The 144179-nt window shown below is 41.4% G+C and overlaps 4 protein-coding genes across 10 annotated transcripts; 3 read left to right on the forward strand and 1 right to left on the reverse strand.

Moving 5' to 3' along the window:
• The first annotated feature begins 48680 nt into the window (after window positions 1–48680).
• On the forward strand, window positions 48681–95106 carry dmxl2 (Dmx-like 2). Of its 7 annotated transcripts, none has more exons than XM_080302401.1 (56): window positions 48681–49090; window positions 57531–57656; window positions 57921–57992; window positions 58114–58192; window positions 58369–58513; window positions 65094–65160; window positions 65261–65433; window positions 65805–65985; window positions 66108–66288; window positions 66406–66624; window positions 66725–66996; window positions 67743–68006; window positions 68209–68438; window positions 68536–68738; window positions 69252–69373; window positions 71145–71234; window positions 71368–71476; window positions 71575–71694; window positions 71813–72040; window positions 72505–72791; window positions 73256–73428; window positions 73515–74166; window positions 74304–74633; window positions 74723–74842; window positions 74955–75090; window positions 75672–75782; window positions 75920–76089; window positions 76445–76542; window positions 76670–76835; window positions 77235–77499; window positions 77619–77821; window positions 78805–79197; window positions 79744–79926; window positions 80063–80359; window positions 80463–80654; window positions 80766–80842; window positions 81114–81244; window positions 81730–81975; window positions 82696–82773; window positions 84649–84675; window positions 85017–85207; window positions 85330–85463; window positions 85554–85639; window positions 85828–86029; window positions 86524–86641; window positions 87648–87713; window positions 88404–88490; window positions 88728–88849; window positions 88969–89107; window positions 90544–90604; window positions 90756–90883; window positions 90959–91036; window positions 91146–91237; window positions 91326–91378; window positions 91478–91695; window positions 93137–95106. In XM_080302401.1, exons 1-56 carry the CDS (start codon window positions 49004–49006, stop codon window positions 93344–93346), a joined length of 9288 nt encoding a protein of 3095 aa, XP_080158527.1. In that variant the 5' UTR covers window positions 48681–49003; the 3' UTR covers window positions 93347–95106. The 7 variants fall into 7 exon arrangements, with proteins under 7 accessions (XP_080158527.1, XP_080158530.1, XP_080158540.1 ...); XM_080302404.1 differs by having other exon boundaries at window positions 58117–58192; XM_080302414.1 differs by lacking the exon at window positions 87648–87713.
• An 11-nt stretch (window positions 95107–95117) lies between these two features.
• gldn (gliomedin) lies at window positions 95118–100835 on the reverse strand. The gene is made up of 10 exons (XM_026163667.2): window positions 100044–100835; window positions 98441–98492; window positions 98336–98353; window positions 98086–98184; window positions 97468–97569; window positions 97253–97369; window positions 96939–97019; window positions 96729–96854; window positions 96482–96632; window positions 95118–96390 (listed from the first exon to the last, which is right to left on the reverse strand). Exons 1-10 carry the CDS (start codon window positions 100584–100586, stop codon window positions 95925–95927), a joined length of 1755 nt encoding a protein of 584 aa, XP_026019452.2. The 5' UTR covers window positions 100587–100835; the 3' UTR covers window positions 95118–95924.
• A 3333-nt stretch (window positions 100836–104168) lies between these two features.
• On the forward strand, window positions 104169–107317 carry cyp19a1a (cytochrome P450, family 19, subfamily A, polypeptide 1a). The gene is made up of 9 exons (XM_026163688.2): window positions 104169–104529; window positions 104624–104774; window positions 104887–105041; window positions 105154–105318; window positions 105456–105570; window positions 105647–105758; window positions 105948–106110; window positions 106381–106622; window positions 106885–107317. The coding sequence occupies exons 1-9, from the start codon at window positions 104373–104375 to the stop codon at window positions 107143–107145; spliced, it is 1521 nt and encodes a 506-aa protein (XP_026019473.1). The 5' UTR covers window positions 104169–104372; the 3' UTR covers window positions 107146–107317.
• Window positions 107318–119588: 12271 nt separating this feature from the next.
• Window positions 119589–139899, forward strand: tnfaip8l3 (tumor necrosis factor, alpha-induced protein 8-like 3). Its single transcript, XM_026163696.2, has 2 exons — window positions 119589–120087; window positions 138795–139899. The coding sequence occupies exons 1-2, from the start codon at window positions 120042–120044 to the stop codon at window positions 139355–139357; spliced, it is 609 nt and encodes a 202-aa protein (XP_026019481.1). The 5' UTR covers window positions 119589–120041; the 3' UTR covers window positions 139358–139899.
• The last annotated feature ends 4280 nt before the right edge of the window (window positions 139900–144179 follow it).

Raw genomic sequence — 144179 nt, forward strand, 5'->3', positions numbered from 1 at the left:
AAAGTTGATACAACTGACAAGATGGCCGACTTCTAAATGGCCACCATAAATAATAATAATGATAATATAAAATGCACATTATTTTATCAGTGAGGGTAGATGAGGTGCTTTCTGTAATCAGACTCACATATATATAAAGTAACGTAACTAACTACCTTGTGACCCTCAAGAATTTTTAGAACTGGGATTTGTTTCTACTTTGATTTGAAAATATTCAATAACTTATTGCTGAGTTAAAACTGATCTTTAAAAGAATCTGCAAAATCTAATGAACCCACAGTTAAAACCTTTCTTAGATTCTTAGAGATCACTCTCTGCACTAAACGGTTGTTAGCTTGATTCCTAAAACTGCATCACAACATTTGTATCAATGCTTCTGCGTTTCTAAGATGCGGTTCAGAAGTGAAGGCAGATCTTAATTTCCATCAAAGTGTAATACTCCAGCTCTCATGGGCATATTGTTATGGACGGTTCTTTAAATAAAAGAAGCCTGAAAAAATACGACTAAAAGTTTCTTTGCAGCAGACGCAGTAACGGCAGCCAAATCATAGGATACCACCATCTTTATCTGCCTTTCGCTTTCTTTTTCCACAGTGAGTCATGATGGTGTTTCCTAATGAGGTTTGGCTGTTTAGAAACATCCCATTTACAGTGCAAATTATAGGGAGCTAAAATTAAACCTCTGCATCATCAGCCCCATTTTCAAGACACTCAGCCTGGTAAATAATTGAGTTTGATGCTTATGCCATCACATGTCTTATTTATGATGCAGCCTATTGTAAAATGAAGGCCTTATTAGTGTTTTACTGACAACGCAAGCCTTTTTACCTGTGCTTTCTTTCCATCACTATGTAAACACACATGCATGTGTTTCATTTGGAAAGGCAGAGTAGAAAACTTTCATATGTCTTTACTAGGGGTGCAACGATACACAAAATTCACGGTTCGGTTCGGTTCGATACTTTGGTGTCACGGTTCGATATTTTTTCGATACAAAAAAATGTTCATGCCTTTTTAATTTGTCATTTATTAAAATTATAAATATATATTTTAACTCAAAAGTACAGTTTTTAAATTTAACCCTAACCCTTGTGCGCGTTTTTTATTTTGACAGCGAATGCGCACCTGCGGACCACTTATGTGCAGCCCTGGTTATTTAGCTCGTCATATTGCAGCCACAGAAATTCTTTTGTCCATGAAACCATAAAGCTGCACTTTCTTTTTGCCTTATAGTCTCATTTGTCATAACTTCTCCGTTTTGTGGTAAGCTTTTCTTTGGCTGTCACTTCTTCACCCCGACCTGTCTTATTTGGCTCAGCAGAACTAAAATATATATACTGCTACTTTTACACACGGACTCACATAAGCTCAGCGATTCTCTGCGCGATCAACCTCTCACATGTTTAAGCTTGCTGCGGGAGATTTCACTTGTCATGTTTGCATAGTAAGCTAACGATTAATAAGACGATGTCAGAGGAATTGGTGCACAAATTATCATCACTCACAGATCAGTGCTGTCGCTCTCTATACACAGTTCGCACGATTGCAAAGTGAAAGCAAAAAAACAAGCGCAAATTCAAACGCGATTTCAATATGTCACATATTGACAGTGGCTCACCGATGCCAATGACATAATTACCCAGCTACATTTCTGAAAGAATGCAAAAGCATTGACATATATTTTTCCTACAATAGCCCGACGGGCAGGGCAGAGAGATTTTTGTAGCCCGACTGGAAAGATCGCTAGCTCCGGGACGTCGGGCTAGCGATATTGCAAGCCCTGTATCTGATTGAGGAATCACTCATCTTTGGAAAAGAGAGTTTATTACAGAGAAATGTCTCTTTCCAAAATAAAAGCTATACTATCCGCTTCTTCTGGGCTATATTCTCAGCAGCATAAGGAGAATCACGTGCTAACAGCTGTCTAAATGACTCGGCTAAAGTTAGTAGCATGCTTGCTTGTTTTTGTCTTTGCACTAGGATGATGTCGGCGTAAATGTGCAGTCATATTCGTTGTGTTCCCACTAGTGCTTTCAGGTTAATCTCGTTGAAATGACCTTAACGCCACAACACGGCAAATCTCCGTTAACGAGCTACTGCCGATCGCCCCGTGCATGGGGCTAGACGGCCAACACGTTAACGAGCTAACTGCGCTAACACACTAGTTCCCACCCATGTAATTGAGCATTGCGTGGCACATCCAACATACTGTTTTACTTTAGTCCATGACTCGCTTACCTTCAGGGTCATACGTCACATGAAAACCAAAATAATTCCAAACGCCAGATCTGAATGAGGGTGGGGGAGGTCCATCTTGCAAGGAGAGCTTAACTTCTGTCTTGCTAGCTTGCCCTGCGCTCTTCCTCCTGACTATGCTGTCTGTGTTGAGCACTCAGTGGATCTGCGCTCGACAGTGCAGCCTAGGCGGAGTAGTCGAACGCAGATTCACTGAGCGCTCGACACAGACAGCATCGTCAGAAGGAAAGTTGATAAAATAAATTACAAATGTTGTATTGTTCGATACATATGCGTACCGAACCGAAAGCACTGTATCGAACGGTTCAATATCGATACGAATATCGTTGCACCCCTAGTCTTTACCATACTTTGTAAGCTTAAAAGGGGTTGAGTCCAGTTTTTATAAAGATAGTACAGTTTTAGAAAGCAGACTTCTGTTTTCCACAGAGACAGAGTGAAATTTGTGCCATTCGTCCTCACGTAGTGCATCTGGAGGGAAAAGACCTTTAAGATATATGACTCTGCATTTAGCCTGTCAGCACACAGCTGGGAGCACATCTCAGCAGGACAAAAAATGCTCTCGGCACATGGCAGAAGAACCAGGTAACTATTAGAATCCAAGATAATAAAGAAATAAGCCAAAAGGCTTATATGCAGCTGTAAGTCTCTCCCCCTTTACATGTACAAGACACGTTAAGGATTTCTCCAAAACAGTTGAAACTCTTATGAGGAGGGCGAAAAAGAAACAGTTCCTTACATTGCAAATGCTACAACTTTTATCAGCACAAGCTGTGATGAAACAAGTGATTTTCCTTGAATGTGGGAAAAAAGTGCAAACGCAGTGTGATATTTCACATTTAAATATTTTGAAATAAGTCTGCTAAGTGTGAGTACAAGATAAAATATCTTCTAAAGCTTATCTCTCTTTAGATGTGTCCACGACGTCGGGGGAAATAAAACAAGGTTGTGTAGATATTTTATCCTGTATTCTCGCGGCTTAATTTTGGCTGATTAAACAGTTCTCGACTCTCTCTGTGAAACTACTTGCAATATTTTGCTCTGAGTTCTGATTGCATCAAAATTTATGTTAAGGCCGGGTCGACTCGTTTTTATTAGCGAAGAGGGAAGAAGGGTTAAGGGGCAATAGATAATGTGTTGAGGAAAATAATTGGAATGTGTGTGTGTGTGTGTGTGTGTGTGTGTGTGTGTGTGTGTGTGTGTGTGTGTGTGTGTGTGTACCTGTACAGTGAACACAGAGCACATGAGCTACTGCATTAACATGTTCACACTCATGGCAAAGACTAATTGAGACAAATACACCAACTAAATGCTGATCTTCATAACCATCTCCCCCAGATATCATCTGCTCCACAGAAACTTCAAAGTATTTGGGAAAAATTGAAGATGCAGAGATACTGACCGAAGGCAAAGACAGTATTTATTTATTTTTTTACTCTTTCATAAATTTAAAATCCCCCCTGGGGATTTTATAATGTAATATCCAGAGTGACTGTGATAAACAGGCAGAAGGTAAGTTAGTAAACATCTAAAAATACTCTTAATACATCCATGGATTAGGGGTGTAAAGGAAAAGCCAAAGGAGCCCCTTAGAAATTAACTCGGAGTTCTCCTAAATTGGTGGTTTTATGGTTTCCTATTTGTAGCCAGGGAGGTTATGCTCCCTGCTCTGTTTCTTTTCTCTCGCTCCTCCTCTGTCTTGTTGTTGTGCAGAGTGGAAGCACACCTGCAATTTAATTGCGGGGTTGTGTCTCCGTCAGCATAAATTCACCCGGGCTTCACGTCTCGCTCAAAACTCCTTCGCCTTCTCCACGCCATGATTTTGGCTCTCCGCAATTTGTGAGGTTAATCCAGATAGTTCGGTCGTGTTGTACAACAGCTAAAGTGTGGCCGCCCATTTATTTCCAGCCATCGTGGACGGAACAGCAATAACTGCCACTAGTTGCTGGGATCTGCTGCTCTCTGGAATCTGTCTCCAGCCGCAGCCTTTGTTGATGCCTTCTGCCATTCTGGTCACACTTAAAATTATGACAACTTAATCTTCCGCCACCACTGTCATGGCAGCCTATTCTGAGAACGGCTGCCTTGCCTGTGTTTCGCCTGCGTCTTACCTGCCGTGCCAATAAAATAACTCAAAGAGTGTTGTTTGTGGGGTTTCTCTGGATTATCTTACAATGTTTTCTTCACACTGGTTGCCAGCAGTGGTGTGGAAGCTGGTAAACTGTTGCCCAAATCAGGAGTCACTGATTTGGGTCACTGTATTAGAGCACAGTGTTGTTTTGTTTTTTGTTGTTGTTTTATTTATTTTCTGTATCAGTAACTGGATTATAAGATATAAGATTATAAGATTTCAGCTGGCACTGAAAAATAACAAAACCAAAACAGTGCTATTGTATACTAAAATTTTGCAGTTTCCATAGTTTACAGTGCAATTAAACAAATCTATACAGATGTTCAAAGGTACGCTCTCTGGTTGCCTCCTGTGAGTCTTTAAAGCTGCATTTTGCTTCTGTTCTGTTGTGTCATACTGTGTTCCAGACTCGTTTGCTTGCAGTGTGTTTCCGTGCAGTGTTCTCTTGTTGTTTTGGACTTGCCTTTTGTTCGTTTCAAGTCTGTCTCGGCAGGCTGCATTTGGTTCTTCTTCTATTGCATTTCAAGACAGTGTTGTTAAAATAATGGAAAATGAACTTGGACAGGATTCTGGATCCAGAAGTCAGTAAATTCATGGTCACACAATCAGACAAAGTTGGTCTCTGAACCTGAGCACATATATACAGGGTGGGCCATTTATATGGATACACCATAATAACATGGGAATGGTTGGTGATATTAAAGTCCTGTTTGTGGCACATTAGTATATGTGAGGGGGCAAACTCCTCAAGATGGGTGGTGACCATGGTGGCTGCACATCTCGTATCTTCACACCATAGACAATTGCCTTCAGATGATCCCAAAGATAAAAGTCTAAGGGGGTCAGATCGGGAGACCTTGGGGGCCATTCAATTGGCCCACGATGACCAATCCACTTTCCAGGAAACTCTTCATCTAGGAATGCTCGGACCTGGCACCCATAATGTGGTGTTGCACCATCTTGCTGGAAAAACTCAGGGAACGTGCAGCTTCAGTGCACAAAGAGGGAAACACATCATCATGTAGCAATTTCAAATATCCAGTGGCTTTGAGCTTTCCATTGATGAAGAATGGACCCTCTATCGTTGTACCCCATATACCACACCAAACCATCACTTTTGTTGTTCCAACAGTCTTGGAGGGATCCATCCAATGTGGGTTAGTGTCAGACCAATAGCGCTGGTTTTGTTTGTTAACTTCATCATTCACATAAAAGTTTGCCTCATCACTGAACAAAATCTTCTGGGTGAACTGAGGATCCTGTTCCAATTTTTGTTTTGCCTACTCTGCAAATTCTGTGCACCGATCTGGGTCATCCTCGCTGAGATGCTGCAGTAGCTGGAGTTTGTAAGGGTGCCATTTGTTAGTAGCTAATATCCGCCGAAGGGATGTTCGACTAATGCCACTCTCCAGTGACATGCGGCGAGTGCTACGCTGTGGGCTCTTGCTGAATGAAGCCAGGACAGCCACTGATTTTTCTTCATCAGTGACAGTTTTCTTGCGTCCACATTTTGGCAAATCCAACACTGAACCAGTTTCACGAAACTTAGCAAGCACTTTGCTGACTGTAGCATGGGAGATGGGTCTCATAGGGTGTCTTGCATTGAAATCTGCTGCAATGACTGTGGACTGCGTTCACCAGAAATCAACACAATTTCGATCCGCTCCTCACATGTTAACCTCTTCGACATGTCAATTGCTGTGAACATAGAGAAACTTGTAAATAACTCATGAAAGAATAAAGTTACGTTGAAACCAAGCACACCATTGTTTTTCTTGTGACATTACCAATAAGTTTGATGTGTCACATGGCCCTCTTCTGATTGAAAAAACAAACGTTGTATCCAAGATGGCCGACTTCTAAATGGCCACCATGGTCACCACCTATCTTGAGGAGTTTGCTCCCTCACATATACTAATGTGCCACAAACAGGACTTTAATATCACCAACCATTCCCATGTTATTATGATGTATCCATATAAATGGCCCACCCTGTAGAATGCTCTGGGGATTATTATATCTCCACCCTCTCAACTACAATTAACATCAAAGTGTCTAGACTAACACCAAACAGGATTCCTTCTTATGGTCTGGGGGCTGTTTTGTTATTGGAGGAAATTGTACAGTGGGTTGATATCCCCCCTGTCAGGTCTGAGGCTGACTCAGAGCATGATAATACCAGTCCAACTTGGACAGCAGCCATGTTGAATAAGAAAACAGGCCTCTCCTTGCACCAGCTGAAGGCACACTATGTTAACTAGGGGTAGACACATAGATATCTTGGTAGTGCCCTTCTAATATCTTTACTGTTGCTGCTATTTATATTACTGTCAGTATTTCCTTGATATGGGGGTTTGTGTATGTACTGTAATGGTTTTTCCTTTTTTCTAAACCACTCTTCCAACATGTTCCTTGTTCTTCACAAATCCATCACTCCTGCACAAACATATTATGCACAAGAAGAAATGTACACTTAATTTAATATTTAAGAGTTGCTCTTGTAGTTCAAAACTAAGTTTCAAACCTGCTTTTTCATTTAATATATTTATGATTAGCATATGAAATAGAAGCCACTTGTTTTTGATCTAGGATTCCTAAATTAAGGCACAGTGGTTAGCACTGTTGCCAGGGTTGGACTCAGCCCCTGCATTTTTGGTCCAGGCATCCCACTATGATCGCTCAAAAAAATAAAATAAAATAAAATAAATGGTTTCTTTTCATTGTTTTCTATCAGCTTTTCAGCTCCACCTTTTTCACCACTTTTTCTATGCTAAACTTTTTCTACAAGCTGCGTGTTTTGCAGAGCAAAGGTAGGGGAGGGGCCAGTCGTATTAAGACATTTGATTGGGCAATCTAGTGTCTGTAATGAAAATGAACCAATCGATTGCCGTCAGTGCTTGTACGCCTGGTGTGCAGCAGGCTTCAAGCCGGTCCATCAGCCCAACAGGAAAATGCCCAGTATGCCATATTACCAGTCCACTCGTGACTGTTGCCTCACAGGAAGAATGTACTGGGCTTACATACACCATCTGGCTGTATGGAGTTTTCATGTTATCACCATGTCTGTGTTTGTTCTTTCTGGGTACTCCGACTTCTTCTCACAGCTAGTGGGGTTACATTAATTGGTGATTTTAAATTGTACATGTAAATGTGAATGGTTGTCTATCTTTCTGTGTTAGCCCTGCGACAGAGTGGTGACCTGTCCAGGACTTATCCAGGCCCCATGCAACCCTGAACAGAATAAGAGATTATTAATTTATTTTTTTATTTATTTTTTTTTTTGCTTTTAGTACCTGTTTTTTTTTTTCAGTAGAAGATATCTGATCTTGTTATGTCAATTTTTTTTAGATTGATCTAATATTTATTAAGTACACATTTTAATGCAGTCCAAAAAAGCTGAACTTTAAACACACTTGCTAATGAAGTCTAAGCATTTGCTATAATATTATTACCTCTTTCAATTACTGTATTCTCCATACTGTATATTCAAATGCTATCTCCAACTGCGAGTTCATTTTCCAGTCTATTAAAGCTGCTATAATATGAGGAACAAAATGTAATAGCAAACTCTTTGGTAAGGGTAAGGCATACACAAGCAAATAACAATGGAAAACGGATGTCTGATCTTTAATGTGTGGACTACACTGATGTCCATTCTCCCTTTGACAGGGGTCACTCCTTCCCCATTTCCATTGTGCCCATTTCCCAGTAGTATCAGTGTAGTGTTTCATTATTGATTACATGACTTTCTGTTTAATTTAGTTGCTGACTTGGTCAGTTCAATTTCAGTGTTTTGCAATCCAGTTGTTCAGGGATGACACGACGAATCCTACTTCCGGGTCTAAAGTAGTCTGCGTTTAATATGGCTTTTGTGTTGTTAGCATGTTTAATGTTATGTATTTTCTTCTATTTGATCTCAAAAAGCTCCTAAAACAGTCAGTGATCACTGTTGACCTCCCCCGGCTTTTATTACCACTAATCATTTATTTAAGGTCAGTTTTTAAAACCTTAGGATGTAACTACAGCCCAGCCCATGCAGCAGTATATGAATGACTAACCTCGTATTGTGGATGGATTATCTCAGTTGTTCTCCTGGCTGAAGTTTGGTCCTTTTACAGCATCCTGCCATACGATTACATTTGTTCCTGACCACCGAGAACACTCACGTTAACGTTTATCGAGTGGAAAAAAAGTTAGCTTGTGAAGAAAATATAATCTGATCAAACATTATTCAGCTTTAAATATTGTTCAGCTTTAAAGTTACTGTGCAACTGTGTAATAAAAATGTGCTCACGACTTTGGCCTTGAGAGCGATAAGAAGCGATCGCCTCATCCTGCAGGTGCAAGATATCTGCAAGCGAAGAGACTAGAACACCCAAGGCCGATTTCCTTTTATGGAGTTGTTTTTCTGCTAATGCAGCACTTTCCTCACAACCCCCTCCTGTAAGTTTTAGAGAATATATACCCATCCTCACAGCAAATATGAGGAATCTCCTGATGTGAGCTGTGTTGAGAGGTTGTCTCTGTCTCAATAAAAGTTCACTGATTCCCCATCTGCCGCAGGTGTCCGGTTGTCTTCATTCTCCGCCAGCCTGGTTAAGTCAATTCCTCCTTAACATCTAAAAGAACCTATTTAATGAAGGAAGACGGGTTCACTTTGTGTTTAATATTATTCTATTGCTGTTGTTGTTTTTTTTATATCCTTCAATTGGCGTCACGGAACAGGATCCGCTCCAGGGCAACTGGAACGGATGGGAGGACTTCGGCCGTGGTCTGAGTGAACGGAGTTTGGACAAAAGCTGTGTGCACACAAAAAACAAGGTAAGCAGACCTTTTATTTCTGCTATATTGAACATTATAAAAATACTTAGTGTCCAAACTCCTAGTAATTCATAACCAAAATTGTCTGGCTTACTTAAGGCTTGTTGAGAATCAGACAAGTGAATAAGAAATAAGTGAATAAGAGATAAGTGAATAAGAAATAAGTGAATAAGTGAATAAAGATAAGAATGAACTGAGGTCTGACCACGGTTGCAGCCGACGGGTTGCTCTCCGGTGTCGGATACATACCTCAGTGCAGGTCTGGGACCTTGAAAGGGTTTATTAGTAACGCCTTTCTAAACAAATTAAAAGGTTAAAGGCCTTGAGAATATTTTTTAGTAATATTCTCTAAACTACAGAAGGGTTAGGAAGGCCCAGAGGACTTTATTAGAAAAGATCCTCTAAAACTTAAAAAGGAGAAGTACTGGTTGGAGTCCAAAGGAGGGGTCCCTTTGATCAATAGGAGAAAACGGATCTCTTCTTAAAACCCCGATGATTTTAGTGTTTTAAATGTTTTGATGTTCTGTTTGATATTGGACACACATAAATACACGCTGAATGCTTGCTGTGGAACACTGGGCAGGACAGTTTGGTTCTCCGTTGTTCACAGATTACACAATTAAAGGAACTAGGTTCCTCTTTTGGTTAAAATAATACACCACACATAGAATTTTTTTACACATTTATTACATACATAAGGAGGGTAATGAGTGACTGCAGGTAATGTATGAAGTGTGAATGAGACGTGTGAACAAGGTGACAACCAACTAGCACCCCTATCAGGAAGCTCTAGGCAAGGTTACCCGCCAGACTCCGGTTTGGTAGAAGCTTGGTAACACCTGAAGGGATATTTCAGTGCTGACTCACCTTTAAAGCAGCGCCCCAGCTGTTAGTGCCTAACAGAGGCAGAAACCCAGCTGGCCCAAATTCTCCTTTAAAATCAATAAAAGAACACTCCTCCATTGACAGTAAAATGGATGGAGAATTAGATCGACAAACTAATGATGATGGTTGGGGTCCCGGTGTTATTCTTAGCACATTGGGAGAACAATTAACATGTGTTGAGACAGTCATCAACTCCACACACCAGCCTAAAGAAGCAAAAAAGCAGAAAGAGTCATTGAGGAAAACAGCTGAAAGGTTAATGAAAGAAAAGGGAAAGGACGAGGGGAGTAGTGGTAACTGGGGAATAATTTGGCAGAATAAGGCTATGCAGGCAAAAGAGAAAGAGGAAGAAGCCAACTCAGCAGCAGCAGGTGCAGGTGTGATGAGCGGGGTGAGACACAGAAAGGAAGCAGATAAGCACGCAGGCCGCAAAGCTAAATTTAATCACTGGGTGTGTTTATGGGAAACTGCAAAACCACACATGAAGAAAAATAGGTCTCAGCCACCTCCCTATTCTGCCTCAACTCCTCCCTCAGCAGGCATATATCCGGTACTTAATATCTCTGGTGGAATAATGACTATTGGAGAAGAACCGCCCGTAGCTCCAACTCCCATAGATACCAAGCATTTTTGCCCAGGAAGCTCCTCTCTGTCGGCGACATCCTCAGCTAGTAGTAGAGCCCCCTCCTCTATGTCCCATTGTTTTGGAACCGGATCTGAGGGCCTAACTGACCCATTTGCGAGCGCACCATTTGCGGTTCGAATGAACAGACAGGAACCCACTGAACAACAATTAACTGATCAAGAAGCAGCATTACGCAGCTGCTTAAATGAACATAGGTCAGTGGTCCAGGTGAAAAATCGTGTTGCGTCAGCCCCTCTTTCCCGGTCCAACCCCTTTGCCAGCACTCCTGTCGCTGTTAAGGGAGATCTGACCGCTACTGCAAAAACTGAGCCTGGCACTTCACCAAATGTCACAGTTACCATGTCTTTGGTGGGCCGTCAGGATCCGGAAACACAGATGAGTTTAGCCCACGTTTTTGCTGACACTGATACCCCACCAGGCGGGGAAGAAACTGAGGATACTGATGATGAACTCAGTGACCTTAACCATACACCCCCCTCTACCCCTCCCAGTTTAGGATATCAGACTAGATCTAAGGGCCCTGTGCCTCAGCCTCCAGGCATGTTTCCCCTGGTCCAGACTAAAGCGCAACGTAGACCAGTGTATCAACCTTATTCATTCGGAGATGTCCAGGCCCTAGTGGACAAACTCCCTGACATAATGGAGGGAGGGAATGCCTGGTTGGCTGGTTTGGATAAATACACAGCTGGACAGGACCTCGCACTGGGAGATTTTAGAGCTATTATAACTAGGTGCACATCCCGATCTCAGGCAGCGGACCTGGAACAAAATGCGGGTACTACCATGCATGAGAACGAGGTGCCACTAATGCAGGCCTTGAGGTTTATTGGACCGGCCCTGCGCAAACAATTCCCACCCAAAAATCAAGGCACCTTACAGAAATTTAAATGGGAGGGAAAGCAAAATCCCACCCATTATCTAAATCAGGCTGTTGAAGACTGGGTGAACCATACAGGTCATCACCCCAGTAGGACTTGTTCACAGAGCATGTGGTTTAGAAGGGCGGTGCTGAGGGGCATTCCGGAGTCAGTAAGCCAGAAAATGGAGGATAATCCTGATTTGCAGGACTGTGACTTTGCAATCTGGAAGAAACATTTGATTTTTAATCTTAACAAAGTGCAGATTAAGTCTGATGATAAAGCGGAGAGCGTCGAAGATTTACAGTTGCAACTGTTGAAGGTTCAGCTGCAGAAAGCTAAAAACGACCTGGGTGGAAAAGGTGACAAGCCTAAAAAGCAGCTTGTGGCCGCTGCAGCTCCCCCTCCTGGTCCAGTTGCCCCTGATTTGTATCCGAACCCATGGCCAACTGATCCACAGCCCCCCCAGTATGGTGCTTATCACTCCCCGGCCCCTTATGGGCAGAGAGGTTCCCCATTTGGAGGAAACAGAGGTGGTTTCAGGGGAAGGGGTCAGATGGGAGGTGGTAGGGGAGGCCAGATGTATGTTTGTTTCCGGTGTGGACAACCTGGACACTGGGCTAAAGCGTGCCCTTTGAACCCGGCTGCTGGAAGAGGCAGGGGAGCCCGTGGTGGGCCCTATCAGCATCCTGGCCACAGAGGTGGACCTCGTGGTGCTTTAGTTGAAGTGCCCCCGGCCCCACAGATGCCTGTGATGGGGTGGGAGTACTACGAGGGTGGTCCCCAGCTATAGGACACCCCACAGACTGCCCAGGACGGTGAAGGGACAACGGCGGACCCTATGCTGTCCATAACTGTAGATAGAAGAAGAAGCAGCTTTTTAGTGGACACTGGAGCTACGTACTCCACCATTAAGGATGTTGCTCGTGAAAGACTTACTGACAGAGTGATTACAGTGGTGGGCATATCTGGGGAACCTAAAACTCTGCCTTACACCGTGCCCCTCCCCACAACGGTTGGAGATCAGACCTTGTTACACAGCTATGTTTGTTCAAAACAGGCGCCTGTGAATTTACTGGGAAGAGACTTGTTGATTAAATTAGGAGCCACAATACTCTGCTCTTCACAAGGCCTAACGGTGACTCTCCCTACTGGGGTTGTACTTCCCTGCTCTGATGGGCCAGAGGGAGGTGGTCAGTTTCTGCTGCAACCCTCCTCCTGTTTGGCGGACTCTGCTGACATCTACTGGGCATTATTGGAAGTTGAAACACCTGCTGAACCAGGAGTTTGGACTGCTTTTCAGCAATGGCGGCCGTGGCTCTCACTCCTACATCCTTATGTCCCTCCCCCTGACCCACCTCATGTTACACTGTTTTATGACAGGCATGACACCACCTGGTACCAGCACATGTTCCAAGAGCAGTGTGAGGGGCGGGCTTGGTCTCTGAACATGTCGTGCATTTTTGCGGCACCGGAGGGAGTGGCAGCAGCGGTTACTTTTACAACAGATCAATTACAGTGGTACATGATGTCTGATGAGGCAGCTCCCCATGTGTCACTGGCCTTACATCCTGGACACCAGGCTAAGGAGCTGGGTGGAATGGTTAAACGTTCCCTTGCGGCCACTGACTGGACACCTACAAAACTCCCACAGGTTTTGTTTTCTCCATCTACCAAGACATACCAAATTTTAAATGATTGCTTTAATTCCTCAACACTGCAACATGGAGTGGTCAGCGGGTCACATGGAAGAGAACACACAGACCACTGTGATGCTGCGCCTTTACTCGACTCTCTTCCTGATTGTTTGTGGTCCCTTGGACCCACAGATGTAGGTTTAGTTGATGTGGAGCCAGTCTCTTTTCAACTGTCATCTGCTACCCCTTTGTGGCAGCCTCAGTACCCACACAGACCGGAGGCTGAGGCTGGGATTGCAGAAACAATTTCTGGTTTGGTCACTGCCGGTGTCTTGGAGCCCTCCTGCTCTAAGTGGAACACGCCCATCCTACCCGTTGAGAAAAAAGGCACGGGGAAGTTCAGAATGGCACATGATTTGAGAAGGATTAATGCCTTACTTGGCACTCCTACTTTGCCTGTGCCTAATCCTTATGTTGCCTTGACCAACCTCCCACCATCTCATGCCTGGTTCACCTGCATTGACTTGGCTAATGCCTTTTTCTGCCTCCCACTTCGTGAGTCACTGCGTGACATTTTCTCATTTACATTTAGAGGCCGACAATGGCGTTACACTCGCTTACCACAGGGATTTGCCCTCTCCCCAGGACTGTTTAATCAGTGTTTGAAAGAACTTTTACAAACCAGCCCACTACCATCTGACTGTATGTTAATACAATATGTGGATGACCTTTTGCTGTCTGCCCCCACGGCTGACATCTGTTTGGAGGCCACCAGAGTGGTGCTTCAACACCTGGCCAACACAGGTTTTAAAGTGAGCAAAAACAAACTACAGATTGCAAGAAAACAGGTTTCTTTTCTAGGCCGCATGGTCTCACAGTCCGGTATTTCCTTGTCCCCAGAACACAGGAACTCAATTTTGCACCATCCAAAACCTCTAACTGTAAAAGACATGTTGTCATTTTTGGGCCTGACTGGTTACAGCAGGACCTATGTCCCAGACTATGTTGGCCTTACTTCCCCTTTGCGCGCTTTGGTAAATGAACAAGGCATGAGAAACCTCTCTGCTCCCCTCTCATGGACTACAGAAACAGAACAGGCGTTTATAAAGTTAAAACAACAGCTTTCTGTCGCCTCTGACCTTGCTGTGCCAGATTATGCTTTGCCTTTTCATCTTGATGTTTCTGGAACTGGAACCCATATCAATGGTATCCTGTTCCAGAAAAAAGGGGGAGAGAGAAAAGTGTTGACATATGTAAGCGTAATGCTTGACAACACTGAAAAACGCCACCCACCGTGCACACAACACGTTTCTGGACTTGCAAAAATCATTCAGAAAACAGCACACATAGTGATGAACCACCCACTAAAAATTTTGACATCACACAGTGTGGTGGCCTACGTCTCCTCACAGGCCTTCACACTCACTTCACTCAGGCAGAGACGCCTCAGTACCATTTTGGAAGCACCACACATCACCTACTCACATGAAGGCATAAACATGGCTGATCACATGGGATCAGGGGAACCACATATGTGTGAAGAGGTTGTGCAGGTACAGGAGAAAATCAGGCCAGATTTGCAGGCAGAACCTCTAATGGATGCAGAAAAAGATTGGTTCACAGATGGATGTTGTTTCAGAACTGAAAGTGGAATGTTGAAGGCTGCATGGGCAATAGTGGAACAGACAGACATGAGATGGAAAACAGTGAAGGCAGAGCAGTTGACAGGACAACAGTCTGCACAGAGAGCTGAACTGAGAGCGGTGATTGAAGCCTTAAGGATGGGAAAGGGACAGAAAGTGAATATATACAGTGATTCAGCTTATGCTGTGGGAGCAGTGCATGTGGAGCTCAAGCAGTGGCTAAGAGCTGGTTTTTTGACAGCCAGCGGAAAGCCTATTAAACATGAGATGGAAATGAGGGAATTAGCGGAAGCACTGTTGTTACCTGTTAAGGTGGCAGTGGTAAAATGCAAAGGACACAGTGCCGGATTGGATTTAGTGGCATTAGGTAACAAACAGGCCGACTTAGTAGCAAAGCAGACAGCTGGTTACTTACCCTCCCTGATTATGGTAATGGACCCAGAAGCCACACCCCCTCCAGAAAGACCACCCATACAACTAGGCCTAGCCACAATCAGAGAGTTACAGGACAAAGCCAGCCCCCAGGAAAAATCATTGTGGGTAACAAGAGGGGCCACAAACACAGATGTTTGGCGTGGCCCAGATGGAAGGCCCATTCTACCGCCAGGGGTCAGACAGACAGCAATGGAAGAGGCACATGGAGTGGGGCATGTGGGACCTGCACAAATGATGAGGAACTTAGCCGCCTGGTGGCACCCTTATCTAAAAGACATGACAAAATACATGGTTAAAACCTGTAAGGAGTGCAACCAATTTGGAATCAAGCCCGCCTTCAAGCCAATAGCAGGGTACTTCCCCATCCCACTTTGCCCAGGGAAAGAAATAATCATTGATTACACAGACATGGTGGACAGGGTGGGTGGTTACAGGTACCTGCTGGTGGCTGTGGATGCATTTTCAGGTTGGCCAGAAGCCTGGCCGACAGCAAGTGAAAACAGTGGAACTGTGGTGAAGTGTCTGATTAATCATTATATACCACAGCATGGGTTTCCCGAGGTCATAAGGTCGGACAATGGTTCACATTTCAGGAACCACGATCTGCAGAGGGTTGAAGCCGCATTAGGTTTGAAACATAAGTTTGGCTCAGTTTACCACCCCCAATCCCAGGGGAAAGTGGAAAGGATGAATCAAACTCTAAAAACTAAATTGGCTAAAATCTGTGCACAGACCAAATTAGATTGGGTTAAGGCATTGCCTCTTGCATTAATGTCCATAAGATGCTCAGTAAATCAAACCTCTGGTTACACTCCATTTGAGTTGGAGCATGGCAGGCCTTTTCCTGGCCCCTCCTCTCGCCTGTTAATGTCGGATGAAGCTGATTCAGACCTCGATCCGAGGACATATTATAACATGCTCCGCAGTTTTGTTGCCCAGTATTCCTCACAGGTCGCTGAAAGAAACCAGCAAGAGCTGAAAGAGGCGGCTACACCTGGAATGGACTACGTCCTCCTGAAAGTCACAAAGAGAAAGTGGGCTGAGCCTCGCTGGACAGGCCCTTACCGCATAACAGAGCGGACCTCCCACGCTGTCAGGCTCGAAGGGAAAGGTGACACCTGGTTTCATTACACACAGTGCGCTGCTGCCACCGAACCAGGAAGAACCTTAAGAGAGGTGCAGAAGGACCTGTCAGAAGGAGCTGCAACAGCATCACCAACCACTTGAGGGAGCCAAAACTCAACCTACAAGCCGGCTGGTTACAAAAGGGGGTGTTCTCCATACTGAACTAAACATTTTTATTTTTCTATTTTTAACATCTTTTATGACTTTGCTTTTATATTGGCTTGAGTTTTTAAGATTTACATTTTACATTGCAATAGTTTTAACCGCTGAAAGCTCATTTAAAGTTGTGTCACTGATACTTTTTGTTGCTCTTTAACTCCTAGAACACGCCCTTGGCGAGGTGGGGGGAACTGGACCACCTTTCTCTGCCCCATCATCCTCTATTAGAAGACATCCAAGCTAAGTAAACATGTCTTGGCCCTTTCCCCCTGAAATGACAGGCAGGCAAAGATGTTGCGTCTTTGTTTGCTTCCTGGCCCTGGGTCTCATTCCCATTGGCATAATCCTGATCTGTGAAGGGCCCCCGAAACTTCTGACACTTTCAAGTTCAAAAGCTTCGCCCCCTTCTGACAGTCCCAATCTGACAAATGTAGCCCCTAGGGTCTTGCCCACCACTTCCTCTCCAGTTTTGCCCACGCCCGATCCATTTAGAAAGAAACGACACACGGTTACCTCCTGCACCCCAAGTACGACTAGAATGATTACTCTCTGTGTCCCCAACAATAAAAGTTGGGTAGTCGAAATAGATTTCGCTAGCTTCCCAGTCACTCCCGTCACCAAAGACCAAGGGGGGGATCTTTTTAACCTTGCAGTACATCTCTCCTCCTCAGTGTGGTATATAACCCTGGGAGGTTGGCATCAGTGGAAGTGGTCCAGTTTAGTGTCAGAAACGGACCTCGATTGGTCCAAGCACTCTAGGGGTCAGGCTTTGCACTGGAGAAACCAAAATATGCTCAGAATAGCAAAAAAACCGGATCTTTCAGGCTTAATTTTTACCCTAAAGGATCTGGCCTTGACCTCCTGTCAACAATTTATACTTGCCCCTTGGACTGATCGCACCGCCCTGTATTGGCAAATGGAAATATGCCCTAGCGTTGGTGCAGCTCCAAGCTCTGTAGTTAAAGATGATAACCCCACCTTTAATGGCCCTCCGGTGACATATACAAACGGGGGGAGAAACGGCCGAATACGCATTGTAGACACAAATAAAATGTCTAAAGATGACCTCTTCCAAATTCTAACCGGTATTTCTGGAGCAACAAACAACTGGTTACTACTAGCTGAACAAGCTGCTGACAAGACGGCTTCCGACTGCATAGTTTGTATGGGAGCCCGCCCCACCTTACGGGTGGTACCGGCGCCAGTCAATAGTGCATGCCTCCTGCATCTTATGAACAATACAAAACGAGGTCATTGCTCATATCTGGAAAACCACTTTCCTAAAACTCAACGCTCGGTCTCTAATAAACCACCTTTCTTTTCTTCAGATGTAGCTGTGAACAATTTCACTTGTATTAACCTGACTGGCAATGCAGTAAAACTAGGTAGCTTGAACTCTTCTTGGTGCACTGAGATGACGGTTATGAAACCAAACTTCCGACCTACGGCTAGGGCTGATTTGTGGTGGTGGTGTGGCAATAACAAGTTATATGATGGTTTCCCTCGGGATGCGTCAGGTCTTTGCGCTCTTATAACTCTTATTTTACCTGTTTTAGTCACTCCAGTAGATCTCTCTATAAAAGTACACGAAGTTGGCCTCCCATCCTCCTCTGAACGCCGCTCTAAACGTTCTCTAATCCCAGGTTCAGCTCATAATCCAACCTATATTGATGCTGTAGGTATACCCCGTGGGGTCCCCGATGAATATAAACTGCGAGACCAGGTTAAAGCAGGATGGGCCTCGATACTTTGGATGGTTGAAATAAATGCGAATGTAGACAGAATTAACTACATTCACTTTAATGTGCAACTGCTGGCTAATTACACTCGAGATGGTTTTGAAGCTGTGCATGCACAGTTATCTGCCACTTCCCTAATGGCTTTCCAAAACAGGGTCGCAACGGATTTTCTCCTCGCAGAAAGAGGCGGAGTCTGCAGCCTTTTTGGTCAGGAGTGCTGTACCTATATCCCCAATAACACAGCTCCTGATGGTTCCCTCACTAAAGCTATTACTGGTCTCACAGCTCTTACTGTTAAAATGAAGGAACACTCGGGCGTTGATACTGCCATGTGGGACTCTTGGCTTAACATGTTTGGCAAATATAAGGCCCTTGTAGCTTCCATCCTAGTTTCCATCTCAGTTTTTGTTGCTGTCCTAGTCACCTGCGGTTGCTGTTGTATTCCATGCATTCGATCCCTCTTCCAGAGACTGATTGTTACAGCTCTCACTCCTGAGGATAAGGATCTCGCCCGGCAGATGCCTTTATTGGCTAGTCAACTTCCCACCTCCTCGCCAACGGATGATGAAAACTCTGATCGTGAGGGTGACGAACATTATCGTCTTTCTCTTGTTTAAATGCTTCTAGAATGGTTGTTTCTCTGTGGTGTTTTGTATTAGGCTTGTTATTAATTGTTTCCCTCACCCACTTCCTCTTGAAGGATATATCTGGTTGAACTGTGTCTGGTCGGGTTGTGAGGGTTAAGCGATGTTCTCAGGGTCTCCGGACTTAAGCCTGAGCGAATGTGTACTCCCACCACTGGATATAAATTGTTTTTTTTCCACACCCCTTCCTCACGTTTTACCATATTCACTTTTGAATGTCCTTAGCAGTTACCGTTCTGGGTTTATTTTACGGTTGATTTATTCTTTCACATTTTCACGTTTATATCTCTCATTATTATAGTATACTCTGTACTCTCCACATTTTTATCATTACTTATGCTTTTTGGTTGCTGAGTTACAGGAACTGTTAATTTTGTGTCACTACCCTGGTTGCACTGACTCGTTGTATCCTTGTGTGCAGGACAGCTGTTACTGCTTTCGTCGGGAACCGAGACTGCTTGCAGCCGACCCCTGGGCAGGGTGGTGCCTGGACTCTTTTCTCCTCATCTGCAATGACAGATAAAGACAAATGATAAGACCCGAGGAGTTTTTCGAGCCAGGCTTCGACACGTCTCTGTGTTCCTTTGAATGTTACTTATTTTTGTGTGTTGACCCATTTAAGATGGGTCAAAAGGGGGATTTGAAGAAAATATAATCTGATCAAACATTATTCAGCTTTAAATATTGTTCAGCTTTAAAGTTACTGTGCAACTGTGTAATAAAAATGTGCTCACGACTTTGGCCTTGAGAGCGATAAGAAGCGATCGCCTCATCCTGCAGGTGCAAGATATCTGCAAGCGAAGAGACTAGAACACCCAAGGCCGATTTCCTTTTATGGAGTTGTTTTTCTGCTAATGCAGCACTTTCCTCACAACCCCCTCCTGTAAGTTTTAGAGAATATATACCCATCCTCACAGCAAATATGAGGAATCTCCTGATGTGAGCTGTGTTGAGAGGTTGTCTCTGTCTCAATAAAAGTTCACTGATTCCCCATCTGCCGCAGGTGTCCGGTTGTCTTCATTCTCCGCCAGCCTGGTTAAGTCAATTCCTCCTTAACATCTAAAAGAACCTATTTAATGAAGGAAGACGGGTTCACTTTGTGTTTAATATTATTCTATTGCTGTTGTTGTTTTTTTTATATCCTTCACTTGTTTATATTATGCTAACATAGCTGTGTTGCTAGTGGTCACGTAGCACATCATTATATACCAGCTAGCCAAACTTCAGTAACCCTACAAACGTCACTGCTGTTTAGCTTTCTGTCTTCATTTATGTTGGAAGTGATAACAGAGCTGTACGTTTTAATTTGTTTCCAAAACCCCACAGTCAGGACATGCTATATTGTATTTAGATAGAAGCTAGCGAGCTAACTCCCTGCTAACTTCTAACTCCGTTAAATGTCATAAATTCCGTTTTCATGGATGCCTGGATGTTAAACTCAATTGTTACACCTGGTAGAGCAGAACGCTGATCATTTTATTAAAGATGAAAGACTTTAGACAGTTTTTCAACTCTCAGTAATGCCATAGTGATCGTTTGATATATGGACCTGCAGCGGAGTTTAGGTCCAGACACGGCTAGTGACGACAGACTGAACAACCAGATTTTTCACAATTGTTTATGGGTCATCTGTATTCCTGGGAATCAAGTGGGTGGGTCCTATTCCAAAAAACATGTTCAACAACATCTGAGATTTTAGCTAAAAGAAGCATGTGGAGTGTTTATGTAGCTGACATTCCTTTAACATATATACGTGCATTAGAATATCTAATATATCTATCAGTACTCATATGTAAAGGTGTTAGCAGAAACCAGGATTATTGCTAGTAATATGTGTATGTATACTTTGGTTCTTTGTTTTTATGGCACCTTCCTTACCTTGATAAGTGGTACGGTCCATACAGGTGAGGCTGGAAATGCCTAATTACAGGAGAAGAGAGAATGAGACTGAATTTTCATTTATCCATCCATCCATTCGCTTCCGCTTATCCTTTTCAGGGTCGCGGGGGGCGCTGGAGCCTATCCCAGCTGTCATAGGGCGAAAGGCGGGGTACACCCTGGACAGGTCGCCAGTCTGTCGCAGGGCCAACACATAGGGACAGACAACCATTCACACTCACATTCACACCTAGTGGCAATTTGGATTATCCAATTAACCTATCCCCACAAGAATTTTCATTTAGTTATATATATATATATATATATCCTTGAATTTGGCCAAAATGTTGAAACTAGGGTCCTGCAGTGTTTCCAGCCATCCAAGAATATTAGCAAGCAGTAAGCCACTCACATCCAGACTGTGGAGTATTTAACCATATCTGATGCATAAAGCTTTAAATTTTCTCCAAGCAACTTCTCTATGTTACAATTATGGCCTGTGTAGATTACAGAGAAAAACACAACAGAATCCTTGTGTGTTTTCCAGTTGAAGATAAGGATGTATGGCAGAGAGGATAGTAAAGAAGAATAAATGGATGGTGTAATAAAAAAGGTCCTTACACTTAATGTTGCACAGTGTTTAGATGCTCATGAGACATTAAAAATGAAACAAAACAGGACACAATAGTCTCACAGATTCAGGGGTGGGCAATTAATTTTCCCAAGGGGCCACATACTTAACAGCGACTCTTGTAGAGGGCAGCACCAGTAAGTTTAACTCAGTTTATTAATCTTGTGTCTTTACGAGCTTTTTGGTGCAGCCTTCCATGGCACTCCCAGTTTCTCATGTGGCCTCTTGGGAAAATTAATTGGCCATCCTTGTTTAGAACCTCTTCCATCTATAATCGGTGGAAGGTGAGAGCCATATAGCAGTGAAATTGCAGAATAAAGCCAAATAGTTCTTAGAATGGGCCAGTCAGTAACTGGAATAGATGTTTGGCTAATGAGGCAAAACACCAGGGACATGCTATGGTACCAAGTGAAGAATGGAGCCCTTGTGGTCACTGTGATTATGCAGGTTTGACTCACCGCTCATTAATAGCTTTGCTAAAAAAGAAAAAAGGTTTAAATGCATATGTTTAAAACAGCTCATACAGTAGAGCCCCAGGTCCTTGTATTGCTAAAAGTGAGTTTAAAAACAAAATGTCATCTATAATTCACATGTGGTGTGTGGGTGTATTTGAAGTGAAAACATGTAAATGGAGCATTGTAGTAAACAAATTGTAAATAATGGTTTTTAAGTACTTTTGCCAAAAGCGAATGTGTATGAAGCAATTCAAACAATGCAAATGATTGAAAATTGCATAAATTACTCTCACTTTTTGCCAAAGGGCAGCTCATCAACATCATTTAGAATCAGAAAAAGGGGGTCTAGAAGGTTTCTTTCCTTTATGTTTTCCTCTGTTTATCATTGCACTCACACATTCCATTATCCTTATACCCCCCCCCCCCCCCCCCTTTCAAATCATAGTTTAAAGAATATGAATTGTAAACTAAAGTGAGGTCATGGGTTATACAGGAGAAAGGAAAAAGAGCTGATTAGTTAGGAAAAGCTCCTAAATCTGTCATGACACCAAATCTTAATGAGCCAGGGGTTCCTCAAATCCAAAGTGTTTGTCCTGTCTTGCATCACGTTGTACCCACATGGAGTGTGTGTTGTAATTACGGCTTTAACAATGACTTCTCTTCCCTTCGTTTTCCCCCTGACACCACATCAAAGACAATGTCACTGCAGAAACAATACATAAATCAATATGAATGAAGGGAGTGTGACAGGAGTTCTGTGGCAAAGACTCATTATACTCATTAGAGGGCCTTGGTGGCTGTTGAGCCAGCAGATGCCAAGGGGACCTCTCCGGCCCTTCTGTGCTCTTTAGACTCTCCTGAACACTCACATACACATACAGAGAGAAAGAGAGAGATTACAGGAATTTGCCTGCCTCACCTCAAGCTGTCAGCTTGATGTGTCAAACACCAATTCACTCCCCTTTATTTGGAGGAGAGCTACTAGCAGCACTTTGCGATGCAAATTCCTCCATGTCCTTTTATGTGGAACCTTGCTAACATGCCAGTCATGCCATGCTTTCCTGAAGGGCTGCTTTAAATGCTGCACACTCAAAGCTGTGGTCAGAATCAATGGTTTTGCTGCTGTTAACCTGGAGTTAATATTTCATCAGTGGAGAAGCTCTAAGATGATTAAGATGGGTTCTCCCAAAGCAACCCATCCTCACCCAGGTGCACTCATGATAGAGAATTATTTAGATCTGAATAGAAAGTAATGTCAGCGTGCGAGAAGGAGGAGGATCTAGTACCTCTGCTCCTTTGTTTGGTTTTGTTGCTGAGTTATGGTCAGATATTTCATCATGTGTTTTCTCTCGAGTCTTATAATTTTACGTGAAGTTCAGCAAGTGCCAGACGAAGAACATTTAGCTTTTGGCCTGTTTTCCGTGCATATTACTCTTGTCTTGTGCAATCCAGTTTATGCAAGGCTGGTTTATACGCAGCCATCTCGCACCTTTATTATTTATGATAAGAGAAACAGCTCGTGTTGGTAGATGGTGGCAATTTTGTTACTGCACTCTTCACTTAGAATGAAACATTGCACGATGATAAGGGTCTGCGAGAACGCTGTGATGTCCTCTGATGTCCTTTACGTTCTCCCGGCTCTGAGAACACAAGTATATCTCCTCATCACACGCAATTAGAGCAGAGCCCGAGTATAAGCGTAGGAATATAAGCTCATGCACCCACACAAATACACACACCAGGAATTGTTCCAACATCAAATCAATAAGCCCATCCAGCTATGATTACAACACCAAGAAAGCACTTATTCTTTTTTTTTTTCCTTTTTTTTTACTGGTTGGGTGCTTCTGTTTTGTGTACATTACTTTCAGACCTCACAGGTTGTAATGAAAAACCACATCTTTGTGCCCAGTGTATGAGTGTCAGATTACAGCCATCACCTTAGGAAATATGTATGTTGTCCAGCACATTCTCCAGAGTCTTTTACTTTACTTTTTTCTAAGTGATGCATCTGAATATCTTTCAGAGCAATTTCAATTTTAGATGTTTTTCCATCATATTGACAAGGGGGACAATCATAATCTTATATTTCTCACTTGAACCTTTGTTACCCACACTTTGCTATCATTATGGTTTGTTTTGTTTTTGTTTTTTTTATCTTTAAATCAAAGTAAACACACAACAGAATGTGGGATGTACGTAGTGTGAATGACATGACTGATGAAAGCAAAGATACAGTTCTGTATTAAGTTGTTGTATGATGAATGTTTTATATTGACTACTGAGGTAGAGCTTGGTGTGATGCTTGTGAGTTATAAGTTTACTTTTGTAACATCCAGTCAGGTTGGGGGGGTATTTATGCATCAGTCACCTTCTTATGAACTTTAGATAGACTCCTAGATTTTTACTTTATTATACCCAGGACCAGCCTCACAGCCTACAGTCATATCTTTTATCACTGTGATATATGTAGGCTATTCTGCACTCATGTTATCCAGAAGAATGCGACAGAATGTGAAATACATATTTAATCTTCTATAATTTTCAGCTTCAGTAGTTTGTCATCGTGTACTGTGAAATGAACTGGGGACAAACTGTTCAGATATTCTTTTTTTGTACCTTGTCCTTGAGTCCTTTCCAGATGGGAAATAGTGCACAAGCTCTGCTTACAATGCATCCAGGTGATTGCTTGTGAGAGGTAACAGGTGTTTGCACTCCACTCTAACCTCATCTGTACTATGCTTGACCTGCAGACACCTAGACCTTTTCTAAGACTGGCATAATTTTAGTGGTTACTCTTTAAAAGACCAGAAACAGTGCCAGCTGATTATTTGGATGGCAAAAATGATTTTGTAAAAAACCTTTTTGGTGTACTTTGAAAAGATTAATTTGACATCTCAGCTCACGAGAGTGTGTATGCCATTTTATACAGTACTCTGCAAATGACTTATGTGAACCCTAATTTCTTTATATTTTGCTGGGAAAAGTTGTAGCAATTGATTAAAACATGAAAACATAAATGGAAATGCAGTATATAATTCAAATACTGAGTTTATACAATTCTAACAACCTATTTTGGTATGACCACCTATATCCTTCAACACAGCCTGAGCTCTCTTAACTGAACTAACTTAAACTAAGTTTTCTTGGCATTTCTTTAAGTAGTCTTCAGAATAGCTTTTATGTGGATGTTGGCTGCTTTTTCTTCTATTCTCTGTAAAGATGATCCCACACTGCTTCTATAATGTTGAGGTCCAGGTCATCCATGACTGATAGTTTCCTATTATGTGTTTTTCAATCCAGGTATGGTTTTTAGTGCATTGATTGTGTGTTTGGGGCAACTGTTATGCTGGAAAATTAAGTTGTTGCCAATCATGAAGGTACTTTTGTGCATTCATAATTCCATCAGTTTTGTCAAAACCTCCAACACCCCGTCCTTGAAATCAGTGGCGACTCGTCAGTAGAGGGTGCTAGGGTGCCGCCCTCATAAAAATATGGGAAGAGAAAAATCCATCATAAACAATTAATTACAGAAATATGGCATACATTAAAATTATACATTACATTACAAGTACAGTTTGCTCATACACTATGTGTGATTGCCAGAACCCACCTGCCAGAATGCATTTTGTGTTCGAACTTTACGTTACATTATCCATGAGGTCCTTGTGAAATATATAATTATTTTTCGACTTCCTTATATGGACACTGGCCAAATAGTAGTGTATGGAAAGTTTTTTTTTTAACTCATGAGGGTCTGAGGCTGAGTTTCAATTGGATCTTGGAATTCGCCTCTTGGGGCACAATTTTGTTCCCTGACCAATTAGCATAGATTACCTGGCTTGTTTAAAAAATTGATTGGACAATTTTATGTCATTCACACATTCACATTTATTTAGACTTTCCTCAAAAAAAATTCTTTTGTATTTTTCTTGTTCAGTTTCTGTAAAGATACTATTTTATGGCTCTCAAATTTTTCATAGTTTCAACTAAAGAAATGGGAACAAATATATGTTTTTATGACAGGCTGCTAGTAATAAACCACCAAAAGATAAAATTTTAAATTGTCTGTTTATTATTATTAATTTATTATTTATGTAATATTTATTAAAGGTTTATTGGAAATGCAGCAGAATTGTGGCATCTTAAAAAAAATATTAGGTTCCTTTGAATTGTGGATTTGGGAACCGTAACATATTTGGGGGTTTATCCGGGATATAACATAAGTGGCTTGTAGAGCTTCCCTTCCACAGTTCAGATTTATTCAAATTTAAATTACTTATACTGCACATAACCAAATACACAAATTTGTAAAAGCATTAAAAAACTAATTATATTCAACTTAATTATATTCAACTGACCCATAAAGCTGCCTCGCACTATTTTCACTTGCTTGTTGCATCATCAATTACTTGGTAGTAAAAAGAGAGAGGCATGTAATCAACAACATTAAAAACAATATCAGTTCTCTGTGTGAGTTCATGTAGAAGCCATGAACTTAGACAGCATATCTTGGAATGTCTTTTTTTGGTCCCCTAACTCCGTCACCATTAAGCTACTTTCATGTGAAAGAACGAGGTATCACTTTCCAATCCAGTATCAAGTTCTCTCTCATTTCCATGATGCACACAAAAATTATAACATTTTGAAACTTTTTAAATAAATACTTTGGTGTCTATTTTTCTTCTTCAAAAAAAGCTCAATGAAGTTTCAGCTCTCATGATGCAAGATTGAGTGTTAAAGCATTAACACTACAGTGAACTATAGCCTTCAATTCTTTGTTAAAAACCTGTCTAAAGATATTCCCTTGCTGTGTTAAGACTTTCCCTCAAAGTATAATTTAAATCTATGATTGCTTGTTGGTCGAACTCCATTATTTCACTCAGAGAGCGAGATAGAAGCCCTCTGCAAAAGTTTTTCAATAAAAGTTTTACGATGAAAGATGAGTCCAATAAAAAGCAATAACACTAGCACATCCTCATTAAAAAGAACTTTGTCATATTTCAACTCCAAAGGCAACCTAGGACCAGGAGACTTTTATTAACCCATTAGCATACTAATTACTTCGGATGAATAACAATACAGAAAGAAGAGTTTTCAACCCCCAAAAGGTCATTGTAGTGTCAAGGAATGCATTTTGAATAGTTGAGACATATTTTGATGTCATATTTCTCACTTAAACAAATTCTGGCAAGCCTTGTTCAACTTACTGCTGAAAAATGATACAGTCGGTGTAATAAAGGCGCCACATTTAGCAATCCTGGCTTTACTGTTTGCAAACAAGCATCATTCATGATCAATATCCACAACTATGAAAAGTGATCCTCCCGGCTTTTCTCCGAAGCTCAATTGATTTTTATTTTGTCTTTGTCTTAGTTTTATGAGTATGGTTGAGTGCCATAAAAAGCCTCTCTCTCTTTTAACATTTTCTTTGTGTTTAGCTCCTTGGCAATTTCATGTGATTTGACCCACAATAATCTAAAATAGCCAACGGCTGTTTCTTACCATATTATGCAGTCGGATCTTTTTAAAAGCCTATATTGCTGCCTGAGAGACGCTTATGTGAAGACACAGGAGGCTAAGGAAAGAGCAATAAGGATGGAGTAACGCTGGTGGGGAAGGAAGAAGATGGTGCTGCAAAGACCATTGGCCAGGTGATGGCTTATCCTATAAAGCAAGATTGAAGACATGGCTTTTGGTCATGTACAAGAACACACGGGAGAGCCACTGGAGCTGTGTGCGTGTGTGTTACTCTGTGTTTTCGTATTATCCAAAGACAGAAAGACAAAGAGGGGGAGTTTAATGGAGTGTCCCAGGGCGAGGCTCCGTTGTTCCCCCTCATCAAGCACGCTGGCAGTGCTTTAGCCCCATAATGGCTATCGTGCGCCCTGAGCCAATAGGCGCTCAACGGTTTCCTTTCACTCATTGCTCATTATTATAGGCCAAGTGCAACCACTGGGGGCAGGAGGTTGAGAAGATGCACTACATTAAGAGACATGAGGCAAACACGTTGTGCGATGAGGATGAAAAGAGACACGAGGACCAAAAGGGGAAGGAAAGAGTGACGAGGTGGAGCCAAAGGAAGGGTGACTGGTGAAGACGGGAGGGGATTATGAGTTGATTATGGAAGAAATCACATAATGGCACAATCTAATCACAGAAATAAACTGCTGCCAGAGGGCAATGCTTGCTCTTGTTAACATGTCCATCTGGATCAAGTCACACACATTGTCAAGCACACACATGCAGGCATTCGTGTTCTTTCATGTGTGCACTCATACACTCAAGAGCATCTCTGACAGCTGCCATTTACAGGAAAGGAGTGATACTCGGAGTGGAGAAAAGTCCGGGACAGCTGAATCCCTCTCCCATGTATCACTAGCACAAACTATTACAGACAATCTTAAGAGAGTCATTCAATACACACAAAGAGGAAATAAAAAACATCTGAAAGGGCTGCAAATCATATCGATCACATGTGAGCATGTTTCTATTCATGAACACATTTTTTTTCTCGATCTTTAGTGGAGTCACAGAGCAATTTGTATGCTTTATTCTGCGTGCTTTTGAAGATTAAATCCTCATAGCAGCAGCTGCTCTTATTATCTCTATAATGACATATTTTTCAATAGCATAGGTTGATCTCAGGTGCAAGAATGATCAAGAATTGTCAAGCCTAGAACAACGGTTCAAGTTATTTGCAGATGAGCATTTTTCTTGGTCTCTATTGCCCCCTACTGACTGTAAAGAACTATATCAGTGTAGCAGCAAAATGTGAACTCAGTATGGAATGTCATTAAAAACCACTGGCCTTTTTATGACGGTTACATAAAGGCAGTGTCATTCTAGATAAATTTAAAAAAGGAGTGCTGCAAACTATATTTATGCTCAAGAGCATCTCACAGATGTCTGCAAAGAAAACATGTTTAGCACTGGTATAACACATAGATGTGTAGAGGACAGAAGAACTGTTCCCCAACTCTTAAATATGATATACTTGAATCAGCTAAACAGCAGAATCTGTGCCACCGTGCTTGCTGGGTGACCTCATTTCATATCACCCACTGTCAGGGGAAATTATCTGACTAAGCCTGGTGCTTTCAACTAACAGCCCCACAGTCACAACGTGTCATGCAGAATGAGTAAGGTGATAATGAAGGATGTCTGACAAAGGGATGTTTTTTCATCCTGGAGTCATTAATCATTTATTATTATTTAATCATGCAGTATTTAATAACAAATAACCTTTAACTTGCATTTATTCCTGCTTTCTTTTCCTGTCATATTGGCAAATGACACACTCGCATTCTCTCCAGTCTCTCCAATATGTAAATTAATATGAAATATAATACGCAAATATAATAGGCAGGATTTTAATACATTAGTTCATTGACTTAAAAGTCTTAACCAAACAATTCTCACGTTTAAGTTTTATCCTTTTTTTTCTCTTTAACTTAGGAATGAACAACTAAAAATAAGGCAGGTGTCATCTTAACATTTCTAGATGTGCATGTGAGTCTGAATGTCATCTGACCAGACCTTGCTAATTCTTCTGCCAATGCCTGTAGGTGCTCATTTGAATACTCTTTCTCCACCTCACAGACTGATTCGTTTTATTTTGTTCTCCCTTGATAGGCTTCATTGTCTCCTGTGCAGATAAGGAGTCTATTATGAGCTTCCTGTAAGATTTACAAGGGCTGCAGCTGCAGTATGACCATCGTCAAACTCAAGGTCCTTTAAACTATACCTTTCTGTCTGTCTTTCTGTCTCCACACACATATACACACACACACACACACACACACACAAACCTATCACTCTGAAAGTGATCTTTCAGTTGCTTCTCTCTTTAGAAACATCTTATCAGACCTGATAGTTCAGATTAATGATCAGCCAGAGTACAAAGACACACACAGACAGGACCATTTACAAAAGTACACTTTTAAATCAGCCACTGTTCAAAGACACATTTTCTTTCTTTCTTTCTTTTTTCCCCTCTCTTTTTTTTCTTTCTTTCTTTCTTTTTGCTTCATTTTCTGTCGTATCTAATTTTCATTGGGGAATAGCACCTTTTCAAACCCGATTACAAGTCCCAACTCTAAAGTAGTTTCGTCAAAATAGTGTCATTCCTACAATGGTAGAAATGACACTATGATATCCTTTGAAACAGGTAATGTGATTGGATTAGTGCCAAGTTCCCTCTTAATGAATCAGAATGTCCAACAGTAGGAGGTCATGTCTGGGTAATTTGGACAAAATCAAAACCTAAATGTTATCTAGTTTTTATATTTTCTTTTACTTTATAGTAAACAAGCATGAAATATGTGCAAAATTTTGTGATTCTGAATTCTAAGCTACACTTTTTGTTGGGTGGGGTAGCTTTCCTAATCTTATTGTCTACCGTGTGTTCATTTTTTATTTACCATACTGGTCTGTGTCTTGATACAGTTCTGATAATCTCACTGTAGGTTGCTGAGCCAACAGAGCCCTGCATAAGCTGGGGGGAAGGGAGGGGTTGAGCTGCCCAGCCGCAATAGTGGAACCATGTGGCATAATCATTTCCTCTCACTCTATAGGCTTCTGTTCCTGGGGTTCACCCGTCTGCCAATAGTACACGTGTAAATCTATGTCACATATATACATGCAAGGAAGTATGATGCACATACACACTGCAAATGTATTGCAAACAAACACAGATGGCTGTGCACTTTATGCACTAATTTGGTAGCAGTAACATTTTTTTATTCGCATATGGACACACAGACATCTTTCCGTTACTACAGATAGAACTGCTGGTGTTTGCCAAGACCCACCAACTGAGATAAGGGAAATAGTGTAGTGTGTTCAGGCAATGTATTCCCCAAGAAGCTGCTTCAGTTCTGAGGGTCATCTAGATTTGTTCTCTCCAGTCAACACTGCCCTCTTCTGGTTAATATTTGTAATTACAGTATGACAAACCGCTTATTTCTGTGCGATGAAAAGCTTAGAAGTTGAATAACCATTTAGATGGATGGATAGATTCCAAAATACCACATTCTTTGCTACAGTTATTTTTTATTAAGCACCCAAAACCTTCAGGTGTCATACCAGATACTTCTCTATTCTATTAGATGTTGGTAGGCATATAATAAATGTTGTTTTTTTTGCTAGACTAAAATAAGAGATCAAAATTTCAAGAAATCAAGTATTAATTAAAATATTGTGAGACATGTAACAACCACATATTTAAAATACACATTGCAATATAAACCTTCTCTAGTCTTTGTTTTGACATCAATACTATAAATAGTCTCACAGTAAAGCAAAATACTTTAGAAAACAAATATTTTATACAATTACTGAGTGAAACACATTAAAACTGTGAGATGACCAATGCTGCAAATTCATTAGGTTATCACTGTGGCTCAGAAGAACAGCAAGGTGACTGTTAATTGAAAGGCTGGTGGCAAAATCCCAGCAAACCTGCATGTCAAACAAGATACTGAATGTGAGTGTGAGTGTGAGCAGAGACAACAGAGCATATAAAATAATCACTTGTGTGTTTGTGAATGATGCTCGTATGGAGTATAAAGGCACCATATACAAGTACCAGTCCATTGACATAATCTCATCTAAACATGACAGAAACAACAAATAAAAATGATTTTGATTTCTACAGAGGCAAAAGGTTTAAAGTCCATTTTCACTGGATTTTATAGGTTTTCATTTGATTGCAACAACATTGGCTGGAAGACTAGAATGCCTCTGCTTCTGACCCATCCTGTTACATTAACACTTTAGCGTATATGAATGATACTTGTTGGGTGACATCCAATAAGCATCTTTTTAAAACTAACAAAATGGGAGAGTACACTATTTACAGAAATGGAAAGTAATCTTTTATATGCACAGTAGGCCATTAATGCCACTGACCCTTTTTTATGAAACCCAATTTGAAAGTATTTCGAGCGATCTAACAAAACTGAATAAAATTCTGATTGCTGCACAGTGTACTTCTCTTTGGTGTTTAACAAAAACAGCTCTGTTAAAGGACACTTACAGATCGCACGTATGCACATTTCCCATTCTGTGATTCAATCATGCTTGCTGATAGGTAGCCAGCTTCATGCACAGTGGCCACAGCTTGACTCCAACCTTTGACCCTGCTATGCAAACTGAATACCAATAAGTGACTACACACTGATTTTGTCAACATCCCAGACATGCATGCCACTCTTTTTTATGATCTAGTCAGGGATTTAGAACAGTTTTGAAATATAGAGACCATTCTGAATACATGTAATAAATTATAATATGCAAGCTTCCAAATGCAAAAAATAAGGTATGATGGGCAGCTTAGCAGATTGGCATGTACCAGTATATTCCAGTAAAACCAATCTCAAGCACATGCATTAATTAAGTAAAATGGACAGTGTAAACAAATAGTAATGAAGACATTCTCCACATACCCTCTCTCCTCCTCACTAATCAGTGTTTATCACAGTCATTTGCAAACCTGTTGCGACTCTGTTGAGATTACACACATTAGTATGGTCTGCTATTGTGTGGGTTTGTGTGCACATGGGTGTTTGTGTGCCAAGCCCTTGATCTTCTCCTCACACTCAAGAGTGACCTCACAAAGCTGCTCACACCCACCATCTGCTCTAGTCCGGTCTGCTCTGGTCATATGCTGTGCGTCGCATAGAAGAACATGTCTGAAAAACGAATGCATTCTGAAATCTATCATATAAGTAGCTGTAAAATAAGATAATTAAGTGTATAATTAATTAATTGCTTGCTTGCTGAGAATAGAATGGAACGGCAGACAGTCAGACATGAATGAAAGAGAAAGACATAGCAAGACCAAGTAAAGCTCATTGACATTAAAATGAAGGAACAGATAATCCTGTTAGAGAAAAAAGGTTAGTTCATAACACAAATGCTCTGATGAGTGTACCCACACGTACACACATTTACTTATACTACTGAACACAGGAGGACCTCGACAGAATTTCAAACCAGTGAATAGGAAAGGAAATAATTAATTTTATGTCTATACACACACACACACACACACACACACACACACACACACTGGCACAGACAGTGATTCATCCCTGAAACAACTGCAATTGCGAGAGATCCATCAGTTGGCTCAAGGCTGCCTGGACAGGAATGCAGGAGAGACAGATGGACTAGTTTAACCACAGTAAGAGAGGCTGACCTTCTAAAGAGTGGGAAGAGGAGGGGAGAGTGAGACAAGTGTGGAGAGAAAGCGAGAGAGAGAATCAGGGATGGTGTCAAAGACATAGACGATACTCTGAAATAGCTGTCATCAATCTTCAGTATCGCTACAGACACAGAAATCTCAGAGAGCCGAAGACGTGTGTGAGAAAGAGATAGAGGAGGAGCAGAAGATAGAAAGCAATGACACTTACAGTGTAGCTGCGTAACTCCAAAATCAAATATGGAGTACAAAATTACTGAGGCTAGGGGCATGAGGAAGCACTAATACAAAACCACATTACACTGTTGTGTGTGGTTTTAATTTGTCCCTAAAGAAAGAAAATAAATTGTCATCTATTCACCCAGAATCCATGGCTGCTGTGGCAGTTTTGCCTTATTGAGTGGTGCTGTTACCAAACACTGAGATTAAGGAGGATCCGTCAGGATTTTCCACCTTTCTGTGGCAGTGCATATTTCTGTTTTTTAAGAAACATTAACAATCTAAGCTATCCTGTCATTACAAGGTCCAACACAAACCAAACACATTTCACAAGAATAAAATGAAAACAGCATAGAAATGAATACAGATGTTGCTGCTATAGGAGGGCAGCATTTATCTTATATAACACTCAATTCAGCATCTACAAAGGTATGCAGAGTAATAAGTGTAGTATTACAGTAGTTTTATTTTTCTATCTTATTTTTTATTGTTTTTCAGCAACCAAATCATTTGTTTCCAGTTTTCATAAAATTCAGAATTTCCTGAAAAAAACCTAACGTTTTTGTACCACGTTGATTGATATGATATCTTACATGTCAACGTGGGATTCAAAATCTACTGAATGTGTGTGTGGGTGCGTGTTACCCATGCACCCACACACACATGAAAGGTTCTGAAAAAGTGGACAAAAAAGGCTCCGACCCCATCAGGAGTCCAGGTTTCAAGAAAACTGTACTTAACATCAAGGTTTAACGTGTTTTTCTTAGTTAGTCTTATGTTGCAGTATGCTGTTTGAACATCTTCTTACAGTGAATAGACTGTCTTACCTCACTGTTTAGTTTTGACTGATGTCAACAAACAAAAATCTGCAATAGGATTAATCCCTCTGACAGATTAAGAACAAAAAGATGTCACTCTGTGTTGTTTTTGCCACTGCTTCAGTTCCTGTGCTATAAATGTTTCCTAGCGTTTCATTTGCTCTTTGAATTTTCTAAAATTCTGTGTTTAATTTCTTTTACCTGACAATTTATCACTAAAAGCTGTTGTCACTGGCAACGTGTTGTGCTGAACACCATCAGCTACAGTAAATGAAACTGTTGAGAAAGCCAGAAATTTAGAGATTGCATGTCTGGATCTGTGACTGCAGGTATGTAGGACATGTCTGTTCATGACTAGCTTAGATATTTGAACTTTTAAGGACCTGATTCCAAATCTTTCCTTTATTCTGTATCCTTTAGCGCTCGTGCTGAGCGGGCTGACAAGAAGCTTGTCCTTTTGAACGCAGCATTGATTTTCAGCCATTAAATCGAATCATTCAATTAGATTTAATCTCAATTTGAAGCAGATATGATGGAGACAATAGTACAAGTTCACCAGGTCTTCTAATGTGAAAAACATAAAGAGCAGACCTGCACACATGTTGCTCATGTACCATATGATTTTATCAATTATTTCTTCAGCTAAAAGAAGTGAGTCTTGTGCTACTTTCAAACATTGTTTACTTTTTTTTACAGTACTCTTTCCTCTTGAGTGTTCTTTTGTTTCCTTGTGTTTCCATTTTCTCCTGTGAATGTATTTGTGTGTATAGGTCTGGGCGTGGCAGTCAACCTTGATCTGCTGTATATTTGGTCTACACATGTAAAACCCATCCACAATTGAGGTCTGCAGCACTTGAACCCAAGCTGGTTGTCCACCCCTTGCCAGTTTGTCATATCTGTGTGGAAATTTGTGTACAGCTAAGGATGGTGACCTTCTACTCTCTGGTCTTCAGTAATTTTTGCATAAATCCAAAGTAATTTTCTTCTTTGTGTTTCAGGACAACAATCCATTGGCTCACCTGCCAGCTCACTACAGCAGAGCTCTGCATCTTCCAGCCTACTCAACTCACTCCAGTGTCAGACAGCCTGACTTTCAGCCTTCAGTCTCAAGCTCAAACAATCTGTCACCACCAACTAAGGACAAAAATACTAAATATTAACAGATAATAGATCAATAGATGATTTAAAAAAAAATCTTTTTCACAATGCAGGCTGGAAAACAAATATGGTGTAATGGGTTTGTGACTATTATACTTTTTATTCCCAAAAAAAAGAAGAACAATAAATAAAAGTAGGAGAGTTTTTCGACACTTCTCTTCTTGGAGAGAAAAAATACTTTCTGCTCAACATTTGAGCATGTTTGAGCTGGGACCTTCAGTTTTTTCACATCAAATATGTGGCCCTTGTGCTCTGTCAATATGCACTCTAAGACGCGGAGCTCAAGTTAAGATAGAATGATGGATGCTTTAAGTTCCTCGAATATTTGCATGTTTGATCTTTGAAAACAGACTTGGAGGCCTGTAGAACCCACAGTTTTACAGGGAACTGATATTTTATTTAAAGCTCCTCATATACCAGACACATAATAGTCTTTTTAAAAGTCCAAAGCAGGTGAATTTCTTTACAAATACTAAAACTTGAGTAAGGGAAACAATTTTATCAACTTACAATATTCCCCAGGTATGACACCATGTACCAAATACAAGTTAGCTTTACATGGAGCACTAACCTGCTGAAAACAGCCATCAGAAGATGGCTTACATTGTGGTCATAAAGGGATGGACAGGTGTGACAAAGTGGATGAGCAGTTGCAAGGCTCTCCGTTTGTCCCATGTGTTGACCTTTTTTTTTTTTTTTTGCACATTATACACATTATTTTGTTTCTATTTATTTGCTGTGATTTACTATTTGTGGAGTAACATTGTTGCACTCACTGTCTCGGGTTTGTAAGCGTTCTGTTGCCGGCAAATCAAACATTCTGCAAATTCAGGCAAATACTCAGTTACATGTTTCTTTATATTTTATTATGTTACAGATTAAGTCACTTGTTCATATTTACTTTGTTCTGTCTTTTCAGTCTTCATGTGGGTCAGGTGTGGGGAAACGCCTGCCTAGCATTTACTCATTTTAAAGTCCTGATGAAGTCACACATGACATCAGCAGGTCGAACCAAGTGGAGGGGTTTCTTTGTCTATAGAAATGCTTCCTTTTGTTTGTGTCACGTACTAAAGGGATTTGTTGAATCTTCCAGCCATTTAGTTGTGTAAATGTGCATTCAAAGCATTTTACCTGGAGAACAGTCTTCATTAACAAATTTCCCACACGTGGGACTAACAAAGGTTATCTTATCTTATGAATAAATGCACTGAGTTTCTGCCATGCGATGCCACCTGATTGGCTATTTAAGTTTAAAAAGCAGTTAAACAGGTTGATCTAATGACTGTTTTCTTTTCTTTTTTTTAATCCATATTCGGGAGAACACCATCACTTATTTTGAGTGTAATATTAATTCATTTTCAGGACTCTTAAGTACTCTAAAAGAGAGCTTAATCAAACTTTTGACAAATTATCTAAAAATAGGGTATTAATATGGTGGGCGCACATCAGAAGATGAATCCAAAGGCAGCCTTAATGAGGTTAAAGTAACATTTAAAGGCTTAAAGTAACCACTGGAGCATATTGAATGAGTCTGCTATGTTTTTACCAATTATATGTCATATGCATGCTCTGTTACATATATGCTCATACACACGTGGTTTCTAATAATCCGTCAATGAGTGCCAAGCAATTCCTGTGAGCCAAAAAGTCATAGTTCAGAAATCTCTGATCTGTCTCTGACTCAGTTTTTTTCTTCTTTTTTATATTTATCTGGCCTTGGCTCTGTGTGATGTCAGTGATAGCAGATGTATGGTCACCTCACAGCCAGATCAGAATAAAATACAAAAGCCAAACCTGACTGCTGTCCAAATCTATTCTAGTGAGGTGAGAAAATCAGAAGAAACAGACATAAAGGGAAGCGGAAGGTGGCTGAAATGAATAGCTTGTCTCAGGCAGATGATGAACTGAGAGGCTGTGCCGAGGCCTAGTAAAAGGTGAATAAGGATCATTTCTGAACTGTGAATCATGAAAAGCTGCTTTAGCAGAGTTCAAGAATAAACATTGTAAAAGAAGTTGTAAATTAGTATAGGTATCCTCTGTGACATCTTCATGAGAGTTCCATATTACGGTTTGCAGTTGTAAAGCATATGATATTCATGGCCAGTACACCATGGATGAGGTCACTGCCCTCCAAAAAAAAAAAGTTTAAAGCTTGCCAATGGATATGTTGTAAATGTATAACAGGTTCAATAAAGAAAAATTATAACTTTGTGCGGTCATGTAAACACACTATATTTGTCTCATTGCAGCACAGATGAAGCTCAGACTATAGAACCAAAGGATGCAGAAGGTTGACTGGCTCAGCGTCCAGGCTTGGCTGCTTTTTTATATCTTGTATCTTGAAGTTTTATTCAGAATTAACACAATTTCCGAGATCCAGTGAATCTTTATTTCTGTAACCATTTACTACCTGCTAGTTCTTCACAACTACACAGAGTGTTATTATTTGCACACCTCTTGATGCAATGCTGAGACATTCACATGCTATTTTAACAGTATGTATCGAACACTCTTTCTTTATTACTTCCCATCACATATAATGGTGATGAAACCCCATTACATGTTTGTGCTGGGAAGCAGAATGTCTTGCACCTCAGACCCAGATTGGAACTCCCTCCAGCTAGCAGCCATCCATGAAATGAGAAAATCTATAATGCACTTAATTTTCATCTCTGTAGATCAAGGTAGTGTCTCTTAGTGGTACTGGAGGGACTAGAAACACTGCATCAACCTTCATCAAACCCTCCTGCAATATTCAGACATACAGTACCTATTACTCACCCTGTCAAACACCTACTATACACATTCTTGCACAATTCCTTCTTTTTTGCTCTAAATACATTCTTATCTTCACACATAGTGTGCTGCAGCAGTGGAGTCTCAGAGACCTCAGTATTCTTGGCCTGCAAACCAAAGTCACTGAACAACATATCTGGTACCAATTCCCTTTATCACTTCTACCTCTTCTTAAAGTCAATAAAGAGTTCTTTTACTGATGGCATGAAGTTGGCTTTAATGTTAGTTGTAAGATCTTGGGGTTGTTACAGCTTCACCTTGATCACAAACTACGCCACCGTCGAACTAAAACATAACATAAAATCCAATGAGATAGTAAGACGAGTGAATTAAAGACATAAAATGATCTATATAACATACAAACATACCTCGCTGGCTGACCCATGCTTTGAGGCAGAAATGAGCACTTTACAGATACTTTTAAGAAACAACTTTCTCTGAATTAAATTGGCTTCTCTTGCTTCAACTTGCCATGCTCACATATCAACATGGGCGTGCATCTCCCTCAGGTGCACCAGTGGAACCAAAATGCAGTACAATAGTTCCTACATGAGAATTTTCACAATAAATGACCTAATGGCATATAAAATATGCATAGTGCAAAACAAAATACATTAACTGAAAGTAAGGCAGTAAAACTCCCACCAAATCACAAAACTATTGTGATTTCTACTTAAACATTATAATAGGAACATGTTTACAATTTAGCATTTATTCTGCTTCTAGCAATAACACAGTTTTGTGTACTGGCCTATCAAGGTACACTGGTTTGACAGTCCTTTTCCTCTAGTTAAGTCCTTGATTTCTTTGCTGAATGTGTTTTCTTGTGCAAGTTTTATTATGAACAGTTCTGCCCTTTGTCTGTCTTCAACACTTGTGTTTTCACCTTTTGTTTGGGTGAGTCCTTTAAAATCCTTCACAAATTTCTGTAGACGAGCAATAGCTTTAACCGCTCTTCTCCAGTCTGAGAATTTGGTGAGACGGTCTAGTATTGTTCTCCTTTCTTCTACTTTGGTGTTGAACACATGTACTGTTTTTAGCTCTGGATCATTGGGCTTGACTTCCGTAAACTTGCCATTTTCAACAGGTAGCTCGCTTTGCCACAAAAACTCTGGACCTTTAAACCAGTTAGAGTTGAGTAGCTGTTGGACACTGAGTCCTCTTGATGCATGGTCTGCAGGATTACTTTCAGATGGTACATGATGCCACTGTCGTGGGTCTGAGTGACCGTATCCTTTGAATCCTATTTGCCACAAACACGTGAAATCTCTTTGCATCATTATTCACGTATCCCAACACTACCTTGGAATCTGTCCAGAAGTGTTCTTCAAGATCACTTATCTCCAGTTCATTTCTTAACATTGCACTTGTTCTTGCGGCAACTACTGCAGCCGTTAATTCAAGTCTAGGGACAGTAGTGACCTTGGTTGGGGCTACACGTGCCTTTCCCAGGACTAGGGCACAATGAACATCACCCTTTGATGTTACTGTTCTTAAATAACTACACTCTCCGTAGCCTGTCACACTAGCGTCTGAAAAATGGTGTAATTCACACTGTGCAATGTCTGTGTTTGCAGGTAAGACATGTCTTTGAACTTTCACCTTTGACAGGGTTTGAAGATCTAGGAGCCAGGATTCCCACTGTGTGCTGAGATCATTTGAGAGTGGCTCGTCCCATCCAACTTTCTCTTGACATAACTGTTGCAGGATTTGCTTTCCTCTTAGGATGAACGGTGCCACAAATCCCAGTGGGTCATACACTGATGCTATTGTGCGCAGAATTCCTCTTCTTGTCATTGGGTGCTCTTTTACAGTTATTCTGAACTGAAATTCATCAGCAGAAACGCACCACTGAACACCAAGAGCCCTTTCCATTAATGGCTCTCCAAGTGCCAAATCTAAATCCTTAATACTTTCTGCACACTCTTCTCTCGGCAATGACTTTATCACATTTTCACTGTTTGATATGAACTTGTGTAATCTTAGTTTACCTGTGCTACACAGTTCTCTTGCCTCTTGGACTAGTTTTATGGCTTCTGACTCTGACATAACACTAACAAGTCCATCATCTACATAAAAGTTCCTTTGAATGAACCTTACAGTGTTTGGAGTGAACTTTCCCTCACCTTGCGTGGCTAGATGTTTTAACCCAAAGTTGGCACAGCCAGGAGAAGAAGCAGCGCCAAAGAGATGAACCTTCATTCGAAAGACTGAGGGTGGAACGCTTAGGTCACCATGCTCCCACCACAGGAAGCGTAAGTAGTCCTGGTCTTGAGGTGTTACATGAAACTGGTGAAACATGCGTTCCACGTCACACATTACAGCAACGGAGCCCTTCCTGAACCTACAGAGCACTCCCACCAAAGTGTTTGTGAGGTCAGGCCCTGTAAGCAGGTGCATGTTCAGCGAAGTGTCTTGATATTGTGCAGAGCAGTCAAAGACTACACGTATCTTGCCGGGCTTCTGAGGGTGGTATACCCCATGGTGGGGGATATACCAAACAGGTGTATTACAGAGTTCTTTCTCCGGCACTTTCTCTGCGTCACCACATGCTATCATGTTCGCCATAAAATTTGCATAGTCTGTGTAGTACCTTTGGTCCCTTTTGAATCTGCGTTCGAGACTACTTAAACGTTGCATTGCACTTGGCATGTTATTGGGAAGATCTGGCCTGTCGCCCTTGAAAGGCAGTGGCATTTCATAGTGTCCATCTAGCTTTTGCTTTATTCCTTCTTGTAGCTTTGTAATAAAGCGGACATCTTCTTGCGAAATGCTTGTCTCTTCCACTGCTCTCTCTGTAAAGTCTGATTCAAGTGCTTTGATTACATCTGGAAATGTTACTTCCTTTACTTGTGTCTTGCAGATATAATGAACCTTATTCTTTAGTTTTGTGGGTGACTCAGTCTCTGGTATAACTTGTTTTACAATGATGCGGTGACTTACTCCAATTACATCATTACCTGTATCACATGAATCACAGTAGCTGATGATGCTCCAACCCAAATCTGTTCTCTGAGCGTATGGCTGGTTTTCTTCACCACATACGACCTCTCTGGGCATTAAGGCTTGTGTGCAGTTGTACCCTAAAAGGAGTCCTATATCACAGTCCAAAGGGGGTGCAATATGTTCAGTGAGATGCTCCAAATGTGACCATGCCCTTGCAGTGTCTGGAGTAGGAATATGACTACGATTAGCGGGTATAAAGTCTCGTGTGTAAACAACTGGTACAGTGAGTTTCTTCTTGGAAAACAGTCCTCTTATTTGCAGAGCTTCAAGTTTTGTGCATGGTACAGTAGTTTTCTTGGATGACATTGTAGATAGATTGAGCTTAACTTGAGTTTTGGTTGTGTCCAAGTTATTTGCTACTTCATTAAGAATAAATGAAGAATCACTCTGTGTGTCCAGCAGAGCGTAGATCAGTATTTCTTTACTTGGCTCATTTTGTGTGGATACGTAGACTGGGACTATTGCGGATGTCTGTGTGTTTTTACTTTCATGAGTCACTCTATTAGATGTGGTCTCATTGACTATGTCTTGTGACTGTGTTACCTGATGCTGGGTTTCCTTCAGTTCACTTACTTGTTGCTCTTTAGGTGGTTCTTTCTTTGCCTCTTGTCTTTGTCTTTCTTCATGCAGGCATGTAGGATGCCGTTTTGAGCATGTGTTGCATGTCATCTTGTTGCTGCAGTTCTTGGAGAGATGGCCACTATTTAAACAGCCAAAACATAATTTTTCACCTTGAATGAATTTGACTCTCTCAGCGACAGGTTTCTCAGTGAACTTACGACACTTGTGTAAGCCGTGTCCTGCTCTTTTACAAAACACACAAGAGACCATGCTTCTTTCAGTAGAGTTAGTTGTGAAGATTTTCACTGTATCTTGTCTCTTAGGAATGGGTGTAGGTTGAGGTTTTGTCTTTGGTTGGTCAAAGTCACTTTGTCTTATGGCTTGGTATGATGTAATGGGATTACATGCGATACTTGCCTCCATTGACAGGAATGTTACAAAGTAACTGAAACGTGGGAATCTTTTGTGCTCCAGCTGGTACTCTGTAGCCTTTCGGTTCCACCTGTTACTTAACCAATCTGGTAGTTTAGCAGCAAGTCTTTGATTCTCAATGCCATCATTGAGAATGTTCAGATTCTCATTATTAGTCATTGCAGATTGGCAGCTTTGTAAAAAGTCCACAAACTTTCTTAGCTCTGCACTATCCTTTCCTGTGACCTTTGGCCAGGTGTGTAACTTGTCTCTAAAGGCCTTAGCAATGACAAAAGGCTCTCCATAACGTTCATTGAGCATATTCCATGCTGCCTCATATGAGTCTTCAGAGCCAATCAGAAAATAGCCATCTAAGGCTTCCTTAACACAGCCACCAACATACTTCTGTAGAAAAAATATCTTTTCGGCAGTGGGAATGTTCTTTCTCTCTATTAGAGTCTGAAAGGACGCCTTCCAATGCTTAAACTTAAGTGGATCCCCACTAAATACCGAGGGCTCTGGAATAGGCAGTCTATTAGCTGACATAGCTTCTGCCAAAACCTTTACAAGCTCACCTGTGCTCTCATAAGTGACATTTAACTCTCTTCGTGGTTGTAAGGGTTGATTAGCAGTATTCTTGGACTCTGTTACCTGTAAGTTTGCAGGGTTTAGAGTGACTCTTTCTTGCTTTACTGAAATGTAGTCTTCCTCATAAACTTGTAGTTTTGCCTGTGCTGCCTTGAGTCCTTTCAGATTTTCCAATCTTTCAATTTCTCTTCTTAAGTCCTCAACTGACCTTCTCCTTGCAGCACTTTCCTCTTGTTGTCTCTTTATCAGGGCCGCTTTCTCCTTTTCTCTTTGTAACTTGCGCTCAGTTTCCTCCTTTTCCTCTAGGAGACGTTGTGACATTGCAGCAGCTGCTTGCTCTGCGAATATGCGTTTGTCTTCTTCTTCAAGCATTTGCATTCTTTCTCTGTACTTCTCTTGTTCTGTCATTATCTGAAGCACAGCCTTTGTGGCTTCATACTCTGCTGCAGCTTCTTGTCTTTTGGAGGAGGAACCATTAGAAAGAACTGTATTGGCTTTAAATGGACTATGAACTGAGACACTAACAGAGCTAGAGGATGTAAATATAGAGCCTGCATCAGGCCATACAATCTCCTCTTGAGTTTCTCCTTTAATGTGACATTTGATCTTTTGCAAAACTACTGTAGTCACTGATGTGCATTTGTCTAGCTTGGAACGCATATCATGAGGTGGTCCATCCATTGCTCTGTATTCATCATAAATATCATTAAGCTCGGCTGCTTCTCTTTGTACAACGTTCATGTGACCTTCAAGAATGTCAGGTGGATCTCCTTTTATAACAGATTTTTTTGCCACCTTGATTAATGCTTTCCATCTGTCATAAATACTGTCAAAGCGACGTTGCAACCCTTGTAACCTTTGATTATGGAATTCTTTTCCCTTTTCTGTGAGCATGCGAGACCTTTCACTTCTACGTTGCTCTATTTGCACTGTTTGCTCTAAAGAGGTTTCATCCACTTGCCTTGCAGCTTGTTCTGCACTGGGAGCTTCAATTTCTGTCTCATTTGTGTCTGACATTTTGTTTTTCTTGTAATGCATTTATTTGTTGATGCAAAATCTCCCTTTAACTTGACTTGAGTAATGAATTGTGAACTTGGGTGCATTAATTCCCTTCTTGCTAACTTGTGATGCTGTTGTTGTCAGGCTTAACACAGTTCCTTATTGTTTCTCCTTCCTTGTGTCATCTTTCCAAACATAAACTTTAATGTCTGGCTTCTGGACATCTTTATGAAGAAGCAACTGTGAACCTGTGTGTCCATTAACATTTGCAGCAGCTTGGTCCTTGGTGCACTGGCACGATGTTGCCACCAGGGGGCCGGGAATCATGCAGGTCCGAGTTCGACTATCACTTCTACCTCTTCTTAAAGTCAATAAAGAGTTCTTTTACTGATGGCATGAAGTTGGCTTTAATGTTAGTTGTAAGATCTTGGGGTTGTTACAGCTTCACCTTGATCACAAACTACGCCACCGTCGAACTAAAACATAACATAAAATCCAATGAGATAGTAAGACGAGTGAATTAAAGACATAAAATGATCTATATAACATACAAACATACCTCGCTGGCTGACCCATGCTTTGAGGCAGAAATGAGCACTTTACAGATACTTTTAAGAAACAACTTTCTCTGAATTAAATTGGCTTCTCTTGCTTCAACTTGCCATGCTCACATATCAACATGGGCGTGCATCTCCCTCAGGTGCACCAGTGGAACCAAAATGCAGTACAATAGTTCCTACATGAGAATTTTCACAATAAATGACCTAATGGCATATAAAATATGCATAGTGCAAAACAAAATACATTAACTGAAAGTAAGGCAGTAAAACCCTTTTTCCTAATAATCTAAAGCAGATATCTTCCATTATCTCAAAATAAGATGCAAACACGTGCATTAGTATAAACAGGTTAGACTGCTTTTTCAGTCACTCATCGAGACTTCATCCTGAAGGAATGCACTCAAGGTTTTAGTCACACTTCCTCTCTGCAATCTTAAAAAATTTCAAAAACAAACAAAAGAGAGCATTTTTGGTAAAGTCTCACAGGATTTAAAGCTCGTGGATGGCACTCTGGGTTATGTAATTGGTGAATTTGTTTCTAATTTACACAAGATTACGACAGCGTAAATTATAACCTGATGTTGAAGGTTAAACTGTAAATGTAACTCTTTTGATGGAGGACTTATGTTCTTTGTAGGACCTATTGCTAATCATCAGTCATTATGACCAGAACGCAGAACAGCTGTAAAGTCTGACACTTGAAGTTTAAAAAATGGTAGTCACCAAATGCTAAATGGATAGACACATACGACACGATGAGTGTGCCCCGCCATTGTTGTTGACACTGTTTATGCGTATGTGTCACATTCTCTCTGGGCTTCTGCCTCACAATATTCTGTTCTGATGTCCTGTGTGTCATGGTGGCTGGCAGGCAGGCCGTGCTTGATGATGTCAGTGTGGCTTAAATAACTAGGCCAGTGCCATGATGGTAGGTTGCATATCATCCCCCACAGATCGTTCACATCATTTTTCTACAAACAATGAAGGAGAGTGTTACAGCCGATATGTAAAAGGGAGTTTAAGGGGGAAAGAGGATAAACAGCATTGTGCTGATGTGTTCTGTTAAATCTCATCAGTGAGATGAATTAGAGCAGATAAACAGATGTGGAACAGTTACACTGAAGCTCAGTCAGGTCTTGCTCACCTCCCTTTGTTCTCTGTTAAATGGTGCCTGAGTGAGTCTCAAAATCCAAAAAGTACAAACAAGAGGCAGGACAGTTGCATGTGATCTTTTTATTCATTAGAACATTTCTTCACTGATTTTATATTATGCTTCCACAGTGTTATTGGACCACCTTTATTTTTCAGCACAGCCTGAACTCTCTCAGGCGAGCCTTTATGTCATTTCTTTAGTGTTCAGGAGTAGTTCTCCAGGCTTTTTGAAGGACATTCAAATCTCTTCTTTGCAGGGACGTGCAGAGGGGGGGGCTAGAGGGGCTTGAGCACCCGCCCTTTTCCTGATGAGTGCCCAAAGTGCCCTTTTGTTGAGGCAACTTTTAAATTTTTTTTATTTATTTATTTATTTTTTTATGTGTGTGTGCGTGCGGAGTCCTGTCTGTGCCCCTCAACAATAATATTTAACTATTAATCATAGTTTTGCTAAATAAAAGGATCTGGCTTGCATCAGTCACATGATCACATTTAACCAATGATCGCCCTCGACGGCAGAACGCGCTGGTTACGAGCCGGGAACGAGCTCACAAAGAGCACGCGCATTTTTTGCGGTCCGGAGCTGTAGGAGAAACACAAGTTAACTCAGAGACACAGACTGATGCGACAAAACCAGTAAGTAGGTGTACAGCGTACACTGTAGTGTGTAGCACACAGGAGTATCAGCTTATTACGTACACGTTGGTAAGCTGTCTTGTGGCAATTTGACGAACTGAAACAAACGAGCGTGCTGTGTGTGCAACAGCGCGACAAACATTACCTGTCCTTTTATTAACTGCACAAGTAGTGCTGGTCATAGCTGCTGGCTACCTGTGTAAGGCTGTCATGGGTCTGTAGCTCTGTCACCGTTTTAGGGAACATATTTAGTTTTAAAGTATTTAGAACATATTTAGTTTTAAAGTAAGTTTCTGGGCATTTCCTGCCTTTCTGGAGGGGATATATTTCACTAAAAAACGATCTAATATGCATGTCCATATAATAATAATTATAATTATAATATATTAAAAAACACGCTGTATTTTAAAGAACATACATTAAGAAGCAGATTATATTAGATTTATATTTTAAATAAGAAAAAAGTTGGATTTTACAGCAGTAAAATTGTATCTCTACAGTTTAAAAATGTAATAAGCTTTGCCCTGCACAGAGTGGATAGTGAAACAAATGGAATCATCATAAATACATTATTTCATATTTATTACTTCCCCCTCCTCATTGCTTTATTATTGTAGCTCTAGTAATGAATAATAATGTAAGGATGCCCATAGTATATACAGTATTCTGAAGAAGGTCTAAAATGTCACTGTGTGTGCATGTGTGTGTTTTATTTAGCTGGATTTAAAAAAAATATTACTCATGATATAACATTGTGCAGACATGGCTGGTAAGGACATGAGGAGGAAACAGTAGGAGCTGTATGAGGCTACTAAAGGCAGGGCTATAACATTTTTCTGTCATCATTTTATTATAGATTAAGTGCAAGAGTTGTTAGGTGTGGATAATTAGATTATAGTTTATTGCAATAGCAAGTTGTGCCTTGTTCTCAGATAGACAGCAAGTGGAGAGTGATATATGAAATGATGGGAAGGAAGGAAGAAGAGAAGCAAAGAGTGATTCACAGGCAGAGCCGAGTTTATGTCACAGTTTTTCGTTGCCTTATGGTTCCAAGCGCTGTCACCAATCTTTGCATTTTGTTATTATCTCATGACACTTGTTTAATCAGCTACCATCTCTCCTATGGACTTTTTAATGTCTACAGTCTCAGATCAACACAGCCCTGCCCTTCCCATATTAGATTCTTGATGAATGTGTGTTGTTGTTATTCAGCCTGGTTCAATGTGCCCCTTTTTAACTTTGAGCACCCGCCCCCTTAAACCTCTCTGCACGTCCCTGCTTCTTTGGATGTTGGCTGCCTTTTGTTTTGTTCTCTGTCAAGATGATCCCACACTGCTTCATAATGTTGAGGTCTGCGCTCTGGGAAGGCAAATCCATAACCGATAGTGTTTCTCTGTGTGTGCATGATTTTAATGCACCAGCGGTGTGTTTGGGATCATTGATATGCTGAAAAAGGAAGGTGCTGCCAATCAGATGCCTACAGATGGCATTGAATGGCAGCTCAAATTTTATTCTGTTTTTTCTTCGTTCATATACATACTATCAGCTTTTCAGTTAATATCACCTTGTTGGTGCAAAATAATATCAAACTGTTGTATTTTTCATAGCTTTAACTAAAAAATTGGAAGCTTTTGCAACAGGCTGCTAGTAACAAATTGCTTAAATATACAATTTAAAATGGGTTATGTGCTTCTTTTATGCTTGAATGATCCATTGGTCAGTGGCTTAACAAACAAACAAACATGCGTTTAACACCCCAGGTACAAAAACTGGACTGAAAATGCATGAAAAGGCAGTCTAAAGAAAAAAATTGAAAGGCCTTGAGAAAACGTGAAGAACTATTGCTCAAAACCACTTTGAAAATTGCAAGATGTGTGCTCATTGGAAGCAAAATATCATGAAATAAAGTGTGACTCAAGACTTTTGTACAACACTGGAAATTCTAATGTTAAAGAAATTGTTTGTGACATTGAGACCAAAAGACAAATACATTATTTTACAAAACTGAAGTGAAATTAAACAGGGAAAGTCTCCGTTTGGATCATCTCTAGATTTATTAGCTTTTCTCTAAAGAAAAAGCAGGAGTTTCACTGAAACATTGTGCCACATGCATCCTAAAAGAAACTAACTAACTAACTAACCGTAACCAGTATGTCTGCAATCTTAGCCACCTTCTTTCAGCTGGCAGTGGCGAACCACAAAGGAGAAGAGCCACAGAGCTCTATGAATGTGTGTCTGATCAGTTATAAAATGCCCTCACTGTTGTATTTTAAATGTTTTCTGTCCGCAGTATACACATCATATTGTCTAAATTAAAACCCACCCTTTACCACTTTTGATTTAACCCGTTCAATTAGACCCCGGACCCTACATTTACAAGCAATAAATTGAAATCCACAAAGATGGAGTCCCTTAAATACAGAAGAGTGCTACTAGAACAGCTGAACAACATGACAGATAAAAGTACAGTTGATTACTGATATGAACTTTATGTCATTCTATAACATAGATAGGAGGGCTTAAGCACACACCTTTCTCAGTGAGAAATACGCCCAGTGATGCCTCGCACACATATCCAGCAGTAAAGATTTCCAGTCTAGGTTGAGCTATCTAGGGCTTTTCAGTCGTGCCTGGACAACGCTGTGAATGCGCATGTCAGGATCGCTGCAGAGATCCCGCTGCCTCGGCTCTCACGATTAATCGTCGGGATGGTGTTGACAGCGAGAGGCAGCAGGCGGCCGTTTTTACACGTTTAAATAAATGTCAGGACCTGATAAAATTTATTTATTCAAGTCCAAGTCAGGTTCTCCGCAACAACACCGTTTGTGGAGGACGACGTTAATGTTAATGATGGAATTCCCAGTCTCTGCTGCTAGATGGAGAAACCGAAAGGGTGGACTCGTTATAAATAATTAGAAAAAAGAGAGCCCGTCTGCTGCTAAAATAAAAGGAAAATGCATCTGCACCAGGTGCTGACGGGAGCTGTGAACCCAGGAGATTGCTGCTATTCGGTGGGAAGTGTGAACGACATTCAGTTCACGGTAAGATTTTATTTTGATATTGTTTGCTCAAAGATGACACCCATTGAAGCTAGCGACTAAGTTAGCTAGCTGGGTAGTTAGCTAACCAGCGTTATATTGGCTGGAAACGGGCTGGCTAGCGAGCTAAAGCACTGGCTAGCCGGGTAGTGTGCTAGCCAAACTGCCGCACCGAGTGATTCACAAACAGTGGGTTGAGACTACGCGGGGCATCCGTGTCACGAGCTCCTTTTTTAATTTACCGTGACAGTCAGTCACCGATAAGCAGGACCCCACGAGTACATGATCCGCTGCGGTGTTTGCATTAGCTATTTACGTGAAGGTTTTTGACATTATTCTCCCCAAGAAATTTTAAAACAGCCACTCAAATGACCTTTAGCTGCATCTCGTAACATTAGAATTACTGCAAGGGAATCCCTTTGCGCAGCCATAACATTTATTGGCAAATATTTGCAGTGGGATACGCGCCGGTGAAATTCGTTTGCAGTGCAGATTAGGGGCGACTTGTGTGTCAGGGTTTGACGACGTTGCGCACCTTCACAGAAGGAAAACGCTGTGTTTGGTGTGTTTGCAGAACTAGCTTAGCTTGCTCCCATTTGGCGTTAAATCCTCCTCACAGATCGTTAGCTCGCTGTCATCCTGGCATCAGCTGCGCCAGCCGTGACGTAGAGAGCCTTATATGGATACATGAGTTAGGCGGCTGAATGGCCGTGTTTTGTCACTGGGGAAGAGCATAATCAGAAGACATTTGCCATTGCTTTGACTTATAAATGAGTTACATTTTTCATGACCAAGTGTTTGATGTTCTTTAGAGGTTTACAGTTTTAGATGGGGCAGTCGGACATCAGTCACATAGACTTGATGGGTTTTTAGGCATCTTGATCAAACGCTATTATCTTGAGCTGAGTCTGCCTCTGTTGCGTGTTGTGTGTTAAAGATATGTTAAGATCTATCTCAAGTCGACCCCGAATACATAGACAAGTCAATATTTCGCTTTGTGCTACAGGACATGGCAAGAATCTGTAATGTCACAGTACACAGTCATCTTTCACCCCCAACAAATTGACAGGCTGAAGTAAACGTGCAGCAGAATCCAAAACTGTTGCTCTCTGTGTTGGTGTTGAATCGATAGCAGAAGAGGAATGATGACTTTACTGATAGCCTGATGAATGTACTTTATTTTGGCTTATTACAGCTGCCAGATCTGGGCTTGTTCCTGTTGCCTATTAATGAGGTGGTGTTTTGTCATTGCGTCTTTCAATATCCTCAAATATGCGCTACAGCAAAGGACAAAGATGATTTTGAAGCTAAAGCATTGCATATCGCTTTGCCGAAAGGGCCCAGTTTCTGTGCCTGGTGTTTTCTTTCAGTGTCTGAGAGGGTATTTGAAGAGCACTGGGCTTCATGTCCAGCAAACACATTTACACTCCCACTGACCCTTAGGGCTCGGAGGCCAGATCCTGACAAAACGCACGAACACATACGTACATATCTAATCTAGAGCAGCCATGAGGGCACCAGCTTCAGCGTGGCGTCTGCAGTGTTTCATTCTAAACTATCTGCATTGACATATTGACAGAAATCAGAAGAGATATTTTTAAATAGAGTTGGAAAGTGAAAAACAGAGATGTTGCCTTCTCTCTGTGCAGTGGCCTGATAGATGGTGGTTATGTGCTGAGAAACCAGAACAGTTTGATCTATAAGTTGGAATTAAAGGGAACAGTACATATTTAAAAATATAATATTGGCAGATTTTTAATAATCACGTGTTGTTTTTTCTGTCGTTAACTGTGGCTAACACACAGCTGTAAAGTTTGGTTAGAAAGATCATTTTCATGTCTATTAAAGTGATTCTTAAGCCTTAGTCGGTGTCTTAATATCTGTAAAAAGCCTAGTGGGTTTGATATGCAGATCTGCAGATGTGTGATCTGCTAAAAATAGAATACATCTGTAAACTAAGCACAAGGAGAGGAGGAGCACGTACTCCCTCCCAAAGCTCCATATTTCTGAAAATGTTCTTATAGTTACTGCAATAGAAGAAGGTGCTGCACATTGATCAAAGATGGATAGGATTGTCTAAGATTACATAAATCTTGGCCAAAAAATGTTTGTTAATTATGTATCTATGAAGAAAAAGTGTCACTAAAACAGGTCCCCTGTTGTTCTAAAAGCAACCTGCCTGGCTGGCTACATTGATTCAGTTGAATATGCTATGACTACCTGAGAGAATGAAGAATGATTGAATCTAGATGTTGTATTTGGCATTAAAACATTCATTGTTTTCTTGCAATCTTGCTGCAGAGAACAGTAAAGACCATGCCATGTGACTATAAGTGGAAGAGTCAAAGTACAGGTCTGTGCCATACAATTCGCAAGGGTTAACATCTTACAGACTGATAGACTTACCAGGTTACTGCAAGTCAGAATTGATCAATCCTTTAAAGAAAACAATGCACCAAAAGCTTTTTATGTTTACTGTAAGTCCTGCTAGCTTGCACAAATATGCCACAGATGGTAGCAGCTGGGGCTTTGGAACATGATCACGTGATTATGTAAAAGTGGCATTTGATGTAATGAAGGCAGAAGTGATCTCTCACTTTGTTCCTCATATCTACTTTCATTACCACAGAACACAATTACATTCACTCCTTTATTTTAAAAGACATTAACAAATACCTCTCTGTCATTATGCAAATAGCATTTAAAATGAGACTGGCAAAATGTCCCTCGTTTCTTTAGCTCTTATCAGTAATAACACATGTTATAGATACCTGCGCTGTCTTTCATGAGAATCACGATTTTTTGGCTTAGAATTGAGATCACGATTCTCTCACGATTTTCTTTTCCAGTATAAATATTTATTGCACTTATTAACTGCACATCAACTTCGTAACAGTTGAAAGTGAACATAAAAACAATAAATAAACATAAAAACAACTAATGTCTCACGTTTTGTTGTTGCCGCAAAATGTTGTACTGCTTGAAATTCCGTCTCCACCGTTGCTCGACACTGCGTGTATAGAGCAGGTAGTGCAACAATAGAAAAATAGTTGCGGGACAGCACTGTGTAGCGTTTGTCTAGGGTGTTGATCATTTTCCTAAATCCCTCGTTTTGCACAGTGTTGATGGGAGCCATATCTTTGGTCAGGTGATAAGTGATAGCCTCTGTAATTTCTTTGTGCCTGCGGGAGTTCGACGTGTATAGGGAAGCACTGTATAAGGGTCCCGTTATTGATGTTTGGGTGGTTGACCGGGACGGATTTTCTCCTGTCACTTTCTCGTCATCCCTGACGTGCTCTCCGTTATTTTTTTCCCTGCTAATTTTAGCATCACATGGCACAGCTTCTGTATCACGTGGTATAAGGCTCCGCCCTTGTCATTTGTTGAGCAGGAAGAGTGAGCGCTTGTTTTCATGCAGATTACGTCCCGGATCAAAATTCGGTACAATCGGCATCTTCGTCATTTTTTTTTCTTTTTTTTTTCTTTTTTAAATCGTTGTCATTTGGAAATGAGATCGCACATAAGTATGAATCGACATCGCGATTTTCTAACGATTAATCGTGCAGCCCTACTCTCAAGTAGATAGTGCTCAAAAATACATAGTTTGTATTAGAGCTGGGCGATAGAACGATAACGATATGTATCGCGGTATAACTTTTTCTCGATAGAAAAATTAAACTATCGCGATAGACCTCGCCGCTCTTGTCCTCTTTAAAAAAAAAACTAACAAACAAAAAAAAAACAACCAATCCAAATTAAGTAGCGCAGAGCCGAACCAATCACAGCCGCAGCGTCACGTCACGTGACTTGTTACGTACAGCACAAGTGCCAAGCCGCACATGTGTATTTGTTTGGGAAGCAGCCAGCCACCGTACCGCCCGGGTAATGGAGGAAATGAGTGTGCCGACTAGAAAAATCAACCGAGCGTGACCGAAGAGAAAACAGATGATGGTTCCAATGCCGGAGAGATTGTCGAACGGAAGAGCCATAGAAGTTCCGTAGTGTGAAGTTATTTCGGCTATTTCAAGTCTGACAAAAAACAGAGTAGCGTGCACTGTAAATTGTGCCGAAAGCAAGTCTGGAAATACAATAAACTGGTGCATGCGCTACGTCCACACGTACCCGGGTATTTTTGAAAACGCAGATTTTTCTATGCGTTTGCACCTTTCGTCCACACGTAAACGGCGTTTTTCGTCACTGAAAACGAAGATTTTTAAAAACTCAGTTTTTGCATTTACGTGTGGACTAGAAAAACGGAGAAAACGCAGCGTCAAAGGTGTGCGCATTTTTTGACGTCACACTGTGCGCCACGTTATTGTTTCGGTGAAATGAATTTCTACAATACTGTTAATTCTACTCTCTGCAGTGTTTAAATGCTTACATATACACACAGTTACTGTCCGTCCACACATACGACTCGGTTCTGCTTCTATGCCCCAGCTTTGTTTACTTTTTCCCACCGAGGCTTCTAGACTTCTGATTGGCCAACATTTCTGCACGGTTAGGAATCTAGCGCCACCTGCTGCTTTGGCATGTTCATAGCAGCGTTCTCCTTCATTTCTCCCTTTATGTGTGGACGGGATTATTTCTTAAAACGTAAACGGAAAATCTCCGTTTTCAAAAATACCCGTGTACATGTGGACGTAGCCTCAGTCTCTGACTGGAAGCGCTAATTCGTCATTCGGCTTTTGTCAGACTAAAGTAACTGTTAACACTGTTTGAAAAGCTAAGATATACAACAAGGAGAGATTGAGAATTTCCTTTTAGTTCTCAGTTTATTTGATATTGACAAAAGTTAGTCAGTTTTGTCTGTTCTTCTGTAAAACAAACTAAGATTTATTTTTAGAATTAATATTTTGTTTCTAAGTGGAATTGACAATTTAGTCTGTTTTGTTTGTTCTATTTTGAAACTTAAACGCTTTAGCGGCTGCCTTTTGTGTAGTTTGCAATATTTGCCTTTATTTATCTGAAAAAGTCTCATGTTCCTTAAATAAATATTTAAATAAAAACAAGCTGCTGATTATTTCACATTTTACTTGTGAGCAACGGCACATTTAAATCTTACAAATATAGTTATTTGGCTTATATCGTGATAGATATCGTTATCGCCTGAAATGAAAAAAAAAAAACATATCGTGATATGAAAAAATCTTATATCGCCCAGCTCTAGTTTGTATTTAACAGAAAACTGACAGTTTATTGTTTCTTTGCTTGATTGCAGCTCTTTCGTCAGTAGACAGACGATATTTATCCATTGGCGGCAACATTCTTCATATAAGCAGCTTATATGTCTGACAGGGAAGAAATGCAGCTCCATCAGGGTCACACTCGTTAAGTCGGTGGATTTAGAAGCTGTAGATACTTGAGTGTGATGATCCAAATATATTCAGACACAATCAGTGGCCGCCTAATTTAATCTTTTACTGAATCAAATTACTATCCTAAAAGTTAGCTGGGCATTACATTGATTAGACTTTTCAGCAAACGGTGGTGTTTGCAATAGACTGCCATTTAAATAAATGTACTGTTGACTAAGTCATAGTGTTTCACATCTCTTAGTTGATCTACTTTAATCTTAGAATCTGTCTCCCTGCCTCTCTAATATCCTTTCCCTTCTGCACACGAATAATGCCGTGCAGACAGATCAGAGGTAATGCTTGTCAGAGGCCAAAGATGCTATAGACAGGAGACGTGATTGTCTAGATGTGACCGTGGAATATCTCAGTCTTTAAAAACACCAAAATAAAAGACAAACCTGAGGTATAATTTGACCGAGAATCTCTTACCTGATGATGGTGACACTGTTGTATTTTTATGTTTTTTATCCATTTAAATCTTCTCTCTGTTTGTTACACGGTGCCAGTCTTTGTCATAGGGTAACGATACATGTATTTGTCCCAAACCAGTGTGGGACATTCAATTCAGAATGATTCCTTTGTTTGGTACACCATCTATTTGGCTCTATATACTCTAGAGCCAAGTTCCACCTGGATCATATTTGGCAGTGCATCAGTTGTCAGTTAGCAATAGCATGTGGATAAGCTTTGAAAGCTGAGCACACACTGCGATGATTATTAATCTTGTATGATGTGCTAACGCCATGTTTTAATAGTGTCTTTCCACACAGACTATCACACTACACAATCACAAAGCAGTACAAAGCACCATATATAACAAAAATATTATTTGCTTAGTACTCTATATTAAAATGCATCAAGTGTTGGCTTTTTTACCATGAATATCAGAATTGAATTTCTATTACTAAAAAATGCAGTCCTTTGTATGCCAACCCTCTATGTGGATTTGAGGATGATTTAAAAAAACAACAACGATGGGTCACCCTCTTTAACTTGGGTATATTTAAGCTCACTAGCTCCAGGTCCTGTTGTGTCTAAATGTGAATGTGAGGGTGCAAAGCAGTCCTAGACAGCGCGTGACGGTGACCGCTTTTAATTCCAGCTGTAATGTTCAGAGGGAAGTGTCGCAGTAAGAATGAAGTACACACTGCACCTCCCTTATTCCTTTCTACGTGTCACTCACATTTTAAATTATAGTATTTCAAGTATGGTCCTATGACAGTTTTCACTATAACTTCATCCCCTGATCGTCACTCAGTGTTATATAACTAGCTATAGCGTGTTTTGTGTGACCTAGTGGTTCTCAGCGTCTCCTCCTGTTCTCCTGAATAATGAAAGACACAAGCCGTCATCCTGACTGTACTGCTGCTGTGAGACCAGTTTGCTGGTGTCCTAGGTGCCGCTGTCATTCTGCTCATGTATGCCAGCTGCTGGCAATCAGCATCATATCAATTTACCTTCCAGTCGATGTTCCAAATCTTTATATTGTAGGTATTACACCGGGTCTGCACAAGTGTATAAAAATCCTTGCTGGCAGACTGTTGCTCATGCACTGTCTAAAACACAAAATGTAAATATTTTGAACATTTAATTTAACTTTTTAAGCTCCTCTTTGGTTTTATTTATGAATGAGACTGAAAGTGTGACAGTTACAATGTAATATTACTTAGTTTTGTGGCTCGCCCTTGTTCATCTGCCAAGATGAGAGCGAAAGCAGAAGTTTTGTTTATGAACGTTTGTCTGTTCAGCAAAACTGAAAAGGAAACAAAAAATGCACACTGTATGGACTTTACACCATGGATATCCTCCCATGGTTAAGTATTGCAGGTGGAAAGGAACTTGTCTGGAATTGGTTTTATTTGATTTGTATGAGAAGTAACTAAAACTAGTCTTACAGCAGTTATTCGGCAGTGCGATAGCATGCATATAATGGTGAATGTGATCAGTGAAATTTTTGTCTCATCAATGTTTATCAGTTTTCTTTAAATATTGTGTGAAATATGATCCACAAAATGTGTCTTAGACTATCTTAGATGCTGGGGATATGTGCCTCATATGCTTTTCTGTTTTAGAGCCTGATTGATTTATTGGCGGGATGATATTAGCTACTTTCAGTTCAATCAGTATTGGCATTTATAGCTGCTGACAAATGAAAATTAAATGAGAGATGGGAGAAACACCCTTCGAATATGTGGAGATTTGTCCACCAGAGGGCACTCTGCAACCTTCCTGTTTGCAACAGCGCTGAATGCAACAAAAACAACAAGCAGCTGTTCTAAGCGCAGTCAGGCAGAGCATAAACTAGTAAATAACTAGCCAACAAATGTCGGGAATATGTTTCATGTATCTAAAAAGGAAAACAAAATGTTGACCAGTACCAAAATATTAGCTTTTTAAATCCCCAAACATTGGTCTTAAAAATCCTGCATTGGCAAGGCTCAGGTCGTTCAGATGCAGTGTCACATGTGCTGTTAAAGGCTCAGTTTTTCATTCAGTGCCACATGAGAATGATGTTCACAAATGCTGTTTTCAATAAATCATGTGAAATCATGCTATAGTGCTATAAAATCACCACATATGTGCATTAAATGATATTATGATTGCAGTGGCTGATCAGTCCTGTGTATGCACTTTATTTTCAGGAAAATAAATTTTTTTCAGTGTGATAAATGGTAAAACCAAAAATGACCAATATCGGCGTGTAATAGAAACAGATCAGGAGGTTGTTTCAGCGACTGCAGAGTCACGCTGTTGTTATTCTTTCTCCCCACCATTCAGCTACGAATGTAATTTCCTGTAGACGCCTCTTTCCAATTGTTGAGCTGTTCTTTCATGCCTCATGTGATTGACACAGCTTTTGCAGATATTGTATATGCTTGGCTATATATTGTCCATGTAGTTAAAATCAAGTCATATAAATATTTGAAGTAGTAAAAATAGCATAGTGAAAAGATTTGCATATAGAATGATCTCCAGCTTCCAGACACATTTTGCAATTATTGTAATTTTAAATCTCAGTGTCTTGATTACATTTGTTGAATGACTTAAAATGTGATTTTGTTTTTCCTATACTCTGGTATTTTCAGGCCTATGGCTCAGGATGCGACGTAGTGATCTTGGCTAGTGACTTTGAGTGTGTTCAGATTATCCCGGGAGCTCAAAATGGAAACATACAGGTGGGCTGTGTGGAGTGCTCCCACCAGCTTGGCAGGGTAAGTGTTAAATGCTCACAGAGACACACTCCCACACACAGCTTTAGTTTTTTTTGTCCTGTGGCTAAAAGATTTTATCAATTATGCTGAGCGGAAAGAGGTAAATTTTTCCTCGTTTGCATTTGTCTTCAACTTCTCGTCTTCCTTTGCCATTTCGCTCTCCTGCACCACACCACACCTTCCTTTTTCCTGTGGGAGTGACTGTGCAAAAGCACTGATGGGGTGAGTAATGTTGTGATGATGAACACAGCTCTTTATTTTTAGATTGCTGCATCCTACGGAAACACAGTCTGCATCTTTGAACCTCTTTCTATCAACCCAAATAAACGCCACAAGGTGAGTACCAGCGCCAGCTTTTTAGGCAGATTTAAGGATTTAAATCAGTTTGTAGCAGATTTAATTACACCTTTGTTCCACTAACACTGCATGGTGTGTGTCGCTCTCCCACCACTAACAGCAGCTTAACTATCAGTGGCAAAAGACAGGACAGTTCTTCCTTGATGCCATCACCTACAACCTGGCCTGGGACCCACAAGGTACACAAATGCTTTCTATGATTACCAGATAAAGGCAGCTCCTTCTCCTACCACCCTTTGATTTGGCTGAAACAGCATGTGCATTATGTAAGAGTCACAGTTTGTATGTGGCTCTGCGTAGTGTAGTAGTCAACGTGGGACATGAGGTGTGTAACACAGTGCTTTTGTGTCCTCAGGGAACCGTATCCTAGCAGCAACCGAGCGACTCCAGCTGTGGGCACCTCCACTGACGGATGCCCTGATTGAGGAGGAGGATGGGCAGATGATTGACGACAAGCCCCACCCTGTCCTCAGTGACTGGAACTGTGTCTGGCAGTGCAAGTGCGTTTTGGCTTACATTCTATATACTGTTTTATTAAAAAACAAAACTCGCTGCGTCAGGGTGATGCGCCTTACAAAGCTACCGTTTTAGGATAAATACCTTGACATTTAACTAACCAGTAAATTAAGTGTTGAACAGACCAGATACTTTTCCCCCACCTCCTCTTATCTCTTTTTGTGGAATTGAAGATGTTTTCTTCAGCCAAGTTTGTCTAATTTTAAGTGGAATCTAGAAATTATTTAAAATCCGTTTTGAGAAAGTTGAGGTGGATTTTTAGACCTCTGCACTGAAAAGGTATTATATTTTTGGGTTCTGTGTCTGTCTACCTGCCCCATCCTTTTAAACATGATAACACTCAAATGCAGAAAGGGATTTTCTTCAAATTTGGCACCAATCTAAACAGGAAGGAACTGAATAGATTTTGTTTGTCAAAGGTCACAAAAAAAAGCCTTTCTGGTCGTAACTGAATTAAATCATCATCGATGATAACATTAAACAGAAATAAAATTTAAAATATATATATATATATATATATATATATATATATATATATAACACACACACACAAATGTTCACAGACCATCATGTTCTTCAAAAACACTTTACAACACACAGTGTAATATGATGAGCATGCCCAGACATGGATGTCGGCTGCAACAAGGCAGTTATTCTAGTTTGTGTACCTTTGAGGCAACAGCTGAATATTTTGCATACATTATTTTTTCACTATTACTTTGGAAGTAAACGTTTTTTGGTCATTTTCTCTTATGCAGTGAAGAGTTAATCACTTCATTGTGCAGAATACATTCTGTAATCTTCCCTTTCCCTCATAAAACCTACAGTCAGTTACTGATTATCAAACACATCTGGCCTTACACGAAGACTAGTCTTCTGAGTCAGCAGGCAGTGCCGCTCTCACGCCTTAAGCTGTGTGAGTAGACACAGACATATGAAACCACATCTGTTACTGTCATATGATGACTAACAGAAAACTACGAAATGGTTGCGACCAACAGTACCTTGTGCACAAAGAAACAGACTGTTTCCATGGAGAAGTGGATGTTAAGGGTTTTGCTGACGCTTGACCACTAACCATGTGAGGTTAACTTTTTGCTGCGTTGAACGTGTGAAAATTATGGTGACAGTGTAGGAGCAGGTGAATAAAACCCCACTCACACAGGAATAGAGATCGATCCTTGACCATCTGGCAAACACCTGTGCAAAGGCAAGGCAAGGCAAGTTTATTTGTATAGCACAATTCAACAACAAGGTGATTCAAAGTGCTTTACAGAGACATTAGAAACAAGAACAAATAAAAAGCATGATTTAAAATTGAATAAAACAAGCAAATAAACTAACTAACTAGTTAACAAACAAACAAACAACAGTATATAAAATCAAAACAGATAAAATCAGAACAGTAGATAAAATCAGTAGTTAAATGTAAGTTTTGAAATTTAAGCTTAAAGTGTGGATTTGGTGCTTTATTCAAATGCAGCTGAGAACAGGTGAGTCTTCAACCTGGATTTAAATAAACTGAGTGTTTCAGCTGATCTGAGGCTTTCTGGGAGTTTGTTCCAGATATAAGGAGCATAAAAGCTGAATGCAGCTTCTCCGTGTCTGGTTCTGACTCTGGGAACTGATAAAAGACCGGATCCAGATGACCTGAGGGATCTGGATGGTTCATACTGGGTCAGGAGGTCATTGATGTATTTTGGTCCTAAACCATTCAGAGCTTTATAGGCCAGCATCAGAACTTTAAAGTCTATCCTCTGACGGACAGGCAGCCAGTGTAAGGACCTCAGAGCTGGACTGATGTGGTCCACTTTTTTGGTCTTAGTGAGGACTCGAGCAGCAGAGTTCTGAATGAGCTGTAGTTGTCTGACTGATTTTTTTTAGGTAGACCTGTAAAGATGCTGTTACAGTAATCAAGCCTACTAAAGATGAATGCATGGACTAGTTTTTCCAGGTCCTGTTGAGACATCAGATCTTTTATCCTTGATATATTCTTGAGGTGATAGTAAGCTGACTTTGTTATTGTCTTAATGTGTTTTTCTAAGTTTAGGTCTGCATCCATCACTACACCCAAATTTCTCGCCTGGTTTGTGGTTTTTAGATGTATAGATTGAAGTTCTCTGGTGACCTGTAATCGTTTTTCTTTGGCGCCAAAGACTATTACCTCAGTTTTGTTTTTGTTTAGCTGGAGAAAATTGTGGCACAACCAGTCATTGATTTCCTCAATGCATTTACCAAGAGCCTGTACAGGGCCTCGGTCTCCTGGTGACATTGTGATATATATTTGTGTGTCATCTGCATAGCTGTGATAGTTTATTTTGTTGTTGTTTATAATCTGTGCCAGTGGGAGCATGTAGATGTTAAACAGAAGGGGTCCCAAGATGGAACCTTGGGGAACTCCACATGTGATACTTGTCTGCTCAGATGTGAAGTTACCTATTGATACAAAGTATTTCCTGTTTTCTACGTATGTTTTGAACCAGTTTAGTACAGTTCCTGAAAGACCTGTCCAGTTCTCCAGTCGTTTGAGTAATATGTTGTGGTCAACTGTATCAAATGCTGCACTGAGATCCAGTAAAACTAGGACTGACATTTTTCCACTGTCTGTATTTAGACATATGTCATTAAACACTTTGGTCAGAGCGGTTTCAGTGCTGTGGTTCTGTCTAAAACCTGACTGGAAGGCATCGTAGCAATTATTCTGTTTTAAGAAGTAACTGAGCTGTTGAGAAACTGCTTTTTCAATGATCTTACTTAAAAACGGGAGATTTGAGATCGGCCTGTAGTTGTTCATTTGTGTCTTGTCAAGATTGTCCTTTTTCAGTATAGGTTTGATTACAGCAGTTTTTAGTGATTCTGGAAACACACCTGATAATAAAGAAAAGTTGACGATCTGTAACAGGTCTGACTCTAAAGTCTTTGAGACCTTTTTGAAAAAACTTGTTGGCAGGACATCTAAACAGCAGGAGGAGGAGTTCAGTTGACCTAAGATGTCCTCCAGGTCTTTGCTGTTAATAGGTTGAAACTGTTTCATGGTGTTTAAACAGTTTTTTGGTGGACACAGTACATATCCTGGATCTGCTGTTGATGTACCAATTGCTTGTCTAATTTTTTGGATTTTTTCAGGGAAGAATTTGGCAAAGTCATTGCAGGCCATGGTCGAATGAAGTTCAGCTGCCACTGACACAGGAGGGTTTGTTAGCCTGTCAACTGTAGAAAATAAGACCCGAGCATTATGGCTGTTTTTAGTGATGATGTCAGAGAAGTAGGACCTCCTTGCATTCCTCAGTTGTAAATTATAATTGTGAAGTTTCTCTTTATAAATGTCATAATGAACCTGGAGGTTTGTTTTTCTCCATCTGCGCTCAGCTTTCCTACACTCTCTTTTCATTTTTCACCAGTGTGGAGTTTCTCCATGGAGACTTTTTCCTTCCAGAGATAACCTTCACCTTAATGGGAGCAATAGTGTCCATTACATTTAACATGTTAGCATTGAAGCTATTGACGAGCTCATTGACTGACCCTCTGGGCAGGTCAGGTGTTAATGGGAAGACCTGGTTAAAAATTGCACTACTGTGTTCAGTTATACACCGTTTTGTGATCACTGTTGTTGATATATTTGTGTGGGCTGAGATTTTACTTTCAAAGAAAACACAGTAATGATCAGACAGGCCCACATCAGACACAGTAACCTTTGAAATGCTCAGGCCTTTGGAGATCAGTAGGTCAAGAGTGTGTCCTCTATTATGTGTGGCCTCTGTTACATGCTGAGTCAGCCCAAAGTTGCCCAGAGTGTTACTCAGGTCTTTAGTCCCTTTGTCCTGAGGGTTGTCCACATGAATGTTAAAATCCCCAGCAATAATTACACAGTCAAAATCAACACAGATCACAGACAGCAGTTCACTGAGGTCATTAAAAAAGTCTGTGCAGTATTTGGGAGGCCTGTAAACATTAAGAAACACAACTTTGGATGGGGCCTTCAGCTGTAAAGCCACATATTCAAAAGACTGAAAACTTCCAGGAGATAGCTGCTTACATTGAAATGATTCATTAAATAAGACAGCAACCCCTCCTCCTCTCCTGCTCGCCCTGACCTCACTGATAAAACTGTAGTTAGGAGGGGTCGTCTCGATGAGAACAGCTCCACTATTACTTTGGTCCAACCAAGTTTCAGTTAAAAACATAAAATCAAGGCTGTGCTCAGTGATTAAATCATTAATTAAAAATGTTTTCCCAGCTAGAGATCTAATGTTTAATAAAGCCAACTTAAGTGTTTTAGAGGTATTACTTGTCCCCTCGTGTTTGGGAGCAGTCTGTGGCACACAAGGTATGTTTACTATGTTTAAAGATCTTTTAGAGTGCAGCTCTCTGTGTTTTGACCAGGCCACATGTCTCCTGTCACCTAAAAGTACAGAAATTTTAAAACCTTCTAGTAAACAGGGTCCCAGCTTCTCCTGGGAAAAGTCATCACTGCCATAATCCTCACAGCCCGGACCCTTCACACATCACACATCAGACTGCGGAGACAGGGCATGAAGAGGAACTAAGGGGGGCGAGGCTGGGCAATGTGACTTCGATTGCTCTGTTGAGGGTGGGGCTCGATGGCGAACCTTTGGCCGCTCTGGTGGGGGGTTTATGGGGGACAAAAAGGGATTGGGACGGGGGGTAGATCTGAGCCCAGCATTGACCCGCTCCATCATCTCCTCAGTGAATTTCAGGTGTGGGGAGGAGGGAGAAAGGGAGGGGGAGGAGGGTGATGGCCTGTCAGGGGTTTGGGGGACTGGGGAAGGTCGTGGTCCCTTGTCCTGGTCGTTGGTGTTGTTGAGAGAGTTGGAGGCAAATAGGGACCCCTCTTCTTGCCTTAGATGTCTCTCCTTTCTGAGGCTCTTCCTCAGATGCCATGGATGTCTCTCCTTTCTGAGGCTCTTCCCGGGTGGGGGCAAATGGAGCTCCTCCTCAAGGTTTCTGCTGGGCTTTGTCTGTTCTTGGAGTACTGTTTGTTCCTCTTTATGAGATAACTCCTCGTTTATCTCAGCCTTGGCACCAAGCACGGATGGATGACGTATGGAATAAAACAAGTTGGAGGTGAACAGTTTCACCCCTGACTTGTTAAAATTAAATCCATTTGCTTTGAACAGATGCCTGCGTTCCCAAAAAATATTAAAGTTGTCGATAAAGTGCACTGAGTGGTCAGCACATGCTGATATAAGCCATTTATTCAGTGTAAACAACCTGCTGAATCTCTCGTCTCCTCCTCTGACCGGCGGTACAGGTCCACTGATGAATACAGCTGCATTCAGAGAGTTTACAGTATTTAATAATCCAGTAAAGTCCCGTTTCAGAACCTCCGACTGTTGTTTGGACACATCGTTTGACCCTGTATGCAGAACAATGTTTGTCACAGTTGGATATTCATCTGCAATTTGAAGAATTCTCTCCTTCAGGTTGTTGACCATATCGTTAGGAAAGCAGAGGACTTTAGTGTTCTTACCGCACATCCTTTGTACATCCTTTACGGCAGAGTCACCCACAATCAGAGTTTCAGGCCTAGCCTTTAGCTTTCCCTGTGGCCTTTCACTTTTCAACAGATTTTCAGACCTTATTTCGCTGCTTTTAGATGGATGGTTGTCCGATATAGATCCAGGGTCCTTTGATAGTGGAGCAAATCTGTTCTGCAGTTTCACATTCAGTTGTTTTGGAGGTTTGTTGTTAACCTTCCTATTCACGGTTGTCCAGTCCTGTTTCCTCCCGTATACAGGGGTAGAAGAGCTTCTCTGTCTCGTAGGAAGTGAAGGCCAGTCGGTTTCAGAGATTTCAGCTCGCTGTGCCCTGCCTGTGATACGTCCTCCCCCTTCCAGGAGACATGATTTATGTCTTTGTTTTGCACCAAGACAGTCTAAGGGGGGATTATCACTTGAGGATTTATAATAATGGGGGGGAAACGAGTATTTCCCAGAAGGTTGGAAGTGGTTGCTGGGGAAAATAATGGCTGAAGCTCTCAGTTACAGTTGCAGTCCTATAGACCAGCGGTCCCCCAACCCCCGGGCCGCGGACCGGTACCGGTCTGTGAGTCGTTTGGTACCGGGCCGCGAGAGTTGAGGCTCAGGTTTTCAGGGTTTTTATCGGTTTTCAGCGTTATTTTGTTATCGTTTTCATCGTTAACTCTGTTTTCCTGGGTCTTTTCACGTGTGTTATGAATAAATATTTTTTTCGGTACTGGTATTAGTTTTATTTTGTTGTATTTATCCACAACACCTTAAAGGCAAGTCCGTGAAAATATTTTCGGGCATAAACTGGCCCGTGGCGCAAAAAAGGTTGGGGACCGCTGCTATAGACTGCTCAGTGACGTTTTGCTATAGCACTTTCTTTGTGACGGATTTCACTCAACGAGAGCTTTCAATCTGATGGAGCTTCCATTTCCTGCCAGTTGAGAATCTTATTGCCTAACAACCATTGATTGCATTATGTCCAACGTGGTGAACAGCTCTTGAGGAATGTGTTTGGCATCACATGAGAAACCTTAATAGCTGATATTGTTTTTGTTTCTTTTTCCTTTTCTTTTAGGACCGCTGCGTCTGTCCACGCAGCCAAGTGGTCTCCTGATGGAGAGTATTTTGCCACAATTGGAAAGGTTGAAGATTCATGTTAACATTTTTTTATAAATGGCAAATTGTTGAAACATTTTTTTGTACCTCAGTTTGCCTATATAATGATTTTCTGCACATGTACAGGATGACTGTTTACTCAAGGTTTGGTATCCCACTACTGGCTGGAGATCCGCAGTGGTGGTCCAGGACCCGTCTGATAAAAAGCCTCTTCCTGTTCACTTCTCCTTTGTTTACTTGGCTCATCCTCGCTCGGTCACTGGTGTGTCCTGGAGGAAGACCAGCAAGTACATGCCCAAGTAAGAAAGCACACATGATCACACACATAATATGCTGTAAACGTGTTTATTTGTCCACTTTTGTTGTGCGTGCTTGTTGTCTTTTAAAGCCAGACATAATGTTTTGGCTATAAAATGAGGTTTTGCCTCCTTTGAGTGATGCGTTACTAGGCCAGAACGATATTCAGCGCACTTGGTTAAAAACGTGGTTCAATAACTGGGCATCCAGCAATAATTTTATTTTAGTCATGGGGTATGCATACTTAACTCTTGTTCTAAGAAATTGTTGTTGTGTCCCTAAAATGTGTTTTGACTGAACATTTTTAATAAAGGCAAAATGAATCAAAAAAAGAACTACTGAAGGACGATTACATTCTTGTGTTATTTTCTAGGGGTTCAGTGTGCAATGTGTTGCTGACATCTTGTGAGGATGGAGTGTGTAGATTATGGTCGGAGACCCTGTTACCTGAAGACAGTCTGCTTGGTGGACAGATCACTGAGAACACACAGTCCTTCAGCTCTAGCCTGCCAGGCCTGGCAGGCAATAAGGACAAGATCCAACATGCTTTGGAGGTACACTTAGTTCAATCTCAGCAGAAATAATTCATAAATGACCAAAAAATGGAATATTTCTCAGAAAGGAATAACACAGACCTGTTCTCTTGCCTTTATTCCTGTGCTCCCTCTCTAATTAGTCAATCCACCACCTAAAACATCTGCGCCGTGGCCGGCGACGGTCCTCTGCTTTAGTGGCACACAGTGAGCTGCTGCCCTCTCAGCTGGGCACACAGGATGCACACACTCACCGCCACATCACTCATCATGCCAATGCCCTGTGTCACTTCCATATCTCGGCCAGTATTAATCCCAACACAGGTAGTGTTTTTTGTTGGACTGGGTTTTAAAATGAATCAATGTGCACATTGAATGGAGCTGTAAACTTAATCTAAGCTTGTGTAATATTTGTGCTCCTGCCATGTTTCTGTCTGTCAGATATCCCATCAGTGCTAGCTGACTCTGCAGTGTTTAACCCAGACGATGGCACAGGTGGCGGAGGCTTTGTGGTTCACTGGCTCAATAATAAGGATCTTAGCTTCACTTCATCCATGGACCTTTTTATGCTGCAACTCCGTAAATTCTCTGAACAACAGCTGGACCAAACTACTGAGGACCCCTTGGATCCTGAAGGATCCCCTATGAAGTTTGACTTTGGTATGACCAGGCTAACAATATATAAGGCTGCTTAAAACCTACCATGTTAAAGGGCACGTGTAAGACTAAATAATTTTTTGTTTTTGTTTGTTTTTTCCAGACCTGGATGAGATGTCTGACAAAGCATCCTCAGAGCAAGGAGAAGAGGGTGAGTCAGGGGAGCAGGGAAGCACCAAGGCATCCTCCCCAGGATCCAGCTCTAGCATGCCTCTGCCTTCCATGCTGCTAGAGAGGAAGATGGAGACTCTGATCACAGAGTGGAACAAGAGCCCAGACATGCTGTTTACCATCCATCCATTGGATGGATCTTTCCTGGTTTGGCATGTAAAATACTTGGACGAATTCAACCAGGGCATCTTCAGACAGGTTCAGGTGTGCGCAAAAATTCAGAATATGAAAAACATTTTTCAAGCAAATCATAATCTCTTTTCCTAAATTGTAACTTTTCTGTTTTAAATTGAATTCAGTCGTTTACTTGCTCGTACACACCTTGCTCACAGCACAAACTGTGTGACTGTTTTTTCTCAAATATAAATTGACTCAGCATTCCTCCAGCTGTATTTGACATTCAGAATATATTTTTTTCATTTTCTCCAATAGAGAATTATGGAGAGTACTCTGCGCTTTATCAAGTTACCCACAGAATTAATGTTAATTAGCAAAAGCTGTTATAACTTACTGAAGGAAGTCTTTGTCATTTTAATAAAGTTAGAGCCCAAGTAATTTTTCACCTAATTTTCACTTTGATATGCAGCGAGAAGCTTGCACTGTAGCATCCGGCTGTCCTAGAAAGAGCAGCACTTCAGCACTCCTCTAAGGAGGACCAAACAGGATATTAAATTTAAAAGGACTGAATTTTGGGCTTCAGCTGCACAGATGTTTACATTTGTTCGAAAATATCCCTTTTGCATTGACTGCAAAAATACAGTAGAGTATGAAAAGACTTTAATGCTCTAATATTAAAACATATCTACACAATACAAGTTAAATACGTGTTTGAGTTGGTTTAGCACAGATGAGTAATCCAAAAGGAATATCATTAGGAAGCTGAATTATTATGTTGATTTAAGGGTTAAGACACTAAGAAAATATTCGCAACTGTTTTTATTTTCCTCCAGGTGTCCTTCTCCTCCCGTATTCCGGTGGCGTTTCCCACAGGAGATGCCAACTCACTGAGTAAAAACATCCTCATGTATGCCTGCACTTTGACTGAGGGTGTAAGCGCTGGAGTAGGCAAGCAGGGAAGGATAGTCCAACATGTGTCCCACTCTGCTTCAGCCTCAGCTGGCCTTAGTTCTGCTGCTGTGACCTCCCCTCCCAACCCTCACATTAGTCCAGCTGTCATGATGGTCTCCAAGCATGTTGATGGATCTCTTAACCAGGTACGAGGTTGAGGTTAACCTCGCTCTTCTTTCTGAGGGCTTTGCTCACATGTTTTGATAAATTGCCACTTTAGCCCAAGATGTTTCCACAGGCTTGACGCAATTCTCAGACAATCTATCATTTTGCAGTTCACACTATAATTTGATGTTTTTTTGCATATTCTGTTTCCCTCACAAAAAGCTTTGATTCCTCTGTCTGCAGTGGGCTGTGACATTTGCAGAGCGTTCTGACTTCTCCAATGTACTGACAGTATCTCATAAGTTTCGGTACTGCGGCCATCGTTTCCATCTGAATGACCAAGCTTGTCACACAGTGCTGCCGCTGCTGCTGACCTCCTCTCACCACAATGCCCTGCTCACCCCTCCCTCAGCCCCTGGAAGTTTGGAAGGAGAGCAGCCTCCTACCTTTCCCCTACCAAAGGGTCTTCCCAGGTATAGCATGAAGTAGAGGTAGAGAACTGAAGCCGTCAATAATGGGTTTAGTTTGCTGGTGATAGGCTAGTAATTGTAACTGTTATCCATTATTAAGGAAGCAGCTTCGTAATGCAGCCACAAGGACCTTCCATGACCCCAACGCCATCTACAGTGAGCTGATTTTGTGGCGAGTGGACCACATTGGACCCCTGTCCTGCACTGGAGGCGTCTCAGAATTGGCCCGTATCAACTCTCTGCACACCTCTGCCTTCAGCAATGTTGCTTGGCTACCCACGCTAGTACCCAGCACTGTACTTGGTAAATATACCGTACATTTTTATATAAAGCTGATTTTTGAGTTGTTGTTGTTGGTGGTGGTGGTGGTGGTGGTGGTGGTGGTGGTGGTGGTAGTAGTAGTAGCTTAATAACAAGAATTTTGATTAAGAGGGACATTTTCACTCTTGCTGAGACTCTTGCTGCACTTAGTTATTTTTTTTGTCCAGGTGGCAGGAGGATATTCTCTCGGAATTTCTCAGGAAATACTGAACAACTGTCACAGCTACTCAGTTCCAGCAGTAGCAAACGAATCAGCAGTATGTTCCAGCTTTGCGGTCAAAATGCAGTGTTCTTCTGTCTTATTGATACTGATGCCATAAGTCTTGAAAGGAAAAAAAAATATACCCTTTCTAATTCAAACCCATTCTCAATCTAGTTTGTCCCGATTATTGCTCTTTGAAGAAGTTTTCTTGGATGGCTCCATTTATGAGTGTCCTTCAGAGTTATGTGCATTGCCCAATATTAAGCCTGCAATCTTTGTGTTGTGTCTAACAGGAACTTACTGTAACAGTGCCAGTGCCTGCTTCGTGGCATCAGATGGTAAAAACCTGCGTCTCTATCAAGCTGTTGTGGATGCCAGGAAACTACTGGATGAGCTGTCAGATCCTGAAACATCTGTGAGTATATATGCACTGTTTTGTTATTGCTCACTGCAATGTGATAGTTTTCGTTTAAGGTTTATGTGAATGTATCTGGGTTTTCAAAGGAGCTTGCAAAGAAAAGCGTCTGGACTTCTTTAAGTTGCTTGAAGACGTTTCACCTCTCATCCGAGAAGCTTCTTCAGTTCTAAGGTCAAATGGTGGAGAGTCCCAGATATAAACCTAGTGGGAGTGTCCCCCCACAGAGGGACAAAAGATCCCCTTATGATCCTCTAATCGCCTGAGCCAAGGTGTGAAAACGGCTGTGGGTCCCAATCAGCCAGAGTTTCGGGTGAGCTCATTGTGAAATCTGGCCCCACCCTATCATGCGATTTCCTGAGGTCAGATGGCCCAGGATGTGAGTGGGCGTTAAGGCGTCTGGGAAGGGATCTCAAAACTGGATTATAGATGGCAGACGGTGTCGTAAACCACCGCCTCTGTTCAAAGATGGTCGCTCACAGTGGACATAAATGGCTTCTTTCACTCCTCTTTCAAACCATCTGTCCTCTCTGTCCAAAATGTGAACCAGTTTTTCTCCAAGCATAACATCCTTGGATGCATTTCAGACCCAGCAACACGCTCAGACAAAAACTGGTTCACCCGAAAGACAAAACGCCAAAACACAGACTTAACAATGTGGTGTATGCTGTACAGTGCAGCGAGGAATGCCCAGACCTCTACATTGGAGAGACCAAACAGCCACTTCACAAGCGCATGGCACAACACAGAAGAGCCACCTCCACAGGACAAGACTCAGCAGTCCATCTGCATCTTAAGGATAAAGGTCACTCTTTTGAGGATGCCAATGTTCACATTTTGGACAGAGAGGACAGATGGTTTGAAAGAGGAGTGAAAGAAGCCATCTATGTCCACTGTGAGTGACCGTCTTTGAACAGAGGCGGTGGTTTACGACACCAACCGTCTGCCATCTATAATCCAGTTTTGAGTTCCCTTCCCAGACGCCTTAACGCCCAGTCACATCCTGGGCCATCTGACCTCAGGAATTCGCATGATAAGGTGGGGCCAGATTTCACAATGAGCTCACCCGAAACCCTGGCTGATTGGGACCCACAGCCAGTTTCACACCTTGGCTCATCAGGGGGTCCTTTTGTCCCTCTGTGGGGGATACTCCCACTAGGTTTATATCTGGGACTCTCCACCATTTGACCTTAGAACTGAAGAAGCTTCTCGGATGAGAGGTGAAACGTCTTCAAGTAACTTAAAGAAGTCCAGATGCTTTTCTTTGCAAGCTCCTTTGACTACGATGACCTGGATGACTGAGAACCTTCACAGACCTATCTGGGTTTTCATTACTCACACTGCGGAACTTTAGAATTTGTCATGAGGGACCAAGAACTGAGTTAAAATCAGGCTTATGTGTTGCTTTGTTGGCTTTGTTTGGCTTAAAGGTGTACACCAACCATAAAACAGCAGCTGTCAAATACACACATTATTCACAGATGTTAACTTTTGCTATAGGCCAGCTTTTAAATAACCTAACAACTATTACATCAGTCACACAGATCCTGAATTTATAGGACATGTGGCCATGTTGTTTTTGAAGCAAAATATGTGTTTTCCTCATGCCCTTATAACAATTTCCAGACTTCATTCCTCTGTACAATATAAAAAATATTATGCAACACTTTCTACCACTCCAATGGTTTTAAATGAAATGCAGTATGATGAAATACAAAGTGGATTATGTGTTTTTTGTGTTTTTATTTTTTCCTTGTATATCTCTTCTTAGAAACTCGTGGGCGAAGTGTTCAATATCGTCAGCCAGCAGTCCACAGCCAGACCCGGCTGTATCATAGAGTTGGATGCTATTACAAACCAGGTTAGCAGCTGCTCTGTATTTTTTCTCACCCACTTCAGATCAATGACAGACCAAAATTCTTGGCATGAACTACTGAAACCTCCTGATCAATAGATATAGTAAACTGTGTGATGCTATGTCCATGTGCCTCCAGTGTGGAGCCAGTACACAGCTGCTACATGTCTTCCAAGAGGACTTCATTCTAGGTTACAAGCCCCAGAAAGAACCAGAAGCAAACACACCAGCCTTTCCACCTGGGGGAGGTATAGCACTCTGTTAAACTCTGTGTCGGTCTGTTTATTCCTATTTTACAGCCCAGTTGTCATTAGATGACGATAATACTGCATTTTACTCTATCCAGATTACCAACCTCCTCCCTTCTCTGAGAAGTTTTTCCTGGTGGTGATCGAAAAGGATCTCAACAGGAACTCTGTTCTGCAGATGTGGCATCTACATCTTAAGTCTGTGCAGGCCTGTGTGGGTAAGTGTTTTGGTGCGTGAAGCAAAGCATTTATAGGTGAAAATGAAAAATAATGTGAAGTCTGCTTTTTTAAATTTAGATTAACTTGTCTCTTCTGATGTGTTGCCTCTGTGTGCAGATGAGCCAAGCCCAGATTACAGCTTCCAGAGCCAGCTGATGGTTCCCAATCAAGTTGTGAATGCTGACTCATCTCCAGAGACGTCTCCTGTCAGACCCTTGCCACGGTCAACTTCAACAGCTAACTTGCAATCTGCTAGCAAACTGATCCTCAGCTCGAAGCTGGTTTACAGCAAACGCCTTGACCTTCCTCATGGGGTGGAGGTTACTAGGGCGACCCCATCTGCAGGTTGGAATATAAACTTATGAGTATAACCATGCTGTTGTTGCTGATGTGTAAAAACTAGTGCTGTCAGCGTTAATCTCGTTAAAATGACGTTAACGCCATAACCGCATTAACGCGGTAAATCTCCGTTAGCGAGTTAGCGCGGGTCGCCCTATGCGTGGGGCTGCACAGCGCTAACGCATTAACGAGCTAACCTCGCTAACGCGTTGACGCCGTGCAGCTGACAGATTAACGCTGACAGCACTAGTAAAAACTCTTTCTTTTTTCTTTTTACACATAAATTAATGCATCATTTCAGCTGTCCTTACTTACTGTAATAATTCAATGCCTGTCGACACAGTATATTCAATAGGTTGTGTGTCTTTATCATTCAGTTTTGAGGAAATTAGTTTCCTGGTGGGTTTAAATGAAAGAATATGCTAAAGAAAAATCTTCCTAAATTTCATTTTGTCTCCTCTTTCTATCAGGACATCTGAGTTCCTCCTCTATTTACCCCGTGTGCCTGGCTCCATACTTGATTGTTACAACCTGCTCTGATTCCCGAGTGCGGTTCTGGCACTGTGCTGTGGAGGGTGATGATGGGAATGGTATGGATGGCGAGGACAACCGGGTGTACCGCTGGGAGCCCTGGGCTCTGATGAATGAAGAGGAGGACAACAACAGTGCTGTGTGTGTGTCAGGCCGGCCTGTAGCTGTGTCGTGTTCTTACATTGGCAGGCTGGCTGTGGCTTTCAAACAGCCACGACAAGGACAGGTAGGAAATTAGAATTTGGCTTTGTATTTGTATTGTGAATGTATTATACCACAAAAAAAACTAGCAGCATAGAAATTGTGTAAATTACCTTGAAGTGTAAGAAAAATGCAATAAAAATGTAAATTGGGCAAAGAAACATCATTTGGCTGGACCCTGGACTCTCCCATTAATGCATACTAATGCCCTGTGTCAGCATATTATTTTACTTTTATGTAAAGTGGAGAATGATCAAGTTTTGCATTTGGGCTGCATCTACAAATGATAAGCATTAGTGAGAAGGGATTAAAAACTAGCTAGATGTCACTGAAGTGAAAATAAGTTCAGGTTTAACATCAGCAGTCTGGCTTATAAGCAAGTCCGTGTATTTAGTGTTAAGGTGCATGTAAAAAGTATTAAGAGCCTTACTGTCTTACTGATTTGTCACAGCAGTCATGTTAAATCAAACGGTCTTCTGTTGTCCTCAGAGTCTAAGTTCCATAGAAGACTTCTCTATGCATGTGTCCATCTACGAGTGTGAGTCTACTGGTGGCTCAGAGTGGGTTTTAGAGCAAACTGTCCACCTGGATGATTTCGCCAGACCCTCTTCCACCCTGGATCCAAGAGTCAGTGTGGACTCAAATCTCTTTGTCTACAGCAGGTCAGGAACTATTACGTTTATCATATTCTGTCAGAGTAAGTGTTTTGCTTGTATGTCTGATAGGTTATTCATTTTCTTCACCTCAGGTCTGACTTGTACATGAGCAGAGACCATAGCTCACCCAACATTAAGCACTACGTGCACTTGGACTGGCTGTCAAAGGAGGATGGATCGCACATCCTCACTGTGGGAGTGGGCTCCAACATTCTTATGTATGGCCGTATCTCTGGTGTGGTCAATGAGCAGACGAGCAGCAAGGAGGGTGTGGCTGTTATCACCCTTCCTCTAGGGGGCAGTATCAAACAGGGGATCCGCTCACGCTGGATTTTGCTTCGGACCATTGACCTCCTGTCATCTGTGGATGGCACCCCATCGCTGCCGGTCTCCCTTTCCTGGGTAAGGGATGGCATCCTAGTGGTGGGCATGGACTGTGAAATGCATGTGTATGCACAGTGGCATCAGGACAAGAAGCCCGGTGAGGGAGAAGAAGGCAACCTTTCATCAGCAGACATAGCCGGAGGTCAAAGCACAGTGTCCTCCTCGATCTTTGAAGGGAGGGCCAGGTCAAAGAGTGTGTTTGAGGGGAGTACTGCAGTAGATGAGGCCCTTCGTGCCCCGGCAGGACTTCAAGAAGGAGGACTCTTTGAAGCAGCTCACTCGCTGTCCCCAACTCTTCCTCAGTACCATCCAACCCAGCTGCTGGAACTCATGGACCTGGGCAGAGTTCGGCGTGCCAAGGTGAGTCCATTTCTACCTCATTCAGTAGTGAAAACATCCAAGTGAAATCTAGTGAGTTTTTATTCAGTGTTTTTTACACGATTTGATGCGGATTAGCTGATTTTAATAAAGTCTTGGTCTTTTTTTGTGTGTGTCAGGCCATCCTCGCCCACCTGGTAAAATGTATTGCTGGAGAAGTCGCTGTGGTTAGGGATGTGGAGGCAGGTGAGGGCGGAGCCAGGAGACATCTGTCTCGGACAATCAGCGTTACTGGCAGCACAGCAAAAGACACCATAGTGTCGGGCCGTGACGGAGGCAGGGACTACACAGAGATCAACTCCATCCCTCCCTTGCCTCTGTACTCCCTCATGTTGGCTGATCTAGACACCTCTTATAAAGGACCTGAAGAGAATGCTAAGGGAACTAAAGGGACTGATGGTGAGGCAGCCCAAAAGTCCACAGAGGACCAGTATGCTGACCTCTTCCAGGTAGGAAGAGTTGAGACTTGAACAGATTTTGTTGTTAAAGGTTTACCTGCACGTAAGGACTTTAAACTCTTCTCTTCCTGCATTAACAGGTGCCAACAGTTACCACGGATGACTTTGTAAACTTTGCCACAGATAAACCAGAGAAAAAATCCCGAGTTATTAACCTCTCTCAATATGGGCCTACCTATTTTGGACCAGAACATGCTCAGGTAAAAATGAAATAAAAAATAGGCTTCCCTTTACATAAAAATCTACTTATGGAGAAGTAATATTTGTTTATCAGTTCTCTGCTTCACTTGCTTTCTTCTCAATTGTGTCCAGGTGCTGTCCAGTCACCTCATGCACTCCAGCCTTCCAGGCCTGACCCGCCTAGAGCAGATGTTCTTGGTGGCCTTGGCTGATACTGTTGCAACCACAAGTGCTGAGGTCGCAAGCTCCACTGATCAACAGTACACAGGTCTGTCTAGTTTGTGTGTGTTCCAGTCGTACTTATGATATGTACAGGAGACTGTGTACAATATAATACATCTGACATTTGGCATAAACACTGTATTCCTTAAAAAGAAGTCATAACAGCATCCTTACTGATATTGCACTGCTGCAGTAAAGGTTGATTACATATTTTTAGCAAGCAGATTGGTTCTAAGTCTTGGTATTTAATTGAAACCTAGCAAATCGGTCCAATATTGCATTAAAGTTAAATAAATGTTTTTAACAAACAGGAAAGGAATACTTTTCTTGAGTCATTCGCCAGCTATCAAATCTTGGTGGTTAAACTGCTCCTTTCTCTTTTTCAGTATCTTTTGCCTTTTTTTACTTCGGTTTTTCGTTCTTTTTATTTAGTCTTTTGTGAGGAAGACATTAGCAGGTTGTTCCTGTGCTAAGTAAGCAGAGAAGAGGGTAAGAAGGTTCAAGGACTGGAGACCTATTGTGTGACAGGATCACATGAACTCAAGTGATACTTGAGTTTAAAGGTCTTTGCCCTCTTGTTGAGTGGTCTTTGGGGGGAAAACTGATCAACTGCTGGTATTTGTGTAGGTGGCGAGGCTCTTGATGAGTGTGGACTAAGGTACCTGCTCGCCATGCGTCTTCATACCTGCCTGCTCACCTCTCTGCCCCCACTCTACCGCATGCAGCTGCTCCACCAAGGTAAAGTACTCTGCTCATGGTGCTGCTGCTGTGAGACGAGTATACAAAACGTTTTGTATGACAGTTATGGGGTATATTGCTCCTTTCACTATCCCTATTATTCACTATCCCGATCCAACTATCTGCTTCTATTGCAGGCCTCTCAACGTGTCACTTTGCATGGGCGTTCCACTCAGAGGCAGAGGAAGAGATGCTGAACATGATCCCAGCAATGCAGAGAGGCGACCCACAGTGGTCTGAGCTCCGGGCCGTGGGTGTGGGTTGGTGGATAAGAAACATCAACACTCTGAGGAAAATGGTGGAGAAGGTACCAGAATAAATATGCGTATTTATATATATAAAAATCAAAATGTAATGCTGATTACAATGCTGATTGTTGTAAACCTGCTCAACATTTGGCAATAAACCCATTCTGATTCTGATTCTGATTATGGCAATATCTGCCTCAGTTTCTAGGTGAGTATATGAACTAGAAAAGGAAACTTACCATCCAGTTTACTCTGTAATGTAATTAATTTCCTACAGGAGTTTTCCATTTCTAGTAAATAGGAGCTAGGAACAGCTAGGAGTTACTGTAAAGACTTTATGAATCAAAGCAATTGGTAAATATTGATAACTCTTTAGAAATAACTAAATAACGACTATTGCTTGTTTATAATCAGTTGGGAAAAGCTGCATTCCAGAGGCAAAATGACCCTTTAGATGCTGCCCTGTTCTACTTGGCCATGAAGAAGAAAGCTGTCCTGTGGGGACTCTTCAGGTTGGACATTTTCTCTAAACACATAATTAATTTGAATAATTTTTCCAATGTTCAGAACAAGAGGTTTTAAGTGAATTTTCTTGCTAAAGCAGAATGGATACCAAACTCTGTGGCTTTGTTCTTTCAGGTCTCAGCATGACGAGAAGATGACTCAGTTCTTCAAAAACAACTTCAGTGAAGACCGCTGGCGAAAGGCAGCTCTCAAAAATGCTTTCTCCCTACTGGGAAAGCAGCGCTTTGAACAGTCGGCTGCCTTCTTCCTGTTGGCTGGTTCCCTCAAAGATGCCATAGAGGTTTGAGGACTTTTAATAGTGCACAGACAACTTACTGACGCTGTGTTTACTCCAGTAGCATATTTCAGCGTAACTTGCAGCAGCAATATCATAAAGTCGTCTCTCTTTAAGGTGATATTGGTACAGAAATATGTTGATGACAGAGTGGGTCTTCAGCCTTTAAATCACAAAAGAGAAGCCTAAATTATATAAATAATAAGATGCATAACAGTAGCACATAGTCTTTGTTGGCCTAGATTTTTCTCAACACACAGTCAAAATATACAGATGGGCAGAAAAGGAAGTGTGAGTTTCTGTTTGTACCTTGCAGAAATCTTTAACTTTTTGCACTTGGCTTGTTATTTCTTTAAAGAAAAAAACCTGCACCGTTAACTCATCACGCTGTTTCATGGTGTTTAGGTATTGCTGGAGAAGATGGAGGATCTCCAGTTAGCCATGATAGTAGCAAGGCTGTATGAGGCTGATTTTGAGAATTCATCCACCTGCCAAGGCCTCCTTTATGAGAAGGTCTTGGGCTGCAATAGGGACGGGAGTGGTTACCACTGTTCCAGGTTGCACCCCGATCCGTTCCTCCGCAGCATAGCCTACTGGATCATGAAAGACTACACGCGAGCCTTGGACACATTATTGGAGCGAATCCCAAAAGAGGACGATGAGAACCCTGGTTAGTTGGTTGAAGACATTTTAGTGATTTTTAAACGGCACGTTCCATTGTGCATTATTCATGTTGTTTTCACCTGAAATAAATATTTTCTCCCTTTTCTTTCCATTTTTGTGCATCAGATGTGATGGTTAAGGCTTGCAACCCTGTGGTGTTTAGCTTCTATAACTACTTAAGGACACACCCTTTGATCATTCGCCGCCACTTTGCAAATCCAGCGGGCACAGCAACAACAGTAGGCCTCACTGCTGAAAAGAGCAGCGCAGATGAGATCAACCTCATAGAGCGCAAACTGTTCTTCACTACGGCCAATGCACACTTCAAGGTGAGTCCATACTAATCTAGCTATTTACTCCAATCCAGTTCTCTTGATGGAGTTGGGAACTTGTACATTATATGTGTAAGTATAAATATGTAGTATAAAGTGAGGCAGTTACAATTGAAGTAAGGACAAGAGTAAAAGATTAGTGAAATCATCGCCTTCTGACACAACTAGCAAAGAACATTTTTAGCCTATAAATTCAAGTGCACTTTGTTGCTTGTGCCTGTAACTGATGATCAATTTTTAATGTCCAGACTGCTTCCTCTGAAATCGCAGGACTAGGGTAAACAGGATAGGGTGAAACCGTGATGTTCATGAGCTTCATAAATAAATCACAAACACAGCAAACAGCTTTACACAAGAATCAACTTCCACTATCAAAGGATGCAAAATTTGTTACACGCAGTTTACTGCAGTCGCATACAATTTTGCAGGGAAAGAGAAAGAATATTTTTGCCTTGTAGTTTAGCAGAAATGCAGTAATAAGTCATGATATTGTTGTTGGGCTCGATCACAGAACATTATTGTATTTTTGCTCCATGAAGATCTGCTGAATTTGCTCTCTTTCTACTCCTCTAAAGGGAAATGAAATGTAGCATTGTTATAACAGGAAAAAATAGACTGGAATAAAAACTATACTTGGAGGCTCTCAATTACATGTTGCATTAACCCAGCCAGGATGTCATTGAGTGTGAAATGAAGGAAATTAGATAAGCTGTAACTAAGAAACTAACATTTTTGCTTGACCCACCAGAGTTTGTGAATTTAGGATTCAGATTTAGGCCTTAGCTGTTGCTGTTTGATGTCATACCTTTTACATAATCATCATTGTAGACAAAAAAATCCACTTTGTTACAATAAGAAAGATAATTGTAATTTATCACTTCCATCCCCCTATGTATCATTCTGATAACTACAAAAGCATGCATGCCGAGATTATATAACAAAAGTTCATATACATATTATATAATCTCTGAATCTTGTAGGTGGGCTGCCCAGTTTTAGCTCTGGAAGTACTTTCCAAGATCCCCAAGGTTTGCAAGAAGTCTGGCTCATCGCCTCTCAGCAAGGCTTCATCCAAGGCCAATTTAAACACAAGCCAACCCTTGGAAAATGGCACTCAGGGAGGTTTGGACTGGGGCTCTCCAGCAGCACCGACACAGGCCTGGGGAGGAAATGATGGCACTGGTGGGTTGGACTGGAGCCAGCCTATGGTGAAGGTAGAGGAAGATGAGCTGAAGCTGGACTGGGGAGATGTCAAGGAAGATGATGAGGATGAGGACGATGGTGGTCTGACCATGAAGAAACCAGAGCTGGAAACCGAAGGAGAGGAAGGTTCAGGAAAAGGCAGCCAGAAACTGCAAAGAGAGGACTCACAGGTAGCAATAATATCTAGAATCTCCTTGAGTAATTGTGGAGATCTCAGATTTTATTTTATTGTGTTTTTTTCCTTTGGTTGCACAGTTAAAATACCAAAACAGGAAAAAAAAACAACTTCATTTTGATGTTGTATGAAGGCACATCCTTGTCTAGTTTCTTTACTGTCTTATCTGGCATATAGGAGACGACAGATACAAACCAAAATGTTACATTTAAAGGATTTTTATTTGGAGTTAACACATCAAAGAAGACCTGCCTGAACACTCAGCAGGGAGAAAATGATGTTTATTAGGATATGTAATTTAATCGTTATTATAATAAAAAACAATTGTGAGGGTTCGACTCTCATTCAGATGTAGTGTTCTTGAATGAGAAAAGAAAAACATGTTTTTTCTGGTGGGGTCTTCTCCAAAAGGTGGAAACTTGCAGCAAAGGTGTCAGAGAGTGTTTTTGGGCTTGATTTGCAAATTGGGTCGGCCCCAAATATAAAATTCAAGGCTACAAAGCACGGTCTTTGTCCTTTAAGTCACTCGCATGTATTTCAGGGCGAGTCGGAGGTCGACGTGATAGCAGAGCAGCTGAAGTTCCGTGCCTGTCTGAAGATCCTCATGACAGAGCTGCGTACATTGGCTACAGGCTTTGAGGTGGACGGAGGGAAGCTCCGCTTTCAGCTCTACAACTGGCTGGAGAAGGAGATAGCAGCCATGCATAAAATCTGCAACTACAAGGTCGACTTTAATATTATTTGATGTTGTTTTAGCCTATTTTAAAAACTGCTGAATGTTTCTATAAATGTTTTTCAGTTCTGGTTCATTGTAATTTATTTTATTTTTTTTTTTTTTACCATAAACGTTATCAACTCAGGTGGAAGGAAAGGAGGAAGAGTCAGAGGTGGAGCGTTGGGGAGAACGCTCAACATCGGTGGACATATCAGATGACGTATTGGAGCGAACAGACGCCGGAGCCTATGAGCGTCATCAGATGGAGCGCCGCCGGCTTCAGGCCAAACAGCAGCACTCTGAGAGGCGCAAGGCATGGCTGAGGAAGAACCAGGCCCTGCTCAGAGTGTTTCTATCCTACTGCAGCCTTCATGGAGCCAAGGGAGGCGGAGTCACCTCTGTTCGCATGGAGCTTCTGTTCCTCCTGCAGGAGAGCCAGCAGGTATGCATGCACCTTTATACATATGTCATTATATATGTTTGTTTTTTATTAGTACAAAACAGTTTACAGAGAAGGCAAATTCACTTTTTGTCATACTCTGTAGGAGACCACAGTGAAGCAGCTGCAGTCCCCTTTGCCTCTGCCTACTACACTGCCCCTGTTATCTGCTTACATTGCCCCCACCAAGACAGTCATAGCCAACCCTGTTCTCCACCTCAGCAATCACATACACGACATCCTCTACACCATCACACTCATGGAGACCCCACCACATCCGGACATCATGGACGATCGGGTCAGTACTTTAAAAACAAATCTCTAACTTCATTTTAAGATGACTGAAAGTCTTACTGTCTGGTTGTTCAGTTTGGGGATGAATAATGAAAAGTGATGTTCATGTTTTTAGGTGAACGCTCTGCACACGCTAGCAGCATCTCTGTCTGCTTGCATCTATCAAGCACTCTGTGACAGTCACAGCTACAGGTAAACACGTGCATTGCAACAGATCCAGAAACCAAAACTGGCTTCACATTACCCTTGTGCTCAAAGTATGCGCTCATTGCTATTTAGTAGTTGAGAACTATTGTTTTTGATGCTGTGCTTGTGTAGCTTAGTCTGACTCCAGGTCTGTTCAGACATTTGTATCTTTGAGTTTCACACTATGAAAGAAGAATAAATATATTTAACAAAATGTTGAACATGCATGTTTTGGGCTGTTGTGACTTTATCGTTTAATGTTTTGGTTGCGTTGCAGCAGTCAAACAGAGGCCAACCAGTTTACAGGGATGGTTTACCAGGGCCTTTTGCTCAGTGAGAGGAAACGACTCCGCACAGAAAGCATTGAAGAGCATATTACTCCCACCTCTGCACCTGCACAGTGGCCAGGTAATAAGACCTCTTACTTTGCTACCCAGTGGTGTATTTGGGGAGTTGGTTTGATTCTGACTGAAGAGAGGATTTGGATTAGAATATAATAACACATTTGCTCTAATTTGTAGTTTTACAAAATGAAACTGAAGTCATATTTGAGGATCCTCACAGATGCATAGGATGGGGAAAATGGCTTTCTGTGTAAACATCAAGGACAGTATTTTGTGAAAATGTGAAGAGCAGGACGAGAGAGAGCAGAGCAAAGCAGGCAGTCTGTGTTTATGCAGAGGGGCAGATGGTGTTCTATAATAGGAGCTCAGTGGCCTCTGGGAAGGAAATGGAAAGAAAGAGACTGATCACGCCATCCTGAAAAGGTTTCATAAATGGGTTCTCGATGGTGCTGAGATGGTGTTTTTGTTTGCCTGTGGAAGTTATTTGTGTAAATTAGGGGGTAATCTGTTGCACGTTTATCACGTTGGATGTGCTTCCCCTCTATGCAGGTGTGTCGTCCCTGATTTCATTGTTGACATCTGCGAGGGACGAGGACCAGCCAAAGCTCAGTGTGCTCCTGTGTGAAGCTGTTGTGGCAGTTTATCTTTCCCTGCTAATCCATGGCCTGGGCACTCACAGCAGCAATGAACTCTTCCGCCTGGCAGCACATCCCCTCAATAACCGGGTGTGGGCCGCAGTCTTCGGAGGAGGGGCCAAAGTCGTCATTAAGCCAAAGAGGCCTGAGGCTCCACCAGGTAAAAGGACAATTTGGTAGTTGGCGATCTAAAACCTTTATCTTTACCATGTCAACATTGTTCATGGTTGTAATTATTTGCCTTTATCCCTTGATTCAGCACATGAAGTTGACCTTTTTCCTCCCACGTCTGTTTTCCCTTTAACATCTCTGATCACTTCCACTTTTGGTATTATCGCATAGATATTTACTTAGCACTGTCCTGTTGATGCTCCTAACATGCTGCTGCTACTCGTGTGTAGCGTCTTGTGTGAGTGTGCCCTCTGCCCTGTGTCCCAGCGCCAGCTGATTTTGAGGCAGCCAGGCCAGAGGAGTCTCAAGAGACAGGAAGACCAGAGCAGAGCAACTTCACCTCAAACCCCACTGTCACCCCTACTGAAACCCAGCGCCCTAAACGTCCCCCTCCTCCTGTTTTAAGGGACGAGGGGGTGGGCACTGTGGTATCTGCAGCTAACACCAGCTGTGAGTAACTGGGCTGGTGGATTGCAGTGCTGGTTTGCAGAATTGCAGTGCATGGTAATTGTAAAGGTTTGCATTGTTGCAGCTGCTTGAATGACCCACCACTCTATCGTGAAGCTACTGCTGAATGAGCATTACAAACAAAAAAAAAAATCCACTACTGTTATGACAAGCCAACAGCTGTGTGTGTGTTTGTGTGTGTGTATACTGCATTGCATGTACATGTTGTAACGTCCTCTGTGCTCATTTTGTGTCACTGAAGCACCAGCTGGGCCTAGCAACGAGTATTCAGAGGCCAATGCTGAGCAGCCCACTATATGTGAATCTGAGACTAAACCAGGTACACTTTCAGAGGCTTCCTGTAGCGTTCAGGCTAAATATCTACTTGTGTGTTGTCCAGATTTTAGAATGAAATACAACCACAATTCAAGAAAACCACTACGGTGCTGTGTTAAATCTAAACAAAAACAGAATGTAATAATTTACACATTTCTTAAACCTATATTTTATTTACAATAAAACACAAAAACCCTACCAGATGTTTAAATTGAGATATTTTACTCTTTCATGAAAAATATTTGCTCACTTTGAATTTGATGACAGCAACAAATACCAAAAGTTGAAACAGGGTGACAAAAGGCCTGAAAAGTAACATTTTGCAATTAATCAGGTTCATTTACAACATGTCACTAACATGATTGCTTTGTAAAAAAAAAAAAAAAAAGAGCATCTCCAAGAGCTGAAGATCATCGGTCCTCTTCAGTGTAAAACTTTTAAAATCTCATCATCTACTGTCCATAAATTCAAGAAAATTCATAGATTCAAGGAACCTGGAGAAATCTTCCCTGTGCACAAAGGACAAGGCCGTTGCCAGAGAATGCAACACCATTGTCTTCTCTGGATCAAACTTAATTTCAAATGGACTCAGACAAACTAGAAAAACTGATCTGTGGTCAGATGAAATTCTTTTTTTTGTTAAAACATGGACGCACCATCCTCCAGACTAAAGAGGAGAGCGCTCCGTTCAGAAATGATATGGAACTGTATTAGTACCTATGGAACTAGCAGCTTGCACATCTGGAATTACACCATCAGTGCTGACTGGTATGTACAGGTTTTAGAGGAACATGTGCTCCCATTCAGATTAGTTTTTCAGGGAAAGCTTTGCAGATTTCAGCAGCTGCATTCCCATATCAGATAAGAATGGGACAGCATTCCTCTCCCAAAAGTCCAGCAGCTGCTCTGCTCAGACAGTCCTGACTGTACAGATTAAAATAAGGTTGGATCCTGCACAGTGGGTAAACATGGCCCTGCCCCAACTGTTTTGAGACATGTTGCTGCTATCAAATTGGGAACGAGTTAATATCCTTCTTAAAATGGTACTTTCTATGATCTACTGTGATGAAAACAGATTAGCAAAAATTGCATTTTGTTTTTAATTTGCATTTTACACGGCATCCCAACTCTCTTGAAACTGGGATTGTATTTTGAAGTAATGCAAATGGAGTTGGTGTACGTAAGTAATTTGCAGTTGAGTTAGTTACTGCATTATAGATTTATACTAGCGCTTGTGTGACATGATTCAGGTGTTTGTCTGTTTATTTCAAAAACTAAGCCATTCCCAAAGTGCTCACAGCTCTACTGTGTCACTGTTGGCTGAAATTGACACTGTTCATCCATATTCATCAGGCCAGAGTATACCGTGCTCACATTGTGTTTGTGAGGGAGGAAGATGGGGACTGGCATTTAGACTCCACATCTCTAGAGCTTGAGGCAGCTCTGAGCAAGGCCAGGGGCCTTTTGAAGAGCTCCTTTAGAGGACAGGCCATCTTAAATGCCAGCCTGTTGATAAAAATCACTTGTTAAAATTGTCCTTTTGAGGGCCGCGGCAAACCTGCATGCATGCCACAGTCACACAGCTTTAGAGAAAAGGTACATGCTGATGCCCAACTGTCATGTTCTAATTAACTCATTTTAACCTTAACATACTGTAGTTGCCAGTCTCATCCTGTTTGCCTATTAAGTGCTGTGGATATGAGGAAATGCTTAGCACATGATCGCTGAAGAAATTTGCCATCGTTTGATGTGTTCTTTGTGCCCACACATGAAATATTCACTGATTCTATTATGTAATGGACTGTGCAGTATCTGTGTGTCTAACTGCACTGTCTACTCTGGTTTGTGTCTTGTCTTGTTTTGTCTGGTGCGATACCAGAGATGGTCATCCTGGATAATGGTGCAGGTTTGTGTACTAGCGAGTGTTTCTTGCCCTGTGCTTACATCCCAAACGTGTGCTTTTTGTGCCTTTTTGTATTTCTCCTTTCCAAAAGTGTATGACGTGTCATTTGTGACTGAAGTTAGGTGCAGACAGGAGCCTCCTTTCTCAGGTATTATGTGTTTTATGTAGGATGTGGATGCAGTACTTTTCCTCCGGATCTATTTCTTTCTTCTTTTTTGGATTTAAAGTGATGCTGAGTTTCAGCTGATCTTCAGCCTTTGTATAAAATGCAGCACACTGCAGACCTCTTTTCAAATTGTCTTGTGTTTGAAATATACCATTTCTTCATTCTTCTTCTGCTACAGTGGCTCCCCCTCAGCCCCCAGCAGAGGATGTGGACCGATACAGACGCAGATTCAACATGAGGATGCTGGTTCCTGGACGCCCTGTAAAGGAGACACCTGCCACGCCACCTCCTGTTCCCGTTGAAAGACCCACCTACAGGGAGAAGTTCATTCCCCCAGAGCTGAGCATGTGGGACTATTTTGTGGCCAAAGTAAGAGAGTAAAGCTGTCAAACTGAATCTTTGCTTCAGATTTAAGGTTTAAAAAAACAAAACAAAACAATATACATATTTAAGCCTTTCATTTACTCTTTGCTGATCATTTCCCCTCTCAGCCTTTCCTGCCGCTGTCAGACAGCAACGCCCTGTATGACTCAGACGAAAGCGGTGCCGAGGATGACGAAGATGATGATGACGCCTTCCTATCTGACACACAGATGACTGAGCACTCTGACCCCAACTCTTACAGGTACAGCCAGCCATGCTTCTTTCTCTTTATTTCCTCTGAGACTCATTGAGGTTCATATTTTAATTATTTGTGTGTTTGTGGGTTATGTAGCTGGTTTCTGATCCGCCTGGTCATGGTGAAACTGGCTTATCACAATGTCAAGAACTTCATTCCTCTCACTGGCCTGGACTTTACAGGTACATGCTCGCCAAAAGACCGATCCTAAACGCCTCTCTAAACGTAAGCGATGCATTCTTTATGAAGGTGCATGGAAATATTTTAGGACATTTCAACAATAATTTGTTAATCATATGGAATCCACAGATAAACGCTTCATAGCTTTTTGCTTCTGAATATCAAATTTGTATATGTGTTTGTGTCACAGAGCTGCCAGTCACGTCCCCTCTGAGCAATGCTGCCTTGAAGACTTTGGAGACCTGGGAGCAGCTTCTGTTGGAGCGAATGAATACGTTTGATGGCCCACCTCCCAACTACATCAACACTTACCCTACTGACCTCAGCACAGGAGGTGGCCCTGCAATACTGCGACATAAGGCCATGCTGGAGCCTGACAACACACCCTTCAAGTGAGTATTACATCATCTATATGTAATTTTTGTCTTTGTACTTACAGCAGATAAATAGATAAGGCCTCAGTAGCACAGATGTAGACACCAGTTAGTGACCAAAGGTTGCTGGGGGGAAAAAACAGTATTCTCTCCGAACAACTCGCTAACTGCTCACAAGTGGTAGTGAAATAAGTGTAAATTGACTGGAAATGGAAAACAAGTTCCACCCTTAGAAACATATTGGTTTCAGCCAGAAGGCATAACTTGAATTTTGAAAATGGCTGTTCTTTCTTTCCAGATTCACATCACATTTCTTCAAGCTTTCGTGTTTTTTCAGGCTTTACTTGCTAAAGATTGCTGGCAAGTGTTTGCAGACAAGACAGTTTTCTTCCATGCAGACTACAGGAATTTGTGTTACTCTGTTAGTTTCTTTGCTTCTGATTTTTCAAAGTGACAGTCACAAACAGCCTGTTTGTGATCACCTTGTTTTCATCCACTTTTTTTTTCTTTAGGACAAGGAACCACCAGTCCTTTCCAGCCCGACGTCTGTGGCATTTCCTGGTCAAACAGGAAGTTCTTCAGGAGACATTAATCCGTTACATCTTCACAAAGAAAAGGAAGCAGAGCGAGGTCAGCACATGGCATTTAATTTTTGTTTTTTCCTTAGATGAAGTTTATAATTTCTTTTATGAATTTTAAGTACTTGAACATCACATTAGTCAGCAACTATATTATGTTGGTTTTTTCTTTTATTCTTTTTTTTTCCTCCTCATCTTAGTGTAACACATGATTGTCATAGAAAATTTCTGAAGTGGATTTGCTGACATTAGCCCAGGTTAACCACACGTAAAGACACGACGCCTATAAACAGAGATTTATGATCCTTGTAGGCATCAAACAACTAGCCCTACCAAAGTGAAGTATCCGAACAGTTTTTACAAAAATAACATATTTTATATGCCTTTTAATTTAACTTTAGTTCTTAGTGTGCCGCATGTCCACAGTAGGTTTTCCCTTAAAAATGGAAAACGGTATCCAGATGCTCGGTTGTCCAGATATTTTTTATTTTTTTCCCAGATCTTTTCTTTGGAATATTTTTGCAGTCTATTAGTTGGAAATGGCAATTTGGTAATTTTTTTTAGTCATGTATCTAAATTCATCCCTTGATTTTTTTTTTTTTTTTTTTTTTTTTAAAGCACCGAGTGAGCATTTTTATCACTATTAATATTTTTCTTATCTTTGCTTTGACTCCTTTAACATATAATCAAGTATAAGATGGTTCACTGCCTTCTGTGATGTCTGAATCAGTCACTTTTATGACAGACTGCCAATGCAGCTCGAACTTAAAAAAAAAAACCTCCTATAGATTCTTGTCCTCATGCCTAGTTAATAATTAAAACCTTTTTCGCTAACTGGAATAACATCATGTCAAATTCAGCTGTAATAGTAAGATGTCTCCATACCTGCTGCAACATGTCTGACTTACTCCCATTTTATCACCAAGTATACAATATCCTGTCAGCTTTGTTAATTTTTTTCATTTTCATTTCATGATTTATTTTTCTGTTTGTGCATGTGTGTTGTGTCGTGCTGTGTTGGTGTGTCCTGTGTCTATATTGCCTCTGTGTGTGTGTAGTCTGTAGAGAACCATACGGACCGTATAAGCCCACACTGCAAAGCAGGAGCTAGCAGTTCCTATAAGGTAGTATCATTTACTGTACCAGCCCAGGCCCTGGCTCTGTCTGAGCATCTGTCTATCTTTTCTGTCTGGGAGAGTCATTGCGAAGCCAAGCTTGAAGGAGCAAGTGCATTAAACACTAAAAGAAATCTTGCACCAGTTGCACAGGGTTTGGTTTGCAGTTTGTTTTGAGATCCCGCCATGCTGGGGTAAAGCACTGCATGTCTCCTCTCTAGCTTGGCCTGATAGTGACTGCTCTGGTAATTTTTTGGCATAAAATCTACTCGAAGCTCTATAGCTTAGATCTAATGTCTAATCTCTTCCTCTCACTGGGACACTTATCCACTCACATAACCTCATATCCAAACCTATCAATAACTCATCTCCCTGTGTAGCTCACATCCTTTCTAGCTGGACTGATTCTGCAGGACTCAAAATCACATAAATGAGATGGCACACACTTTAAACCTACTAACTTGCATGCTCACTGTCAGGGTGTGGTGGCGAGGGGCTTTCTAACTGGAGGGTGTCAGCCCAGAAGCTCAGTAGTCATACTTGTCAATATTTTCTGTTTTCTATCCTACTAGAGGGAAATTAAAGTCTATTTATTTTTTTAAAAATCTCCTTCATACCATTAATCTGACCCAGGAGAACCTTATTTTAGTGTTTCTCTCTTCAGCTTTGATGTTTTCCTTTTCTTTTTGTCTTTTCCAGGTGGAGGCTGATTTGGGCTACCCTGGAGGAAAAGCTAAAATCATCCACAAGGAGTCTGATATAATCATGGCATTTGCCATAAATAAGGTCAGTTGTGGGTGTTAACTTGTGTAAAATACTGGGGAAAACTTGTGGTTCATAATTTCCTTTGATTCTGAGGACACTGTACATGGAGACAGGATTATTAGATAGATTTATATTGAATGAAGGTTTCTAGAAATCTTTTTTAAGTAGCAAATACATGGCAGTTACTTTCTGGGAATTCAGAGAAGCTAGTGATATGTGTTGTCTCGCCTTATCCACCGTGCTTCCTTACTTTCCTAGGCTAACTCTAATGAAATAGTGTTGGCTTCCACCCATGATGTCCAAGAGGTTGATGTGTCCAGTCTAGTAGCTGTCCAGCCCTACACGTGGATTGGGGAGGACTTTGATAAGGAGTCTCGCAGGTCAGACTAGCAGCAGATCATATGATTTCCTTCAAATCTCACCGAGCCTGGACTGCACATTCCCTGTCTCCTCTCCGATTAAATGATAGCTTGTGTTTGTTTGTTTGTTTGTTTTACAGCTCTGATGATGTAGATCATCGTTCTTCGCACACCAATATTGCCCAGGCTAGCTCCGTCCCCTTTGCACCACCGCAGATGCCAGTCTCTGCATCCATGCCGTGGCTCGGTAGTGGTCAGACCAGTATGGGAGCCAGTGTGGTACGCGATTCTTCACTGCAAATCTACACAGCTGTGCAACCTGAATCCAGCAAAACCAGGCAGCAGTACATATGCAGTATTTAGCGATAACCAGTAGGGGGTGATTAAGTTCTGTTTCAGGGCTCATAGAAAGGGTGGCATGACTCTGCAGTCGTTTCATTTCATAATATTCATTAGTAAAGATTTAGATGTATTTTTACAAAATGAAAACGCTTCATTTAAAACTTCTGCTTCTGGAAAAAAATCAATTTAATTTGGGGATTTTATTCAGCAGTCTGCCGGGCTTGCACGTTTTCAGGCAAAGTTTGTTTTTTATTGTTATCGCTGCTGAACCACGCCGACTAAACAGCTGGCCTGCTGAGTCTGTAGATGCAGATACAGACTGGGGGTGTGTCTGCATGGCAGTGATGGCCAAATATAAACACAGATATCAGAAGCCCTTTCAGACGGCTAGCCAAGGTACAGATTTGCGTCAGACTAACACGCAGATAGGTTCTCAGTGTCCCAGCCACGGTGATAAATGTTTAGTGTGATACACAAAGGAGGACAAGACCGAGGGTGTCATAGAGGTTCAAACGACTGTGGAAGGGGTTTTGTTAAATGTGAAGGTTGAGGAGGGCTCTCTTAACATATTCAATTATCATATTCTGATGTGCAGCAAAATTAGTTGCACTTGTATTTCATGTAAATTAGTTTGCTGTTTCATCTGTCTAAAAGCTACTATCTGTCCAGTTTTAGAATTAGTCTTTACAGCAGTGGTCAGAAAAAAAGTTTTTTCATGACCAAAATGTGAAATTACATGCATGTAAAATACTTTAAAGATATTGTTGATGCTGAAGAAGTCATGAAAGTGCAGGAATGAGTTTTAACTAAAAGAGCTGGAATATTGAGGCGATCTGCAGAAATTTGCTTGATGTTTGAAGTGATGTGTAATTTACCATAGTCACGTATAAGTCTGAACGAGTGCACACCTGAACGAGTGTCATGTGTGTCTGAGAAGAAGATTCGATAAAAGTGATTTAAACTCTTGCGCACATAGACGGTGCCTCAGTCAGCCCATCATCCAATCACGTTACTGCTTAGGTTAGCCCAAGGCTCCACTTAAAAATGCCTAAAGACTGCTTGATGACCACTGATGATCGGCGCTGCACTGAATAGCTGTTTGCGATTGCTTTGGCTGGTAGCAGATTGATATGGTCGCCTTTGATTAATGTGTAAACCAATTTGTCTGCAAAAACTTGCTAAATGCACGCTAAGTGGTAGTGACACTGTGAAGAGTGGAACCCAAACGGGCAACAGTTATTGCTCAGGGGGTCGTCAACCACTCACTAGGCTGATCTTCAGGCCTGACGTTTTCAGATAGTTAACTTAATTGTTTGCCCAATTAATTTAAGCTAATTACAAGATAAATGTATGTTTATATTGATGTCTTTCAGATTATGAAGAGGAATCTAAACAATGTGAAGAGAATGACATCCCATCCCATATATCAGTACTGTGAGTGCTACTTTGAGAGGATTCACCAGTATACATGTTTAACACGTATAAGTAAATTATATAGCTTCTCCTGCTTTGTATTCCTGTTCTTTCCCCAACATCTCTCTCCCTTTCTTTTCCTGGTTTGTGTGTGTGTGGGGCTGTGTATCAGACATGACTGGGGCTCAGGATGGTAGCGTGAGGATGTTTGAATGGAACAGACCTCAGCAACTCATTTGCTTCAGACAAGCAGGCAACGCTCGAGTCACCCGTCTCTATTTCAACTCCCAGGGCAACAAGGTACACACACAAAGTAGCAACTGTGTTTTGTGTGTACGGTGCCATTGTTCTGATTCCTCTGAAACATTCTTGTAGTGTGGAGTCGCTGATGGAGAGGGCTTCCTCAGTCTCTGGCAGGTTAACCAGACATCGTCCAACCCTAAACCGTACCTGGTAAGGTTCCCTCCCACCTCCTTATTCACAGTCGCAGCACACACACAATATGAGTGGTCTGTATAATTCAAATGAAAATGTGCTTTTATTTTCCTGTTCTTGCTCTCAGAGTTGGCAATGCCACACTAAGACCTGCGGGGATTTTGCTTTCATCACATCCTCCAGTCTCATCGCCACGGCCGGACAGTCCAATGATAACAGGTCAGATTTGGACGACTAATCAAACACTGCTCTTTCTTTTTGTTTATTTTTTCCAGCTGCATAATATTTTGCTTTATGTTATTTATAGAAATGTTTGCCTGTGGGACACTCTGATTTCACCTAACAATACTATGGTGCATGGTGAGAAATCCATATTTATTCTAATAAGTGAGTTTCAGTGATTTTCTTTTTCCCTATATTTCAAGTTTATCCACTTTTACTTCCTACCTCCCCCTTCAGCTTTTCCCTGCCATGAGAACGGGGCCACTGTGCTTCAGTATGCTCCTAAACAGCAGCTGCTGATTACTGGAGGCAGAAAAGGCTTTGTGTGCGTGTTTGACATCCGACAGCGGCAGCTGCTCCACACTTTCCAGGCCCATGATTCAGCCATCAAGGCCCTCGCATTGGATGCCTTTGAGGACTTCTTCGTCACTGGCTCTGCAGAGGGCAACATGAAGGTGACGCATGCTCTTTCTCTCACTCACTTCCTTGCTGATACACGCTCACATTGTGTGCTGAGGAATAATATCCTTTTGTGTCAGTGAATGTTATTAAACATAAGCACTGTATAAAGCATTCAGCATCAAAACTACTGAGAATTATTTTATATTCATTCCAAGTTTGTTTTTTTTAATCCATAAACTGGAGGAGTATTTGGTGCAGCTCTCTAGCCTTCAAACAACACTTTTGTCCCTGGATTTAAGATTCCAGGTCTAGTTTTTCAGGCTTAGCTGTTGTGGTTTGTTTATTAAGTATTCCAGTATAAGGTGATGAGATCAAAGACTTAAAACACAGAGGTGATACGGTCTAAAGGTCAACACTGCACTGCCGGGATGACTGCGTTCTTGTTTTAGATGTTATAAGCAGGAACAAGAAAATGTTAAAGGCAAAAGATTTAGAGAAGTGAGTCTTTCATGCTGCTTTTAATCAACTCAGATTCTTTTATCTTTTAATGTAAACTCAGACTGATTTGATGATAAAGCCTCTGTGGGTGCCATACTGTCTGCTGCAGGAAGCCTTGTTCTTCTTGTCACTAAAAATAGTTTGTTATGACTTTGGCTGAACTAACTAAAACACAGACTACTGTATGTTATATATTCAAATCTGACTTCGGATTTATCAGTGACAGTCAAAGCAGCAGTGTGTTAATGTTTGGCACAATCACATGGAGTACTGGTTGAAATTACTGTCCTGAAATATTTGAGAATTATTTTTATTACTGATAAATGTGTTCTCTGTATTCTGACTTAGTTGATTGGCTAATAAAAATTGCTGTGATCACCTGTAGTTTTCATGGAAGACACCAACTTGTCTGGAAATACTCGCCATTTACTCTACATGTTGTGAAATGTAAAAACATTTAAGGAAACCAGAAATTAAGGCTGCTCACCTTCAAAGTAAAATTTGTGCCTGATCGCTGTAACTGACACATTTGAAAGGGTGCAGACTGTGTCTGTTTTCTGTTTTTTGTTTGCATCAGACTTTCAATCATTTCACTTCTGCTTGGCGAGTGTTTACAGACAAGTCAAGGTATGCAAACTACCGGCAACTGCGTCAACCTGCTAGAAACAAAAGCAAACACAGATTAGCACTCTATACCCATGTCCAACCTCTTTCTCTTTTCCTGCTACTGCCATCAACCTCCAGCAACCACCTTTTTGGGGGGGTTGTCTGGATCCTTAAAGCACATTTGTCTCTTTGTAGAAACAACATGGAAAAATGCTAATTGATCACAAATGCCAAACAAGTGGTGTCCCCAGCCAAATAGTTTTTAATTTCTCCAGTTTCATTATTTAAAAAATGATCTGTTTGGGGTTTTTTTTTTTTTCCATCCAGAAAACCCTGGGAAGAGAAACTAATTATATACTCTGTTCTCGCTCTCTCTTCCTTTGTACCCAGGTGTGGAAGCTAGCCGGCCACGGGCTCATGCACTCTTTTAGCATAGAGCACGCCAAGCAGTCCATCTTCCGGAACATCGGCGCAGGTGTCATGCAGGTGGAGACGCGACCCGGAAACCGAATCTTCACCTGCGGAGCAGACGGCACCCTAAAGATGAGGGTCCTCCCAGACCGCTACAATATCCCCAGCAGCTTGGTTGACGCCCTGTAATGCTTTTTGTAATTCTGAGGGTCCTAAGAGGAAAGGGTCAGAAAGTGGAGGAAAAAACCGAAATGCTTCTGTAACACTCTGTAGGCATTAATAGAAACGCTGCTGGGGGAAGAGTTAGTCAAAAGATTACCACGCTGTTGGCAACTTTCAGCATGAACGGTGTTCATGAGTTTACTGTTGGCCGTATCCAGAAGATTAAAAACGGAGCTGCAAACATTTTATTTTCCCAAAGGCTGAAAACAAAGTTACAAGCAAATGGTATCATACTTGATTTTAAAGCTAGTTTTATTGTAATTTTATCGAAGAATCTCTACTCTTAGAGTGTGTCCATAGGGAAGCTATGCATGTCCTGTTCTCGTTATGCGGTGCAATCACAGGTCTATTGATAGTGCTCTGTAAAAGTGCTCAAGCAAAAATTTTAAAAGTGTGTAACTGTTGTCATTTTGTGCCCACAGCTGAAATCTCTTAGCATCTACTGTAACCAGCACCGTGGTTTGTTATTAAGTCAGTGGTTTCCAGTGTGAATCGAGTTGTTGGAATCTGCATTTTGTTTCGATGGTTTTTGCCCCCCACCCTCCTGCCTTTTATTTGCCCAGCTTTCTCAGCTCCGTGGAAGAGTTGATGGTGCATTTGGTCCTGATAGTGACACCTGTCTGTATCCCCCCCCCTTCTCTTTTTCCACTGGCTGCCCATCACTCACTTGGCCTATAATGGTTTGGGTTCAGCCCGCTCCAGTTTGGCCCTCTGCGTGCGTGTTCACTCTGCTGTGTCTGCCATCTGTACGTCTGCGCGCCCACCTGCCCTCAAATGCCTGTTTGTGCGGCAGACTCACTGCTAGAACATTCCTGTTTGGAAGACGGTGTGTTTTACTCCTGTGACTGTGATTTCAGTGTTTCCATCTGTCTGGTACAACGCTAAAGATCCACCCACCCACTCACCCCAGAGCAGAAACACAAAGGTTCACTTCTGGTTTTATCACAAAGATTTTATTTTATTTGTTGTTTTTTTTAATTGAGTTGATTTTCTTATTTAAGTTATTTATGTTTGTGTTCATTTGGTTGACCATTCCTTTCTAAAACTATTTATCTTATTGCCTTTTATTTTAGGAATGTAAGGGGTTTTACTGTAATCTGACTGGGAGATGTGCAACAGTCTACTGTAAGTGTGTTTACCTCACTAGTTGTTTTTACTGTTTCATCCATAAGGAATAGATATTTGCACTCAAATTCTGGAGACACTAAAAGTTTATTTCAAATAAATAGGTTATTAAAGAGGAAACGATTATATACAAATGAATGTCTGGCTTTATTTGGCCTACTAGTACAACATTTGAAATAGTTTTATTATATAAATTATATAAATATATATATATGAACTATCACAACAACCTTGTACAAACATGAAGGCATTTCTTTATTTTTGGTTTGTATCATACCAGTTGGATTAGTTGTAACTTTTGTTAAGTGTATGTATGGTATTTATTAAAGAGATTTGTGTTTCTCTCCCTCTCTTTCTGCCCTCTGTGTGTACTGTATGCATCTTAAGTGTTTCCCCAATGGTCCCACTGGTGTCGTGTGTGTGTGTGTGTGTGTGTGTGTGTGTGCGCGTTCGTGTGTACGTGCACATCAAACAGTCGAAAAGAAGCCATTATTATGAGTAGAGGCCTATTAGGGTACTTGAGCCTGAAGGTGTGTAAGAGAACAGGTCATGGTCAGTTTTACCTTTTGTAAAGTGAATAAATTCTTTTTATTTCATCAGGATGATTTGGCGCTTTTTTTTTTTCTTCTTTTTTTTAATTTTTATTTTTATTATCCTTTGCAGCCAGACAGCTGTGCTGCTTCCTTACAAAGGCAGGTTTGTCTATATGTACAAAAAGAGGGGGAAGGGACATCACGAGTTACATCTGTATAAAAATCAAGCAGTGGTGACCCACCATGCAAAAACGCAAATGGCAACAAAAGTTGAGTTATAGGTTTGATTGGCATAAACTGCCAGCTTATACAAAATGATAAGTTTTCACACTATTAGTAAATCTTGTGTCCTTTGAAAACTCCATGTACAGTAAATACAGCACTTCCTTCATCCATCCATTCATACATTTTCTTCCGCGAAAGGATGGATACACCCTGGACAGGTCAGCAGTCGCTGCAGGGCTAACAGATAGTCAGACAAACATTCACACCTATGGGCAATTTATAATTGCCAGTTGAGCTCACCCCACTAACTGGATGTCTTTGGACTGTGGGAGGAAGCTGGACTACACGGGGGAAACATGCAAATTCCATACAGAAAGGCCCTGGCCAGGTGGCGGATTCAAACCCAGGACCTTCTAGCTGTGAGGCAACAGCGCAAACGTCTTGTTAACCAAAACCATATTTACTTTAGTGAAATAGTTTGACGGTCAATTACAATTTCACTTAACACAAAAGTAACACGGGACAATATATTTAAAACAGCGACACACACAGTGTATGTCACTCTTGTGTTATCAGTTTTCAGATGCAGTGAATAGATGAAAGTCTGCAGGCGTTTTGCTCTCAGTATTTACTGTAACGGTCGTGTTCGGACATCATGTTTCTCACTCATCAGAGATGAAGTGGACCACATACAGCCTGACGTAGCTGTGGTCCCAAACATACAGGTGTCTGTCCTTTGGGCTGTAGGAGAGCATTGCCAGCACTTCACCAGCAGACCTCAGGTCAAAGGTCACATTGACTGGCTTTCCCTTCAGCAGGTCAAACGCAAAGGTGACTCTGGTGTCTTTGGTGTCGGTGACATACAGGACGCCACAGGCGATGAAGGCGTTGCCGGCTTTGATGCGAGGATAGGTGGTGTTCACGTAGGATGTGACGGAGAAGGTCTTCTGGTCCAGCTGGGCCACCATGATGCTCTCGTCAACATTGGATGCAAAGATCAGCCACAGGCCGTTCTCATCTGCTGCCAGCTTGAAGTAGGTCTTAGAGTTGGGGAGCAGGTAGGCGAGGTTGTTGTACAAAGAGTTTTCAATAGTGAGAGTCTGAAGTCTTTTGGTGCTGAAGTCAAATCTGTGAACACACAAGCAGGAAGCTGCTAAATGAAGGATGTGGAAGTCATAAAAAATCACCTTGATGTGCATCGAGTGGCTTTAAGGCTTACTTGGCAATGCTGGGAGTGCCAGCAGCATGATAATAAAAGAAGCCATTGTGAACGATGTGGCCGCAGCCTTGATAGTACTTTATAACGTCTATGGTGTCGCTGCTGTTCTTCTGGAAAAAGGAAATGCTTTTGTACTCCTTCAGCATGCGACCTGGGGAAGAACAAGCAAAATCTTTACTGCTAAAAGACGTGGAGATTATAAAAGTGGGGACAGGAGCACATGCGCGACACTCTGTAACCAGCCTACCAGAAAAGTGATCCGCCACCCATATTCGCTCATCGTTCAGCTGAGCGGTGTCCTTCATCCATGTGCCAAATGTGGTTTTCATCTTTGTCACATTTCTGGGGTTGATCAGAGACTTAATCAGGCAGTCTGTGGGGAAAAACAAAAAATCTCAGGGGATTTACTCACAGGTCACATGACTGCACATGAACACAACCTCCTCTGGAAACGTACCGTTCCTTTTGGCAGTCTTCTCGTGTAGTTTTTCTGTCTCCTTTACAGGTGAGGTTTCATCATTTGGAATGGCATGTAGCCCTGTTAGAAGCAGTTTCATCCTGTTTTAGTCATGTCATTGATGGACTAGTTTGTCAGAAGGTTTCAATTAGACACTTTATGGGGAGGGGGGGGGGGGGGGTGTCTTTGAATTTAAAAAGAGAGAGAGAATTTGAACCTTCTTCCCGAGAGCTTTGATTGCATTGAAAATTATTTTGTCAACAACTGTTTTTAGGAACACAAATGTCACCTGCAAACTATGACTGATCTCTCACCCTGATTATGAGAAGCTTGGAGGTGAGCTCTGCGGTGCCCTGTTCTGGGAGGCCCCTGAGGCCCCGGCGGGCCAGGAGGACCCATAGGCCCAGGTGGTCCTGGAGGCCCAGGTGGACCTGCTCAAATGGAGAGAATGTCTAAATGTTATCCATTTAAATTTATTTTTATTTCAGGTCATCTGCAAAATGGTTCAAGTCAATAAAGTTCTACTCACCCTCAATAATGGCATCATTGGATGGTTGGATCTTCTCTCCGGGTGGGCCCAGCTCTCCTCGCTCCCCTCTTTCTCCTGGTTCTCCTTTCTCACCTGGTGGCCCTGCGGAGAACACCGTGCAAAATAGCTAGAACATTGTATTCGTAACCTCAATACACTTTGCCCCATTGTTGAAATGAATTGTCCCATTGAATTGCTGGCATGAATCATGCCATCCACTGTGGAGGAGAGCAGAGTGAAGTGGGAGAATACTGGAAGACAGTTTTCCAGTTCATTCAGCTGAAGCCCAAAACCACAGAGATGAATAATATCGGCAAGGGAAGAAAGCTGTTTCAAACTCTTCACTCATTCATGAAGCAAAAATGTGAATAAATTCTGCTTGCATTGTGATACATGGACAGAAAGAAATCTGTGCGTGTGTGTGTGTGTGTGTGTGTGTGTGCATGCCAAGGAGTTTAAGTGGCTGTTTCTTCTTTTTTGCTATTTTAATACTTTTCTCTGCAGGTTATACTCAACCTTTTGACTTTTACATTGTGCCAGTACTTCTATGCTTAAATGGCCAAGATTTCCTGAGGACAAAATAAGGATGGATGCCGAGTGAAAGCACTAATTCCTTACCTTTTCTTCCTCTTTTCCCATCAGCCCCAGGAAGTCCATTCAGTCCTGGGATGCCATCAGTCCCATTGTGTCCAGGCAGGCCATCTGCACCAGGCAAACCTAGAGTAACACAAAAAAATCTTTACTGTGGACTCAACGAAAGAATAAACATTAAAAAAAGACTTATCAAGAATATGGGTCACTAAACCACAAAGGAGACATACCCTACAGCAGGTTTTAAATTTGGATTAGGAATTGTGGGTTGACTTACCCGGCGGACCTGGAGGGCCTGTAAACGAAAGTTTAGAAATGTTAGAGAATTTTTTAAAAGTAATATTCTGAACATGATCACATGATTCATACGAGTAAAACATACCAGCTATGCAGACTCCCCTGGTGCTGTTGCAAATATCAATCAGCACTTTGATCTGAAGTAAAAGAGGAAATAGAAAAAATATTAATGCAGTAAATTTAGCAGCATACTTTACCTAAAATTACTCTATTAAAAATAAAAACCCTGCACCTTTTAACGTGCCAGTTAAAGATGATCTGTGTAGACTTCAGAAACCCCTTCATGTTAAAAGACACCAGCGGCCATTAAGGAAACTGCAGTTAGCATCGTGTTAATTGTGTGGTGTTCACACTCAGTAGGTATGAGTCAGCATTCTGTGCACAGGCCAGAACATGAGCCTGACATACACATTAAACTGACTGATCATTTTGGTAGATGAGAAATGTTACTACAGTCTGAGTATTAATTGTTTTACATTTGACTCTGAGCTTGGTTATTATAGAGAAAAGAGCAAGAGGAGATTAAGAGCTTGTTGATGCTGACCCTAGTTCATGCAAGGCAGGCATCACCTTTTTAAAGTGCAGGTAGAATAACTCTGACTGCTGCACACTTTTGCTCTGTAGGGAAGTGGAGAAAAAGAAGCACTGAGGCAAGGTGCTCTAAAGGAAGATTAAATGTCGCTTTCTTTGGATGTATGGGGTAAATCTAACTCCAGTCTTTTTATATGATAGTCTCTAGAATAGAACATCCAGTTTCTGTTTTGTAGTTCAAAAACTACTGACTAGTTTTACTCGTCTAGGCTTTGATTGCAGAAGGGTAAAGGGTTCATGTTCAGAGCAAAAGGGGACTGCACTGACTGAAGTGCTAGCTTGAAATCTGATTTGCTGTTGTCTCACAGTTGAATTTGTGGCTCTAACTTCATCCATTATGCATCTTGAAATCCGCCAGCTACACATAACGCCCCCAAACCCTTACCGTTACCCTCTGAGTCATCAGAAGCTAGTTAATGAGTTTCACAGAGTGTTTCCAAAGAAATCAGACTGTTCAATGTTACTGAGAATGTCAGGAATGTTTCCTTTTTTAAGTTACATTAACATTCATTGGCTCAAATTCAGTCATTCACATTGGTTGAAATTCTTTTGTATAGTGCTTTTAAGTCAGTATCTATAGAATAATATTTAAGATATATACATAATTATCTGCGAGGAATATTATTATTATTATTATTATTATTTGATATGTAATAATATTTACTTTGTGGCAGTGACTAGAGTAAGTCATATTCAATAAGACGAGCATGATTTGAATGCAGAATCTCAGTATGTTAAATAACTACAGTTTTTCTGTGAAATGTAGCTGAGTAGAAGCTTAAAATGGTACAAAATTAAACTTCAAGTGTGTTTACAAAAAAGTAGTTTGATAAATGGAAATATTCTGTTGGAGTTTGATTAGGACATCTAAACTAAAATTCCTGTAATCATATTACCACAAACAGGATCTGGAGCCTTCGGCGCTGCCAGCTCGTCAGGCTCCATGAGCGTTACGACTTTCAGCCATTAGTCCAGTGAACCATTAGCGACAGCATTATTAAGCAATCACAAAACAAGGAAGCAGGCTGAGCTGCTCTAAATGTCCTGGCTTGCCTTCTCTCTCTCTCTCTCTCTCTCATTCAAGGATCTAGACTCACCGGGACCATGGAGTATGTCATCATCATCATCATGTCGTCCTGCACCTGCGCCTTGTGGTAGTGCTGGCTGTGCCGCTGCTTGTGCTTCTCGTGCTTCGTCCTCTTGTCGGTTTCCTCTCCGACCTCCTGGCTGGCCTCCTGCTCACTGATCTCCTTTCCCTCCTCCTGGCGAATCTCCTGCAGCTCCTGCTGTAGCTCCTTTTCCTCTTCTTTGCTCCTCTTGTTCCTGGAGTATTGGTACTGATATTGTGGCTGTTCCCCCACGCTCGCCCGCAGCCCTGCTGCTCCTCTGGGCACCTCTTGAAGAAACTCCACCACAGAGCTCTGCTCCACCTCCATCAGCCGTGCCTCTGTCTGCTCCAGCCTGGCACACTGCTGATTCTGCTGGACCAAGAGCACCAGAAGGCCTATAGAGTTCATCAGTGCCACGACACACGTCCCGTACAGCACCATCCGCTGAGGGAGAGTCATGCTGGGTGTGGGAATCCACATTGTCACCACTTCACCTCCTCTCTTCTGGGGGTCAACCACTGACCTCAGCATTCAAAGAGAATGAAAGAACAGTGAAACAGCACAGAGGATGTGTTAGCTCTATGACCTTATGGAACAAGGTGCTCCCAACAAAAATCAAAACATCTAAAATTCAAAGTAATCCAAGAGACAGGAAGACTTTAGCGGAAATTTAAGCTCTCGTTCAGCTTGTTTGAAATCTCTAAATAAAATCTAGTCAGCTTCAGTATCTGAGCTCAACACTGGTGGTCTGTCTGAAGGCAGACTGGTAAATACAGTGGCTGTTCACCAAGTGGAGATGGGGTTATGTATGTGTGTGAGTGTGTGTGTGTGTGTGTGTGTGTACATGCAAACCAGTGATGTAGGAGTGGGCATTACACAATCTTCTGAGCTTGTCTGGGGAGAAACCCCCGCCTGTTCAGTCACCTGATTTATATTCATCTGAACCCATTCTACTGCACCGCCGTGGGCAGACTGACATCTCTCTCACACACACACATGCACGCGCACATATATGATGAACACACAAGAGGACTCAAACACATTACAAGAAAGCACGAATACACCAGAAAAAAAAACAACTGTTCACTGGTACATTTACATTATTACACAATTACATTATTATTATTATTGTTGTTGTTGTTGTTGTTGTTAGGCCTATATGGCATTAAAAGAAAATACATTACATCATTACATATTACCACTATAGCTCCACTGAGTTCTCTCCTTTTTCCCACCTCCTGTATCCTTGAATTTCTCCCCCCGGCTCTCGTCCTTGTCACATCCTCACAGCTTCCATTCACCAGGCGCAACAATGGCCCATTTCCACAGCTTTGATTTAGAACTGAAAAATGACATTTAACTGGAAAGGTGACAATTCAGCAGAAAAGAAATTAAGGCATTTGAAGCTTTTCTCCCTGCAAAAGGTAGCTGGTACAGCCTGCTTTGGCTTAAACAAAGATGTGACTACCTTAATAGTGCTTTAATGAGTAAGTTAATTGGCATCTGTGGTGTTTTAGAGCACTGCTCACTTCATGTCGCTGACCTACATGCTCTTGCAGCCGCGTTAAAGCCCTTTTACACAAACACACACACATGGGTTCAGCATAGGAGGAGGTAGAGGAAGAAATCAGCCAAGCAACATAGATTCAAGCCCTGAGCTCACCCTGTAGTGTGGGTCACTGATGGCCAGTGGTTGGACAGCTTGAACTGCTCCAGCCAGACATGTACATATGAGTTTTTATAATAATTTTCTTTTCTTTTCTTTTCTTTGCATTCCAGATATAATTTTTTGCAAAGGCTTATCAATTATTTCATACTAAATCTATATTTTGACATTCCCACCTGTAGCCTTTTCTCCTTCCTAAGCTGCAGCTGCTGGGAAAGCAGCTTTATCTCTGTTCTTCCCACAGGTCCATGTTCGAATTCGGACTCCTGCCCAAGGACAGACAGATGGCCAGCCTTCCTGAAGACTTCATCCACCCTCCCACTTCTTCCTGCTCAGAAATTTAAAATTTATTAGGACTACTACAGAAATAAAAGTGAGGGATTACTTGTACTGCAGGTAAGTCCTCTCATAGTGTCAACAGAAAAGAATAAAGTGGAGTTCAGCGTGTAATGTCAAACAGTAAAGGCAACACTTTCTGTTGCATGTAGCTTGTAATGTGCAGCGGCGGAGCTGGTGGGGAAGGCAAGTTCAGCTTCACAGTGTTATCATATCTCACGACCAACTCTCCAGTGCTGCTTTAAATGTGAATCATGTGATAAATTCCCCAAGGTTGCTCGGGCAGCACAAAGCTGAGAGTCTGCTTTCTTTCGCTGCTGGTCAAAATCATCAGTCTCTCCTTCTGTTCTGTTAGTTTGAAAGTGAAACTTCACCCTCTTTAACTTCTGAGGTTTTACACGTGATTAAAAATATATATATGATTTTAGCAGGCTATTTAAATATAACCTCAGAAGAACAACAACACGTGGTATAAATCAGCACACTCTTTTTTTAAAGCAGTGTTTGAGTTCATTGAGGTTTGAGGACATCTCTCTTTCAGGGAGACTGTTCTAGATGTGCCAGTGATCTTTCAGAGAGAACAGCCTTTCACCTGTGGACAAAACAACTAGCCATACCTTTTCAGTCTATTTCTAATTGTACTGTCTTGAACTTTGATGTTTAAGATGCTAGCTGAGGTTTTCAGTTGTTCTGAGCACTGCACAGTCTGAATTTGCTGGGATGTCCACTCCTGCAATGACTGTGGATGGTGATAAATTATAGGTTGTGTAAATTGTGTGTAACCCTTGTGCAGTATGTAAAGCATTAGAGCTGAAAGAGGGTGTACTTAATTTTTTATGTTTATCTAAATATGTGATGTAATAATATAATCCTACATATAACACATATTCTGACATGTCAAAAATCTTTTCAACAGCTCGTTTCTGAATAACTCCCTAAACATATACTAGTGATAAAGATGCGGTTGACCACAACTCAAAGCCCAGAGACGAGGTTACGCACACTTCTACTTTTTAGGAGAAACAAAGGGGGCTGTCGTCGCTTAATCATGCAGAACAATCTAGGTCTACGCCATCACACAGGGCATCGTTATCGAGGCAGGGGCACAGCACACAGTCAGTCATTTGAAGTGTGCGCATTCTTGGACTGGAGTGTGGGCGGTGAGTTTGCAGGGTTCTTTATGCAGAATGAGCCAAGGAAACAAAGGCAGGCACAAGAGCAGACAGCATGGGTTATGTTGAGGATTTTTAGAATTTATAATGCTCAGCGGAGAACTGAAAGTGGCTAAAAGTCACAGATAATGTCAATATTCACCGAGTTGTTCCATGTTTTTAGTTCACAGACCAGCTTTAATACTGATGACCTTTTTTTTTTTCTCCACTTTGTTTTCTGGCGAGGAAAATTCTTCCACCAGTCTCTCCATTAGCTACAGCTATCCACTCTTTCTTCAAACTGTCTGGGGGCTGGAGATGAACAGATCAGTCTAGCTTTACTGTAGTACATAGAGCATATCATCTTCATTTATTCATCTGATAAACAAATAAACAAATACAGTATGGTATCTGCATTTAACACTGGTATTATGTGTAACTTATTTCCTGGCTTCACTGGATCTGAGAGCAACGCCAAATAAATTAAAACACAGGAAGCCAGGATTAAATGGATAGCATTTTCCTATTTTTTAGACTTTACTGTAATATGATCACATGTGTGAGTACAATATGAATACATAGCAGCTCTGATTAAAACAAATAGCTCTGATTTTGTATCACCTAAAATCCAAGTCAGCTTTTGAACATAAATCTAGAATCAATGTAATGAAGAATATAATTCAAATGCAATTACATATGTCAATATTAACATTTAATCCATTCCCTTGTCTCGCTTGTTTAATAAAAACAGATGAAAAATGTGCATTTATTGAAAAGCTGATTTTTAATAGGCAGCTAGAGCAAATAACACTGATGTTCTCAAGTTCTCACAGGCAAAGCAACTTCTTTTAAAGTTTAAAGGAGGTGAAAACCTTCTCATCAACAAAATGCCAAATATGAGCTCATATTTGCCAACATGCAACCGCTGAACTAGGTCCTGTAAACCCAAGGGCACAAGCACAAACCCAATCCCTCAAGGTTGCCACAGTATTGTTTACCTTTTTCCTGCAGTGTTGTGGCTTTTGCATTACCCTGACCTGGCACGTAACCAGCTCAGACCGCCTATAAAAAGGCAGATGTGAGCATTCAGACCCTTCAGGTCTGTGCAGGCTGCTCTACATCATCACCCTTCTCGTGGATCTGATCTCTACTTGTGAACAGGCGATGGGTCCTGTAGGCTTAGACGCCGTGGTGGCAGATCTGTCCGTGACCTCAAATGCCATCCAATCGCATGGAATATCAGTGGCAACCAGAACGCTGATACTGCTCGTCTGTCTGCTGTTGGTTGCCTGGAGTCACACGGACAAGAAAATTGCGCCAGGTTGGTTCAGGTTGCTCTAATTAGGAGTTTGTTTGTTTTTACAACAGAATGTTGTGAGAGCTGAAATATATTTTCTGCTTTTTTAATACAACAGGTCCTTCTTTCTGTTTGGGTTTGGGCCCACTTCTGTCATATCTGAGATTTATCTGGACTGGCATAGGCAGAGCCAGCAACTACTACAATAACAAGTATGGAGACATTGTTAGAGTCTGGATCAACGGAGAAGAGACGCTCATACTAAGCAGGTTAGTTGCATTCAATCTGTCAGTGCTGATGCTACCAAACAAGCCAGTCAAGAAGTAAAATGAAAAGCTTCAGTGGATTTTTTGTTATTGTTTTTTTTTTTTTTTAAACCAGAGCTTCAGCAGTGCAGCATGTGCTGAAGAACGGAAACTACAATTCACGTTTTGGGAGCATTCAGGGACTCAGCTGCATCGGCATGAACGAGAGAGGCATCATATTCAACAACAACGTAACTCTGTGGAAAAAGATACGCACCTATTTTGCTAAAGGTAAAACTGGAACTCTTTCATGAACTTCAAAACAAAGTCAGCTATTCAAATGTGATTTTTAAACAGCAAATATTTGTCTAAACTAAATCATAAAACCATCTCATGTTGTCAGCTCTGTCAGGCCCAAATTTGCAGCAGACGGTGGATGTTTGCATCTCTTCCACAAAGGCTCACCTGGACCACCTGGACACCCTGGGACTCGTTGATATCCTCGGTTTGATACGCTGCACCGTGGTGGACATCTCTAACAGACTCTTCCTGGGCGTACCTCTCAATGGTGAATAGGATGCATGAATATGTTACTTGCGTTATCATGCAAGCTGTACATAAAGAATTTCTTGTCTCCAGAAGTGGATCAAAAAGATATGGGAACGATTTTAGCATGCTAATATATTTATGTTACCTTGCATCCAGAGAAAGAGCTGCTGCTGAAGATTCTAAAGTATTTTCACACATGGCAGGATGTGCTTATCAAACCTGACATCTACTTCAAGTTCGGCTGGATTCACCACAGGCACAAGACAGCAGCGTGAGTCACTCAGTCTCATACATAAGCCCACCTTTAGTTTCATCTTTTTAAATATGTGTTATCTGTTATCTCACAGCCAGGAGTTACACGATGCCATTAAACATCTTGTAGATCAAAAGAGGAAAAATATGGAGCAGGCAGATAAGCTGGACGACATCAACTTCACGGCAGAGCTCATATTTGCACAAGTCAGTCTACGAAGTATTCTCCTTCTGCAAATATACTTTCATTTAAAGTAAAACCTTTCACTTGTGGTACTTGTGTTTTTTCATTTTCAAGCTGTCTCAGCAGTTCCTCTTTGCATGTGAAATGCTGGATTTCTTTTCCGCCTACCAAGTAAGGTCAGACAGCATATTTGCATTCAACTGTGTTTTCAGAACCACGGCGAGCTGTCTGCTGACGATGTGACGCAGTGCGTGCTGGAGATGGTGATCGCAGCTCCGGACACTCTGTCCGTCAGTCTCTTCTTCATGCTTCTGCTCCTCAAACAAAACCCACACGTGGAGCTGCAGCTGCTACAGGAGATAGACGCTGTTGTGGGTAAGAGGCTGCAGCAGTTAAGAAAAAATGCAATTATAACTGATTTGCTGCACATCAAAGATACATTTTGACACTTGGCACTGTTTCACTCTACACTGACAGCTCTTACTATTACGCTTACACACCCCATTTAAAAGAATAAGTCCAACTATATCACCAAAACCACAAAACCTGGCCACAATAACCTTCATTAACTCAGGAGTATTGCATTTCACTGCATTTGCTCCAGGCTGAAAAACTTGAATTCACAACAGTCTGTTGCTGCTACAGGTGAGAGACAGCTTCAGAACCAGGATCTTCACAAGCTGCAGGTGCTTGAGAGCTTCATCAATGAATCCTTGCGCTTCCACCCAGTGGTGGAATGCACCATGCGTCGAGCCCTGTCTGATGACATCATGGAAGGCTACAGGATACCGAAGGGCACAAACATCATTCTGAACACAGGCCGAATGCACCGCACCGAGTTTTTCCTCAAAGGCAATCAATTTAATCTGGAAAACTTTGAAAAGAATGTGAGTAGTGCTTTCATTGCTTTACTTTTTCTCCTGGTTAGAAAGAGGTGGAACTTGGTTGAAAAAGATGATGTCACACTTATTTGTTCTTGTCTGGCACTTGTTCCAGTTGCACCAGTCAGCAATTAGAAACACGTCAATCAGAATCTTTCAGTCCAGCCCGATGAAGCCACACCCACACAGATCATCTGAGCTTCGTGTTCTTGAAAATACATCTTTCCTTTTACTTTTTTTCTCATCGGTCCTCTTGTTCTGCCTCCAGGTTCCTCGGCGCTACTTTCAGCCGTTCGGTTCAGGCCCTCGCTCGTGCATTGGCAAGCACATCGCCATGCTGATGATGAAATCCATTTTGGTGACACTGCTGTCTCAGTACTCTGTTTGTACTCACGAGGGCCCGACCCTGGACTGCCTCACACAAACCAACAACCTTTCCCAGCAGCCTGTAGAGGCTGATCATCTCCACATGAGGTTCTTACCCAGGCAGAGAAGCAACTGTCAAACCCTCCGAGACCCGAACCTTTAGCTGTACCTGTACTTTTGTATACTTAATTTGTATAATCTTATAACGACACAAAGCTAGCCTTTATATTTTGATATACGCAAAGATTGTATTTGTACTCAAACTGTATGCATGATGTGAAATGTACATTTAAACCTGCTAACACTGAAATAAATGTAGATTATTGTGTCACAAATGTGTGTTGTCGTCTCATCATTTTGTCTGCATGTCATACAAATTTAGTTCACAGTTTTTTGTTTTTGTATTTTTTTTATTTGACCCCACATTTTTCTCATTCTCCTTTTTTAAATATCTTACACCTAAATTGAACTAATCACACGATTAATAATTTATTAAATGTGGTATAAATGTGCGTTTGTCATTTAAGAACACAGAAAATGAAAAAGGATTTCAAATTTGTCCTTTTATTACAAAAAAAACAAAAGCAAAAGCAAAGGCAAAGTCCAATGGAAGCAAAGGGGAATGTAAATACAAGTTATTACACAGAGAATAAGTAGAAGAAAGCAATGCATTCTAAGTCTACTCCAACTCTGAGAAGTAAGTTCATTTAAATTTTTATTGCACATGAAAAAAAGCGAGAGAAAACCAGGCATTTTCCCAGAGTTCCTCTGCACCCACACACTTTAATTCCAAACAATGACACAACAGCTAACTCCCCTACTGTTCTGTGCAAAAGTCTTCAGCGAGCCATTATTTCTTTAAATATTATTTCTTCCAAAAAGCCAAATTTTTTGTAATTTTTAAAGTGCTCTTGAGGAATAGTTTTCCAGACCTTCTGAAAGTCTTTGAATGCTTTTCTTTGGACACTTCTTTTTCACTCATTGTTCTCTTTTCTTTTGTGAATCTCTGAAAAATGCAAACGATAACACAGTTTGACAGGCATGAAATAGTATTTTTGCACCAACAAGGTGATTCCCAAAGAGCTATAAGGCAAAGACTTGTCATATTTCAGCACGCTGTGTCAGGCTTGAAAAAAAAACAACAACTATGTACAGCAGATAAACAGTATCAGGAAGTCATGTCGTCACAAACAGTGCCATTTTATAATCCACAGACAACCAATGCAAGTCTGATAACACCAAAGTAACCAGATCTCTTTTGTCTAATTGCAAAACAAGCAAGAGATGATTCACTTACTCCAGTAAACGGTGCATTATGGTGCTTTTCAATAGATCTAACATGTGTGACTTTATGATCTATAAGGCATCGTTAGTCTCGAGATTGTTCTGAGTGGGTGATAAAACTGCCCTTCGACAGCCACAAAAAGAAAAAAAAAGGCATCTCTTGTTGCAATTATGTAACACTAACATTGGTCAGGAGAGGGCGCAGTAACACCTAATACAGTGATTTGATCTTTATCTTCAGCGTCTAGTCTTTTCATTATGTTCAGTTGCTCTGCCTTTGGGCAAAAGTGGCTAATACATTTCATACTGAGATGCTTCAGCTTGTATTGCTTTGCTAGAAGCAATCAACAAACACGCTGAACAATCAGTGTTCAATGTTTGAAAGAAAAAGGGCTGAGAAAGAAACTGTGTTCAAACAGGCAGTGTGTGCAGAGTTTCAGCTGCGCAGTGCAGTTTCTGCATGTCAACAGTCAGCTGTGTGTCAGTGATACAAGAGAGTGACACGATCAAAATAAGAGTATCTGTCTCAGCTTGACTGATGCGACCTCTTGGGGCCTTATGGTGCTGATCACAGTGAGATGGGAGGGTATTAAAGGAAGGGTAGCACGCACACAGCTGCTTGGTAGGCTAATCAGTACCTGCAACAAATCATTTCAGCACCTCTGCAAGAAGCAAAGTCACTGTCTGTGTGACTGTGTGTGTGTTTGTTACTGTAGAGAGACTGTGTCTTTCTCTCTGTAATATTGTTTTCAGTGCGTGTGTGTGTGTGTGTGTGTGCATCACAGATCACAGGCTGTTCCTTGCAGGTGTTGTGGGATATAGCAAATGAATCATAATAGTCTCATCAACCCCAATCTCATTTCTGCCCTCGATCAGGATGGAAAACATTTTACATGCAGCCCAGACAGATCTTTATGAGATCTTGCAAATTTGCGAGGAAAAAATGTTTCGTCATAATAATCTCCATGACATCTGTGAGCTTAATAACATTAAGAAGAGCTAGAGAGAATTAAGTTATTAAGATGGATGTAAATGAGTGAATACTGACAAACATCAAGCTAAAAATACACTGAAGCTGCTGTTCTTGAGGTTTTTTCACATGCAACCTGCTGCTCATCTGTCAATTGTTTTTCACAGTTCAAAAACCCTTAAGGCGAGCCGTGTTTATCTATCTTAGATTTATGTTAAAAGAGAACAAAGCCTGAACAGACAGATTATCGAGCAGCATGCAAGAATTTAAATTATAATTTAAAATAAAGATCTGTATACATTCAATTTCCAGCAGCTTTTGACAAATGTGTTAACAGCCAGTGTAAAGTAGCCTCAGGGTGTAATGGTGTTTTAATTATCACATCCTCATGCACGGGCCTAGTTGAGTCATTGTACATCACCATCAGCAGGAACTGCAAAAACTTTTTTATAGTACTGATAACTTTTAGAGAAATCCCCCCTCAATTGTTTTTCTTTAAGAAGTTATTAAAACTTTTATTTATAGGGTCTATTTTTTACTTCCCTCTTAAGGGTAGCTAGTCTTTAGAAATGAGAATTAGCTCTTAAAAACTAAACAAAACAATAATTAAAGAAATCAGCTACTCTGTGTGTCGAAGGAAATGCAACGTGACTCTAAGTCATCAAAGTAAAATATCAAAAAACTGCAATAGCATGACCTTTGACATCTGCACCCATCATAGCAGTGGAGCAGCTCACGTAGGGTTACAGGAAAGTAAAAGTCAACAACCAAAGCAGATCTATGTTGTTATGGTTTTCTGGCTACTGTACTGGTCATGCTACAGTCACAGTAGGAAAAACAGTGGTTGGAGACGACGACACGCCCAAAACTAACAGCGTGCTCTGAACATGGGTTCTCGCTGCCTTTGAAATGTTACTTCAAAGGCGGGGACCCGGCCTGTCACCACTCACTGTAAGTTGCTGTCCTCAAAGCAACTGCAAAGAAACAGAGTCAGTCTGCTATAACTTTGCATTTGGATGGGGTCAGGCTGGCAACTATGTGCAATCTGTAATAAAATGGTGATTCACTGTGATAAATCAGGGAAAATCATAAATCTGTTTCCTTTGATCGCAAATCTATTGCTGCGTACATACAAAAACACTGATATTAAACAGAAATTTGCTTACATATAGAGTCCAGCTAGAACCTCGTAGATCTGAAAAAGATCAGAAATAGTGACGGTGTTGCTGCAGGACAGCAATTTTATACAGGAATATAAGCAGAATATGAGCAACCAACAGCTGAGTCAAGTTCTCTATTGCAGAGAGACACACTGTAGACATGTTACACTCATCAGCACACAGATTAACTATGATGTGTTGGCAATCTGTCTGCATTTATAAATTAGATGGCAATTATTTGCAAACCTTCGCCAAACTGTCTGAGAGTAACTGCAGTCAGAGCAGGATTGTTCCACCAGGCAGCTTGTGCAATCCCCTTGTAATAGAAAGTGGTCATCCAGAGGCCGAACAACTACCACAACTACTTGCTATTGGTCACTGAATGTGAAAAAATTCAGTGCAAACACCAGGGAACCTCTGCTTTTTCCTAGTCACAAAGAGGTTACTCAAGTGTGCTGAGCCATAATGATTCATTCATAAGTTTTTGGTGGCTTTTATTAGCACTAGACACTGTAGTCTATCAAACCTTAGCAGCTCCTAAGGTACTTACTGTAGTATACCAATGGCATAGTCTAAAATCTCCTTTTAAATTCAATGAACCTGAAATCATGATGTCCCCCATCTTGTTGGCTTGCTTATAGTTGTTGCTATTCCAGCTACAGATGGGCTATGTCATGTTACTGACTGTGGAAGTATAATCTGAAAAAAGCACTAAGGGTGGAGCCAGTGAGTCCCCAAAACACTTTGGTTTGACAGGCCAGATGGGACAGAGATACAGAGATATATACTTCATGAATCTGTCTGTGAAGGTTCTCAGTCATCCAGGTCATTGTAGTCAAAGGAGCTTGCAAAGAAAAGCGTCTGGACTTCTTTAAGTAACTTGAAGACGTTTCACCTCTCATCCGAGAAGCTTCTTCAGTTCTAAGGTCAAATGGTGGAGAGTCCCAGATATAAACCTAGTGGGAGTATCCCCCCACAGAGGGACAAAAGGACCCCCTGATGATCCTCTAATCGCCTGAGCCAAGGTGTGAAACTGGGTGTGGGTCCCAATCAGCCAGAGTTTCGGGTGAGTTCATTGTGAAACCTGGCCCCACCTTATCATGCGAATTCCGGAATTCTGGTGGTGAGCAAACTCTTAGCCGATGGTGCTCCTAGAGAGGAATTCAACTGAATAGATTACAGTTCCAAATGAATCATGCATCACTGAAGAGTCATCATCTCCAGACGTTGTCTATTCCAACACCAGACTTCTTAGCAATAACCAGAAATCTACAGCTAATAGCCAGAGATACTTGACTGTGAACCAAAGTGGCAGGCTGATCAAACAAACAAACCAACTCTGCCATCTCTTAAGCAACAGTAAGCCCTGGAAAAAAAAACCTAATGTGTACCATGAGTGTGGTTGCACGGTAACTATTAAGGCAATAATAGGAGAAAGTAATAAGAGAAAATGTGGCCCCAAAGCAGATGCCTGTTATACCACGCATCTGCTATATCAGTTTGTGATGGCTGTGTGTGTGTGTGTGTGTGTGTGTGTGTGTGTGTGTGTGTGTGTGTGTGTGTCCGTATGAGAAATATTTTTCAAGAAGAATTGAAAAATAGTTGTGGTTTCAGATTGTGTCAGCATTGTCTGCTTGAAGCACAAAGATGATCCACAGTAATGTGTTTTGAGATTTTACACTTTGTAACTTTTTTGTGATTTCATTTAGGATGAAATCAGAGCACTTAAATGAAAACATGCATATCGCAAATCCACCACACTGGACTGTATTACACTTGAGCTAACTGTAATCTTATGTTCTTTCTCTTTAGGAAGTCCATGTTTCTTCATTTGTGGTTTTCATTTGTCACATGAGGTACATTTTCCATACCCATCCATTTATTTTAATTCTTCCATGACAGGTTTACAGAGGCAGACAGCCAGACAGCTTTAAAATAACTCTGACGCAACAGCCTAGCACCAACTTGAGACTGTCCTGCCTCGAGCTCTGATTGACCATCTGATTGATTACATATTATTTACTGCCAAGAAACGCACACACACACACACACACACACACACACACACACACACACACACACACACACACACACACACACACACACACACACACACACACACACACATTATTTCTTGCTAAAATTTTCAAATGCCAGTGGCCATATTGTCTCTCCGTTTCAGTCCCCTGCTGGATTCGTGTTTCATTAAAAGAGAGCCATGGTTGCCATGGAAACATCTACCAGAAAGGGTAAACTGGCAATGTACTCGTGTCTCTACATTGTCAGAATTCTGTCAATATGAACGGTACCTCCTACAGTCAGTTATGACACTGTTTAACATGATGCTCGGAGTAATTTGCCCTCGTGAGTGTTTCTCAGCCTCGCTGGCACTGTGCTCATATGAGCAGTGTATTTCGGGCCTTTTGATAGTCACAGGAAAATTTGTGCAAAAGAGGATATGCAGCGCGACTCTCTTTGAAACAGGAGAGACTCTCTCTCGTCAGACTGGTCTGTCTGAAGAAGCCCAGACTGGGAGGCTTTCTGCCAGTAGAGGCACTGGATCAAAGGCAGACTCTCACTTCATGGCCTTTTCATGGAAGCCCATTTTGCAAAGTCAGCCCATTTGTTTCCCATTGAACATCAGAAGAGAGTGGTGGCACTCATCATTGAGGGAAGCTTTTCACCCTCTTCTTCTTCCTATTATTATTTTTGTATTCACCCCTCCCTTTCCTGCTTACTTTCTAAATAAGCCTGGAGATTTCAGAGTTAGCTCACTCGACAAAACCTAAAGCCCCAGTCAGAGATAAAGGATATCACGACGCTGGTTATCATCTCTCTTTGTTAAATCTGGCTTCAGGCTCAGAAAATGCTAATAGAAAAAGGGGAGTTTCACAGGTCATATGACTCTTCTCCTACACAAAATGATCCCCATGAGTGACGCTTACTTCAGAGATCTTATCAGATGATGATGATGATTAAAATTCAATATCTATATATAAGAACATAAGAAGTGCAACGCTGCAGAAAATCATTAATCTTGGTATTTATCACGCAGAGCAGTAAAACGATCATATTAATTCAAGTTAATGATTTAAAGCTGAATGCGTTCTCTGTTCTGCTGTTTATATGTCTCATTAAAAGTTACTGTCCCACAGCGTAAAGGAGACTTGGAAATATCTTCAGTTTGTTTGCAGAAAAAAGATCACAGTACACGTTCTGTGTTCTGGTGTAAAATATTTGAATCACCATTTATACATTTTTCGCATGACCACAGTGCATTTATGTGGCAATGCAAAACAGTTTGTGCTTCAGGCAGTGGTTTTTAGTAAGGTATGGCTAAACATTTACACATATGAATTTCCCCGGCAGACAATCTATAATGCACTTAAAGGAATTAATCAAAATGCGGTGATCCAGGCAATTTTGAGCGGAAACTCAAAACACAGCCTGCTCCAGAGTAGGTTATGTGTTCAGCAAGTTACCATGGTGATTTATCCAGGTAAAAAGAGAGACGGTTTTGTGATACAGGAAACTGACTTTAAAGGCTTTCACACACAAAGCACGATGCAAAAAAATGACATGAAATTCACATTTTTCCGGATGCAGACACTTAACGTATGTAAATACTTGACGTATTGCATTTTTGTGCAACATTCATCCCCAAAAAGAAAATTGTAAACAAAATTGTCGACACCAAGCCACGATAAGCTGGTGTTTCCAAACAAGAAGAAAGGGAGGAAACTGAGATTTCACGGTTTGATCCCACAGTTGAAGCTGTATCGCAACTGCTTTCATTCATATTTCAGGATGTCAGTGGGGCAGTTTGAGAGTTGCTAGCAGAGTTGGAAATGCATCTGAGGAGTCAGGAAAATAATTTCAGACCCAGAGCAGTGTCTAGCTCTGTGTCTGGGGTAAAGCAGTGTTATTTTACTATTTACTTTTTGAGCTACAGTGCACTTGTTGCCAAATACATTGGTCTGGTTGGTCAGATCTGTTTGGAACTGAAAAATTGAGCTTAGATTGAAAAAATATTTGTCTGGCAAATTATGCAGTCAGAGTGAATAGCTGAATTAAGAACAGGTGAGTCTGAAAAACATTTTAAAAGCATGAAATATTCACTAAGCCATTCATCTGGCTTTGTAGTACACCTCTGGTACCACTCATCTTTTATGAATCTCTGACCATGCACATAATAGAATTTGTGGTACACTGAAGAAGACAAGTTAAAATGCATAATCAACAACTAATGTCATAACATGTAACAATGCCTGATCAAAATTCACTACTGTAAGCTAGCTTGCTAACATTGGTATTGACCAGTGTTGGCACTGGTGCAAGAAAACTGGAAGGTTGATGATATGAGGGGGCATTTAGCTCATGTCACACTTGTGTTTTATAAAAAGAAATACTGTGATTGTCTTTAGACGACTGTTTTATTTCCCGTTTTCAGCTGTGGAAAAAAAGAGTAAGATTAAGTAGTGGGAGGAAGTCATATCAAAACAAGCCCTGATGCTTTAAGAGAGAGAAAGTGCTGTAGTTTCCACTGCATCATTACCAAAAAAAGAATAAGAAAATAAAATAGAAAAAAAGACTTCTTTTACAGTTAGGTACAGTAGGACATATGATTTTGTGTTTCCACCAAAATGCTCTAGATTCAGGGTACTAACACCACTTTCATGTTCAAGAGGGCCAGTTCAGTGACTTGGATTACCCGAGGCAGTACCTAGCATCTAGTTAGCAGCCTAGCTAGCACCCACAGGTCCCTAAACGTGGCCACAAACTTAACACAGCATAACTTTTAACTTTTAACCTATTTGAATTCTTCCTGTGAACATGTTAGCTTGGTTGGGTTTAGCTGCACAACGGCAGAATACAGAAATTTCAAAAACATTTTCATTGCCAAGCTTAGCATTTTAGCATTTGTTGAATCTCTGACCATGCACCTAATAGAATTTGTGGTACACTGAAGAAGACAAGTTAAAATGCATAATCAACAACTAATGTTATAACATGTAACAATGCCTGATCAAAATTCACTACTGTAAGCTAGCTTGCTAACATTGGTGTTGACCAGTGTTGGCACTGGTGCAAGAAAACTGGAAGGTTGATGGTATGAGGGGGCATTTAGCTCATGTCACACTTGTGTTTTATAAAAAGAAATACTGTGACAGAGAGGTGTACATCCTTAGCATCACTGTGTCCATAAAACAAAGGTTGGCATAGCATGCAAAAAGCTAGCCAAAAAAAAGACTGAGCTAACCGGACACCAAGCAATGCACAGTCAAAAACATCCTATAATTCCGGTGTTTGTTATCTTAATCTGAATGTCTGCACATATCAGTTTCATACGGAGCCCCGCAGGGGACATGGGAGAAAAAAAATTAGGGAGGAAAAAAAAAAATTAAGATGGACTTTTGCGAGATCTCAGAAAACAAACTCGGGATCTCGCAAAACTTTTGCGAGATCTCGCAAAACAAACTCGGGATCTCGCAAAACTAACTCGGGATCTCGCAAAACTTTCTCGCGAAAGTTGAATTCCAACAATGGCGGCAGCTACTTAGTTGTAATATTACTCTTTCTGGGTCACAAAATACACTTTTAAGATATTTTGAGGCGTGAATGTAGTTGTGTAAACGTCAGATACCTGCTCGGTTTACAAGACATCACATATTTGCAAAAGTGCTCCGACGTTTTTGGAGATCTGACACCCACTAGCTCGAAGCTAACGGGAGGTCGAGACCTACTACAGCCGGGAGGAACACCGCTTTCCCGGCACATCGTGCCTCGACCTCCCGGTCGGCTTCGAGCTGGCGGCCTCCGAAGAATGCGGCTAAAACTTTTGCGAGATCTCGCAATACTTTTGCGAGATCCCGAGTTTGTTTTGCGAGATCTCGCAAAAGTCCGTCTTAATTTTTTTTTTCTCCCTAATTTTTTTTTTCTCCCATGTCCCCTGCGGGGCTCCGTAGTTTCGGATTTATAAAATGATTCAAATTTACATTTAACATTTACATTTAAAGCATATTTGAAATAGTTTAAAAGCAGCAAAATGGAATAAAAACTGCAGGCTAGAAAACATATTCTCTGATATTCATATTCTATCATCACAAAATTTTTAAAAAGTAGAATTAGCTTGAACTGCTTATTACAGCAGTGTGTTTTTATCAAAACCAAACTGTGTGATTTCATTTTAATTATAGTTGTAAGAGTATGTCAGCTGCCTGTTTGGACAGGAATGGATCCCCAAGGCCGACACATAGCACCAACGCTGCCGTTGCCATCAGCCCTCATTACACTAATAGTGTAAATACAGAAGAATTAAGTTGTATCGCCAAGATTTCAACAATAAAATCTGTATAACTGTAGGGTCTTTACCTTACAATATAAAGCGCCTTTTGCCATTATTGTTGTGATTTGGTGCTATATAAGTAAAACTGAATTAACAAAACCTTGCTTTAAATCTCAGAGCTTTACAGTACAGCTATTCTATTTGTTAAAACTTACCAAAATTACCTCTACTACTTTAAAAATTAGACACTTTTGCACAGTTATTACTAGAAATTTTGGATTAAGGTCTGCTTTTTTCCACACTCACAAGTCACAGGCTGGATAAACTTGCACTGTTTTGTTTCCTACAGGCAACTATAATTTTAGATATATGGATTACTTTGTTAGCTCTGTAAACAAAGTATCTTATTAGAAGGTCCAAAAGCCCATTTAGTTTGTTTTTCCTGAAAATAAATTTGAATACTAACTTAGTAATGACGTGCATTTAAAATCGTTGCTAGAGTGCATTATCTCATATCAGTGGTTCGTTTGTCCTGTCCAAAGAAACTCAGATGAATTTATAGTAGTGTATAGTTATAATACTAAAATACCTAATAACTAGATGGCCCCACATTACCAAGATCAAATGTGTGCCAAAGCTGATGAGGTATTCAACATTCCTGAAGCTTAACCAGTGCACACATGCAAAGTCCAGAGAGACAGACCTGTGCTCCAGACTGATCTTTAATTTTTATGTTTTGGTTTCTTGTAAAAGCCAGTTCACTCCTGTAAGCAAGCAATGATAGTGCAGACTCTCTGCTATGCTTTTCAGTCTCAGGGCATGAGAATTGTATGTTTCTATTCACGCTCACACAGCCTACACAGACACTCTCCATTTCACATCGGGTCAAAGGAGTACATAGCTTCAAAGTAGTTCAGCTTGTTGTTGTTACCGGCATTATGTTTTTTCACTGGAATATTGCACAAGAGAGTTGCAATTGCTCTCACACACACACACACAAATGCAAATGCACACAGGGTCAGAGATAATTGAGCCCTTGGCTTTGGAAAGACAGGCTTAATGCCATCTGGTGCCCAGAGTTCATGCTGAGAAACCGTGAGCTCCACACCTGGGAAACGCTAATGCCTGCAACTGTTGTCGGACCACCAACTGCACACCCACCTGCCTCCACACCAACCGCTCTAACTCATTTCACAAAAATTCATTCAAACACGAGGCCCACATTTTACACATTTAACATCAGTGGTCTGTCGGGTTTAGAGACACTTTGTTATCACGTGTATCTCAGATGAGGATTGTCTTTAGACGACTGTTTTATTTCCCGTTTTCAGCTGTGGAAAAAAAGAGTAAGATTAAGTAGTGGGAGGAAGTCATATCAAAACAAGCCCTGATGCTTTAAGAGAGAGAAAGTGCTGTAGTTTCCACTGCATCATTACCAAAAAAAGAATAAGAAAATAAAATAGAAAAAAAAGACTTCTTTTACAGTTAGGTACAGTAGGACATATGATTTTGTGTTTCCACCAAAATGCTCTAGATTCAGGGTACTAACACCACTTTCATGTTCAAGAGGGCCAGTTCAGTGACTTGGATTACCCGAGGCAGTACCTAGCATCTAGTTAGCAGCCTAGCTAGCACCCACAGGTCCCTAAATGTGGCCACAAACTTAACACTGCATAACTTTAAACGTTTAACCTATTTGAATGTTTCCTACCAGCCTGTGAACATGTTATCTCTGTGGTTAAGGTGGACATTGAAATATGGAAATCTACAGGGACTGACGTTTGGTGCCAACCTCCATTGGAAAAACGTCAATTTTCTGTACTTTGTGTTGGCATCCTATTTCAGCTCCACATGTTACAGAGCGGTGTACATCCTGGACAGGTTGCAGTCCATCACAGCAGTGACATTATATCACATGAGGACGGTGAGAGTGAACCAGTACAGAAACAAATCCACTGTCTTAAACACATTTCCAGAGATGATTTGTGGGACACCATGAAACCACAACAGTAGGCCTATGCCACATTCCACTTTGTGGGTTGAAACTGCATAGAGTGCTGACATTTTACTTTTCTTTCAGTTTACTACAGGTTTGAAGCGTCCACCAGCTTTGCAAGCGTACAGCGAATGCTACTTTATAAAGATGGTATAACTATAAACTATTTTCAAGAAAGTTTACTTAAGTTTCTCGATCGAGTTCTTGCCTTTCAGCCTTCCACCGTCTATCTGAAGACAATTATGTGATCTGCTCTTCAAGTGTTATATTGCTGGAATGTTCATGCATTTCAAAGCAGGGAGCACTCTTTAGTGTGTTGCTCAAGGACACACCACATTCAGAACTTCAGAATTAGAGATCAGGAAGTTAAGATGAAAAAAATAAAAAGACAAACAAGGGCAATATGAAAAGAAAGCTGTGAATCCGATTTCTGTCAGAGTGCTTTCAAAAATAACAAGAGCATTGGAAAAAAAAAGCTCTCTGCAGCAAATTGAAAACCAAATAAATTACAGTAAGGAAAGGCGGCAAATAATATTATTCTTTTGATAATGATGGTGAAGTGATTGACACTGAAGTGTGAATCATTGTGGGATCCACAGAAAAATCAGCTTTCCTATTGCACAGAAATGATCCACAACTTTTCACGACTAATCAGTCATTACCTGGTCTGTGACAGTCACAAACCAAAGCCAGTTTAGTTTTGTTGTTGTTTTTTACAACAGCCAGTAACAAGAGGTCATGGGATTTTTACTGCTGGAGATGAATTTCAAGTCGCCGTGAATGAGTCTCTCCCATTGCTCTGCTAAAACACAGGCAGCACTCTTACCCAGAGACAGAGAGAGGGAGGGAGAGAGGAAGAGCGAAAGAGGAAGAGACGGCACTTACAGCATACAGAAAGAGGTAGAGAAAGAGTTTGAGTGGAGAGAGCGTGAAGAGGCTGAGTGTGACAGCACCGAATGAGAGAAGGAAGAGAAGGAGGAGGGACCGAGCGGCAGGGAAAGGGTGGGAGACGCTGAGAGGGGGACGGACTCAGCGAGTGAGGGGAGGGAGCACCAGAGGAGGGGAAAGTAGATGAGAGGGAGAAGTAAAGAGGGAAACTGAGGGAGTCAGGAGAAGAGAGGAGACTAAAAGGAAAGGAGCGCAAAAAAAGGAGGACAGATCAGCAAATAAGCCTAGTAGCATTCCTCTCACAGCTGCAGTGATCCAGGCTGGGAGGGGAACTTTAGCTCACTGGGAGAAATAATAAAAACCAACCAAGAATTTGTGTATATTTTCTCTGAGCTAAGAAACCAGAAGCTACTGTAAAAAAGGAAAGGGAGCAAGAAGAGAGCTTCTGCAGACTCCGAGTGTCCTGCAGGGAAAGATGGATTCAGATTCTGGAGAGCAGAGTGACGGAGACCTCTCTCCAGGTAAGGCCTCAAGACTCTTACAGGTCACCACAGCACTGGTTTCTGGCATGCCCTGCTAACTAGACTTTAAGCAGACCAATCCAGGAGGTCTACAAGCTCTTTCTTCCTTTGTGTTCCAGTAAATTTTCAGCATTTTCCAGCCTTTCTTTACTCTCAACTAAACACATTTAGTGCATCTCAATCCTCTCTGAACCATTTCTCTCACGCGCTCAGTCTGTTTCTAGCGATCAACAGCTTGCCTGTAAATCTGAACCCTTCTTTAGTGCACCCAAATGTAAGAATCGAGTACAGTATTTAAAGCTTTCAAAGATGTGTGACAGGCAAGCAGCCGTGAGCTCGAATGCATGTACAGTGATGCTGGTGGCTGGCAGAGGCTCCCTGAGTGCGTGGAGGAAAGCCGGCTCAGTCACCACCAGGAACAGGCAAGCTCCGACACGTGCAGCCAGTTTGTTCATCAACACGTCCAGCTACAGAGCGAGCCGGAGAGACCACAGACTCCCCGGACGCTGAAATCAGCTCCTTTTCCTCATGAAGCTCGCTGCTGTTTGCTGGAAGTTAGAAGAAAAAAAAAAGATTTATGGTGTCAAAGTACAGGGCAAAGATTTATTGCGCAGAGTTATACATTAAACACACAGGTAGAGGCACAAATGCTCCTTAAAGTGAACTCGCTTATTGGAGATTTCACAGCATCGCATGCACGTGGGCGACTGATTCTGTGGGAGAAAGGAGGGAGATGAAGCATCCTTGTGGAGATATGTTTGAGTTTAGACAGATTGAAATGTGTCTCCAGGAGGGGTTTCTTTGTTTCACAGCAGTGTCAGAATACAGGAACAGTCAAATAGCAGCGAATAAAAGTAAAACTCACGCTGATGCTTGAACTGACTTTATTGCTCTCCTATCGTGGTTTCCTAAAACTAATACTACTAGTAGATCTGCTTTAGGTGTTGGAGGGTTTTATCATTTAATGTTAGATAACGTTGATGGCGTGGGTGTTTGCAGTTTTATTTGAAGTCACAGAGCTCCGTGTGCCTTAATGATGCTCTGCTGAACTCTGGCCATCTGCCTGTCCATCTGGACCATTGTCTGTCTGTCCTCTCATCCATTTGCAAGTGGAGAGGAACCTCAGTGTGAGGGTTAGAGGACTTTATGCATATAATGAGAAAGTGATGACATATTCATATCATCTGCTGACTTTCATAAAAGTCTTTCATATGAAGCGATGCTTTGTGCGTCACAGTTAAGCCAAACCGTAAAGGAAGAGGCTTTATTTCTGTCACTTTGATGTGAAGTGGTCTACAGTGTTTTCCAGAGACTCCAGGTAAAGCATCCTTCAGCATAACATAACCAGGTCTTTGTTACGTCAGAGTAATAAAATCATATAGATTTATCGACCGGACACCAAAAAAACAAAACGTTGTTGCACATGTTGAATCTTCAGGGTGATGCGAGAGCTATATTTTTCCAAAGTCAAGAGAAAAGAAGAGCCTGACTCACACTCATAATGCATCGTGCTTTGTTGCTGTGCTGCAGTGCCTACTCTACCGTGGAAAAATCTGGTTTGGCTCACTTGATAAGGTCAGTGAAAGCTGAGATAACGTATTTGGGAAAACAGGAGTCTTTTGTAACTCTGTTGTACACAAACAAAACCCTTTTCCTTGGATATGTCGGTGAGGGATGTGTGATAAATCTACGCTTTACACATACACATGCATATTTTCAGCAGTGTAAATAGCGAGGTATTATGTTTCAGCTGGCCTTGACCTTTCAACCATCTCCTGTGCCCTTGGGCGGTTAATGGTTGAACTTTTTTTTTTCCAAGAGAGTGATGTTCTAAATTTCTGTGCTGCATTAATTTTACCTCAACGTGCCCTTTCCATGAGCAATTAGTGATAGTTTATTTTCTTCAGTGCCTCTTTGGGCTAACCCAAGAGAACTAGCCTGACATGACCTTGGCACAGGTCATGTCAGGATTGTGCATTCAAGTAATATCTGTGTGTGTTTCTAACATGCAAACTCATAAATAAAACCACATAAAGATAATATCATGACTGAACTATGAGTAGCTTTCTAGTAGTTTGAGCCATGGAAACACTGTTGAAAGGTGGCTGCTAGTAAACAGATAGACAGATAAGTTTGTTACTACCCCCAGGAGAGAGCTGTTTGGTCACCTATCTATAAATCAAACTCAAAATAGTGGCCTTGTGATCCCATGTGTTTTGTGTTTTATATTTATGCCAGGAACAAGAAAATAGTGTACAGGAAGGAGAAAGGTGAGGAAAGCCTGCTAGTTAATTTAGGCAGCAGGACTCACCGCAAACAGCACATGGTGAAGGTGTAGCTACCAGGGCTGTGTGTGCCTTTGCACACTGCTTACCCGAAAACGACGCTGCTGCTCCTGCTGCTTGGTGCCACCACAGTCACCGCTGCTGTCAGCATTTTAAAGAAACACCTCCACCTAGGCACCCACCTGTAGGTCCTTAGCTTTCCAAAGGCAGTAAAGCAGAAAACTACTCCAGCTGGAGGGGGGTGTAGCACACGCTACAATATGTAATTGACTGTGGCTGACTTAGATTTGGCTACGTCATTATATATCATCACTCTATGGAAGGTTAGCTGTGAAAAGGTGCTGTTTCTCTTTGTATTAGCTTCTTACACACAATATAATAGCATTCCTCAGCTTTCTTAATGATTCACTTTCCAATGTTGCACATTATCAGATGGGTTAGCCTAAGTTAGCAAAATTTAGAAAGCCTTAAATGATATTTGATATTTTACTTTTAAGTGAAAACATGCTTTAGACCTGCTGCTTAATGCTTTTACCATTCTTCCCAGTGATGGCGCCTCACGTCTTGAGCCTGAATCCCATTTTGTCTCCTTAAAGACTCAGTTTTTCCACCCTGATAAACTTGTATGTTTTTTAACCCGTACGTAGGGCATCCCACCTCAGCTTTTAGGCTCTTTTTTGCCAACTACATCTATAAATCTATGATTTCTGTGGGCTTAAATAATAATCTGTCTCCATGCTTTCTTATGGGAAGCAAGAAGATTTATGCAGCACATTTTTTGCGTTTACTCATAACACACTCCATGTGATAATTTATGGAAATATTTTAAATAAATAGGCTTAAACTTTTTTTTTTCATTAAAAAAGTAAAAGTTTCACACTATTTAAAGTGTCGCAAAAACATTCTCGAAGATTTTCAGGACGCTTACATGAAGCAAATTTAAATAAGTTCTGCTGAGGAAGATATTTTCTAACATGGGAGAGTTAGGACAGAGCTTCATTACAAAAACTAATATTGTGCTTCATTGTGTTTTTCTGGCTTTGCTACAGCGTTCTGCACACAGAGCACACAGAGCTGTGCTGCAACGACTCTGAAAAAAGGCCATAAAAAACCCAGCTCAAACAGAAAGGATCATATTTTCTTACCCATAATCATCCAGTCATGCACTGAGCATGCCTCTGACCATACCAATATCCACAAACTGATTCACCCAGTCATCCTGTCCCTCCTTTCTGTGGTGGAGCGGGGATGACCACACCTAATTATGAGTCAAAGCAAAGCTGACTGTCAGTACACCTGTTCTCCTGTGTATGTTGCACAATAGGTGCAAAATAGAGGCTAGAAATTTCACTAAACTGTAATGCTTCAGGGCTTTCAGACACTCCTGTTTTCCACTTTGAATTATTTTTTTATATATCACTATATTATATTAAATTACATTACTGTGGCATTATGTTTAGCTATTAACCACGTTCTGTTTTTGGATGATTTATCCTGGTGATGTGATTCTCTCTAACACCATAACTCCATCAGCCCTGTATAGATCTATTTCCAGACATTTGTGTTTACCTTCAAATTCACAGGAAAAGCAGACTTGTTGAAAAGGGGAGCTTTTTGGCTGTTGTAACAACAGCTGTGATATCCATAGGGGCGTGAGGGCCGTTTCTGTGCTTCTATTAAAAACACAAAACTGCAGATGTTGTCTGATGACACAACTGAAATGCGATATTGGGCCAGTAGATTATCCCCGCCATTCATTCACATGTTTGCGCATCAACAAACCTGCTTTATTTTTCCTGTTAACCGCCACTATTCCAAGCTTCTACAAACACTTGAGCTATCTCCGACACATCAGAGCAGACCAGATGCACTCGGCAATGAGAGAAAGGCTTCTGCCTCATGATTGCCATGTTGGCAGACTGGCCACATGCTTTGCACATGTGAGCCAGCCCTGGATACACTGCAACACTCCCAAAGATACGCACAGACATACTGAAAAAAAAGCCTGCGCTCTTCTCGCTCATATCCTTGGTCTCCCAGCACGTGCATCCCTAAACTCTGCATTTAATCTGGCCCACAGATGGAGAGTGCTCACTGCACTACACCCAGCCCTCTGTACACACGCGCATACACACAAACACCCACACTCAAGACACCAGGAGCTGGTTCTGGAAAATTGTAACACGAACTGAGAGAAAAAAAAACACAGGAGCGAAGCCGTAAGTGGAAAAGACGACTCAGGAGAAAATAGTTTTTCCTACAACTGAAGCAAAAGACAAAAAAAAAACCCCTTTGGTCACTATCTGTGTGTGAGTGCACTTCCTCTGTATGCACATGCATGCATGCATGCACTGACACAATAATACCGTGGCATTTCACGGTGTTTGTAGGACATTTGGAAAGAGGATTGTCTCCCCACGGCTGAGCCATTACTGAAACACGGAGTCAGACCGCAGAGGCACTCTGACAGACATTCTGGTCAAAGGCCTCATAGACACACATTCATAAGGAGGAGATGGCTGCGGTTTCACAGGAGGGCCATTCGAAGCAAAGCAAACAGTCAGTAGTGGCGCCTGAAGTGAGAGACGATCTCTTTGGGGAGAGCAGTATGTATTAAATGAAGGCTGGACTGGTGTTTGAGAACCACTGAGCCTGTGCAGATGCCGCCTCTGTGAAGGAGCGTGTGTTGGTTTATTTTCTCACTCGCGTTGACCTAAAATCACAATCTCTGATAGAAAGTGTTCTTTACCTTTACTTTGTGGTTACAAGAGTTTTCTACATTAGTGCCAATAGAACATGATGTCTGGGATTTTCTGACAAAAAAACTAACAAAAAAACCCAAAACTTAACATGCAGATGGTAAAAAGCTAAATACACTTTTCCTCTCTCTCCCACTCCAAAAAAAAAAAAAAAAAGATAGAAAACAATGTGGAGTGGGAGGCAATTACACACACAGCTTTTCACACTTAACTCTAGGAGAACTGAACAAACTGTGCTGATTATAGCATTATAGAGTTGTGGTAGGGAAAAGCACCCGCGTTCATCATATTTCATAACAGTTTAACAGTGTGTCATGTTGATCCTGCTTTCAGAAAACCTTTAAAAACTATTTCTAGTGAGATAGGAGACAGCCGCGCAGACAGAAGTAGCCCTGGCAGCTATGTTGTGGGCGTAGACATTTCACGAGCCTTAATGGTAGCTAAAACTTTACTCTGTGTTATCCCTGGAGGCTGGGATTCGAATTAACTCATGGAATGATTCGGTTTAGGCTCGTAATAAGGAGTCGAAAGAAAAATGCAGTCAATAAAAGTCAGAAACATACGAATGTGAGAAAGAGAGGGAGCGTTGTGAGTCTGCGTGAACCACAGTTATTTCCTGGTCATTAGTTAGTGGTGTGTTGGCAGCCAGGACGGCAGAGGCCCTTTGGCTTCACACTAATGCGCGTCGTGCGCAGAGAGGGAGGGCCCGCAAGGTCAAAGCTCAAAGCATATGCAGTTTCATCACTTCAATCAAAGCAGGAGCAATCTGAAAACTTGAAATCCTGATCTTAATATTCTTTTCTTGACTATTTATGACTCTGTAATAGTTTATTATTATTGATGCTTTATTTCATCTGTCCTCTGGCTGTCCTGTCAGTAGAATGTGTGTGAATATTAGATAGAAAGAGCATTAAAAAAAATCCCCCCTGCGAAGGGGTGTTAATGGGTCAATGAGACAAGTTGTGTAAAGTGCTTTGAGTGCTCAGATAGAGTAGAAAAGTGCTACATAAGAACCAGTCCATTTACAAATTGTCAGAGTCAGTGTTCACAGCATGTTGAGCTGGTCATGTTTGAATCTTGGGCTTGCATTCGCTAAAGGCCGCTAATTGAAGTGGACAGCATACGTCACAATTTTCCAAATTACAAACATCCCTGCGAGGTGACAAAATCAGTGAGGTCATCACATTTTACCAGCAAGTACAGGAAAAGCCTGTGAATAGAAGGATACTGGAGGCCTAGCAGAATTATGTAGTGTTTTTGTAATGAAGAGAGAATAACTGGGAAGGGGGGGACCTAAGCACTGTATAACGGCAGTGACAGACTGAGCTCCTCTGTGAGTGAATCGAAGCTTCTCAGTGCCTCATTTTTATTTTATTTTTTTTACGTGAACTCGAAGTGAGTGAACTAGTAAACAAACCAGGAGGCCAAAGTTCTGGGAAGGGGGGAATTTGGGTGGGCTGTCATGGTCTGGATGATTTTGCATGCGAGTATCTGTGTGTGCGCGCATCTTCTCGAGCACCCGTGTGTCCCTTTGTGAACGATGCCACGGCATGCTGAGACTTGGCCGAGGTCTATGAGAGGAGCGACTCACCCAGGGCCGGAAAACGCTTACTTCCTCGACACTGTAGATGCGCTGAGAAATGGAGAGAGGAGCAGATGAGAAAGACACAAGAGCTTCGTGTGTGTGTGTGTGTGTGTGTGTGTGTGTATGAGACAAAGACACTGCAGCCAGTTCTTAACACAGCTGTACATGGTAGAAGGTGGAAAAGAGAATGAGAGGGGGAGAGGTGTTGTTTCTTTTTTTTGTTTAGCTTTTTTTGGTGTTGTGCGCGGCTATGTCTGACGTTAAGGGATTTTGACAGGAGTTAGGCAGTCAAACTGTGGACATATGATCTCACCTCTTTTTCTTCAACACCCCCGCCTCCTCCATCCTTGCTTCCATCACTCCTCCACACTCCTTTATTTAAGTGACCTGACACATCTGCAGACGGTATAGATTGCTGCGACAGTCTATTTGTTTTGATTTTCTTCTTTCATCCGCAATAATTCAGAGCATTTCTCAAGCAAAGATAGTCAATTTTTCTCTCTTTTTTCGACCATCTTTACCTTAGACTGAAAGGCCTGAAAGATGCATTCCTCTTTTTCTTGCCCTTTGATTCTGTAAAAGGCATAACTTCTTTATTTTAGACGGAAAATGGGAAACTGGGTAACAGAGAGGCTGAATACATCATACTCCCCTGTATTTTATTAGGCCTCAGCCCCACAGTCTATCATTATAGTTAACGCACAAGCCCGCACACACACATTTGTAGCCAGCTGTCGCTGTCAGATTATTCGGTGCACAGAAGCAAATTTGTCATTTCGTTGCGTAGAAATGTGGAGTCTTTTTCTCCATTCAGTCAACATCATCATAATGAGATTTGTCAGCTGGTGATGGTGGCTGAGTACTTTTCCACAGAGGTTACCAGAAAAGGGAAGTGGAGAGGGGAGACAGCCTGCAGTTCCCATACCCAGCTAGCCAGATACCCAGTTCACTGTGGTCTGGTGCTTTACTGTAGTTAAACAATGGCACAAACATGGAAACCATAGCTGGTGGAGAAATTTGCTTTGCAGCAGAGGAAAGGTCAAATGGTTGCAATCTCACAGGACCCCGCAGTCCACGCTGGGTCCTAACAGGATGTCTTGGATGCCACTTCTGATCCTCAGCGGACCAGGAGCTCCTTTGGTCTTCATAACAAGGAGTGACTGTGATGAAAGCCAAGGGCAGAGTAGAAGGTGGGGGTCAAATAGCTGCTATCTCTCACCCTCCCTCTTTTGGGCCACCCATTTTTTGGGGGGTTTTTTTTGTGACAGGACATCAAGCGGCGCATTAATCAATCAGACATCTTCTGCAAATGCTTCATTTCGCCCAATCTCTTTGGTTCAGCTCTACAGGGACGTGGCCATTAAAACTAAGAGACAGAGAGAGACAAAGAAAGAGATGAAGAATGGAGCATTAAATAAGGCTGCACGGCTGCCAAAGGCAATCTGTTCTTGTGTCCCTCATGAATCAGAGAGCCCTCCTAAGTGCTTTTCCCTGGACCCTTCATCACAGTGGACATTTAAACCAGTCCCAGGATAAACACACTTATAGTCTCAAACTCTGTTGCAAGCCTCTTCATTACAGCTACATTAACATCAGTCCACCCCCCCCCCCCCCCCCCCCTTCCACCCCCTTTTATTTAGAAATGGCCTTTAAAGCTTTTCCTGGTTGATATTCATCCATTATGCTGTGAGTAACGCTGAGTGAAACCATTTCTGAATAACGCACAGAGGACTCCTAACTTCAGAGGCCAGTTAGCTTCTATTTTCCAGCTTCATTAAGAGCGTTTTTATGCCTCGTTTCTTTTTTTTTCATTCCACAATTTCCTTTGACTTAAAACTATTTGATTGCAAAGCCACCAAAGAAAAAGTCTGAGAATGGTTTATTTTTAAGCTCCTCAGAGCACAAAATAATTTGATAATGACCTCACCGATCTTATAGTTTCTGTATGCTCTGAAACAAACTATTGATCCAACCTGCTGTTCAGCCACACTGAAGGAAAAACGTGGTTTTTTTTCTTTTTCTGTAGCTGTACAACTGAATATACAAAATGCTTTGGAGCACACACACTAAAAATATAATAATCATGCACATATGCAGCGTGACGTCAGCTGATTTTTCTTTTCTAACATAAATATATCACAAAGCAGCTGTGATTCAGCGGTTTCTGATTATTGATTATTTTCCTGCAGCACTTGAAATGCGATAAAATGAGATTCCTATTTCATCTCCCCACCCTTCCACACATATATTATATATATATGTTAAGCCTGAGGCAGCAAGATCCCTTCCAATACAGAAGCCAACACAGATCAGTGATACCAGACATGATATTTATTAGGTCAGAATTAGCATGACAAACATTAGCTTGCATGGAGGTGGGTCGGCAAAGAGGCTTGCAGGGGCAGAAGCAACTGTGTGAGCAGGCCAAAGCCAGTTTTTATAAAGTGCACCCCACGTGTTATCTGTTGAGCCATCAGATGAGCTGTTATGAGTCGCTGTACGGGCATACCAGGCTGAGCTTGATTCCATGACCTGCCTCGGCTAATGCTAAATGCTCAGATACTGGCTCACACTCATACGCTGTTATCTGCACTGAGAATATATGCTGATCATCAAGTTGAGTCAAAATCAATCCATCAAAGGAAAGCACATAATAAGTGTGCTGTGGCATCAGACCATATATTTTTACTTTTGTTAATACAGGCTGACTGAATATGTACTTTTTCTTTACACTTAACTGAAAATGCTTATCAGAAATCACACACTGCAGGCTATATTTATTAATATTGCAGGCTCGGTGAAAACAGTCACAGGATCAGTTTGTTTGCTTTCTTAGTCAGTTCTCCAATTTGTGATGTTTCCATCACATGCACTGACCTTTATCTCACTAGTACTCGTGTGTAACCTTTGTGGTGATGCAGTCACTTTTGTGCCTCGTATTATCCATAGCATCCATAAAAAGCGGAGACAGGTAACATCTGCACAAAGCATTAACAAAGAGCAGCTTTTCATTTGTCTTGTTTGTCATATTTTTGCACAATGTTAGCAGTATTAAAAGCCTAAATCCGGACGTATTTTTTGCCATTACGCTCATTAAAGCGTGAGCTGTAACCTACAGCATACCCTTCGGTTTCAGCCACACACACTACATTTATACTTTAAGCTCCATAACCCTACTTTGCACAAATGAAAGTCATTAAAGTATTAAAGCTGAGTTATTTATTAACCATAAACTTCTGAATGCCACTCTACATCCTGAGCAGCTGTTAAAGGCACAGTGACTGACCTCTTTCAGCACCAGACTGCCCTTTGGAAACTGGCTCAGAGTCAGATTTTACATGTCATGAATAATGCACATCATTGTGCTTCACTCCACTGAATCGCACTGTTTTTCTCTCTGTGCAGAAATCATAGCTTTCTCAAGTTTTATCAGATGAGAAACAAACACATACATTGCAACAGACAGAGTGTGCAGGGGCGCTATGTTTGAGTCATCTTCTGAGGAGCGTTGTGGGAGTCCAAAAAACGCCTATGCAGAGACTTTTGCAGGTCCAGGGCGAGTGGAGGAGGAACATGAAATGACAAAAATTGGTTCCCATTCGACAACTCCTTCCTTATGTACAAAGGCATCGTGATGTGTCTTTATGCAGCCGTTATCTACACGGCAGTATATTAGTGCAACAGCGAGTCTGACAAACAGCAGCTCAACAAGTCAGAAGCCTCGAGACTGACAGTGGAAAATAAATATGTCCCTCCTCCAGCTCCTCTGTCGAGGTACCAGCTGGCACAGTCCACCGGCCTCTTGGGCTCGCTTAACATCAACCCTGTAGGCTATTAAAACCCCCTTTAAGATCACTGAATGACCCACTCCTTTGTTTTCCTAAAGCCTTGTAAATGCAGCCAGAGAGAGTCTCACTGCAAATCCTTATTGGGAACCAAAAGCAAACGAAAAGGCCAAGGCAAAAGAAGTGGAAGTCAAGCTGCCACCCTTGTTTACTTCTGCTGCGTGAGGAGCGTTCTCCCTGACATTTTCCTGGTATTGATACATCGTTGGTGCCTTTTTTGTGCTCCGAAATGGCATCGCTGATGGATGGCAGACTTTATTACCGAAGGCTTTCCCCAGATATTTTACAGCAGAAAGAAATGATGTAACTTTTTCCAGTGAAATTCATTTTATTTATGTGCATTTGTCACATAAATAGAAAATAGAAACCATATACAGCTACTATATGTCATATATGTGAATCATCATATATAGCACAGTAATGTGCAATTGGTCTTATAATGTGTCCAGGGAGCATATGAGTCGTTTAGATGTGGTAGCTAGGAATGTGTGTGTCAGTCTCTTTCCATCTAGCTGTAAAGCTATCATCACCCCAGTTAATTAGTGGTCAAAGTTGGTCTGCACATATACATCTTTTAGTTGTTACATTCCATTCCATTTTTATTTGTTGGCATTCAGAGTGCAGTCTATCAAATTTGGGCTTTTTTCCCCTTCTCAGTATTTTATATATGCTACGTAAACCCATTCTGTAGACAGTTTTTGTGATATTGGTCATAAAAAAATGCATCCACATTTTCATTCATCACATGTATCTTACTCCTGAAATCCAGACACCTTCCTATATCCTTTCTCAGATATTGGTTGATCCGATTGCGTTTGGCACCATATGCCACTGATATTGCTTTGCTATTTGATTAACTTTGAATCTCACTGAACAGGCTTGGTCTTTCCTGCAGGCACATATTTGAAGAGGAAAGTTTGAACACTTAGATTCTGCACAGTAACTCAGTTTCTCTGTGATTCTCATCATCCTTAAAAGGAGGCATCTAAATCCATAAAATACATCATCGTGTCATCCGTGCAAGGGCTAATTCTATGATCCCTGTTCCTTACAGCTACTCCCCTCAGCTCCCCGTCCTGGCAGATAGCTTGGGCCAGTGGTTTGATATAAATAGGACTAACAAAACATTCCCATCTCCTTCCTGTTTGTAACACATATCTCTGATAAGGAGCCACTTACCTTTACCTTTGCAATATGATCCTGATACATTGCTTTGATGCAACATTATATATTCAGTAAAACCAGATGTTTTATATAAAAAGAATCTCAATTAATTCTGACACTGGTCAGTAGCTGTCTTATTAAAAAAAAGTCATATAAAGTAAAATTTGACTTTGTGCAACTCCTGCAGAAGTCCATTTTTATATAACACATGAGGCAAAAGGGTATTTACACTGTACTTCTGTTCTCCTATAAAGAAAATACCTGAAAAGGAAAAATGTCTGGAAAATTATTGCACTTGCAGAGTGCAATAATCCTGGAAACCACTCATTTCAAAGAGGCATACAATACATAGCTGCTGGTGAATAGAAAATTGGTTGCAGATGGAAAGTCACCGTATACCAGGAGGTTTTTGGTGATGCTGTAAACAGGCAACAAGGAAGCTTTGCAGAGCTAAACTGTGTTTTTGTTTGCTTTGGACCTTTTTTGCATCTCAGAGCTAGGTTGTGTGTCAGTAGTATTTACTGTTTGCAACAGGTGCTATACACACATTTATATAGTGCTTTTCCAGTGTTATTTACATATATACACACACACACACACACACACACACACACACACATACAGGACTTTATTCTATGTTATCTAATTGAAATTCATCTATTTCTCTGAATGTTTTTCATTCCTATTCTTTTGCTTTTTTGTTGTCACATGTTCATCATATGCTGATATCCATCTTCACTGGAAATAATTTGTATGCTCACCTGTGTCTGTTGCATAAACACTAAGTCATGTGCTGTTAGTGTATCAGTGGCTAGCTGGCTTTAAAAAAAAACAAAAAAAACCCTGCACCTGTGCTGAGAATGTGACCTGGTTTGTTGTCGTTAGTAACCCCGCACGGGGATGCGCTTATCAAGTATTATGTTTCCTTGTGTGAGCGGGTCTGTGCGCCTGTATCACTCACGTTGTGGGTACATTAATGTCACGTTATAGAGCCCTGCCTGCCTTTTAAGCACAAAAAGCAAGTACTCCGTGCATCAGTTATCGCAGTTTAGACCAAAGACGAAGTTAATGTTGGGGTTAGAAAAATAGTTTAGTAAGGCTAAGACCCCAAGGAAATGATTTTAGGTCATTATAATGTTTTTGGAAGAGGAAATAGAATTATTGTGTGTGTGTGAGTGTGCATGTAGTCACCTGACAGGATCAAGATCCTGAGTATTCAGAAACTCTGAATGTTTCAGACTAATAACACTCTAATGGCTGCACCAAATGACTCATAGCTCTCTGAAAACAGTCCAGACAATATAAAAAAAAGCAAAACTACTAAGACAGCTCCACTTAGGAAGCCTTTATTTAGAACAACCTCTTTCCCTTTAGGTCAGTTACATCTTCGATTATGTCTGTAAACAGGAAGTATTTCTTCAGATTGTCATGAAGCTTTTTTTCCTGGTCAAAGGACAGACACAAAATATACACGTACTGTATCCAGACTCACACAGAGCCGCCTCATATTTGTGTGTTCCACACTTCCGGATGTAAAGTGCCTCCAGTGTTGACTCGGTAAAGGCCAGCCAGCTATTGTCAGTCTTAGTTGCTGGCTCTGCTAATGGCTCATTCTTCTGATTAGTCTGGAACAAGACCAACACAAGCCTTTTCCATCCCCACCGCCTCACAGCTGGGTGTGCTACAGAAAATGTCCAGATTAGCAAATCTTGCATCCAGTGTTGAGCTTTAGCACGTTACACAAATAGAAGCAGCTCACTTTTCATCCAAAGAAAACATATATTTTCTTGGATTGTCAGCATTCAATGAGCAGTGATTCCCTTTAAAGTGGGACAGTTTAAAGAATGCAACAGCTGAAACAAAGTTGACTGCACATTTTTATAAGAATGCACTGTTTGGTATTAACCATCCTTTCACTATTGCTGACTCATTCCTAGTCTGTATAATGTCTGCTTATTATATCCTCACGCTGGAGCAGCATCTCAATCCATCACTCCAGCCTCCTTCATTTAAAAAGCTTCAGGGTCAGTATGGAGAGAAGGACTAACTCATGCTCATTATATATGGACATATCTGTTCACTAGAGCCAGTGGCTCCATAGTGTGGTGGTTTAAACATGTGCTTAACAAGCAAAAGATTGCCCACTTGGTCCTGAGAGGATACACAGATCCCTTAGGGGTTGCACCAGGAAGGCGATCTGTCATAAAAATCTGCAGAATTAAATATTACAGCGCTACCTGCTGCAGTCACCTCTTCCTCGGACTGCCCGAAAGCAGCTAGCTGTTTGCAAGAGCCATGACATTTGCCCTTTTCAGGTTGTGAAACATAAGGCTACAGCTTCACTTCACACAGGGACCGTTAAACTGACAAATAAATATTTTTCCATCTCGGTTGCTTGATGTAAGTGTCTCTGGCTGCAATCAAAATAATTTCGTCCAGATGGATCTTTTTTTTTTTTTTCACTCCAACACCTTGAGCAGGGCAGGTTTGGCCGGTCTCCATGATCCACAGTGGATGTATATTCTGATGCAGTGCAGCTGAAACTGTTGACTCAGGCCTCGGAAAACACCAGGCGGAACAAAGAGAGACTGTCTAGTCAACAGCCGTGGCCAGAGAGCAGCAAGCACCTTACTAATCCTGATGTTAAAAGTAAACTTCACCAGCTCCCAAAACATGCTTATGTAACCTCTCTGATGGGCTTCTGCGACTGGCCCCGCGTTAGCGGTTTAGCTCCGCTCCCTGTTTGTGTTCAGCAGCAAATTCAGAGCAACCGCTTTGCTTAGTAAAAACTTTTACAGCAGAGAGTGATGCAAAGGAAATAATGAGCAGGTAGGAGAAGAAGTGCCAGTGCTGGAGAAAGTTAGCATGCAGTTTTTTTTCTGGCCATGTCTCCTCTGACAGCTTGCACTATTCCTTAACTTATTCTGACACTGTGGTTCATGCATGTCACTCAGCACAGCCTCTGGGTGACAGGCTGTACGTGTGTGTGTGTGTGTGTGTGTGTGTGTGTGTGTGTGTGTGTGTGTGTGTGTGTGTGTGTGTGTGTGTGTACTTGTTTGTGTGTGTGTGTACTTGTTTGTGTGTGTGTGTGTGTGTGTGTGTGTGTGTGTGTGTGTGTGTGTGTGTGAGAAAGAAAGCTTGGACTTCTCACTGTCTTCTTGTTCACTCCCATAATGATCCACCCTCACTTACTCTCTATGTGCTAAAATCTCCAGTCAGTATCTGAACCACCCACCTCCTTTACCAGCACTCTGACTCACACCTCAAGCGGCCTCATGTCCAGTCTTCTCAGTAATTTCCCCCCGCCCCTTCCACCACACTCCTTCATTTTTGCTTACATTCTTCATCACTGCGGGATGCGCAACCAGACTTGAGACAGGGGTCAAGGCGAGTGAGTCGATAGCCACCTGCTGTTGCTCAAAAAAGAGGCTCCAGCCTGCGTGTTGAGGAGTGGCAGGAGAATAATTAGTCTGCTTTTAGCTCTGCAGAGAAAAAAAAGAAAAGAAAAAAGAAAGTGAGAAAGTGTCCAGTCAATTCCAGCTCAATAAATCTTTTGGCATAATCACAGCAGATGTTTTTTTTTTATTTTTGTTTGCATCTTTTTTTAAATTTAATTTAGAAATGGAGTCACTCGCACATACTGGTGGGATCCAAATCCAAGTCGCCCGCACCGCCATCGGTCTGACAAGGCCGGCTTTATGGAGCAAGCTGTCACCTTTATCAGTGTGCCAGGGTTTCAGAAATCTATCCAGTTGGGTTTCTGAATATCAGAGGCTCGCTGGAACAAAGAGCTGCTTCAGAGGAACAGGAAATGACTGTGACAAAGAGAGTCTGTTGATGAGAGGCACAGACACAGATCTGCCTAATCACAACCAGTCATATGTATATTATGGTGTGACTATTCAAATATCATGGAAACTATCGTGCAGCTGCTCAAATGTTTGTGTCCATGATACTCAGTTATTTCCTAGGTGGTTTCTTGGAAGTCTTTTAAGTGGGTTGTTTATGAAGTTGTTGGAGTTCTATTGTCGCTTGTCTGTGGCCTCTATGGTAAAGAGAGGGTAGATGGCCATCTTTAATAAATGGAAAATGTAGCAGCCCTTTTTTTTTGACAAGCAAATGTTTAGGAATTTTGCTCTGTACACACAGTGTGGTCCCACCACAAGCAAGGAAAACGACATACAGTACATTTATCAGTAGGAAAAGCTGTGAAACTTGTGAAAGCACAGTGAAAAGTCAAAAAATTAATGTCCTGCTTTACAGGCCCATCCAACTGGTCTGATTGGAGTCCTCGCCTCTTCTGGCCCCCAGGCCTTATGTTTGACACCCCTGCTTTAACACCCATAAAGCAAAGCAGCTGTGATTTTTATGATAAGTGATTTTTTTAGGCTTTACTCTCACCACACTCCTCTTTAGTTATTGTTTCAATATTGTAGTCCATCTTAGGTTAAAAGCTTAGGTAAACCTGCTGTTAGCTGTGCAGCACCAAACAGCAGGCAAACATACTGGAAAGCAACGTGGAGCATTTAGCTGCTAACAAGCCATGTGTTTCCCCGAGCAAATGGTAGGAAGCAAACGGCAATATTAAATTTGCTAAATTGCCAGAAACCAATCTTGACGTTGTCCCACAAACAACTGTTAGTTTACCAGCACCTCCATACTGTCAGGTTTATGTGGGGATAATTCATCAAAGCTATGTTCACAGCTTATTTATGCCACGCCAAACTGGACAAAAAAAGAAAAGAAAATCGGGACATATCAATCCATCATGAAATATTGCACGCTTCCAAAATCTGAAAGAGTAGGATATATGCCATGCGACTCACTTCCTCGGAGACCACAAGTGAAACGAGTGTTTTCATAGTAATTACAGTCAGGATGACACACTTATCCCTGTTCCCAGTAAAAATCTGCCTTCGTGCTGAACTGAACTCATAGAAATACCAGAAATATTGACACCTCGTGATTTAAATAGCACTGGGAACTTCTGTGTCCTCATGCTCACCCACCACACGTTTGTCAAATGCACAATAGGTCTCGCCCCCGCTCTTCTGAGGCTCTACAAAGAAGAGGTGAAAAGAGACATCAGATTTTTTTTTTTAATGCGATGGGGGAAAGGACTGTAGACAAAGACATCTGCTGTTAAATGTCATGGTGGGCTAATTATATATACATGAAATGTCATTTAGCTGCAGACCAACACAGGAAATGTCACTTCTGTACATTCACATGAAATGCCACTGATTAGGTTTTCCCAATTGTTGCCCACCCCACCCCACCCCCACTTCCCCCAAATTCAAACACCTCCTTTGTATTGAAATAACAAACAACCGGATGATGTGACAATGCTGTGAATTCTAAACAGTCACATACAGGAGCTGTGTGCTTAAATAAAATTATAATGACAACTAAGCAGGTGTTCCTCTTCGAATATGGGCTCATCTGTTGCTCTGCGCTAAGCCCACTGGGCAATGGCACACTCATCCTCACTTTTTTTACCCTCTCTCTCCCACTCTGGACGTAGATGTGGAGGAGGGAGCGGTTGACAACGTGCCCAGGGAACAGGGGGTGGGGTGGGGGGTAGTGAAGCCTCTTTGCTTGGCTTTAATCATAATAGGAGTTATCTGGTGTGTAATTTGAAGCTGGGTGGCACCTAAATAAAACCCCTTTCCATCCTCCCACTCCTCACATTCACACACAGACACGTGTTTGGCTGCTCGCATTGCTTCATGAGGACACAAGGAGCCTTTGATGTTCGCTCTGAGATAAACTGTGGCTGCAACAGGACGCAGACTAACAAATGTGATCAATCTGGACTTGTAAAAGGAAAGTGTGTGAAAAGGAATCTTATCTATCTTCAGCTGTTTGAAGTTTTCCAGGGAAGACAGTCATTCCTCCCATAGCCAGCTCGCTAAACCACTGCCAGCTCCAGGAAAGCCACCGCCCTGCTGCAGAATGTAGATGCATCTCAATTTATCCCTCGTTCACTTCTTCAGCCTGTCGTCTGTACCTTTTTTTTTTGCCCATGACACAAAATACAATCTTGTTTATAAAAAAAAAACAGAGTCGTATATCTGAATAGACTGATTTATTCGACTTGACCTTTCATCCCAAGAGGAACTTTCAGCATTGCCATGTCATCATATCTACTCACATAAAACTGTTACCAGTTTTCTTGTAACAAAAAAAGGAAAAATAAAACCTACGAAATTTCTGCAGTGTCATGTCATGAAACGAGCAACTTGCAAAAGCCCGCTCGTCCAGATGGATTTCAGCTGTTATGTACATGTAAACATGTAAGAGTGTGTAAACAATGACTAATGTGTGCATCATTTATTTATTTTATTTCTCTTTCATCTCCCACCTTCCCACCTGGTCATGGCAGATGACCGCCCCTCCCTTAGCCTAGTTCTCCTGGAGGTTTCTTCCTGTCAAAAGGGAGTTTTTCCTTCCCACTGTCGCACACTGCATCTTCATAAGAGGTCTTTTGATTTTCAGAATATTGATGTTGATGTGTTAAGGAATAAACATATATTCTTAGTGCTTATTTGCTATTTATATTGTTTTATGTATTTTAATAAGAGAGGGCCAACTTTGAGTGTAAACTAGGCTGACAGGAAACTGCATTTGCAGAGCATATGAGGTACAGACAGAAAGTGAAACTAAGCAGAGTGTTCGAAACTTAGAGTGTGTGACGTGCTACAGAAGTATATAAACAACCATGCGGCTATTGCTGCTTTCAGACCTGAGCTTGTGTGTTCGTGTAAAATAAAGATAATTTTTTGAGTTAGACCACTTTGAGCCTTGAGTTTTTCTTGGCCGCCAAAAGAATACAAAGAACTGAATTTAATAGCTGTTATCCTATATTCTAAAGAGCTTTGAGTCGACTCTTGTTGTGATTTTGCGCAACAAATATTTCTCACCTCTGAAAGGTGCAGCACACATTAAAGTTTTTAACTCATTTGTAAACCTTCTTATTTTGGATTGGTCATCACGAAGTGCAATATATGCTGCAGATTAAACTCACATGTCTTTTCTTTTCTTCTCCTTTTCGTTTCTCTTCCTTCAGGGCAGGAGAGCTTCAACTCCCGTTCCCTGGCTCTGCAGGCCCAGAAGAAGATCCTGAGTAAGATGGCCACCATGGTGGTGGCTAACATGCTGACGGATGATACCAGCAGTGAGATCTTGGACGAGCTCTACAAGGCGAGTCGGGAGTTCACCAAGAGCAAGAAGGAGGCCCACAAGATCATCAAGGACGTCATCAAGATTGCTCTGAAGATTGGCATCTTATACCGTAACCACCAGTTCAGCCCAGATGAGCTGGACACAGTGGAGCGCTTCAAGAAGAAGATGAACCAGGCAGCCATGACGGCGGTGTCGTTCTACGAGGTGGAGTACACCTTTGACCGGAATATTCTGTCAGAGCTTCTGCTAGAGTGCAGGGACCTGCTTCACGCCTTGGTCGAGCAGCACCTGACCGCACGTTCACATGCCCGCATCGATCACGTTTTCAACCATTTTGCCCACGGGGAGTTCCTGGCCGAGCTGTACGGAGACGGAGAGGAGTACAGACTCTCTCTGAGGAAGATCTGCAATGGCATCAACAAACTGCTGGACGAAGGAACGCTTTAACCTCTTGCACTTGACCCCTTTCACCTCAAGCTCTTTCTCCCTTTGCTCCTTTGTATGTCCTTTTCACTTGACTGCCACATCCTCTTATTGCTCTCGTCTTCCTGTTTCTTCCGCATCGATTTCCACGGAGGTTGTTGTAACATCCTGCTGTTGTGATTCAATGAGGGATTTTTTTTTTGGACTGTCTTTACACTCAGTGGAATCCTTTCTGCACGCTAAGACAGCCTGTTTCACATTGTATGCATTTTACATCCTCTTTGTGTGCAAAAGTGTACTGTACCAATGGCCAAAAAAAAACTTGCAGTAGGTATATTTGGATATGGAAGATAATCAGTTGTAGTAATCAGTCTTTCTATGTGTGGTTGCATGTGTGCGTGTATGAGAGGATGGCTGCGTGTGCTTGTATGGGATCCGCTTGAATAACGTTGTGTAGTGTTTGTACATAAGACCAATAATGACCTGGTATGTATTATGTATCTGTGTCAATCTTCTCAACAAGGGTGTAACACGTGTTCTTTATTAAAGATTTCTTTAAATCATTATTTTGCATTTTTTCCTGACAACAAAAGCTCCACATGGGCTGGGAAAGCTTTTAGGAAACAAGAGTTTGTTCCTTCGTGTTGGCAGTCATAACGCTAATTTTCTCCCGTGACTCATGTTGTAGTCAACTGAAAAAGGAAAACAATGATTTGCTTAATTGCTAACCAGTTACTCTCTTTTAAACTAGAATAGGTCTTTTAAGGGGAAGTATATGGGGGGACTTTCTTGTCCATTTGACCCAGATGCATGCCAGACATAAATCTGCACATGTTTTGAAATGTCCAGAGAATTCAGTGATTTGTTATTTCTGGTTCATTAGATGCCCTCTGCCTCTGTTCTGCTCCCCAGGCCAGGAAAACATATTACTGGTGGTTTGGTGTGACTCCAGCAGCGTAACTCTGGCAGCCAGTAGAGAAGAAGTCCAGTTTTATGTCTGTGTTCTCTTACAGAAAACACAGAACAAGAAGACCACCCACCCAATGTTCACCCGTTTGCACTCACTCTCAGTCAGATCCAGACGTCGAAATACTCATGCAGCTATTGTTACTGGATACTTAATTTCATGTCATTCACCATAAACTTCCATTACATCTATAAATCTTTGTTCTTCTAATTCCCGACCATTGCACAAAACCTCCAGCTGTTTCCAGATTCTTAAATCAAACAGTCTGGATATGAGACCGGGAAAAAAAAGTGGACGCATAATTTATAATGTTGACTAGTTTGAATTAAAGAACTGCTACAGGAAAAAAAAGACCGCACACACGTACGCGCACGTGCGCCTCTCCTCTACTTTTTTGTGGATTTCCTTCCATTGGCCATAGAGGCCGATTTATAATAATCAGTCATCTCATGTAACTCTCTGTTACTGATTTTCGTTTTAATTCTCAAAATATCTAACTTGTCCTTTAACCTAATTCAAACTTTATCTTAAACTTTATGTAGATCCTGTGGTCAAGACGGACCCGGCTGTAACTGGGTCAGTCTTGACTTTCGACTGACTTTCGGCCTCTTGTGTGGGTCAAGCTTTAAAACATTGAATCTGACATTTCCCAGAATGCCACCAAAACGGTCTTTTCTTTGAACCCGAACCGCCTCCAATGAATTCATATAAACATCTAGGAAAAATGAAGTTTGTAATGCAGTCCCCAAACCCAGGGCAAAAAAAAAAAAACCCTTGTAAAGTCATTTCTCAGACTTTGATAAAAACCTTCCAGAACCACAGACATACTACTAACTGCCTCAGAAGAGCACTTGTGTTAAATTATCTAATATGCAGAAGAACAGTAAATGTAAGCAAAACCTCAAAACTAATGAGATATTCTCTCGTTAGAAGGTTAGAAGTTCAAGAAGGACACACATACACAAAACAGAGGAGAAAACACAGAAAGCTCGGTGATGTAAAACGCCCTGCGGCTTAATGAACTTCCTGAGCGCCGTCTTCAAAGGATCAGAGGGTGAAGAAGAAGTCAGCAGCATTATATCTTGTCAGCTGGTTATAAAGAGACCCCACAGCTGATAATTCCACTGGAAATTCACATTTTCGATCTCCACTGAAAAACATATGACCCTTCAAAATGTTTATGAGGAACACATACAGCACATGCAGTGACATTTCACCCACAATTACCTTCCATTAGCAGAGATTGCTTCAGGTTTTCGGTGCCTTTTTCTGTCCGCTCTTGTCGGTCCTCCCCAGCACTCCTGTGGATGGAAGGAAAGCGTAGACCTCTAGTGGTGAAATAACTTCTTACACATGTTAGTACTTTTGCTAAATGCGAGGGCTGCCAGTTACAAAAAGCAGTGCAGCTAATCATCTGTCAAAGCTTTTACTCAAATGGGACAAAGAAATCCCTATTTACACATGTCACAGATGGGAAAGGGAATTAAAAAATTATATTTGAGACATGCAACCAGTTGTTTGTCCCACATAACCACAGGGGGGGGGGGAGGTTCTCTTAAAAATAAAAAAAAGAAAGAAAGAAAGGAAGAAAGAAAGAAAAGATAAATGAAGTGTTTCCCTGACAGTCTGTCTGAAGGAGGCTGTAAATAGGTGACATATCAAAAGCAGTGCCTCCGTGGATTGGATTGAGCTGAACTGACTTTGAAGTCTCAACAGTTTCCCCCTGAGTCTTACATGAGCAGAGACTTCATGTCTTTCCATCTATTTTGTTCTCCAGAGAATGCCTCTGTTCAGGCCCTCACAAAAGAGAGTCAGATGGCATTTGCAAACAGAGGAAAAAGACAAATAAATACCAGGTCAGCTTGCTCCTCAGAACCTCTTCTCCCCAAACACAGGCTCAAACAACGATGTCAGATCCGGCCTCTAGGCACAAACGTGCAACGCCAACTACTGGCTTTCTTAGAAATGCATTAATAAACAGCGCGTTGAACGTACTCAAGAGGAATCTTTGATTCAAACCACAGACGGTTTAAAGGATGAATATTGCATGGGCTAAGGCCTTTTGAGGCCCTGATAAACTGCGTCACGTGATTTTACTTCTGTCAGAGTAGTTGGCTCAAGGATGCATTAGCAGCTAAACATTTGTGCCTGTAGTCCCAAGGCGAGGAGACGAAATTCTCAGAAAACTCTTTGAATTACGATGTTTTCTGAGAATTTCCCCACAGTGTTGAGAAATATAACAGTTATTTAAAACACATAGCTCATAACAACAAAAGGTGGGAAAACTATCAGGAGCAGAGAAGAGAACTAATAAGACCTTCACTCTTATAATGGTTTTGATGAATTTCTGCAGAGAGGCTCTCACATCTCCCTCACCCAGTGCAATAACACTGCAACGCTAAAAATGGAAGCGATCGCAGCAGTAAGATATTTGGCAATCGGAAAAATATCCTGTGGACTTTCTCATGAGCGGAGTGATTACACAACCAAATACATACCCTTTAACAGTCTCACATTGTCACGCACTTCACTCTACTTCCGCTGGAAGTGCATGCCTTGCACGCTTATAAAAAGAGGTATGTCATGCACCCAGGTCAGAGATGTGATATTTGTTTTTGTTTTGGGTCATTTTTACTTTGAACCTGTGTCTATTATTTCATGTTCTGTTTGGTTTTCAGTGTGTTTATTGTTTTCCATTTGATTTTCATGTTCCTTACTATCTTGAGACGTCAGTTCTTTATTTCAGTTCCTGTTTGTTTCCGTTAGTTTTCTGGTTGGTGTTTGTTTTTTCCTGACCTTCTGTCCATGTCTTTCTGTGTCAAGGTTATGTATGTTAGGGTCTTGCCTCTAGTAGGAGCTTTGCTAGTTTTGCTAGTTTTAACTTTCTCTGCCTTGCTGTCCTTGTGATTAGTTTAAGCTGTTTCTTGTTAATCAGGGGTTTCCAGTTTTCTTACCTTTGTCACTATGTGTGTTAACCTCCCCCTAGTGTGTTCTCTGTTTCTCTTGAAGTGTTTGAATTTATTGTTTGTGTTGTTGTTTTGGACTTTGGAATATTAACTAATAAAAAGTCAGCCTATCAGTGAGTCTTGCACTTGACTCCTGCAACTTGCTACACCCTGTGACGGTGAATTCAGCAAACTTCCTCAGCGTAGCTGGTGTGACTTGAATGCAGAACTATTTTCCACATTGATATCAAAGTACTACGTTTTTGAAGTATAGGACAAGACAGTAGGAGTGCCATGTGCTTTGAAGGACCACCGCACAAGATTAATGCTCCATCAGCCAGTCACAAATGTTAGGGAGAAATCCTCAGTTGTGTTCTTCAGCATAATTGGATGTTTCAGCCTTTTGGCCCATTACATGCTGATCAGACCTTGGTTTGTATCCCTGAAATCTCAGGATCCTGCTGGGGTCTTTACTCCTCATCCACATCAGTGATCTACAGCACCCACCAGACACCAGAGATTTCCCCAGTTAGTTGTGCCTCCAGGTAAACCTGCCATGAGGGAGGCTCATGTTGGAGGCAGTGAGGATGTCTCTAAGTGTAGCTGGGGTTGAACACAAGGGGCATGCGAAGCTACCAACATTACAACTGCACAGTAAAAAAAATGTAATCATAATCAAGGGAGCATGTAAATAGATAACTGTGTTGGTAACCCCGAGCTTTCCTTTTTTAACCAAACAGCTGAAAGAATGAATGTGTCACAGGAGTTTCAGAGCCTTTCTAGTTCAACGTTTCTCTGAGAATCACTTGTAAGTGAGGACTTCTTACTAGATTTATATTTAGGCTGTTTAAAAAACTCCCCGTGATTTTCCTCAGAATGTTTGTGAGTCGTGGTGGACTCGATCCACAGGACCCAAGAAGAAAGACACCCCAAC

Source organism: Astatotilapia calliptera, chromosome 1, assembly GCF_964374335.1.
Source record: "Astatotilapia calliptera chromosome 1, fAstCal68.1, whole genome shotgun sequence".
Taxonomy (NCBI): Eukaryota; Metazoa; Chordata; class Actinopteri; order Cichliformes; family Cichlidae; genus Astatotilapia; species Astatotilapia calliptera.

What these genes read in the sequence shown, in the direction of transcription:
- tnfaip8l3 (XM_026163696.2), top strand. Translation starts at nt 120,042, where the DNA reads ATGGATTCAGATTCTGGAGAGCAGAGTGACGGAGACCTCTCTCCAG. An exon ending in TGACGGAGACCTCTCTCCAG is followed by an intron (nt 120,088 to 138,794) that starts GTAAGGCCTCAA and finishes CTCTTCCTTCAG; the next exon opens with GGCAGGAGAGCTTCAACTCC.
- cyp19a1a (XM_026163688.2), top strand. Translation starts at nt 104,373, where the DNA reads ATGGGTCCTGTAGGCTTAGACGCCGTGGTGGCAGATCTGTCCGTGACC. An exon ending in ACGCACCTATTTTGCTAAAG is followed by an intron (nt 105,042 to 105,153) that starts GTAAAACTGGAA and finishes TCATGTTGTCAG; the next exon opens with CTCTGTCAGGCCCAAATTTG. An exon ending in CACAGGCACAAGACAGCAGC is followed by an intron (nt 105,571 to 105,646) that starts GTGAGTCACTCA and finishes GTTATCTCACAG; the next exon opens with CCAGGAGTTACACGATGCCA.
- gldn (XM_026163667.2), bottom strand. Translation starts at nt 100,586, where the DNA reads ATGCTGAGGTCAGTGGTTGACCCCCAGAAGAGAGGAGGTGAAGTGGTG. An exon ending in GGTGGCGGATCACTTTTCTG is followed by an intron (nt 96,633 to 96,728) that starts GTAGGCTGGTTA and finishes GTTCTTCCCCAG; the next exon opens with GTCGCATGCTGAAGGAGTAC. An exon ending in GGCACTCCCAGCATTGCCAA is followed by an intron (nt 96,391 to 96,481) that starts GTAAGCCTTAAA and finishes GTGTGTTCACAG; the next exon opens with ATTTGACTTCAGCACCAAAA.
- dmxl2 (XM_080302401.1), top strand. Translation starts at nt 49,004, where the DNA reads ATGCATCTGCACCAGGTGCTGACGGGAGCTGTGAACCCAGGAGATTGC. An exon ending in CCCTATGAAGTTTGACTTTG is followed by an intron (nt 66,625 to 66,724) that starts GTATGACCAGGC and finishes TGTTTTTTCCAG; the next exon opens with ACCTGGATGAGATGTCTGAC. An exon ending in CCATCCCATATATCAGTACT is followed by an intron (nt 90,605 to 90,755) that starts GTGAGTGCTACT and finishes GCTGTGTATCAG; the next exon opens with ACATGACTGGGGCTCAGGAT.